Here is a 132,910-nt window from a genome sequence, read left to right as displayed (position 1 = left end):
ATTGTGTGAAAAGACAACCTTGTGTTTGAAAAGACAAACATGTGGAAACTTGAAAAGTGTGAAAAGACAAACGTGTGCAAAAAGGAAAACTTGTGGAAACTTGAATTTTAAATTTTTCTTTTTTTTTAAATTTAAAATGAGTTTCACTTTCATTTTCAATTTACTAGTTTAATTTCTCACTTAAAATTTTTGAAATATAGTAGAAAAAAATGCATTTTGTGTTGGAATATAGAAAGTATAATTTTAATTTTATCACATTTTTGAAAATTTTAAAAGTAGTTTATCTTACATTCGTGTATTATTAGTTTAATTTATTTCTTTTTAGGGAGAATTAATATATTCTTCTAGGTAAATATTATTTTTTTATTTTAAGTCTTATTTTCTTAATTTTACGTTTAAATTTTTATATTTTTCCATAAACTTCAAGTTAAATTAAATTTATTTATATTTCAAATTTTGTGATTTCAAACTAATAAGAATTTACTTTGTCAAAATTTAAACTTCTTATGATTGTGAATTTTAAATTCTTATTAGTTTTAAGTTAAATTAATTTGAATTAAAAAAGAGTTTGGGGATTTGGGTTTAAGGTTTGGGGACTGGGGGTTTAGAGTTTGGGAGTTAGGGCTTAGGGTTTGGGGTTAGGGGTTTACGGTTTAGGGTTTGGGTTTGGGGTTAGTGTTTAGGGCGTTAGTATTTGGGGTTTAGGGTTTAGGGTTTAGGGTTTAGGTTTTGGGGTTCAAGGTTTAGGGATTAGGGTTTAGGGTTTGGGGGTTAGGGTTTAAGGTTTATGGGTTAGGGTTTAGGGTTTGAGAGTTTGGGTTTAGGATTTAGGGTTTGGGGGTTTGGATTTAGGGTTTAGGATTTTTAGGTTTAGGTTTAGGATTTAGGGTTTTGAGGGGGTTTAGGGTTTAGGGTTTGGGGGTTAGGGTTTAGGGTTTACAAATTTGGGTTTAGGATTTAGGGTTTGGGGGTTTGGGTTTAGGGTTCAGGGTTTGGGAGTTTGGGTTTAGGGTTCAAGGTTTGGGGTTAGGTTTTAAGGTTTAAGGGTTTGGGTTTTACATTTGGGGTTTAGGGTTTAGGGTTTGGAGTTAATTTAAGTTTGTAGTTTTTATTATTTAAATTTAAATTTATTAAGATTTTAACTTCTTATTAATGTGAATGTTAAATTCTTATGAGTTGTAAGTAAATTAGTTTTTATAAATGAAAATTTTATCTTTTTTAAACTCGCAATCTGAGTATATCAAAAAGAACAATGGAAAATAGATTATTTCTTACTTTTAACTCGCAACCTAAGCATTTAAAAAGAACAATGGAAAATAAATTATTTCTTGCTTTTCTTCGCTTCGACGATTGATGTAGTCTAGATTAGCATAGATTAGTTTGTCCTCAGAGGAGAGAACTCCAAAAAAACCAATCAAAGCCATGCTCGAAATTTCCCGACTAGTTCCTAATCGAAGTCAGTCCATTTGTTCACATTCAATTTCACACTCACAACAACCCTCCCATTTAAGAAACGATCAAGGTTTTAAAACTTTCAAGATGATTGGAACTTGTATCAGTGGACAGGACAGATTACAATTGAATCAGTTAAATACTGGAGAGGGCAGATTATATTTGTATCAGTTGTGGGAGTTGATAGAGCATTTTGCACTTATATCTAATAGACTTCAAATTTGTATTCTATTGTACTTTATTTCATTTTACACTATCCACGAGTTCATTGTAAATCCTTATTTTTTTTCACATTTATGCATGTATCTAAGCCTTGTAAAGCCTTTTAGGCTATTCCCAAAGCATGAAATTGACACTTATATGATTGGGAAGAATGAAAACTTGATAAGTATCAATGGGACTCATTGTACTTTTGATTTATCAAAGTAATTATAGTTTGTCAAAGTACCTAAAATTTTTGTTGTGCTTTAATATAGGATGGATCTTAAGGCTATAGCATTTGTCAATGGTGACACTAAAATACAATGGAAGAATTTATGCCCCAAAGGACTTCACAAACTGGACCGTTGTTGACACAACAAAGAAAGCATGGTTCTTGGTATTGAGTAAAGGAAATCCCATTCTAGTAAGATTTTAAAAAAAATGACGTGACATGTTATTAAAACTAGAGTACATTAAAAGTATACTTGAAGTTAAGGTAATAGAAGAAGAAGTAGGGCGATCTAAAGCAGTTCACATAGAGCCCCTAAAAAATAAACCCCGACATTAAATGCAAAAGGCAAGTACTTCACGAGCTACAGTTTCAAGTCCTATAACTCGAAAAAGAGGTCGTTCATATACAAAGAAAGGGCAAAGAAGAGAAGAGGAAGAACACGAAGAGGATGCAGAGGGTCTTGAAATGGAGTCAAATTTAGAAGCAGAAATGTTATCAATGAAGAACCTAAATCTTCGCTTGAATGAGGCTGTGACAGATGAGGATCCAAGATATATGGGGCCAGAAGACTCAAGTTATACATGCTTCAACGGTGGTCAAAGCAAACGTCTTCACCAACAGCAGGACCTAAGATATTGTCTATGCTGAAAAGATTTTTCAGGCTTTGATTGATGGAAAAAACCAGTTGTTTCTAATTTGGTACTCCGTCCAAGGGCATTTTGGCTAGTCACATGAGATTCTAATCAATTTATCAATTTCTCTCAGCCTATAGATTTTGAGATGCAATTCACTAAGTTCCTCGGAAAACAAGTTCCCTCACTTCAAGAAGGACAAAGTTTTTTGGCAAGACTACACAAGCATACTTTTCCGTAGTGATGAAGTTTTTCATCAGATCAAAGACGTGTGTCTTGCATGTAAGAAGGGAGATGTCACATATGAGGCTCCATCATTGATTAAAGACAAGGCAAAGAAGATTGAGAAAAAAGAGATGATAGCTCGAATGTGGAGGCCTCTAAGAAACTTGCAAGACAAATACGCAAGTCTTGCTGCAAAGAAATTAATGTCCAAAAAATGGTTTTTTGGCAAAAAGGATAAAGATCATTGCATGGAAGATTGCATCATCCAACAGGTCAAGCGTGATGCAGTAAAGAGTGCAATTGAATATTTGCTGGCAGAAAAAAATATTCCAATTAGCCAATGTAAAATTGATCATAGCATTGTGAGGCAGATGGCATCAGCTTTACCGTCGCCTAAACAGAAGGCTTGGGTGCATAAATGGGTGAAGGTAGAAGATGATGGATCTGAAATTACTCCTTCTATGGCAAGTGACGTTCCGAAAAATGCATATGCATATGCACAAAAAGTCATCAATAAACACACTCTCAGAAAAGCAAAAACTTTGAACAAGGGCTTTTTTTTCATACATGAAATCATTTCAGAGTCTGGAAAGAGTGTTGAGTGCAAGGGAGTTTCATTGAATGATTTTTTGTCCGACGACACTGCTTGGGAGAGGCCTCAGCTTTTCTTTGTCTATGAAATATCACCGGATGACATTCGTCAACTCCTTGACAGAATATTACATACCACCATTCGTAGAGTGGGACTATGTAATATAGTCATATTTGCTGATAAAGATTACAAGGAAAAAATGTTTGCTCCCTAGAAAAATAATATGGCAATGAGCTTAAGATTTACAATGGTATATACTCAAGAAAGAGGGACAAGAGAGAATGCGGTCTCAAGATACAGAGTCTTGAAACCTTTTTCTTGTGCATGAAGAGCCCTTACAATGATCACTCCTTACAGAACAACATAAGAGGAAATACAAAGAGATTGCAACTACTACTGGAAGAGCATGAAGCTCCAAGTCCCCTCCATCGCAACGCAAATCACTATGAAAGGCTAGCAAAAAGTGTTAATCTTTTAATTAGTATGATGGAATTTTTGCTGCCATCCAGATGGGAAGTCACATTGTGTCAAATGGGACATTTGTTTGAAGCTCTTATCAGAATAGGACACCACGTAAATATTATTGAGAGCCTTGCTTGCTTGGAATACCTTGATACCGTGGCTTCTCTCACAATAAAGTATGATAAGAAAGGTCCAATCTCACATGAAGAGGATGCTGACATAGAGATGGCCATGTATGATGAGAGTAAGAAAGATGATGAAAATGTTGAAAGCTGTGGATATGATAGTGAGGACACCAACAATAGTAAGGAAGCTGAAGGAGATGGATATGACACTGACCTTGCCTCAGAAGGTTACATAAAAAGACCATGAATATATCTAGAGATATGAAAACTTATCTTTAATTTTCTTTATTCATTTAAAAGCTTTTTTAAGATTATAATTAATTTAAAATTTTGAATCTCATAATTATTTTATCCTTTTATAAGAGGAGAAAAAGGAGGAAGATGAGGAGGACATAGCTGGAGTAGAGAATATAGGAAGCTTATCTCAAGAAAGCAAAGCTACTCTGGCTATCCATCGTATGACTCTAGAAAATAATCATACCTTGCAGCAAATGGAGAAGTCATTTCAAGTTAGGTTTCAAGTTCGAGAACAATATCTTACTTTTCTATTCGATGAAGAGGACATTTCAATCCTTTTAAACTTCAAAAAAGAGGTTAATGACAAGGTCATGATAGCCATCCTCAGGTTTGACACAAACTTTTTCTTGACTTTATGCTTTTGTATTTCCATTGGATCAAATGAACTAATATTCTTTTCTTTTTATTGCAGTATGGTTTTAGAACAGCTTCCCCTATATATACAGAGATGTGGATATATGGTCGATCCTCTTGTTTCTAATGTACTTAGCAATAAGAAGAAGACCATAGATGATGTTTTTAAGTGGTTGCAACGTGTTGATTTGACTGCGGCACAAGTTATCTTTACTACATATCACGAGGAGTGATTATCAATCCCTACTTAGCTTATCTCTTACATTGTGGAGGATTATATCAAATAATAATTATTCTTAATTGATAATGCAGCTCGCATTAGAGCTTGGTGACTGTGGACATCTTAGCCAAGCAATGTTTCTTTGTCAATTCAATAGCATCTATCCATGGCAGTGTGCCAGAGTAAGTATAACCTACTTGTGTCACAATTACATCAATGAGATGCATCCTATGCAATGCACACATTCATTTATGTTATCTATTTTGATGTGTAGATCGGCTCGAAAGTTGGTAGGTGCTATAGATGCACTTATGCAAATGGAAGGTGACTTAGAAGATCAAATAGAGTATGTAACATGCCCCGCAGCAAAGTAGAATGATGACCACAGTTGTGGGTGGAGAGTCGAATATAATTGCTTTTTGCTCCTTGCTCAAAATTAATTTAAGCGGTGGTGAAACCTCATTGTCGGCATATACAGACTTGCATCTATATGCATTTATGTCATCTATCATTAAGGCATTTATTGATAACGTGGTGGAGCATCCAGAGGAAACATTGGTTGCTACGCCCATAAGTTGTCCTAATGTAACCACTGTATTGGACGAAATGGAGAGCTCTTTTGAGGTTAGGATTATCATTAGCAAGTGACCTCATGTTTTGACATTTGGTAGCGAGGAAGTTATAATCCTCTCCGACCCTTTGAAAGAGGCTAATGACAAAGTCATGATGGCCATCCTCAGGTTTCTCTTGGCTTGATACTTTAATCATTTGATTCAATCTGCTTCTAACATTTGTTTATTTATTATTGTAGTACGGTTATATCTCACTTTCCTAGATCAGTACAGAATCGCGTGTGTATGCTCGATTCTCTCCTTTTAGTTGTACTTAGTGATACCAAGAAGACGGTAGATGATGTTTGTTCAATGCTACAACCTTTAGACTTGGATGGCATACTAGTCGTCTTTATGCCATATTATGAGAAGTAAGTATTGTCTCAATCTTTCTTTTACTCTTTTATTTGTAATATTGTGTCAATTAATACTTAATATTATGATAAACCTCATCGCTCTTTATTGGTGATGTAGCTCACATTGGAGCTTGATAGTATGGGATCTTGATGACAACCATTGTTGGTTTGTCAATTCATTTATAGGCTTTCACGGGGTGTTCAAGTAAGTGTTCTTTTATCACATCATTATGAACATGCATCTTACTATTTACTACACAAATTCACATTGTCATATGTCATGATGGACAGGTCTGCAAATAAGTTAGTATCTGTGATTATGAAAATCAGGGAGCATCAAGACCAACCAAATTTCCAGACACGCCTTGCAGTGGAGCAGAAAGACAAGTTTAGTAGTGGGTGGAGAATTACCTACAACTTCATGTTGTTCCTCAATGAAATTTTTAAACATGTCTCAATAGAAGCATATACAAAGCTTGAGCTACAAGATTTTATGGCTAAGACTGTTCATTACCTAACTGCTACCATTGGGAAACAACATGATGGACTCAATGAAGAACTTGAGGGAGCCAAAGAAAAACAAGAGACAACTGCATCACAGCCTCAAGTAGAAGCATTATAGTCTCCACTTGAATTAGAGACTTAATGCATTCTTCCTACACAAGAAGTAGAGACTCAATGTGCATCTACAACATCACATCTTGGAAAGGAGGAAGAGATTGTCTATCCCGATTACACCAGAAGTAGAATCTTAATGTACACCATCCACACAAGAAGTAGAGACTCAATGTACTCTTAGAGCATCACAGCCTCAAGAGAACTCATCACACTCTATTCAGTTGTAAAGCATGTAGAAAGAAACATGAGTCCTTGAATATTTTTATCTTGTTTGTGTTGACTAATGATAGTGTTTTTTAAACTTATGTTAAATGTTACAATACATTAGGATATTTACTTATGATATTTATTCAATTTGTATTATTATTGTATTAGCAATTCTAAAAAAATAAATTGTATTAATAATTCTAATATGATCTGCTGAGCCCTACCAGACTTGTTGCAGAGAATACAAAACTATTACAAGCCATGAAAGCCAAGATCACACTAGAAGATCTCATAATTAGTATCTCTTATCTTCTCAACAATCCAATCTTCCACAGACTCCACGTCCATATCCTCAACATAATTACAATGGAGAAAGAAATTCAAGCAATCATGATGGACAGGCCACAGAGGCCGAGATCACACTAGAAGATCTCATCATTAGTATCTCTTATCTTCTCAACAATCCAATCTTCCACGGACTCCACTTCTGTATCGTCAACATAATTACAATGAAGGAAGAAATTTAAACAGTCACATATTGTTTCTTTATAATCTCTTTGGGAGGCCTTTATTATTCTTTCAGCATCCCGATCAAATCGGCCATACCGAGTGCTTCGATAATGTAGGTTGCTTAAGAAGTCCAAGAGATCTTGTCGTGCTTTTATAATACATTGTATAAGTCTCTCGCTCTCTGCTATCTTCTGAGTCTCCTCCCTCTCTGTCCGCCTCTATGCATCAAATTCCTCTCTCTCTATCCATGTCAGTGGAGAGCCTTGTCGAATTCTTGCATCTCTCCTTGCTCCTTGGTCAGCAACCCATTGTTTGAGACTATCAATTCCAGACTCCACGTCTCCGACGATGCCAAGGACATCCATGGTGGGTGGAGAGATTGCTCCTTGGTCAGCAACCCATTGTTTGAGACTATCAATTCCAGACTCCACGTCTCCGACGATGCCAAGGACATCCATGGTGGGTGGAGAGATGATAAATTAAGAGTGATAAACGAAGAATGTGCTTGTAGAAGGACTAGGATGGATGAAAGAAGGGAGTCTAATTATATTATTCTTGTCTTCAATCACTTTATTTCATAGATTTAAACCGTAACAAAATCTATCATCTCATGTGTCTCTTACTTTTTTTTTTACTTCACTCAATGGACAACTCACCTCTCTAAATTTTCTACTTTTTTTGAAGTCTAACTTATTATATACAATAAATATCTTATGATGAGAATCTAATAATTATATCATTCTTGTGTTCCCTCACTTTAATTTATAGATTTCAATGTACTCAAAATCTATCATCTCACATGTCTCGCATTACGGTCTTGCATCAACGAGTCTAATTATTATATTAAAAAAATATCTCATGATGAGATTCTAATAATTATATCATTCTTGTGTTCCATCATTTTATTTTATAGATTTCAATGTATTGATCACTGTCTTACATGTCTCGCATTACGGTCTTGCATCCCATCATTTTATTTTATAGATTTCAATGTACTCACTGTCTTACATGTCTCACATTACGGTCTTGCATCTGTTACTTCAGATAATCTAATCATCTCAGCCTCTAACAATTCTTTATTCTAAATCGTTCATCTCACATTATGAGTCTGTAATTCTATAAATCCCTTAATAGTTGTTCGTCTTCTATATCTCGCCCGTAGTAACACTTCTTCCACTTTGCTCTTCTTACCTTACTCCTCTCCTCAAGCTTACTTCTTTCATCTCACATTATGAGTCTGCACTTCTATAACCCCTTAATAGTCATTAGTCTTCTATATCTCGCCTGCAGCAAACACTTCTTCCACTTTGCTCTTCTTACCTTATTCCTCTCCTCAAGCTTACTCCTTCCATCTTGGTTGCCCGGAGCCTTACCTCCTCTCCTCAAGCATACTCCTTCCATCTTGCCTTACTTTCTCTAGTTACCTTCCTCCTCTTATTTCCATGGATCTTTTTGAAGTAATCGATTCCGTCGAGGAAGCCATTGCAGCACCAAACTATGGATTGCCGAGAACTAGGAGAGAGAGGAAATCCAGCTCTGTTAACATGGTACGAGAATGATGACTTTGCTTGTCAGGACTTAGAGAAGGACGAGAAAAGAAAAATAAGTATGACTACTAGTGAAATAGATAAATTGCAATCATATAGAAGAGAGCTGATAGACTTTCAAAGTGAGATATCTTCGCGTGTGGCTCATTATGGAAGATTTTCACCCTAGGAAGCGCAAGCCATTCGGAATAAACAAAGTGTTATGAAGGAGAGAATTCATCAATCCTTACTTCTCTTCTATAATTTTAACTACATCGATGAAGATAAGATGAGCTCAGCTCTTGAATGGGTTGAATTTAGGATAGAGAGAGAAAATAAATTTACCTTCCAGTGAGAGACTTATTGTAACTTTTGGTGTTTTTAAACACCTTTATAAAAATTATGAGAGTTTACTACTTATACTTGTAACTTTTGAAAGTGTTTATAAATATTAAGAGAGTTTACAATTGTTAAATCTTATTTTTTAATGTAACTTATGTCAGGCTTATTGTAACTTTTGATGTTTGTTAACACCTTTATAAATATGGTGAGAGTTTCCTTAATATTGTAACTTTTGAACGTGTCTATTAACACCATTAAATATTAAGAGAGTTTGTAACTTTTGGAGATGTCTATTAACACTATTAAATATTAAAAGAGTTTACAACTGCTGATATCTTTTTTTTTTTTTTAACTTATCTAAGCTGCGTTAAATTTTATAATTTGAGTTTCATCTTCTTTAAAAATACATTTAAAAATGCTTGTTTTTATGTTTATATATGTGCTTTGAAGATTGGGTTTTTCTTAAATTTTATCCGAAAACTAGTCCAAAAGTATATGTAAAAATGAATTTGTACATTGACAAGTCCAAAATTAATGAAATAAGTATTGCAAGCCAAATTAAGCAACTTCTGAATTCTAAGATTCATTCCAATGAAAGCAATGTACGCTTGAGGAGAACAGGGGAGCAGTGTTTGCTAAAAAACATACATGACAAGCATAGCTAGTGAGCAATTCCTCAAATTCTGAAATCCATTTCAATGAATATTAGGGAGGCAAAGGGAAGGGGTGATTGCTGCAAGTTAAATAATCTAAACAAACTGGCCAAAAGGCAGTCCTGTTTAACCGATTCTAGAACCATTAGCTAGATTGTAGTCCTATCATGCTTGATACTGCACGCAAAGATCGGTCATGTTCAAGATGTCTATGTAAAGTCAATAGTAGAGGTAACATTGCAAGCAACCACATAATTTCTAAGAATACATGGTAAGCAATTTCTGTAACTTCTAATGAACAAAGTCACTTGGGGAGGAAAACGGGGGTAGTAATTGCTACAAGTTGTATTCAAGGAATAGCAAATAGTACAAATTGAAAATGAACTGGCCAAGAGTAGTCTCTGATTTGCAGAATCTAAGCGGTTCTAGGAATCCGTTCAAATAAAAAGTATACTCCAAAAGCACTTGCTACAAGTTGGATATGCACAGGCTTATTGATATTCCTTGGATACGAACAGGTTCCCTTGCTACCAGTTGGATATGAACAGGTTCATTGATATTCCTTGGCAAATCTAAGCTGGGTATAGAACTAGATGCTTGATCGTTAATCCTATCATGCTCAGTATTGCAAACAAAAGTCATGTTCTCAATGTCTGCAAGACTGCCAGTGTATAAAGACTGCCACTATATAAAGAACAATAGTACTGGTCAACAGCACAAACAAAAACATACTTTCCATGCAGAGATAGTACTAGGCAGTTTCTGACATTCTAAAATCCATTTTACGGGGAAAAGCATGTGTATTCAGGGAGGGCAAACAGAAAGGTGAACGTAACTGGGTCTTTTCTTCGCTTGATCATTGCTCATATCATGCATAATATTACCAACAAAACTAATTCACATTCTCAATGTGTCTGCCTATAGAAAGAACAGTACTGGTCAACACTGCAAGCAAAAACATCTTTCCTTCGAACAAATGATAAGCAATTTCCAAGATTCTTAGATCTATTCCACAAAAAATAGTACAGGTATTCAGGAAGGAGACAGTAGTGATTGTTACAGAATTTGACTAATTCAATTGGTCGAAAGACGGCTATGTTTTCATTAAAAACACACAAAAAGACAGCTCTGTTTGGAAAGGAAATCTAAGAAGGTTGATATTGCTTAATATTGCCGACAAAAGTAATTCATGTTCTCGATGTGTCTGACTATATAAAGAACAACAGTATTGGTCAAGACTGCAAGCAAAAGCATCTTTCCTTCGCATAAATGATTAGCAATTTCCGATCAGGTATTCAGGAAGAAGAGAGTAGTGATTGTACCGAATTCAATTAGTCAAAAGACGGCTCTGTTTTCATTGAAGAAAAAATGCCATCTCTGTTTGGAAAGGAAATCTAAAAAGGTTTTACAAAATCCATATTGGAAACAAAAGTAATTCGTGTTCTCTGTGACAATTTAAAAGGAAAATGTATCAGTCAACAAAGCAATTAGAAACATGTTTTCTTAGCATACATGGTGTTAACTTCTAACTTTCTGATATGTATATATATACATATATATATGTTTAAACTCCCAAGACCTTGGAACTGACATAAAGGACCCACGTCTGATTTGATGTGCTCTGAATTCCGAGTTCATCTGTTGGCATCACCATGTCCATATGTTTTGTTTTGAGCCATAAAGAACAGCCAATGTCATATTCTCCATAATTATGTGGCAGAAAATGACTGCCGAGAGGAATTTAAACTTGCAAACACCGCTATTGTGATCATACAAGGTCCATATTTACCATTGTAATTGATGAAATTGAAATGTTATGTCCATCAACAGTTAAGCCTCGCTGGTTGAATAGAACAGGCCCTAATTCACCTTTTTGACACCAAACATCGAAATAAGTTGTTTGCCCACCAGAAAACATTTCATAATCAGATAATGATAATCCCTTCCTCGGGAAATCTAACACCCTTGCAAAAAAATACCTTTTCAGACTTTTAACACAACATTTGCTACTAATGCCTGTCCATTTACCCACCACCTCTAAAGTACAACATTGATCTACAGCCTCTGATGACTATAATGATTTAATTTTAATGCCGGTGCTCCTCACATAACTTTCAGGCAATTTCTGGAGGACCCTTGAAAAGTTTTTGACTCGATAAAAGGAATTATAATAAACCACCACTGCTGAAAGTATTTAGTGCTTTCCCAACATGGGAAAATACTTTACGTAAAATATCTCACAGCAACTGGCTGCAAGGTGCTTTTCATCCGTGATATTAATTTGAATGTTTCTTCTGCTTCCACTTGATATGAAGGGTCGCTTTTAGCCATAACTGCAACTCGGTCAGGATGAAAACGGAGAAGAGCCTTTTTGTAGGCAGCATTAACCTGCTGGACAGCACCACTTAATCAGATCATGATACTTTCCTGGTTTGAAAAACCTTCATATAGGAAAGGATTATGCACAACTTTTCAGATCTCACGGTTTGTAGCTCGCGCTTAACATTTGAGTACGAAGAAGGTATATGCATCATTTTTTGAAGGCTGTTTTCAGAGGTCTACATGAAGCATAGAAGCTTTAAACTTTCATACCAGTAACAAGAAAGAAGGGAGATAACCCGAACAAAAGAATGGAAAATGCATGAAATTGTGACAGTGCAGCAGAATCTTGAACAGCAAAAGAGAGCACACACTGCAAACTGAAATGCGAAGAGAGAAAGAGAAAACCAAGAACTCGGGAGAAAATGCCTCTACTGCTAGGGACCCAAACCTCCCTAACTGGCTGACTGGAGGGGGATGTTTGGCCAACCTAAGGTTGGCCTGTACCCAACCTGCTGGTCGGGTATCTGACCACGGTTGGGGGCCTGGTTGACCCCCAACCAGGGCACCACTGTTGGCAGCCCTGAAATGAGCCCAGGGGTGGGTGAATAAACCCTGCACCCCCCTGCACCTGTCCGCGGCTACTGTGCCTCCAAGACAGCCCTGAATCCATCCCCCTCTACCTCTCATGGGCGGGCAGACCCACAACGATGGCCCTCAATCTACCTCACATGGGCAGCTGCGTACACCCACAACAATGGTCCTCTCTCTATGATACAAGAGATGCTACCTCTAACACCCCCTCTCAGCTCCTGGAATCTCAGGGAGCTGGAATGATCTCCAAGCAGTTGTTGTGCCAAGGGCTTGGTGAAGAGGTCTGCTTTGTTGTCCTCCATCTTACAGAAGAGGAGCATGATCACATCAGCAAGCACCATCTCCAAGACATAGTGGTACGTATCTCAATATGCTTTGTCCGTGCATGGAACACTGGATTGCGAGCAAGTGCTATACAGCTTTGATTGTCACTGTGGATGACAGTCGGGGACTCCTGTGGGAACCCAATCTCCCCACGTAGCCTAGAATCCAAACTGCCTCACATGTAGCGGAACAAGTGGCCCGGCACTCAGCCTCGGTAGAAGACAAGGCTATGGTGGGTTGCCTTTTACTGCCATGTGACTGCTGCTGAGCCGAGGGGTAAGTAATAGCCTGTGGTCGAACAACAAGTGCCTGACTCTGCTCCCCAATCTGAACCACTCCAGCCTAATAGCTGGACCTGAACTGCTGCCCTGACTGATAGAACAACCCTCGAGTGCTACGTGACCTCTTGTAATGAAAAATTCATCGACATATAGGATTAAGAGGGTAGTAAGTCATCCTGTCAGAAGATGTATAGAATTGGATCTGCTCGTGACCTCTGAAAACCCTTCCATACAAAGAACCCGTCTATAATCTGGTTCCAAGTTCAGGGAGCTCGCTTTAGGCCATATAGAGCCTTCTTTGATCGGTATACCATCCCTGCTGACTTGGCAAAACCTGGAGGCTGTTCCACATCCCCTCCTTCAGATCACCATTGAGGAAGGCTGATTTGACATCCATTGGAAACGTTGGCCACTGTTGATGAGCAGCAACGACCAAGCCGTCCTGAGAGTGGCCATCCTAGCAGTGGGGGCAAAAATGTCCTCATAATCAATCCCCGATCGTTGTGAGTACCTTTTGGCCACGAGACGGGCCTTATGTTTATCCACAGTACCATCTAATGTGTACTTGGTCTCATAGACCCACTTGACACCAATTACTGAACGTCGTCGTGGTCTCCGAACCAACTGCCACTCGATGGATTCTAACTCCAGCTCCATTGCTTTCTTCCAATGCTCTGAGAAAGCGATCCTTGTACTGAAGAGGTTTCTTTTTCTTTCAGAATACGAGACATCAAAGAGCAATTTACATGTAGAGGGGTTGCCTCCAAAACCTTCTCCTTGCCACGCTGAGATCTACATGGTCCGCCCTCTTCCTTTAGCCATGAAGGGAGAATATATGTTGCTCCAGAGTCACAGAGAGTTTCAATCAGCCACCGGGGCACTCTCTAAGAACCTAACCCTGAGGAGGTGCATCATCATCCAGGTCACTGTCCAGATCACTCTCTGGTAGATTATCTGGAACAACTGGCTGGTCCTGTGGGGGCTTGGGCCCAGGAACGATATCACTGTCATCACCATCGACTGGCTCTCCAAGGACGGGCGGCTCCTTAATTGCACCGGACGAAATCTGTTCGTCAAAAGCAACACCTATCTGAGGACAATCTCTCGCCTCGAGGGTTCATACAACCTATAAAACATGTCAACTGCGAGTTGTAACCCACAAAAACCATTTGGGTGGATTTGCTTCCATCTTCCCCCTTTGTTTCCTAAGAACGTGAACAAAGACATCACATCAAAATACATGAAATTGAGTCACATCATACGCCTCAAAGGGAGTCACCTTCAGAACAAAAGTTTTCAGAGAAGGGTTGAGGATTTAGACAACTGTAACGGTAAGCCTCTACCCAGAGGCAAACCAGACTCATTCTCCACAAGAACACACCATTCCTCGAACCGAAAATAGGCCAAGGCCTTTTGAGCCAAGAAATAAATCCGCATAAACCGGCTGAAATCAACCAGCAGGATGAAGTACAGCGCACCTCCAAGACTAGGAGCTATCATAGGTCCACAAAGATCCACCTCAACCATCTCTAGAGGTGTTGAAGCCACCATGAGGCATGCTTTGGAAAAGCCTCTTTGTATTGCTTCCCTCGTATATAAGAACGGCACTGACCACGATTGCTGCCCACATTAGGTGAACCAAGAACCATCTGTCGGCCAGCACTGCATAGTGCTTCGACATTCAGGGTGACCAAATCGAAAATGCCACAAATCACCTCAAGGGGTTGAAGTGATAGAAGAGAGCCGACAAAGTATAAATACGGTGATCCACCGTACCAATGTGAACTACATGGCCAGTTGCTTTATCCCTAACCTCCACAAAGTTTACATCGAACAGAATAGTTGTGCCAAGCCCGCAGGTCTCATATACTGACAACAAATTGACAGAAAGGGAAGGAACAAACAGTACCTTCGAAGAGTGCATCCCCCCTCTGCCACTGGGAATGATGTCGAGGCTGCCTTCACCACGAACTTTGATGGTAGAACTGTCGCCGATGCAAATGTCACCACCTGAAACCACAAAATTCTTGAGTCCACTTGGGGATGGGCTCATATTGTGAGATGTGACACTACCGCAATCCAAGTCCTAGAGTCTTTTGCCTGAAGGGCGACAACGGGAGATGCCACAGAATCGAGAATCTCAATATGGACAAAGGCCGAAGTAATGGCTGCGGAAGAACATGTACCATTACTGGCTATCCGTGGAGGGCAATTCCTCCAATAGAGACCTTTCTAGCCACAATGATTGCATGAACGCTCTGCCTTTCATGCTTCTTTCCCCGCATCTGTCTTCTTGACAAAGAAGGAACTTCTTCCTTGGTTTCTTCCTTTCTGTGGAGCAGTCAAGGCTTCCCTAGGAAGGACTCGGAAATCTCTCCTCTTGATCGAGCACCATCGGGATTCGGGACCAGCTCCTCCCAAGTCAACGTACTTATCCTTCCACTGCTGATCCACAACGAATAAAATGCAAAAGATTGGGAAGACAAGTGGAACAGCAATGTTATGGCCATGTCCTAAGATGTTCTCTGTGTTAGAAATACCCAACAAAGGGTACACGCAGCGGAAGACTTATAGTAATGCCCAGGAGCTCACACAGTGTGCGTGTGGGGTGTGGAATCACAAACTTCTTTACTTAATGCGCGTCACATAGATGTGCAGACTCATCAATAGACAATGAACCAGCCAGATAGAGAAACCACCAAAATATATATTTCCGTCCAAAACTATGGACACAATACAAAATAGATAGATCCAAAGTCCCACCAATGGTGTGGTCCTCTGATCTAACCACAAGGTCCTTCTCCAATCTGCTGGCTATCTCTAGACTCGAGCCCACGTGCTCCACCTCGAGCGTCAGTAGACTTTCCGTCCAATGTGTTCTTCTTCACCTTACTGCCTGTGAATCAGCCTAGGTGGGCAGCCCCTGCCAAGCTTTGTCTGCAGCACACAGGTCCCTGTTCCACTGCTCCAACCTGCTTGTGAATGACTGCTCCAGAAGATGATGATCTCAGCACTTTGCTGCCCTAAAAGACAGCCAAGGTCCAGCCCTTCCTAGCTAAGTCTGCAGCCCTTCAAGCACCCTCTCACCTCCTGGATATAGGTCCAGAGGGTGGCTTCCTGCTGCTCCTTTCTGCCTCCTGGAACTGCTGGTTGCTGGATATGAAATGAGGCCACAAGCCTCTCCTTTTATAGGCCCTAAGGCCTGGCAAAAATACCGACCAGTCTGCCCTGACTGGGCCGACTGGACAGACCAGGTTGGCTGGCCCAACCGACCTGGTTGGCTCAGCCCAACCAGCCCTATATAAGGGCCCTTTGCTGGCCCTTTGTTCCATGCAGGGTCCAGCTCCTTTGCTGCTGTCCTGCCACCTGCCAGCCCTGCTTGCAAGCCATAGACCTGCCCATAGACCCCCACTATACTGCGCCTTGCTGCAGCCCTTTGCTGGCGCCTTGTCCTGGCCGTACCTCTTCCGTACACTGCCCTGCAGCAGCCCGTACAGATCCGTACAGCTTTGTACCCTGCTCCGTACACATGCTGATGTCAGCGCGCCTTTCATAGGGTCCTGCTGCAGTCCACTGAGTGCCTCATGCCAGGCCTGATCCAAGACACTGTGTCCCCGCCATCTTCCTGCACATGAGCTGCTCCTGATGCAGCCTTTCATCCTTGGGATACCCCACCAACCATGAATGCTCCAGATCCATCCCAGATCCACACATCCAGGTAATCTCTCTTTGGGCCCATCCTGCCCTAGGTCTCCCTCCCCCACGCTCTCCTCATTTGGGGGCTTACAGATGGGGAGGTGACCTTTCCAACACTCTGCTTCCACCAGCCTGGAGAATCTCTTGCTGAAGCTCCCGTAACTTATTGATGTGCTCCCGCATCGATGAAGACTTCATTGGATCCAACCACCTCATCTGAGCTTCCAAAGAGACCCTCTTCATGGGAGAGATTCTATTGTATAAGGACGCCAAATGTTCCCAGATACTTTTGGCCACCATCATGTTCTTTGTATGATTAATCATTGGAGGAGTACAATTTATAAAAATAAAAGACCTTACCCGCACATTGACTCGGCCCCATAGCTGAGACACCCCACCAATACGACGTCTGCTAGATCATATGACTGCAAGACGGACTCATCATAACATGCCAAACACTGTAATTGCTTCCATCCAATTGACGGTGACCGGTCTATTGGGAAGGTGGGTAATACAAAAATCTTCACTTTATTCTTAACCATCTCTGACAGGGTAGCCATGCCGGAAGGAGGAAGAATAGAAAGGAAAGAGCAGGTTGGGTGGGAGGATAAGAGAAAGGGAAATGAAGGAAGATGAGAGGAAATAGCTGGCAAAGGACAAGGCAGAAGCTTGCACCCAAAGAGAACCTCCAAATCCTTGCAGTCCAGCCCTGGAAAACACCATCTCTCAGATCTGAAAACACCCTTCAAGGGAAGAGCCCTATATATAGGGCCCCCACACCTGCCTAACTGGCCGACTGGAGGGGGCGGTTTGGCCGACAAGAGGTTGGGCTGTATCTGACCTGCTGGTCGGGTTTCTGACCACGGTTGGGGACCTCGTTGACCCCCCAACCAGGGCATCACCTAGGCACCAGCATGGTGGCCTGTTGGCAGCCCCGAAATGAGCTGGGGGTGGGTGAATACAACCCCGCAGCCCCTGCACCTGTCCGTGGCTACTGCGCCTCCAAGGCAGCCCTGAACCCATCCCCCTCTACCTCTAATGGGCGGGCATACCCACACGATGGCCCTCGCTCTACCTCACATGAGCAGGCACACCCACGACAATGACCCTCTCTATGATGAAGGAGATGCTCCCTCTAACAGAAATGACTCAATGATGTTAGGTGCTGGACACCAAAAAGGAAGAAAGCTGAATGTGATACTAGTTCCAATGCTAGAGCTCATGTCCTTCTTATGTCCCACTGCCACATATCAGGGCCCAATTTAAAGTTGTATAAGCATTATTTCTGCCACCTTTACCACAGTTCTGGTAGAGGTTGCCTTCTCAACTGGCATACTTGGATTTATAAGGGCCCCCTCCAAACCTTACAACTTCCAAGGGTGTAGATAATGAACGTTCACCTGTAACTATGGTTACTGATAAGAATGAGCATAACTCTAAGCGTTGAAGAGTTGCAAGCAAGAATACAAGGCATGATAATGTGGAGTGGTGACGGTAGTTGAAATGCCTATACCATGTAAACTGCCTTTCCAACAGCAGTTTTGTGTTCATTGGACACTATGTCCATAATTTACTATATCCTAGAGTTTTCTGCTTTTAGCTTTCTCCTAGTGTAGAGTTGAAGAGTTGCAAGCAAGAATACACGGCATGATAATGTGGAGTGGTGAAGGTAGTTGAAATGCCTATACCATGTAAACTGCCTTTCCAACAGCAGTTTTGTGTTCATTGGACACTATGTCCATAATTTACTATATCCTAGAGTTTTCTGCTTTAAGCTTTCTCCTAGTGTAGAGGTTTCTACTCAGTTGCAAGGTTTCTTGCTCAAATGCGATTTGGTATGTTTTGCATGCAAATTCCATCAGTCCCTATATTTTCTACACTTCTAGCCTGAGGTTCTACTTGTTGAGCTTCTTCTTCAATTGCAATTTGAGTTTGGGCTGTTCCTTACCATCATTTTTCACCTTGTGCACTCCTGACAGCAAATCGCAAAAACAAATACCTCTCTTGGCAAATTGTAATTTACTTTCTCCCTGCTGCTGCTCCAACGCTGACAATTGCAAGCTTTCCTTGCATGCAAATTCCATCGCTTCCTTCATTTTCTACTTTTCTTTCCTGATGTTCTACTTGTTGAGCTTCTTCCTCAATTGTTGGGCTATTTCTACCTGTCCTTACCATTGTTTTTCACTGTGCACTACTGAAGGTAATTCTACTCATTTCTAACCTATCCTAACTTCATTCTAATGCTTTTATCTAGTTAGTAAGTAGGTATGAAATTATTTACTTCTAGTTATTTTCTAAAGTAGAATTGCTAAGATGAACAGTTACTAATGTGGAATCTATGTGTTTCAAGCTTAAGAGGTGGGCTGGTATTAGCTCCAACAGCCTTAGACTATTTGCTGAGATTGTCTTCTATCCGGAGTTTTTGGAGCTTCTTCTCTATCTGTATACCTCTTACATATTATCAGAGGCTACTTTGTTTCGGATCTATAGACTTTGACTCCTGATCAAGGAGATTTCATTGTATTTTCATTGGATAAATATGATAGGAATTCTATGTCCACTGGTTCTGTCTGAAAACCTGGATTATTACTGTACTTGAAGCCAACCATTGTTGTAATAAAGAAATAGTACTAATAAAGAGAGAACTCCAAGGATTAGCCTTAGTAGTGGGTGTACCTCATTCACCCCCCATCCGATGCCTAAACCCTACCTCCTATGTGATTTTGAATGATATATGCATTTCATGTATAAAGGCTGTTAAATTTCTAAGTTTATTAAGTTTATCATTGGAAATTGTGCTTAGTATAACTAAAACATCTACCATCCTGTCCTAAAGTCTACAGCAAAGGTCACATGCTTTCCGAATATCTTTGGCAATCATAGTTGACCACAACATCCCAAGTATGATTCTGGTCCCTTTCAACCTTTCAATATTCCAAGTATGATTTTTGTTCCTTTCAACCTTAATAATGGTTTCCTCCCCATCTCGGTCCCCTCAGTTTCATCGAAGTCTTTGATGAAGCTTAAGGCAAAGTTTCCCAAGTTGATTGGATCTCTCTCTCTCTCTCTCTCTCTCTCTCTCTCTCTCTCTCTCTCTCATAGTTCATGTGGACAGATATCAAACAAGACAGTCGAGAATGTCTACCGATGTCAAGTTAATAAGGCAGAATGCCTACAAGAAGGTGGCTGGTTGCATCCTGTGGAAATCCTAGATAAGACGTGGGAGAGTATTTCCATGGGCCTAATTGTTGGATTACCATAGACAGCCATGGCCATTATGCCATTTGGATAGAATGACCAAGATGGTCAAATTCATTGCAACGAAGACTATAATTCTGCTCCACAACTGGCACTGTTGTTTGTGGAAAAATTATTTAGTCTATATGGGTTACCAACTGAGATTGTCAATGACTGTAATCCCAAGTTTACAAGACATTTCTAGCGTGACATATTCAAGCAATCAGACACTAAGCTGACAATTCATCGGATCACCTCAAGTCAGTTGGATAAATGAAGCAGGTATATCAGATTTTTTAGGATATGTTGAGAGCTTATGTCTTCGCAAGCAATCTCAGTGGGAAGAATATCTTCCTATGGCTGAGTTTGCACATAACAGTGCAAAGAATTCTGCCACTAAGCAGAGTCTGTTTGTGTTTTCTATGTATTTCAGCCTAAGACTATTGGTCTACAAAACATTAAGGTTCGAGCAGCTGCTGATTTCTTGCAAATGCAGCAGGCTATGTTGCAATTTGCAAAAGAAAACCTTTGCACAGCTCAAAACAGAGCTCAGTTTTGTGCAAATCAGAAGCGCTGGCCAGTTTGTTTACCTCCTAGCTGAGCTTGAACTATTTCGGAATTTAACAAAATGACCACTAATTGGTCTTGCTACTCGACTCCCTTTTCCAATAAGCACTAGTCTGCTTTATATTTTCACCTTGCAAAAGATAGCAAACCAGCTATGCATTTGAAAGAAAACGAGCATTTATGTCATGTCACAAGAGGCTCTATCCCCGCTAGTCCATTCCAGCATTTGAAACCATAGAGAGAAAAGATAGTCATCAAACATTCTTATTCTTCACCACAAAGCTTGCATGTTTTCTTCTACAGCTTCCAAACTATAATTATTGTTCACAGTAACTGCAACAAGAAGCATTCAATTTCACATTTGAGATGATATAACAAATGCAAATGTGCACTGAATGCAACTAAAGCTAACTACAATCCACCGATTCAATGTAAGAAAACTTGTAATAGAACAAAATGAGAATTAATAAGAGCTAGCGATTGTGTAGAACAGCTATGGTACTAGAGAAACTTTGAGCTGAAATTGTGTTCTGTATAGAAATTTGCATGGACTCTGAGATACAAACAGAAAAACCACCCCAAAATAACCCCAATCCAAATAAACACAAGGACGAAAATGTAAGTATGAAACAGTTGATTACTGTATTGTTAGAAAAACTCCGGCAAGGCAAAATATGACATTAATTAAAGATAAAAACTAAATCAAACCAAAACATGATGTAATTCAGCAGCTAAGGCCAACTACAATCCATTGATTCACTAAAACAAAATGAGAATTGATAAGAGCTAATGATTGTGCATCTATGGTGTTAGAGAAACTTTGGTTACTTGAAATTTGTGTTCAGTACAAAAATTGCATGGACTTTGAGATACAAATAAAACAATAACCACAGTCCACATAAGGACAAGGACGAAAAATAAAGTATGAAAGAGTTGCCTGCTGGATTGTTGGAAACGATCCCCCATCTACTTGGATACCCAATCGACGAAGCAGAGTAGCCATATCAATGCAAGTAGCAGCCACACGTTCAAGCTCAGACCGTATTTGACCACGCACTTGTTCTTTATAGTCTAAGTTTTGCTCCTCCTGAAAGACAAATCAAACATTATTATCAAGCATAATTGAAGCATGGCCTCTCCAAGTATCACACACAAAGAATCAATTTCACAGCACTCTTCAACAAGACCAAATAAATGCTTCAGCAAAAATGCATGTATGAGCCAAAAATACAGTAGCATAGAGGGCCCATCAACTCTTTCAAGTTAGCACAAGCAAGATTCTCTAGACCCAGTACATGATGGGAGAAAGCCCTATGTATGTAGTTTTTCTGCTTGGTCAAATGATTCCTAACACTAATAAGACATATACAACACTATAAAAGCCAAGGAATGCAAGGTATAGAATGCACGTCCTGAAGTATGAGGATCAAGCTCAGCATCTATGAAAGCCCATCATAGTCGAGTTTTGATACAAGGCCAAAATGTTCAAAAATTTGTACCAAGGATAAAGGAGCCTTAAATCCTAGTCCTAAACTAGTTCAGCTGCCAATATAGAGGGCCAATTGACTTTCACCTTTCCAAATGCCATAGAGTGCATCATTGCGTGGAAGCACAGCAAGATTGCAGCCATACCTTCATAAACTTCTTGATGCAAGAACACAATTAGGAGATGTGTGTCCAAGAGAGTGCACTACGGCTCCTTTGAGGTAATACAACAATATAGCACTACACTGCACATGAACACACCATTGAGCCATGTTGCCATAGAGTGATACTCAAAGGCTGCCTCTTAACAATCGCCCCTAGACCAAAAATACAATCCAGACGAATGAACAACTCTAGACAATAGCTACAAGCTCCATAGCAAGGTGTAGCTTCACACAAGCAAGAAACACAAACGTAGGCCAGCTTCAGCCTTGAGTCCCTATTTTTGCCCCCTGGCCTAAGATATGGTTAATCTCACTCAAAGACCTCTATTGTTTGTTACCAAGGGTACTCCCAGCCTTAATACAGCAACCCACACATCAATGATGTTACCAAATCATTCTAAACAACCCAACCCATCATTGTACCATCCCCTCAAAATTCCACCTCCCCATGTCCAAGATGCATTACTAAAAGACTAGGAGTTCTCTAGTTAGCATCACAAATACAATAATTACAACTATGATACTGCTCTTTATAGGTGCTCTAATCACCCTATTAATCTGTCATTACAACTAACCTTAAGAGGGATCAATTACTCAATGACAATCTTTGTGAAAAATCTTTAATATTTTGTTAACTCTCATCGCTATTCGCTAGATTCTTTCACTTGATCAAGTTTCAAGGATCACAATTCTTTAAGCAATGCTCACATAAGTCATACAATTGCCTCTGGCATGCAATAGCGTTAAGAATCATACAATCCAGTACATGTGTGCATACATAAGTATGTAGATATGTATGTATCTATGTGTTTAATTATTCTTAATATGTGTATATGCCTATCTCCTATGCCTACCCTAGTGCCAATGCCGGTGGGCATGTGCAAGTGTCCAAGTGTCTGAGCATGTGCATGTGCGTGCACATTGGACATGCTCATCCCACAATGCACAAACTCTTCTTCCTTTAAAGCTAAGTACCTCTATTCTCATCATCATGCTTCTTTTCCTTGGCAGGCGTATCTTGCATACTCTTTTTGGGCAACTTGCAAAAGAGCTTCCTCCTACAGCTCATCCCAAGCATTTTGGTGGGCTCATCCCAAAAGTCGAGTGTTTAAACCATCTATCCAAGGTCATCCTCCAGCCATCTATTCATTGCCCTGCTTAATCACAGCATCAATGACGTGCCAAGTGATGCACGATGTTGAATACCATGCCTTGGAGCGAAATAAGATGATTGCTTATCAACTTCGGTATCCCACCCTTTTAGAAGGCAGCCTGGTTATGAAAGCCAACCATGGCCATGTATGTATATTTTCCCTCATGAATGCAACCTGGCTGTAACAGAACCATTGGGAGCTTGCTATCCATTTTTATGTGGACATCTTAACAAGTTGCATTAATGCATTTCTTGCAGCAGCAGCAAAATAAGGTGGCAAACCACTATAGACCTTGCTAGGATAATGATGCAACCCCGTTATGAAGGTTAAAAAACTATAAGAGAATAAGCCATCTATAAAAGAGCCCAAACAAGGTAGCACATTGCTCAGAACTAATCTCTTGACTTTCAAGGAATAGAAAAATGCAATGAACACCATCATAATCTCACACAAATATTTAAGCATTGTTAGACGATGATCTTGCTCCTCATGAAACCATTAAGGCAACAGAGAATAACACAACAGTAGAAGCAAGTAGCATGCCATTCAAGAGACTTAAGGACAAGAACAATCAAGAGGTGCCACGTGTCCACTTAATGTCTTCCAGCTTGAACAATCGCGAGTCAAAAGGCATTATCCTCTCAGTCAAATTGTTCACATTACCAACCTGCCTTGTTAGGTTAAAGTCAACCCATGTTACTTGAAATCCATGCTAAAACGCACTTGGAAAAGGATTGTGTGGAAATGCATCTCCACGCACTTTGTTTTCCTCCCCACCCCCAAAAAAAAAACAAAACTAGGCTTCATAAAAGCACAAAATATATATGTGCCTGGCTCTCTACTGCATAAGGTCATGTCCATGTGCACCTAAGGACATTTATGAAACTTACGGTTGCCTTTCAAGTTTCCACCAAATTCCACAAATCCTATTTCACTCAAGAAAGCAGTATTATATCCTTGAAAGCAACATTTATATGCTAGAAATGACTCCTGGCTACAGCTTGTAAAACACATCACATTTATTAGATAGATAAAAAATCAACATCTAGACTCTAGGCATAGAGTTTTACAATTTAGCCTTCGCCATGTCATCATCGAACATGATACAACCGCATGGCAATGTCCATAGTCCCATAAAGGGTGTCTCACCTTTTAAGAGTGACAAGTCGATGGTCAACTCTGATCATCACACATATAGTAAAAGAACAAAATAATTGCATACTACTAACTAGGTCCTAGGCTACACTAGAAGTTGAGACTGTAAAAAACATTTATACTAGAGTTGTTAGCAATATTATATCCTAGAAGAAAACATTTATATGCTAAAAATGACTCATGGTCCAACTTGCAAAAACACATCATAAAAAATATTAGATAAAATAGAAAATCAACGCAGATAGAGTTTACTATCTAGACTTTCACCATGTCATCATTAATATATGATACAAGCGCATGGCAAGGTTCATAATCCACCATATAGAATGTCTCTTTCAAAAGTGACAAAATAATGGTCTACCTCTCATCATCACACATATACCAAGATAAGGACGCAATTGCAAAGGTTTGATGCTTATAAAGTTATGTTGGGCAACTCGGGACATTCACCGGTAATTAATGGGGACCTTTTCAAACAGGGTGAGCTAACCAGGAAATTACCTTCTGCTGACTCTGTCTGATTTCCTCGAGTCTCTGTCTCTGCCTGTTTTCCATCTCCATCCTCCGTGAAGCTTCAACCTTCCTCCTTTTCCGTTCCCGTTGAGCTTCCAATGCCTGTCACAATCGCACGAAGACAAAGATGATAATGGCATTGTGTTCAAGCGCAAAAGCAAACAAAACAAGTCCAAGTCTTCAGGGGAATCCAGGAAAACAGACGTAAATGCGACCGAGATAAAATCCAAGCAAAAGAAATGGGAAAGACAGTCTGAGACCCGCTCAACAAATTTCAGCTTCTTTCATAAAAGATGTGCATCCTACACACATCTTTAACATGAAAGAGGCCATTCCACAAACATCATCAATAATACCATATGTGAGAACTGCACTTCTAACACATAGAAGATGTAGAAGCCTTTACTTCACACCATGCATGACAGCTTTGGTAGATTATTACAGTGGAGAGCACAAAAATTCAAAAACCCAATTATTGAATATCACTAACCTGTCTTTGCAGCTCCAGCTGCCGCCTTGCCCATTCATCCTCATCTGCAAGGCGGAACTCTTCTGTTTCTTTCAGTATTTCTTTGTCAACAGGTAAACCTTCATGAATCATGTTTTCAACTGCTTCGGCCGCATTTCTTTGCAGCGCAAGATCATCACCCACCCTTTCAGATGCTTCCGGCCCATCACACCCCTCCAAGTCTGGTGACATTCCACTCAAAAGTTCACCTATACTTCCTACTATGGCAGTATCTGAATGATAATCACTTGATCTCTCATCAAAAGGCTCAACTTCATTGCCTGAACTACTAGAATTGTTTTGTGCTAAGGAAATCTCCTCCCCAGGTGAGGTTGTTGCATCTTCCTGTCTGGCATTAGGAAAGTCAGAATGTGCTGTATCATTGCCTGAACTACTAGATGTATTTTGTGCTAGAGAAGTCTCCTCCGCAACTGAGGTTGTTGCATCTTCCAGTCTTGCATCAAGACAGTCAGAATTTGAATCTTGCTGGTCAAGAGCAACAGGTATTGTATCCCTCTCCTTTGAATGCTTTGGAATTGAAGGACTAGACAAAAATGTCTTTGACTGCTCTTGATCTTGCACACCTTTTTGTTTTCCATTTGTGCTATGCTTTGCAGCACTATTGGCAGGATTTGAGGCGCTTGTGCTTCCTTCGCTTTCTGCTCTGTATCTGCTTGAACTTAATGTGTTTCCCAACCGCTTTCGAAGTGCAGCTTCCTCCCAGTCTTGTCGGACCGTCCCATCTGGATCCTCAATTATTTCACAATCTGAAGAGTTGCTTGAAACACTTTTCATCTTACTTGATTTGAACACCTTATGAGGCCTCTTCTCAGCTGTATACATCCTTTTGTGCACACGCCAAGGTGCCCTGCTTGGACCAGGCTCCATGACAATGCAATCCTCTTCGTCAGAACTATCTGAAAGCTTTGAATCAGCAGCACTGGAGTCATCAGCGCTTTGGCACCCACTTGACTTGTAAAAGCAACTAGGGAATTGCTTTGAGCCAGCATCACTGTCAAAATCCTCACCACAACATTGGACCTCCTCAACATCATAATGATTCTCAACCTCGCCATCTTCATCATCGTCCTCAATAACAATTACCTCTGGTACTTTTCGCTTTGTGAGACTTCCTTGTCTTATCCCAGGACCTGATTTATCATTCCTTGCACATTTTGATTCCTTGTGACTGAAGTCAATCTCCTCTACGCCAACCTCACTTCTTATTCCTTGAGGTATTGCCACGTTTCCATCTATTTCTCCTTGTAAGCAGCCAATTTGCTCTTTGTTTGAAATCCCATCCAGAGTTGCGGGTACATGTTGCCTGCTTAACACCACTGAATCCATTTGCAACACTGCTCTTGCTTCTTCTGGCCTCTTATCAGCTGACGATGTGCATATACTTCCTGTACCCTTCCTTAAAACTTAACTGCCCTGCTTCTGCTTTAGTTGCAACTGAGGATATACTGTTTGACTCCCCACCAGAGAATAATATTCCACTCTTGTCACAGTTTGCCAACTCTTCAGCTTGGAAAGAGCCCAATTTAGAGCCTAAAACATCGACAGTATGCCAAATCACAATTGGTTGCAACTTCTCTGAATTCCATCTTGGCTTTTGTTAAGCCTGCAATAGATTGCCTTGCAGAAGGCATCGGTACATAACTTCAAACCGTTGCAGCTTCTCTCAAGTACACCCTGCAGTTTGCAAAAAGTTCAATCTTAATAAATAGCACACAGCAATAACTGCCCACTAACTGACCTTCAATTCGACGTGTTCCACCATATAAGTATTTGCAACAGATATAACCACATGGACTACGCTCACATAGCCTACTAAAATCGTGAAACAGCTAAACCGTTTTGACGCACTATCATGACCACAATCAAATGCCATAGTAAGGCCATCTCAGAGGATATTTCAATGTGCAATCAGATTACCATATAAAATTAGAAATCAATATTTTTCTGGCCCAACTGCAAAGCAAGTAGATGCAATCAGACTATGAAGTACACCACGTGCACTTAAGAGGTAACGATATCCCTTTCTTAACAACTCACGTGGCTTGTTTTGCATTTGTAACAGAACAAACGTCCGTATTAAAGTTCACAGGGCAGCCAACACAGATACTCTAAGGCGGTACATGGTGTAATTTATAAAGAGCAAGAGTCTGCTGTTCTAGCAGTAAAGCGGGGCACTGACAGTTGCAGTTCGGGAGCAGATAGGCTTAATACACAAGCACTTTAGCCATCGCAAAAGATATCGAAAATAAGAAAAAAAAAAGTCCGGAGAGTTGGGTAGAAGCAACAAGACATTGCATCTGAGTCTTACCGAGAAAGCATCCAAATTTCATAACTGGACTGGATATAAGGCAAAATAAGTGAATTAACCGCAAAAATAATTCGCAAACGGAAAGTCGCACCTGAAAATTCGACATCAAAGCAAATTGCGAAACGAGAGGAAGGGGAGGCAGATCTTAAAAGAGACCAAAAAGGGGAAGCAGAAAGTAAGGGATGGGGGGAGAAAAGGGGGTAAGAATGGGGGGGGACTTACGGCATTTTGAAGGAGAGATGGTACCGGAGGGATTTGAGCAGCTCTGCGAGTGATGAAAACACCAAAATGGAGCGGGGGATAAGGGGAACAGCGACGTCGAACAAGATTGACGGAAAAATTTGCACGGGATGCAAGAAATGGCAAACCGATGCGAAGTCCAACCATCAGGAAGACGATGCTCTTCAACAGAGTGAATGCCAAAACATTGAAAGAAAAGACAGCTGTTTTTGATTTCCACTAAATCTCCTAATCCCCTCCATTTGCACTAATTAGCCTCTAATTAATTTGATCCTTGTCCTTTATGTGGAACGTTTCTCCGTTGGAATGGTCACCCCAAGACGCTCTTCCACAAAAGCTTCCCCGGGGACCCTTGGGACATTCCTCCTCACAACCATTCACACTGCAACCATTTCTTTGCATGGACCCCCTCATTAGGAAGACTCTCGAGGTCTCCCGTATCCTCCATCGAAAAGAAAACAATGCTCGCTTATCACCCTTTGTGATTTTGCTAGATTCCGCACTCATTCCCAAGGACCTGTTAGTCTTCACGATCTCATTTGGTCTCCTATCAATGTTAATAGCTCTTCGTTTCCATGTAAAAGAGGCATCCTCTCTCTCTCTCTCTCTCTCTCTCTCTCTCTCTCCTAACCACTCCGTTGCTTCTCCCTCCCTATGGCTCCCACTCTCCATTCTCCCATCTGTGCCTTCATCTCCTAACCGCCTTGTTGCTTCGCCTTCATCTCCCTCCCTATGGCTCCCACTCTCCACTCTCCCTCCCTACGGCTCCCTCCTCCACACTCTCCCTCTCCTGCTTCTCGCAACACTTGTATAAGTCATTTTGCCATTGCACCTTCAAACTAATTAATTATTTCTTTCTAACTTAGGTTAATTAAGCATGAAAACAATTAATTAGTTGACCCTCTCTCGCCTTCCTTTCAGGCAATGTCTCACACGAATTTTATTCCAAAAGTTAGCTATTGTTTGCAATTGATTTGGGTTTGATTGCATGTGTCTTTGAGCATATGCGAATTAATGAAAGCAATTAGGTGGTTAATGTTTTCCCTTAAGTTTCCATAGTTACAACTAATATAGCGAGGAGCCTAGTGCATGGCTCAAAGCTACCTACGATATTGTTCATATGGAAATTATTGAACATTTTGGACTTAGTTTTATGCATGAATACATAGAAGATAATGTGTTGGTTAAGCATGCCCTATGGAGCTATGCCCTTTGATATAGTACCCTTTTAGAACCATAGCCCATCACTAGGTTCACAACTGTGAACCTAGTCTTTATTATTTGCATTGTATAAAGGAACACCCCTCTCTTCTTTCAAGTCTTCTACCCTTCTTCTCTCTCAAGAAAGAGGTGCCAATGTGGTGCCCCCCTCTTCTTTCAAACTTTTCTAATCAAGTGTGTCATAGAGTTTGCCACTCTCATTAGACTTTTGGCCCCATATGTGTCTAGTTTTATGCTCAACAGTATTAGATGTTGATTCTCTTATTGCATTCCCACATTCCCACCACCAATAATGCCATTCATGTTCTTAACTTTCTTGATCTTGGCACCAATTGCAATATCTTTCATTTTCTACAATTTGCTTTTGTTCACCCATGCAAAACATGTACTTTTGCAAGTGGACAAATTTTTGTTCTTTTTTAGTGCCCTCTTATATTCCATAGAATCCTTCTTATCGGATCATAACATTGTCATGCCACTTGTGCATGAAGCTCTATATTCCCTTTTAATCAACCATGATATGTCTCAAAAATACATCATGTCCTTAACATGCGCCTTTTAGCCCTATGCCAAAATATGGATCTTATGATGAAGAAAACCACTTTTCCACGAACATTGTACTCTTAGAAAGGTGGTGTACACATACACCTTCTTGGTGTAAAAATACACCTTCTTAGTGTAAAAATACACCCTTAAGTATAAAATGAAACTCATAAACAACCTTTATACACATTAATGAGAGTAAAGACATCAAACAATGTGCTTGGTATACGTATTAATGAGAGCTAAAAGCAATTTGCTTTAATCAAAGTTCAAAGCCTATGATTACAATGCTCTTAGCTTTCATGTTCCTGAGTACCAAGCTCTTCAATATTAGCCCTTGACTACTAGGGCCTTGGCTCATAGGCTACTCTCTACGAGGTTACAGGCATAGACTCATCAGTGCCTCTTGGTAACTCTTTCTTACCAGGTTCTGGTTTAGCATCACTTTCTATAGGTAAGGAAGCCTTGCTTGTTCTACTTTCCTATCCTTCAACTAAGACCTTGAGTGGCTTACTGCATTTTAATTTCTAACCACCTATTTCCACTTCTATAGCCTTACATTTTCTTGTGACGTGGTGGACTACTTCTTGCCTCTGGCCTTCCCATATGACAAGTGGAAACTCCTTGACTCTTTGGGATATTGGATCCCCCCACATCTTTGTGCACATTTCTTTTCATTTTGCCTCATCAGATGTAGAGCTATGATCCTCCTCATCACTTGAGCTAGATTCATCACTGTCTGAATGACTATCTTCATTTTCCTCATTCTCTTCTTCAATATTTTATTCTTCAAAGAAGGTAGTGCAGCTATAATATGTGTCAAAATTTTGGATTTAATGGGGGGTATCAATGACATTTGCATTTATACCCTGGCGTAGCAACTTTTTTGCAGTGAAACCCTTTCGATACAGTGCTACCACTCATCCATAATTCAATAAGTTTCCTACCATCTCTTCTATGAGGTCAGGATCCAACGGCTTTCTGTAATCCACCATTGCTACATCGAGTTTAGCCTTTTTATCCTCAAACTAATGAAGCTTGAGAACTCTTGATGGAATTTCAATTAGATTATGACCATCCCTTGATAAGAAACACATCAAGAAAGGATGTAAGAGGTGAATGGCAGTTCTTTCTAGGATGCTCACACAATGGCAGTGCCACGACTAAGTATACCATGGTATACATTTGAAACTAAATACCAAATCCTAATGTTAAATTGGCATACAGGGAATCCCTTTATGCTTCGATCATGAACAAGACCAATGTTGATCTTTTCTTGTCTAGCAAAGGACCATTTTTGTGATAAACTGTACAAGATTGACTATCCTTGACACTCTAAGGTCCTGCAACTCAGCTATGAAAAATACACATGGCTTCTCCCAAGAACTCATTCCCATGAAACGCTCTATATTAATGCCATTGATGGATGAAGTTTTTGTATCATCCTCTAATAGCAAGATATCATAGTTTTTGTATCATGCTCTGATAAGCAAGATATCAGAGGAGAAGTTGAAAGCAGAACCAACAATTGTCGTACCTTGCACGATGCGCTCCAAGGTCTTCTTCTTGATCTCTATATATTTTGTCTCTATAACCTTTGGCATTTTAGCTCTTAAATCCTTTGTTGGTGTAGCATTCGCATCCATTGAACTCAACCGCTTTATAGCCCATGTCTTGTGAATCAGTTGACTAAGGCCAAGTGCTTTCTTCTTATCCACATCAACTGCTTTATCGGCTAACTCCTCATCTAAACTCAATAAAAACAATAATGCCAAGAGAGCGGCTTCACTTTGAACCATTCGGGTGACCACTTCATCCAAGTGGCTATGCTTGCTCTTTTTTCTAAAGAAGCACTCACCTCTAAGGAGCAACTGGATATGTCTTTTGTTATTGCATCTGGAATGAACCTAAATGGTCTCCACCAAACAATAGAGATTGGTTTTATTATTGCTTTCTTTTGGCTTGCAATATGCTCCAGTGCCTTGTAGGATATCTTCCGTGCTTCAAATACTTGGCAAACATTCATGATGTTCTAAAACATTGACTCCTCACAAAACAATGCAAGTATGATCCCTATATCTTGCAATAGGCACTTGGTTGCGTATCACTCACTATGCCTTTCATGCATCTATAGAAGCCAGGTCCTCTTTGCCATGTACCCAGCTCTAGGTCTCTTGCCCTCTAGTGTTTGTGTTTATTAGGATCATAGAAAGTATTGAAGTTTTTATTATCATAAACATGAATCCTTTCTGATTCTAGAATGTACTTTGAGTCATCATTAAATATGCATATATAACAAATGTCTCGTTGAAACTTTTCCATCCATTCAACCTGTGGCAAGCTTCCTTTTGTCCCTCATCAAGTTTGACCCTGCAAGTTTCATAAAAGTATTGACCATTAATGGGCTCAAACCTCCATCTATCCAAGAACTTGTTCTTTGCTAGCATATATCTCTTCTTGATGTCACTTCCATATCTACTGTGGTACAAACCCTGTGCACAAACAAAGTCACTCTGATTGAAGTTTTCAAATGCTTGGAGAAAATATCCCTGCTTTTGAAATATAGGATCATCTTTAGGAAGTCTATTGAACATCATAGGATGGAGAGTGATACTGGTTGTAGTTCGCATTTTAGCTTTTTTCGTATCTTCATACACGAAAATGCTTATTTAGCTATTGTTGATTTGTGAACAAGGTTGTTAGATCAATAAGTATTGTAGCCATGCTAAATTGCAAAAACCCCAAATGTATCCCTCGTCTTCAGGAGGATGTAAGTTGGCCACGCTTACAAAAAAATCTGTAAGTACATCTTTTTCATGTGAATCCTCTTCATCACTATCCAACTTCTCGCTTGCTTGTAAATAAGCTGCAATCGAATAGTTTGCACATGGAGCTCGAGTTCTTTTGGCTATCTTTCTCGGAATAGCTGTGGAAGTCAAACTTGTCCTAGGATGACGCCTTTGTGTTCCTATACTTACAACCGTAGATGGTGTAGCTATAGTCATAAATAGTGTAGTTACAACCTCCAAGCGACATGCAACACTTAACAATGCATCCCATACTTTGTTCAGTGATTCCAAGGCAGTAAGTACTTTTGGAGATCCTTGCGCTAAATTTGGTATAGCCTTTAAAAAGTACTTATTGTCACTAGCCCGTAACTTATATACCAGATCTTCATCCTTTCTATTTCTTCACCCAACTTCCATCAAACATTGTCTTCCATGTTTATCATGAGACTAGGCCATCATTTCGTACTTTCTACGCACTATATGTGGGCTTTGAATTTTGCACTAAACAACACCAACCATGATCGATGTATTTCTCAATGACATGGACCTTTAGAGCCTTAAACTTTGCCCTGATTTTTTGGAAAATATAAAATAAATTTAAAAGAAATTTCAAACCTTAAAACTAATTACATGGAGTTTAACTTTTATCCAATTTTTTTTTAATAACTATTAAATTCAAATTGAAATTTAATTATAAAATTAATTTTAAATTCCATACTAAAAGTCAAAATTTTAAATTTAAATTTAAATTTCAAACTTTGAATATCATGGAATTTAAACTAAGTTTATTTAAGACAATTTCTTATAAATCTTTTAAATAAAAATAAAATTATATTATATCATGTTAAAACATAAACTTAATTTAAACAATTTTATGTTTAAAAATGAATAAAATAAAATTTTTAAATATATATTTAATTTGATCCATTTTGAAAGTAAGTTTTTACATTTATTACTTTAATTTATATTAATTTTTATATTTTTTAAATACATATTAAATTTAATATCTTTTAAAGTATATATATATTAAAATTTAATGCTAAATTGTTTTAAAATACAATTAAATTATTTTCTTAAAGTAAAGTATGTCTTTAAATATTATTTAAATCAAATTTATATTCAAAAATATTTTAAAAATAAAATAAGTTGTTTTTTGAAATATAATTAAAAAGGTTTTGAATTTAATTTGAAACTTTTAAAGGAGGGGGAGCAGAGGGGGGGCATGGAGGAAGGGGGAGGGGGACGTGTAGGGATGCAGAGGAGGGAGCGTAGGGCGGAGGAGGGAGGGGCGAAGGGGTGCAGAGGAGGGAGGGACGTGGAGGGAGGGGGAATAGGGAGGCCGACGAAGGGGTGCAGAGGAGGGACGGGCAGAGGGAGGGTCGACGAGGAGCAGGCGGGGAGGGTCGAGGAGGGAGGTGGGGAGGGAGGGATGAGGAGGGGGTGGGGAGGGTCGAGAGGGAGGGCAGAGGCAGGGGCGAGGAGAGGGCATAGAGGGGGCACCAGGGGGCTAGGTCCCCCACCCCAACTTGTTGCATGCTCAACAGGTGGGGGGGCTGGCCTTCCCTCCCCTCCCTCCCCACATGCCCCCTTTTGGTCCCCCTCCCCCCCCTTATTTTTAGTCGGCTACCCCCCCTTTATAGCCTTCGACAAGACCCCCCTAGCAATTTCGATGAGTGTGCATGAGAGAGAGAGAGAGAGAGAGAGAGAGAGAGAGAGAGAGAGGGGAGGAGGGAGTACTTGAGAGATGGACGGTGAAGATTTGAAAATTAGGGAAGTGAGAATTTGGAGGGAGTAGGGATTTTAAGAGAGCCGAGGATATAATTAGGTCTAGGGCAAATTTTTAGTTTAGTATAAGTACCATTACCTTCTCCCTCCTTTGTTCCACATTTGCAATAGGTGAATTGCTTTCCAACCTTTTGCATACGCAACAACTTCAAATATTTAACATGTTTTTTAAAAAACAATTTCTTCTGCCTGCATAGCCCTTTGCACGCAGCCTCCTAACCCAACCTCTCGAATTTTTTTTCAAAAAATTATGATTGTACCCCGATTGGTTCTAGATGAACATTTGCTGCAATTTGTTAGTTTTTTGTTAGAAATTAGTGAATGGATTTGTAAGCTCGGTGTTTAAACATATGCATTGGTGTGCTTTTAGCCATGTGCTTATTTTCGATGAGTGGATACTTTGCAAAAGCCTTACACTTTCTTAGTTTAAGCTTATGCAAAGTATCATATCCATCAGATATCATTTCTATAGTTTAGAATGCATATTTTCAAGTTTCTTACAATGCATCATGCATGAGTGTTGAAAAATGTGTATGATTGGTTTGCTTCTATCCTAAGTGCTTGACCCAAATGGGTATGATACTTTGTTTAGACCTTAAATTAAGTAAGTTTAAGGCCTATACAAAGTATCATACCCATTTGATATCATTTGCATGGCTTGAAATAAATATGATTGAATCCTTGTTTTAAGCTTTAAGCTCACTTTATTTAAGGACTCTGTGAAGTATCGTACCCATCAGATATAATTTGCATGGTTTGAAATGCCTATTTCCATGTTTCTTATCATGCATCATGCATGAGTATTGAAAAATGTGCATCAGTGTGCTTTTGGCCTATGTGCTTGTCTTTCATGGGTGAGATACTTTGAACAGGCCTTAAACTTACCTAGTTTAAGGCCTGTGCAAACTATGCAAAGTATCACATATCAATTGCATAGTTTGCACAGGCCTTAAACTAAGTAAGTCTAAGGCCTATGCAAAGTATCATACCCATCACATATCAATTGCATAGTTTGGAATACATTTTAACGTATTTTTTACTAAACCCTAATCCCTAAATGCTAAACCGTAAATCCTGGACCCTAGAGGACTCTTAACTCTTAACCTTATACACTAACCTATAAGCCCTAAACTCTAGACCCTAGGCCCTAAACCCTAAACCCTAAACCTTAGACCCTAAACCCTAGAACTTAGACCTTAAACCCTAGATTCTAGACCCTAAACTCTTAACCTTATACACTAACCTATAAGCCCTAAACCCTAAACCCTAAACCTTAGACCCTATACCCTAAACCCTAAACCTCAGACCCTAAACCCTAGATTCTAGACTCTAAACTCTTAACCTTGTACACTAACCTATCAGGCCCAAAACCCTATACTCTAAACCCTAGACTCTTGACCCTAGACCCTTGCCCCTACATCCTAGACCCCAAAACCTAGATCTTAGACCCTAGAACCTAGATAATAAACCTTAGAACCTAAAACCTAAACCGTAGACCATAGATCCTAAACCCTAGCTAAACCCTAAATTAGAATCAATAATTTATAAAATATATTGATTTGTGGTGGTGTGCAATGCCCACCTGCTGAATGTGCAATAGGTTGGGGTTGCGCACAACTTGTTCCACAAATCAAGAGAATTTGATGATTTGCGCAACAGGTCCTGTGCACCCCCAACCTATTGCACGTGCAATAGGCTAGGGGTGCATCCAACTTGTTGGACAAATCATCAAATTCTCTTAATTTGTGCAATAGGTTGTGTGCACCCCCAACTTGTTTTGCATATGCAATAGTTTGCACACACCCCCAACCCATTACTAGGCTGCACATGCACACACAACTCGTTGCGCAAATCAAGTAAATTTGATGATTTGTGCAATAGGTTCGCTACACCCCCAACCTGTTGCACATGCAATAGTTTGTGTATATCCCCAACCAATTGCATGTGCAACGGGTTGAGGGTGCACATAACGTGTTGCACAAATCATGAGGCCGTGTACATCCCCAACCTTTTGCACATGTAAGAGGTTGGGGATGCACCCAACTTGAACAAGTTAGAGATGCACCCAGCATGCTTCACGTGCAACAAGTTGAGGGTGCACACAACCTGTTGCACGAATCGATATATTTTATAAATTATTGATTGCAATTTAGGGTTTAGCTAGGGTTTATGATCTATGGTCTAGGGTTTAGGGTTTACTTGATTTGTGCATCCGATTGTGTGAATCCCCAAAAAAACAAGTTGGGGGTGCACACAATTTGTTGCACAAATTAAGATATTTTATAGATTATTGATTGCAATTTAGGGCTTAGCTCAGGTTTATGATCTATGGTCTAGGGTTTAGGGTTTAGGATCTAAGGTCTAAGATCTAGGTTTTAGGATCTAGGATGTAGGGGCAAGGGTTTATAGGTTATGGATAAGATTAAGAGTTTAGAGTCTAAAAGCTAGGGTCAAGGGTCTCGTTTTTAGGATTTACGGTTTAGGGTTTAGGGCTCATAGGTTACTATATAAGGCTAAGAGTTTAGAGTCTAGAATCTACGGTTTAGGGTCTAAGGTCTAGGGTTTAGGGTTTAGAGTTTAAGGTTAAGATCAGGGTTTAAGATCTAGGATGTAAAATCTTAGATTTAGGATCTACGATTTGGGGTTTACAATCTATGATTTGGATCTAGGGTTTCTACAGTTTAGGATTTAGGGTTTGGAAATGTTTCCTTTGCTCGATTCGTTATAAAAACTAAGTATTCTAATGTTAATAATTACAAGTGTGAAATTTGTTAGCACTGGCTCTCCTAGAGACAGTGCTTTAGAATTGAGTTGAGTGGGAAGTAGGGGTAGGATGAAGTGATACTTGTTAGAGATTCTCCCATATCTCTTGTGTGATAAAATCAACCAACACATTGGCCTTGTGTAGAGTTTGGCCTTAAACCTACAAAATAACCTACAACCTTGCTGGGTCAACTGTTTGATTATCCAGACTAGGTTCATCTTCCAAGAACCTAGTCTGGATAATCAAACAGTTGACCCAGCAAGGTTGTAGAATCTCATATCTCTTGTGTGATAAAATCAACCAACACATTGGCCTTGTGTAGAGTTTGGCCTTGAACCTACAAAATAACCTACAACCTTGCTAGGTCAACTGTTTGATTATCCAGACTAGGTTCATCTTCCAAGGTTGCTTTATATATCATGAGAAGTCACTTTTGCTTTAATTTGGCATGGCAGCGGGCCTTAGATTCCTCAATGGCTTGTCGTTGTATGTGCTTGACCTCTACTTTGAGATCATTCTCACTGTGAATTTCTTGGATTGTTTGAAGTGTCAAATGGTTGTAGCAACACTTTAACTTGCTACGATTGATGTAGCCATCCATTTCAACTCCATTGAGGGTGGCAATACTACTAGCCTTGGGGAGTGATCTCTACTACTTGATAGGGACCCATGCCTCTATATTTTAGTTTTCTTTTTGTTTTTCTCACACTTTATGATGGATGTTGCCACTTGGTTGCTATTGTGTTCATGCAAACTATCAATCCATGCATCGCAAAAGGGTCGGTACCCATGTACTAATACTCCACACGTGTGTTTTAGTCCACATTTGCCCTCCAATGGTAGTTGGGTATATCTATATCTTAGCAAAGTTGTTGTACTCTTATCCATGTTGTCAATGGTGATGCATATGTACTTATCTCCAAGAAGCATACAACATTCTAGCATCTTGTACATGATGTAAATGGATTGTTGCTATTTTATATATCTTCCTCGTTGATGTTGCTCACATTTACTATGTTTGATGGTTATTTTCACTTCATCACATGTCTTACATTTTGATAGGCTTTGCTTTGATGATGTCTTGACATGGAAAAATTGTCCATGCCAAATTTTATATGAGGTTGTCCTTGAAATCAAACTCTCATCTTTGTCTTGTAAAGTTTTATTAATAGTTTCTAGGACAACCTTCTTTGTCATTCCTAAAGGATGATGTTGTTGACATTCCACGCTTCCATCTTGCATTGTTTTGTGAAGATAAGGCTATGGCAATGCATGTCTTCAAGGATTTGCTTTCATTTTGTAGTTGCATTTATAGTTCTTCCATGGTGTTTAAGCTTGTAGGCATTTCCATGGATTGTATTGTCTTTCACCTCTACCTAGATGGTCCAGTATGTACCTTGTGATAGTTAACCATTGATATCCTCCATTGCAAATGGCTCTCCCATTAACCATGGGCTTTAACCTAGTTTTATAGAGACTTGACCTCAAATCATGATCACCTTGATGAAGAAAATAGGAAAACTCTTGAAGAAGATGGTTATGTCTATTAGGCCCTATCTGACTCCAAATATTGAGGTGTATGGCTGCATAATCATCTTTTGTAATTTTTCTAAGGCAAAGTTTCTTGCAACAAACTTGCATAAGAGTCCTTTCCATATTCTCCTCACATAACATTACAATGTCTCTAGGGTTTTGGAATCGATGCCATTATTCATAGCCTCTTCACACTCACATACTTTCTTTTTGTGAATAGTGTCTTGCATTTCCCAGTTGTAAATTGAATTCATTCCTCTTGAATCTTCATCTCTAAACTCAAATGCTTAGTGGTCTTTGGAATTATTTGATGCTCTATAATATCTTGGAAATGGCTATCAGGTAGACAAGTTCATTGAATTTGTCCATTTGTCATTGCCAATGCCTCTTGAATTGTGTGGTTGAACTATTTCTCCTTCACAATTAGATATTCTCCTATCTAGATGCTCCATGCTAGTAAGAACATTAGGACCAACATCACAAGTCTTAGATATTCTGCCATCACTGCCCTTCATTCTAGTGAGAACATCATGACCATTATCACTAATATTATCAATTCCTATTATTGCATCACTTACTCCATCGATCACTTCATTTATTTTTCTTTGTGACCCCATCTGATTGTTCTCAACACAAAACAAGTCTACTATACCAGCTTGCCTTAATACTTACTAAATTTGTAGCACTTGCGGATGAAGGTTCTAGGTGTTACTACTGCTCAGTTCATCTTAGAAGAATGAGATGAAGTAGACAAAGAAGAAAGAGATACGTCACCTCTAAAAAATTTCTTTGACCTTCAACGAGATGATCGCTCTATGTGGCCTCCTTCCCCTCTACATCTCTGTCAACTAGTGCATGCCTTTCTTTGACAACACCCTCTTCTTTGATGGATAGATCGACCTCTAGTTCTTGGACTTCGTGGTCTTCAACTTGAATTGCAACCTTCGGGCTTGTTGTGGATGAATCAATTCTTCTACAAGAAGAAGAACCCAGATGACTACTTTGTACATGTTCTCGCAGCTCCGCTACAAGAGGCTCATGCGAGTTGTCACATAAAAACTCGACAAGGATGACGAGGTGATTAGGCTTCATGATTTACTTCAATGGTCACAGCAATCAAGGGAGTAAAGCTACATGCTTTATGGGGTTTGAGCCACAAATGGCTCAAGATTGGCTCAAGATCGACCTCGCCACTCCAGGTTTTGAGCCTCACATTCGGGTTTTGAGCCTCAAATGGCTTAGGACTCGGATTGGTGAGGTTACCACAAGCACTATTTGGGACCCGGTTAGGAGCCCCTCCTAATGCCAGGTTTGTCCAAAGCACTCTTATATGGTGAACACTAGTGCTATTTTCGACACCTGGAGAGACGTAACAATAGAAGAGGGAGGGAAGGATAGAGAAGATGCCTTGGCACCCTATGGGCCCAAAAGCCTTGTGAATGTAAAGAAAGGGCAGCCATGGAGGGAGTACAGCTACATTCTTTATGGGGTTTGAGCCACAAATGGCTCAAGATCTCAACCTCACCACTCCAGGTTTTGAGCCTTAGATGGCTTAGTACTTGGATGGGTGAGGTTAACACAAGCACTATTTCAGACCCAGTTAGGAGCCCCTGTTAATGCCAGGTGTCCCAAGCACTCTTATATGGTTAACACAAGTGCTATTTTCAACACCCGGAGAGACGTAACAATAGAAAAGGGAAGAAAAGGATAGAGAAGATGCCTTGGCACCCTATGGGCCCAAGAGCCTTGGGAATGTAAAGAAAGGAGAGTGCAAAAGGGAAAAGGGTTGGCCCTCCCTTTAAAAGGTGACTTGTATAAAAGGCCAAATGGTTAACTTTGGTCTTCATTGTTGTATGCACAAGTTTGGAATACAAGCTCCCTCTTATCTTTCAAGAGTGTCTTTGGGTGTTCTCTTGTTTCCCTAGTAGTGCCTTTGTGTTTGCCACTCCATCCCCCTTCACTCTCCTCTTCCCTTCTCCTTCTCCCTCCCTTCTCCCTTCTCCCCCTTCCCTCTTTCTCTTGTGGAAACACATTGCAACAATCTGGGAGCCACTTGAGTGACACATGTGGATAGCTTGTGCTTTGCATTGCTCTCACAAGGAGTAGCTTGGAGTGGAGGCTCCATTAGCATTCCTTCAAGATCCCCCGACATGTGAGTAACCATTGAGACTACACATCTTTGGTGCCGCTGCTGTCGGGGAATCCAAGGTATGCTTTTGCATTGCATTTGCCTTCTCTATTCATTTACCCATTGCACATTGTTCCAAGCTTAACTTGGAGCCTTGTTAGTGGAGTTGTAGGAGAGGAAAGAGTGAAGGAGTGTATGTTTGGACGTAAAAGAGATGAAAACTGTCATTTTCTATTGGAAAGCATTTTTGAGCATGGGAAGATTGGTTTTTATGTTTGTTAGTGTTTTGAACTAATAGGAAGGTAGTTTATAAGATTGCTAAGGTGTGTATGATAGCAAATCCTAACAAAAACATGGAAAAATGGAGATGGAATCTCAATTTCGAAATGGTTCTTGAGGGTTAGCAACCCAACTTGTAGAAATCTCTCATTCATACACCCAAAGTTGATGTTTTTGGCTCTTTTTTGTTTGTATAGGTGGTTTAGGTAGTGCATAGCACCCATAAACACTTAGAGCCAGCACAAAAACTCAAAAATTGCCAAATAGAAGTCGACAAAATTTGTGTTCCTAGACATTTCCTATCCCCACGAGTCATCGCCATAGCATTAACCTGCCGGTCCATCACCATTGTGCTATCCCTAGGGTCAAATAGCCGTTGACCCATTGGCTTAGTCCTTATCCTCATGACATAACTTCTAACTACCATCTAGCCCGTCGCCTTGATTAATACGTGTCAGAATTAGTGATCTTGCTGGTCTAACAGGCGTTGACCCGTGGCCTTGAGCTTATGCCCATGATCCATTGCTTTACTGTTGTCAACCCCATGCCCATCGCTATACTCACATCCCATCGAGACAGATAACCTGTCAATCGACACCCAAGGTCTATCCCTATAATGGCTCCATAAACCCTCTGGTGTCATGCTTCAAGTGCCAGGGGCCACATTTCTTAAAGGTCTGCCCTTACAGGGGTCTTACCCTGGTGGTTCCACCAACGACAAGCCCTACACCTTTGTGTGTTGGTTGTGGAATAGAACATTTATTCAAGGATGTCCCTTGAGAAGACCAGAAACTCCAGTCACCGTGCAGTAGCCTTAACTTGCTAAGTATTGAACACGGTCAAGTAGCAGCAGTACCCTTGAAGGTCATCACAAGGATGCAGGCCAAACCCATGGTAGGGCAATGAAGAAACAAGCAAGGAAGTATAAACGCTCCTGCCACAAAATCTTGAGGTGTCTCAACAACCTCAAACCAAGTCCAAGAAGGCCATACGAGTAGGCAAAGGAGCCGACCAGGTGCTCATTCAAGATGGCTTTGATGAGGAGATAGCCACCCTCACCAGCTCCTCTGCCTCCGAAAAAACCCCCTCCCAAAGTGACCCGGCTGTACCTCCATAACCGGATGTAAACAAGCCAATATAGGCTGGAGGCCTTGCACCACCACCTCAATATAAGGGAACCTATTTGGACCCAGCCCTGGAAAAATAGTATGTAATAGAGGCTCAAGACTTGGTATAGGAATGCAAGGAAAAGTTCGAGCATAGACTCAAGGCTAGCAGAGGTTTGGATACCATCCATCCAGTTTACTTAACCACTCATAGAGGAGCAAGGGTGCTAGAAAGATTAGAAGAAGAGGAATGTTCCAGCTTCAATAAATTAGAAGCTCCAAACTTGATGCAACGGATGTCCCAAGAGGAACCAATATTGCAGAACTTACAAGAAGGAGACATTTACGGTTTTATGGATCTGCTATCAGTGGGTGGAGAGACCTCTCAGGAACCATGCAATAGCGTCGGGTTGGTTGCCTTCCTCTCTACCGATGTAAAGATGTCGATTGCCTCCTTGTTAAGAGGGAATCCTACCCTTTGGTGAGACCTATCAAACTAGATGTACGGACAATTCCTCTTATATGGTTAACACAAGTGCTATTTTCAACACTTGGAGAGATGTAACAATAGAAGAGGGAAGGAAAGGATAGAGAAGATGCCTTGGCACCCTATGAGCCCAAGAGCCTTGGGAATGTAAAGAAAGGGAGAGTGCAAAAAGGAAAAGGGTTGGCCCTCCCTTTAAAAGGTGACGTGTATAAAAGGCCAAATGGTTAACTTTGGTCTTCATTATTGTATGCACAAGTTTGGAATACAAGCTCCCTCTTATCTTTCAAGAGTGTCTTTGGGTGTTCCCTTGTTTCCCTGATAGTGCCTTTGTGTTTGCCACTCCATCCCCCTTCACTCTCCTCTTCTCTTCTCATTCTCCCTCCCTTCTCCCCTCTCTTCTCCCTTCTCCCCCTTCCCTCTTTCTCTCGTGGAAACACATTGCAACAATCTGGGAGCCGCTTGAGTGACACATGCGGATGGCTTGTGCTTTGCATTGCTCTCACAAGGAGTAGCTTGGAGGGAGGCTCTAGTATAGAGAATTTTGAAGTCCCTTGTATAATTTTAAAATAGCAATAGTCATCTTGACTTTAGACTAAGATCTAGAAATGTGCATAAGGATGTGCATATTTTAGAAAGGAATCAGCAATAGAATCCTTCTTCTATGTACCAATGGAGCATCTTCCTCTTATTCGGCATTCCTTCAAGATCCCCATGACACGTGAGTCACTATTGAGACTAGACACTAGTCTAAACCGGACTTGCTAAGATTGAGTCACTATTGAGACTAGACACCTAGTCTAAACCGGACTTGCTAAGATTGAATTTTGCTCGTTGATCATGCGCCTTCTTCAACGGTGGCTACTACTCCACACCTGTGCAACTCCTCAAGCGAGCTCATGACTGAGGCACTTTCAAGGAGGCTCTCAGACTCCACATGCCATCTCCATCAAGTTGCATGTAGCAAACTCTAGCAAACAAGCCACACGTGACCTCGACACACACAGCGACTGATAGACCGCCAATGGGCACCAACGCAATCTCTGAGCTCCTACAATCTTCTGTGGCTCCATCATCGACCTTCAAAGCCTTTCCACCCATGCGTCAACCACCATGAGCCCATGCAAGCTATCGGGCTACTCTACTTTATTGCAACAACAATAGCAAGCTCCATAGTCGACCATCCATAGCTATCAAATGCCCACAGTTGCCATAGCCTTCTCTGCATCGCTACCTCTTGTGCCCCCTACAACAAGCCCCAGCAGCCCCTACAGCGCCAACACAACCTTCATCTCCAGCAAAGGCGCTCTTGCATCTCGAGCGACTCCACTACGAAGCTCTCTCTGCTTTCTCCAAGGTCTCAGACCTTAGGAAAAGCCACATGGCAAATAGGACGAGACCATGGTTTAGTTTTGTTAACTCTAGGTTTGGTTTAGTGGTCTTTGGTCAGGTTTGCCATGTGGTAGATAAGACCTGACTCTAGTAAGGTCAAACATAGCCATGGTTAGGTTATGGGTTAGTTAAAAATGCCTACTAGGAAGATTATTGTTAGTAGAGATGTAATCTTTGCTGAACATTCGGCTTCTCCTCTTGTGGACTACAGGGCTAAGCCAGAAGTTTACATGTTTAATGCGTTTGACTCTTGGTTACTTCTGCTTCCCTCAGAGGAAGACTTTGACCAGCAACATGAGCCTCTTGTGGGCCCTCCAATAAGCAATGATCAGCTAGCACCCCATGCTGATTTGTAGGTTCCTCTTCCAGCACAGAATGATCCCACTATTCATGATGCAGTGATTGAAGAAAGAGCTGTCAATAGACAACAACGACAAGTTCCCAGATGGCTTCTTGACACATTGAGGGACATCAAACAAGATCAACCTCTTGCTGCCTGGACACGATTAGGGAATAGACATATGCATGGTCACTTTCTTGAGTTTGCACTCCTTGCTATAGCTTGCAATATGCTTTTGACAACAAAGAGTGGATGGATGCAATGAGAGCTGAGCTATAATCTATTGCCAAAAATGACACATGGGAATTAGTAGATCTACCTCCAGGCAAGCATGCCATTGGTACCCGGTGGGTCTACAAATTAAAAAGGAAATCTGATGGCAGCATAGATCAACACAAAGCGTGTCTTGTTGCAAAAGGGTATGCCCAACAACAAGGCATTGACTTTGAGGAGACCTTTGCTCCCACTTCCAGGATTACTACTATTAGATGTGTCATTGCCATTACATCCCATCACCATTGGCAAGTGCACCAGCTTGACATCAAGACTGCCTTTCTTCATGGGGATCTACAGGATGAAGTTTATGTGACACAACCTCCTGGCTTTGAGGTTGTTGCTCGGTTGTTGGCTCTGAAAATAAGGTATGCTGGCTAAGAAAAGCCCTTTATGGTTTGAAGCAGGCACCCAGGGCATAATATGCTAAAATTCATGCATACTTACTGTCCCTTGGTTTTCAGAATAGCCCTACAGAGCCCACTCTTTATGTCCGTGGGAGTGGATCTGATTTTTGTGCTGATTTTATATGTGGATGACATGCTGATCACGGGCCCTGATACTCAGCATATTGCAGCTTTCAAGGCTGATTTGCAACAAGCTTTTGAAATGTTAGACATGGGACAGCTGCACTATTATTTGGGCATTCAGTTTGCTCATGTTGAGGGGGGTATCATGATGTCACAGTCCAAGTATATTGGACAGCTCCTTGATCATTTTCAGTTTGAGGATTACAAGCCAATATCTACTCCAGTGGACCTTGGCTTCAAATTTTCAGCTCATGATGGGAGCCCACCATGTGATATCACTCTTTACCAGTAGGTTGTTGGATGTATCATTTACTTATGCCACACCAGACCTGACTTACAGTAGTATGCAGTATCCCAGCTCAGTAGGTTCATGCACATGCCCAGTTCACAGCATTGGCAGGCAGTGAAGAGAGTCTTCAGATATCTCAGAGGCACTCAGGATTTAGCCCTCTTCTATGGTGATCAGGGTTCATGTAATGCATGCTTACACGGATAGTGACTAGGCATGTTGTTCCGACACCAGAGTGTCACATATCGGCAACTATTTTTTGCTTGGTAGTGCATGTATCTCTTGGCTCATCAAGAAGCAACCCGCAGTTGCACATCTAGCTGTGAGGCTGAGTACATGACTGGCTCACCGCTATAGTAGAGTGTGTTTGGCTTTGACAGTTACTTATAGATCTTGGTATTCGCCAGACATCCTCCACTATGGTCTACACTGACAGCCAAGGTGCTTTGGCCATTGCGCGTAATCTAGTGTTTCATGCATGTACCAACAAGCACATTGAAGTTCACTATCATTATGTTCAATAGCGGTTGTCAGCAGGAGACATAGAGTTGTCCTACCTTCCCAAAGAGGACAACATAGCAGATATGTTTACAAAGGCACTTCCTCATCCCAAGTTTGAAGTCTTTCGACAGGCTTTACACTTGGTTTCCTTTGTTACATGATCTGGCATACCTTGTACATTCATAGGTGGCTACATCCTTTTGGATGAACATGTGCCACCATGACCAGAAAATACCAGGTATTTTGAGACGTTTCCAGAATACCATGGAGGGGGGTTTGTAGGCCATACCATGGAGGGGGATTTGCAGGCCATCTTCTCCCAGTTGTATTGATGCCCTCTGGGCCCTGGTATGTGCCATGTAGCTTTAGTTATTGGCACTTAGGTCACCTAGTACTTTTAGTATCTTATGACACCTAGTACTAGTGTACCACTAGGACACTAGGTCCTAGAATTCTCTTTTATAGTACTTTGTACTTTCATTTTCAACTACTAGTTGATGTGGCGGCTTCCACTTCTTGCTCCACTCTTGTGCATCCTTTTGCTTCCGTGAGCCTACACATGCCTCTAAGCTCTCCTCTACTCTCCTCCAAGCACAACTGTCCACGCCCGATAGCCACGCATTGATGGTCGTCGCCCAAGCCGTAGAGTGAGTGGAGGAGTACCGCAACAAGGCAAAGGAGCTGCAGCTCTTGGTTACCAAGCTCAAAGACAAGCTCGTTGCAATTGAATCCCTGGTCCAAATCTTCATGGACCAGGTTGACAAGGCATAATCCCGCCTCTGCACTTGCGATAAACAACTAGCACAAGCCAAGGCGCAGCAAGCAAGAATCCAAGAGGGATACAACCAACAAAACCATACCCTCTAGGATCTCTTAGCGCAAGAATGGGCACTGACCATTTCTATGCAGAAAGACAATGAGTGCCTGCATACCTCTGGCTGCCCAAAGGAATTTGCATTGGAAGACCGTGAGCAATAGGAGTTTCAAATGTACCGAGAGATCTCCGCACACTAGCCACGTATACCCTCACCCCATGCACTGTCCCCCAAACCCTCTAGATGCACTTTGACGCCCTCCAAACCATCCTCCGCCGTAATCCTGACCACTGTCGCCCCATTCTCACCATGTCCTACTTTTCTGTGCTCACCCAATTTTGCTCAACTTCCAGGTGTAGTGTCGGGTCATCATGAATTATCCTCAACTTCCAGGTGTAGTGTCGAGTCCATGAATTATCCTCAAGATGATGACATGATGCAGCTAGCCAAGCCTGATGAACTCAGCCCCTAGGTCTGTACTCTTGAAAGCCTTCAAGCCGATATCAATTGGATGTAGACCTATGGCCAAGCCTCTGTGGTTTAAATGCAAGGGCATCTCATGGCATCCCGCTCCACTGCCTACCATCCCCTTGCCATAATTATACTATACAACTGGGTGCTACAAGCTCTCTAGGACTCGCTCTAGTCCTTGGTCAGTTAACTCTTTCGCCCCACTTGCCGAGATCCCATAGCCGCCCCCGATTAACCCCGCCCAACCCACCCAACAAGCACCCCAATGCGCCCCACCCCACTTCCTCGCACAAATCTCCCCGAACACTCCTCCAATGCCTCCAACACCAGCATTACATAGCATAGGACCTCCCAATCCATTTCATCCAATGCCCCGGTCGACTTTTCGAACGAAGCCCTTAACACGCTCCTCAAGTCGGCACATTTTGTACATACGTCCGTTGACACGTCGCCCACAGGGATTGCTGAAGAGGACCCAATGCCTATGGAAGACAATGATGTTCTTCGCGATTCTAGTCGAAGACAACGAAGTCCAGAACTAGAGGTCGATCTATCCATCAAAGAAGAGGGTGATGTGCATGAGGTGAAGGGTGTTGTCAAAGAAAGGCAGGCACTAGTTGACATAGATGTAGAGGAGAAGGAGGCCACATTGTGGAGACCCGATCTACAATCCTTCCAAGAATAGTCCGACAACGCACTCATGCATCACTGGAAGAAACATCTCAAAGGCTCCCGCCTCCACCTATATGAAATCATGGAGGTCCACCCCTTTACACAGTTAATTACCCAGTCCTTCAATGACTGGTGCGGACACATCCAAAATGCACACGCGGAGGCTACCACCTCTCTCACGATGCTCCGGTCCCCCTCACCGATGCCGACACCAACCTCCAACCTCATTGGCGCATTCCTTTTTTGAAAAAGGAGTAATTTTGGCACTACTACCATAGTGCCCATGTCGATAGACGAATCCATCCCCTGTACATGCCCATGGAATGTTGCTGGACCTGAGCCTAGTTCTGCGAGCTCCAACAAAAGGACCCCAACATCTTGTACAACTTTCCGAAGTACAATTTTCCAAAGGAAATGACACAGGAAGGATTTTGCTCCACCTCCAGTCACTCAATGACACCTACAGCTCCATCCTCGATCCCATGATCATTGCAGCGGTACACTTCAACCGCCTTATTCTCTTACTCCTCCGCGATCTCCCCGTCCACAGTTAGCCGATTAACGACGACAAGCTCCACAATCTCAACAACCAGATTGTCTTCAACCTCGACATCAGCCCCACTCAGTTCTGGGACCTTTGCCTCTACCTATCTTCGAGTCCGCAATCTCCATGGCCATCACATCCGCACGGAGGACATGCATGCCACCCATTTTTGTAAGTTCTTCTCGTACCTGGCCCAGATTACTCCCCGCCAATTGGACTGCTACACAGCTCAGACGGTCCTCTCCACCTATCTCCTCCAGCACGGCTCGGCTCAGCAACAGGAAGGGGGGCATGTTAACATCCACAGAGTACAGTGGCAGAATGCATGGTAATGAGTGATTAGAGGTGATTAGGCTTCATGATTTACTTCAACGGTCACAGCCATTGAGGGAGTATAGTTACAGGCTTTATGGAGTTTGAGCCACAAATAGCTCAAGATCCGACCTCGCTATTCCAGGTTTTGAGCCTCACATCTAGGTTTTGAGCCTCAAATGGCTTAGGACTCGGATGGGCGAGGTTAACACAAGCGCTATTTGGGACCTGGTTAGGAGCCCCTCCTAATGCCAGGTTTGTCCCAAGCGCTCTTATATGGTTAACACAAGTGCTATTTTCGACACTTGGAGAGACGTAACAATAGAAGAGGGAAGGAAAGGATAGAGAAGATGCCTTGGCACCCTATGGCCCAGAGCCTTGTGAATGTAAAGAAAGGGAGAGTGAAGGGTTGGCCCTCCCTTCAAAAGGTGACTTGTATAAAAGGCCAAATGGTTGACTTTGGTCTTCATTGTTGTATTCACAAGTTTGGAATACAAGCTCCCTCTTCTCTTTCAAGAGTGTCTTTGGGTGTTCTCTTGTTTCCCTTGTAGTGCCTTTGTGTTTGCCACTCCATCCCCCTTCACTCTCATGTTCCCTTCTCATTCTCCCTCCCTTCTCCCCTCTCTTCTCCCTTCTCCCCCTTCCCTCTTTCTTTCGTGGAAACACATTGCAACAATCCGAGAGCCGCTTGAGTGACACATGCGGACAGCTTGTGCTTTGCATTGCTCTCACAAGGAGTAGCTTGGAGTGAAGGCTGCATCGGCATTCCTTCAAGATCCCGACGACACGTGAGTCACTGTTGAGACTACACACCTAGTCTAAACCAGACTTGCTAAGATTGGATTTTGCTCATTGATCATGCTAAGACACTTACCCATATTCGAGGGTAGTGCGCTCGGCATGTTGTGCCTCTGGTTCTTCAATACTGTCCACACTATCTCTTTGTTTTTTGGATTTTGATGCCTATTCTCTAAGAGCTATAACATTTGTGGCTACCTTGAGAATTGAAGTAACATGAAACCTTAACGTGAACATCACATGACAATCCTTTCACCATGCAACCCATTTATTGCTTGATCTAAGTGTAGCCCTAAGTTGGCACCTCTAGGCCTCTCCCTGGGAGTAAATAATGTTGACGTTGCTACTGAAAACACATGCTTTTGGATTAGAGTCTATTGAGTGTCCTATCATAGCCCTCTACAACTCCTGGTAAAGTATAAGTTGTTGTTGCGGCTATTGCCGCACGTGCACACATGATTGTGGAGCTCGTGCAGGCAATTTATCTGCTGCGTAGTAGAAAACTAGCGAGAGCCGTTGCCCTCGATGAAGTTGAGGGATGCCCCAAGATAGGTGGAGTTGACAAAAGTCACGGCTGTCTAGTTGGCACTGAGTTGTCGTTGGGTGTGGTGGCTCCCCATAAGAAGAATAAGAAGAAGAAGAAGAAGAAGAAGAAGAAAACCAGAATGCGTGTTGGCCTGCGTTCGAAGGTCTAGAAGAAGCGAAATTACGGTATTTTTTGGTATTTTTAAAATCATGCATGGTCGTTAGCGTGTTTATTGTTGATTGGTAGATATTTTTATCTGCGGTTTACGGTCCGTAGGTGGTGAGGTCAATGGGTGTTCTCCACTTGTTGTCGCGCCCAATGGGTTTCCTACATGTGGCGAATCGCATGGTCTCTTTGTCTTTCTGTTTTCTCCATCTGCTCCGCTTGCTTGTCGCAATACCATTACCTTCATCATGTGGGCTAAGGAATTGGGACGAATCGGTCCTCCTGTCGCCCCCTCGGCTGCATCCCAGATCTGCATTACGAACTCAAAAGTCTCTCGCCATAGTTGTCCGTCAGGTTGTCTTCGCAGCAGCTAAGCAACGGCTTGGTGCTACAACCTTCCAGTGGAGGCACCTCCAAGGAGAAGAAGGGCTGCTTGTAATCAGAGAAATCTCGCCTTCCATAATCTGGGAAAGCGTTGGAGAAGGCGATATTACTTGCTTCGTTGCATTGAAAATTCAGGCTGGGCGCTGCCGGCACGTTCGGGGACTAGTAACCGATGCAAGCATGGCCTGGCTTTCCTGTGGATGCGCTTCTTGAACACTCGGCAAACAACCCAGCCATCTTCATGTAAAATACATGCATCTATATTAGCTTTTTCTACGTCTCGGACTGGGATTTGAGGTATAGTATGCGGTGTCAATTCTCTTCAGCTGCTGTGAAGAGGATTCGTGACAAAATAATTTGCTAAGATACTCGTGTGCAGCTGTGAGGGACAACCCCGGCACATTTTACTTCGTTATCTTTGCCTTAGTCGCTGGAGTGGTGGGCATTGCGTCCAAAATAGCCGGCACGCACCATCTGTTCTCATGGCAAACGGAGGGCATAGAATGCTGCAGCCTCTATTGCATGGTTACTGACCCTTCTGGCTATGGGGTATGATAAATGCGGAAGAGAGTTCTGCAAATTGGATTTGCTTGTGAGCCACAACGACACTAGTAGTGGCACTTTCCAGAAAGGCACTTTCCAGAAAGGTTGAGCTCTTTTCTTCGTGTTTGGCAATTTCCATTCGGATTTCCAAATTTCTATCTTCCTCCTCCGTTTGAAAGCGCTCACAGTATGTTTCATTTTAGGCCTTATGAGCATGGTCGAAAACAACAGTGTCTATGGCGATGACGCCCATTCTGGTCTGTGTGACGAAGCGGAGAAACAACGTCGTCCGCGAACACAATCTGCGACAAGATGGTCTAAAAGTCGGGGATATCGAAGTGCCTATCAAAGCTGTTGCAGGTTTTGATAGATTTCTGCTCTACAAGTTTGAGTGTCTCTGCCTCTCATGCAAAGCTTTCTTAACCTTGCTGTTTAGTCTGCTAGATCTTCATGTAGAAATTAAGCGACAGAACTGGTTGACGGAATGAAATGAAGCTACGGAAATATCATGTCTGAGAGCTTCGATTTACTACTACTCCACTTTCATCTCTCCCAGGTTTTGCTCCCTCGCCTTCCTCGCCTCATTCCCTGCTTCCTCCGTCTTTCCCACCAGTGTCGATTTCAACGACACTACTGTCTTTGATACCGTCTCTACTACCGATTGCAAATACCCCGTTCCTTGCTCCCCCGCCTCCCCAGCTGCTCCTCTCGTTTCCTTTGCCTTCCTTTGTACTGCCTCCTTCGCCGATTGCGCAACCCCCCTCGCCTTCTCCTTCGCTTCCTCTGCTGTCCCCTCCGGTGCTCCCTTTGCTTGCTCGCGTCCCCTTCCACGCCCTTGCCTTCTGAGAGATTGTGTCTGTCACGGATTGCACGTAGCCTACCCCTTGGTCTTTCGTCTGCACTGCGCTATCCTTGGCTTTCTGCACTCCTTGGTCTTTCGTCTGCATTGCACTGTCGTCGCTGCCTTTCGGCACATACTCACTGGTACTATCTCGCGCCCTCTGGATGGTATCTTGCGTGGACGTTTCTTGCTGCTGCTACTGCTCCTGCTGGACTCCTGCTGGATCTTGTCTGCGTGTCCTCCTGCTACTTCACTTTGTATCTTATTTACACATTTCATGGTTCGTGCTTCGCTCTAGTGTCTAAGAAACTTTGCTAACGAAGGACTGTCATAACTTTGTTCCTGCCTTGACTCCGTAGAAAAAGAACATGGACGTGAAGAAAATGTGCAACCGAAGCGTCACAAAACGATAAGAACAAGTGCATTGAGGGTATCCGAATACTATCGCCTTGCATTGTCATAGTGTTGTGTTGCTTTATTATACAATTTGTCCCACGCTTTTCTTGTGTTTCCGCTGCGGGATTCATAAACTAGACGTATGGGTTGTTCTAGATCTGGGCCCTCCAATGACAAACGCAGTCTGAGCGCTTGCAAGGCAACGGTTCGTGTCTGCCTCTGATTAAAACACGCTTGCCAACCCTTGCGTCCCAACCAAGGAGCGCGACCAAGAGAGATGGGTGTTGCTAAAAATCCGGGCACAAACAAGCGAGTGAAGAAGACTTTAAAAACAGCTTTCCATGCTGCTGCCAAACAAGCATGCGATGAAGGTGAGGCTTTGGTTTTCGCTCTGGTGCACCTAAATTAGTAGTCTTACTTCTTTACTTAGTTCTTTTTTAATTTCCTATCCAGTGCGTAATGTGCTTCGACACAAAGAATGCAATACCTTTTTAAAGTGTAGAATAGAGATAGAAATAGCACCACCCACAACCGAGGAGGATATGAACTCAGAGACTAGCGATGATTGAATTGTTAATAACGTCTTGAAGTTTATTTCCGAAGCAAAACTTTTTCCAAACTCCTCTATGCAGTAAACATCGTTTGTAAAAAGAAACACCTATGATTGTCCTATTGGGCATTGTGTTTTTTTAAAAGCAGTTCAAGAAACCATTCTATTTAATAATGTTTGCAAGTACTTGAAGCATTGTAAAGCTCACTCTGTCCACTAGCAGCAATGGATTTTGCTTTAGTTATTGTTGCGTAGAAAAAGCGAAACATGAACAAGGCAACTAAGCCCAGAGTTGTGTCTTGCAAGAGTTGGATAGCTTTCTAAATCTTCAAGCAAAAAGTAATTAAAAAAGAACAAAACCAAGTCACTGAGCCCCTTTCTTGCCTTCAGCTACAACAACGTCAAAACCCAGCCAACAACAGCATGCTCGCAATGCCACATCAAGCGCTGCAAGGCAAATCGTAGACTCTACAACATCAGGATAGCCAGGCAATTATGGCAGCACCTGCACTTTACAACAATGCGAACAGCTTACAGATTTTGTTGATACATGCACTGTCAGAGTTCGTCCCACATCGCTTTGGTTTTGAAGGCAAAGTCCTTGCAAAGTACGAGACATTTAAAGCCAAGGATGCTACATATCCTGCCTTCATGCAAGTCGACCTAACAAACCAAGAGTGTGACCAAGCAATTACTTTGCATATTCCACATGCATTTGCACCTCAATTCCGCGATGTATTGCAAGTGGATGACTTCACCAGGGTAGAAGGCCCTTCTGTCAAAAAACGATGCTCAGGAGGAGGAGGCACTTCATCTTTCTCACTATGCCTAGATGCAACAACATTGATATTGAAAGGAGAACCAATCGACGGCAACATCTCGTTTATCCTTGACAATGTCATACGTGCTTGCATGCCCAACACAACATACCAACTAGAGACTCTTAAAGCACCTTTCACGTCAGTGATCGACACAATTGCATTTGTCATCATCAAAGTGGATTTGGATGGCCCACCGATAGACCATATTATTGTCGTAGACGGTCCTAATCTTGAGGATCGTGCAACGGTACACCCACATCGGTAAATAGTTTTGTGTTGCTAAAGTAATAAATTTCGACCTCCGAATGACTTTCGCAAACTATGTTGCCAGTTGTCATTTGTCGTAGCAGATAGAAGGCAAACACTTGCTCAGCTCATCGAGGAGTTTGTTGACGAAGGCATTGTAATGTACGTGGCCAAGAACATCTCAGACACGAGGGCCCGACATGCACTAGGAGTATTTGACTTTACCATTCTTGAGACTGCTCCACAAGGCACCTTGCACGTAACTCTAGAAAATGCGTACGCCCATCAAGTCTTGCAATTAGGATATGGAAAGAAGGCACATGATTATCCTTGCAACAATCGCACGTATCTTTCCAGCTACATCGAAATATAACATCATCGCTTTTGTTTTCCCTAGGTTGCTGGTGTACTCCATTTCGTAGGCCTGAATAATCCATTGGTGGAGTACCACTGCGACGCTTACAAAGGACCACGAGTAAGCCGAGACCTCGTCAGGTTGTACTGCCTACAGTTGCGACAGCGTGCAAATAATTTTGCAAGTACCATGTCTGAAGGGATGCGTCACATTGCGAGATGGTAATGTGGTGGCCTTGCAGCTCCGCGGCACACATGTAGATGAGGTCTTGAGTTTGCACTATCCATTTCTTGAATTTCATAAGTGAAGTGTCGTTGCAACAAGTTCAATGTTGGCAAACAAACACCTGGCGGACGAGTTCATGGTCAATAGTTTGGGCTACGTAATGGACTTTGTGAGGGCTGGTTAGTGGAGACACAGTGCGCAGTTCACATCGTTATGTACACATGCTTGCCTGTCTTGTTTTCATTTCTAGCTTACCCTAGTTTTGTCTTACTCTACTGTACATAGCCTTCTCTAGAGGCTCCATAGGCTACTCTTTGTACAAAGCTATGCATTGTGAAATTTAAAAAAAAAAAAACATGTACAGGTAACCAAAAAGTTTGTAGCTCGCATTGGTTGTTAATAGACTGTTTAGACACCAATGGATTTAAACATTGACATTGCATCTAAGAGCATTGATTTTAACCTAGACTTTCTTTCACGATGCTCGCACAACACAAATGCATTGGCCTACCTCCACAACTTCTACTCAGCTACTTAGCACACTGCAATAGCAAACATAGTGCAAGAAGCTTTCTCTGCATTATCTTTTGGACCGGACTTAGCAAGCTACAGTTCCCAACTCAGCCAAAATGCCGTCAGCACGGATTAGGCAAATGAATATGCCAGTTTTTACTCTGCATTACACACCTACCGTCTGAGGCTGTATTCCGAAACAACACACTCTCACATTCTTTATCTACAGTGACGACACCCTAACCACTTCTATGGAAGTCCAAGGGACACGAAAGAAAAGCACATGCTTGCTCCTACTGAATACAAAAACAAGACCACCTACAATTTTGCCAATGCTAAACAACAAGGAGAAGCGTACATACCAACCATGGGCCATGCACGAAGAGGCTTCTTTACTTCGCCTTATGCACGGCCAAGAGAGCTATTCTGCTAGAGAAATAGCGCAGCTCTTCCAAGCGCAACAACCTACTAGCACACGCTCAACGGCGCAAATCTGCAACAAAATATACAAGTTGCGAAACAAGGAATACTGCAAGGGCAACAAGCATGCAAGCAGAACAACCACCACATCACATATAGCACTGCCAGTTGGTATAAGCGAAACCATTGTTAACGAGGACCAGGTGACAACAACGCACAATCGGCCAGAAAAAAGAGCCATGAGTAAAGCAACCAAGGCATACCTTGCCAAAAGTGACGACACACCGAAGCATGCATGCAAATATTATGGGTGCCTCACCTTCGAAAAGAAACTAAAGCGCTTGAATATTGCCGCACAAGACTTCGCTAATGTAGAAAACATTGTGGCAACGGACGTCCTCCTGGATAGGCATTGTGTGTGCTCCTTATGTCATAAACAAATCCAAGAAAAACGAACACCTACTTTCTCAAGAAAGAATGCACAAATGTCCCTTAGAACAAAGCACATGAGTGCTCTTAACAAAGTAGAAGAGTGCCTAATTTCTATCAGGATACAGTTTGCACAAATAAGGTAACTGTCATACGAAGGGCAACTTGGTCTTTAAGGCAACGTGGTGAATGTCTTCATAGACGATAGGGCTCATCGAGTTCTTCCACGATTCTTGAGTGAGGCTGCAACAGTCGCAGTGGCAATTAAGAGTACAACCACCACAACAACACAAAGCAACTATAGATGCGCTCGATAGATGCGCAAAATAGCGGACGCGTCTATAGGCGTTGCTTAAAAAAAGAAATTACGGGTGCTTTTAAAAGCGTGTTTAATAGCGCATCTATTTACGCATGTATTATCTCGTCTACTAGCGCATCTACATTGAGAAAATACGGGCTCGTCTATCACTGCATTTACCAGTGCGTGTATTTGCACGTGTATAGACGTGTCTACATTGAGAATTAGGCACATATTTAGACGCAAAACAGAGAATACAGAAAGTGAGATTTTGGTGTACATCACTGCTTTCCAAACATTGCCCATGATTACCAAAGCACATAATTTTAACAAAAACATCAATGCTTTTTTGCACACCCACATATACAAAAATTAAGTGAGGTGAGGAGAATGAGACAATATGTAAAACAGTTTTGCCAATATCAATGATGGGCTACAGTTCAATCTCATCCTCAATGAGATCAACCTTTGCCAAACTATCTACTTCAAAATCCAAGCAAGTGTTTAAATCTACAAATACATTTAACCCACTACTACTTGTGCTACTCATGTGCTCATTGAAATCAGCATCACCAATGGTAGGCTCGTCCTCACGGGTTATGGCCTCAATATCTGTATCTCCTATCTCATGATCATCCTCCTCTCTCGTATCACGGTCATCATCACCTCCATGGCCATCATCATCCTCCATACACTTCATATTAGTAAATGTACTATACATCACTTTGGAACGTGGCATAATAGGTATGACATGCCACCATCTATTATTATCCACCATTGGTTGATAGACAACCTAATTCAAACACAAATACAATCATCTTATTTTCCTTGCATCGAAGGTATCAAATATTTAAAAGTGAGTATTTTTATATGTGTGTACAGTACCTGTTCACATTGTTGCAGTAGTACTAGTGTGTCTTTCTTACTTTGCCAAAACTTTGTGGAGTCAATAGTTACAAAGCCACTTGCATGGCATTTGATTGTTGCATTAGGGCCTCTTTCCACCACGTCCTTAAACCACTTTACATCCAAAACATACACAAAGAAGCATCAAAAGTCAAGCTTAATAATATCTTGGATTATGCCACAATAATCATCCATGGCTCCATTGGCTCCCTCAAAGCTAGCAATGACGCCGCAATCTTGTGTATTTCTCTTATCATCAATTCGTTGTGTTCGAAAATGCTTGCCCTCACACCATATAGCATTAAACATAGTGCACTACACCAAGACAAAATCAATTAAATAAGCAATCTAAATTATTGAAAGCTTCTAACTTATGCATAACATTCTATATACCGACCTTGCTCATGCATCCCCTAGCATACTCCCATTCTTCCATTGTGATTATGCATCCCCTCGTCTTTCTCTGCTTTCTCCATTTCGTCAAGTAGCCAATCCACATGAATATCCTTTGGAAGTCCTCTTAGATACTGAGGGTATGGCACACAAGATCCGTGGTGTGTACGAAAGAGGGCCCTTTCTTCTTGTCTTCTTGCCTTTGCATCCTCATATCTTGTCACCCATCTTTTCATTACATCACTATTAAGCACGCAATAGAGGTTGATATTATTAAGTAACTCCGTGTCTATTACTTTGTTGCATCCTTTCCCTTGAGGCACAATAGAGGTCATCCTTAGGTCTTCATCATCTCTCCATAGTCGTGGGAGAGAGCTATCCACATCAACAAGAAACTCAGAAATATATACAAGTGACTCTTGTACCAACCAACCCTCGGCCATGCTACCTTCGGGTCTTGCATTTTGTCTCACAAAACCCTTTAAGGTCTTCATGAAGCGCTTGAGGAAGAACAACCATCGTGCATGTATAGTACCGCATATAGCAATCTCATCCACCAAATGCACTATGAGATGTAGTTGGCTTGTGAGAATAGAATGTGGAAATGTCTCCTCCACTAAACAAACCACCTCCACTGACATAACTCGAGCATTCTCAAGCGTGGTGAGATCTATTTCGTTTGAGCTCACATGCCTAGAAATGAAAAAGTACACCATATTAGCAATATGAACACCTTGCATGGAGCATTGCATCACATTTTGTATCATGTAAAGTACCTCACAAGCTCGCCCATCTTGTAAATACAATCCTTCACATCCTTTGATGCACTACGAGAAATGCTAGTAGGTAGTATGAACTGAACACACGAGGAATGGTTGATTAGTGGTTGATTAGTTGCTTCTAATTCACTCACAAATTTGAAAGGAAAAAGATATTATGCACATAAAATACTTACTTGGAGCATCTTGTGCCAATCATCAGATTTCAAGCCATATAATTGCTGTACACCTCTTTTCTTGCTCTTTGTAAAGGCCCCCTTCAAACACCTCTTACATCCAGTGGGAGTACGAATTGTAGTGATAGCTCGCTTCACTGCCACCATCTCTAGCTTTGATAACCTCCATGGTGCACGAGGTAAAAAAACACGCCCATTTGGCCTCTCTTGTGGCCAAGCTTCATGCATCCTCCCTGTGGTACGTAGATCCTCGCTTATGCCTGCGGAATCTCATGTCCCATTCAAATGTTCCCAAATGGTAGATGCCACTTTCTTGAAGATATGCATAGGATCAAGCAGGTGATTGATCTTGAGGTGGGACGAATATGGTAAACGATAAAAGATGGAGTATCTAAACAAAAGTTGAAGTTAGCGGGCAATCTTTATTTCCAGCCAATATATAGTTACAAACCCTTACCGGCTCATGCCAAGTGGTGGAGGAGTCGTGGAACCATCCCAAATTCTCATCCAATCTCCCGCAGTGAGTGATTGTGGGAGGACTTCATTACAAGGGGCAACATATCTAGGGAGAAATCGATGGTGATTCTCATAGATAACCTTATTCAATGCGTCTGCCCGTGAGGCAACAAGCGAAGGACCACAAACAGGACATGCATGGTAACCTGATGTAGTGAGACCTGAACAATAGATGCAATTAAGAGTTGAAGGTGGGTTTAGGGTGCCACATCCTTTGCCTACTGATAATTAGAAGTGCAACGCTTACCTGAACACTCGCCATAGCCTGGGAAGTCATGCATTGTGTCCAAAGTATCTCTACCTCTCGTCAATCAAAGGCTCCAAATAAACATCAGGATTTTTGACTTTATGTTTCCCTGGAATTAGAAGGGATAACATAACATGTCCTTTCTTAATCACCATAGAGGGTGGAAGATTATAATTGACCAATATCACTGGCCATACACTGTAAGAGGTGCTTTTGAGACCAAATGGGTTCACACCGTCCATACCCAATCCAAGTCTCAAGCTCCTAGGTTCTTCCTTGAAGCTTGGCCATGTGTCTTTAATATGCTTCCACGCAGGAGTGTCTGCGGGAGTTCTCCACTTGCCATCGGTTGATCGATGGGAGGAATGCCATGACATGAGCTCTACAATGGATTTGCAATGGATTTGCACTTGAACATATGTTGGATGCAAGGGATTATGGGAAAATGTCGTAGAACCTTACGAGGCACGTCCAAAGTTTTGAGATGTGCTCTATATCTTGCCTCTACACAAGTAGGGCACTCTCGCATCCTTATGTAGTCCACGAAATAAAACGCAATCGTTGACGCATGCATGGATGCGCTTGTAATCTAATCCTTCAAGAGAGGTCACATGTTGCCTTATCATATCTCTTGAGGTCGGTAATTTATTCTCCCTTGGAAGCATTTTACACAATAGCCTGCACGTGAAGACCATAAACGAGGAAAAGCATTCGAGTAATTGACCCACTAGCATAATTCATCATGTTTGCAAAATAGACTTTAAAAGCTTACTTGAATAATGCATTCAAACTTGCATTGCTCCATCCATAGATGGTTTGCAAGTTTAGTAACTCAAGGGAGGCACGTAGAACAGAGAATGTGCGCCCCTCAAACAGTGGAGTCGATGCTACGGTAAAAAGATCGTCCAGCTCCATGCTATCATTCCTCCCTTCGGATTGATGGACATATAAATCCTACACCATATCATCAAACACCTCCTCCTCCACAGCTTCACGAGGTAATGGCGGAGGGCTACTATCACCATCACTCCATGCATCCATAACGGTCCCTTCTGAAAATCCCACCTCATATTGCCGACGCTTCGCCTCCTCACGACGAGCATAGGGCAACATATGCGGGTGTGGCACTGCATTCTGTATCAAATTAAAACGGGATCATAACTCAAACATATGAACACCCATAGGTATCTCAATCAACCTTAACTCTTTAACACTTACCATGTTTATGGTCGCATCCCATTCTCCATACTTTGAGATGTGATTGAGTGTAATCCTGCGTGCACGATACATGTTTCCTCGACATCGATCACACATACATTTGATTTTTTGCTCCAACCACATTTCATAATGGTGGATACAGAGGAATTCATCCTCACTGGAGCTACTTGTTGAAGATGAAGACATCCTATAAATAAACAACCCAAAAAATTTGCTCTTGTATCAAATATTTAATCTTAAAGCTCTGTGGCGCGTCTAATACCGCACGCGCCTTTAGACGCGGGTCTGTAGATGCACAAATAGACGTGCAAATAGATGCACCCATAAGTTTTTTTTTAGTTGAGTAAACGTGTCTGTGTGCGCGTCTGTAGGTGCTTTGTCTTGTTGTGCACAACTACATCAGTGGGTTGGTGAGGCCCACAAACTATGCATGCACTGCACTGCACGAAATGCTAGAAACACCACTGTGCAAGGAAAACAAAGTGCAAATTAACATGGCTTGGCTGTAACACATTCACGAAGTCCAAGTTGCAGAAGTAACATAGAGTTAGCAAGATTGCACGCAGAGGAAGCACATCCTGACAATGACCTAGAAACAGACACTTTGGTGCATGAAATTTACTCAAGCCAGCAAGACTATGAGGCGTCCCCAATAGTAGTTGTACCATTTGAAGGATTATCACCGTTGGGGATTTTCAAAGACCCCCACTGCGAAGAACTAGCATTTCCAACACTGTTTTACGGCCACCGTTGTGCATATAGGATTCCACCCCGAACAAGCTATCAGGACATAGTCAAGTGGGAGCTACATAATGAAGACATAAGGTTTGCAATGTCAATCTAGAATCTTTCCTTCAAGACTATGAAAATTCACATACGCCAAATACTTTCATCGTTCTAGATCCGAATGAGAAGAGGGCAATTGCAAGGACAAGAACTACAAGCAAAGATAGTTGTGCAAGAAGACAAAAACATTACGAAACTACTGCAATCAAACATTGGGTATTGGGATTTCACCTCCCTGCGAACATCAGTAGACTACAAGAAGCGTTTGAAGAGAAATGTCTTTGCAATGGTTAGGCAACTAGGTGCACCAACATTCTTCATCACACTGTCGGCCACAGAAAAACGTTGGCAACCACTTCAAGCTTGCCTGCAACAATTGCACGAGCAGGGCAAAAAGACCCAAAGAACCAAGCTAGCGGGGACGCAAATGAGCTGACCAGGTCCGGCCCAATCACCATGGCCCAATATTATGTGCACAAATTCAAAGCTCTGAAAACATTACTGCGCCAAGACAACATCATACTAGGCGAAGTGCAAGACTTCTTCTTTGTCACGGAGTTCCAAAACAGGGGAAGCCAAGACGCCCATGGACTACTGCTTTGGGTAAAGGTCGCCCTAGCCTTTGGAAGCTGCAGTGACGAGGATCTAATACACTTTGTGGACAAGTACATTTCAGCAGATAGTGCCTTACTTGACATTACGTAGAATGAACTACAAACTCATAGGCACCCAAAAACGTGCCAAATGAAAAAAACTACATGCAGGTTTAACTTCCGGAGGCCACCAATGCACAAAACAACTATACTAAATCCCTTGCAAGAGCAACACAACATTCAAATAGCACAGCAAAACTACAAGTGTATATATTTAGCATTGTAGGATGACAAGAACAAAGCCCTAGACTACGACCAGTCCCTCAAAGAAATTTCAATGTCTGAGCTCCACTGAAGCAATGCACAGCAAGATCTCGTAGCCAACCATTTTCTTGAAACGGCAACCAAAGGATGTCAATACAAACAACTTCAACCTTGCTCTTTCAAAGCTTTGGGATGCAAACACAGACGTTCAGTTTGTCTTGAATCCTCATGGAGCAGCATCGTATTGCACATCATACATTGCCAAGGTTGACAAAGAAGCAGTCAACGCATTAAAAAAAGCAATAACTGAGAGCTTTGAGCATAGTGACCCCGTGAACGAGTGCATCTAAAAAATCAAAAATGCGATATTAAACACCCAACACATCAGCGCCCAACATCCTATCTTTGCCTTTCACTACCACTCTCAACTACTATGAGAGAGTTCTTATACATTAACACTAGTAGCCCCAAACAAAGATCTATGCTACTAAAACGACGTGCACAACTTGAGCAACTGCATCCAGACAACATGTACATTTTCTTTGATGACACAATCACCAAGTACAAAAAATGGCATGAGGGACTCAACGACCTTGCATTCACAAGCCAATATACAATAACCAAAGGCATACCCATAAAAAGAAAGTATGAAAAAATAATTAGATTCAACAACTACAACATCTTGAAAGACCCAGAAAACCACTACAGGGAACAATGCTTGCTTTACCTCCCATTTGGTGCACAAGAGCCCTTGCAAACTGAGGAGTTCAAAACTTGGATGTTTACAAAGCCAACAAACACATAATCGGGAAAAACGGCAGCATGTTTCAGAAGCTTCTGCCCCAAAACAACCGCTCCAACAACAGCAACACCGCAGAGACATCTTCAACATCCATGCAAACACAGTCATTGCCTGATAAATTTGACCTCGGAAACAAACCAACGATGTCGCACGCAACCAAGCCAAGCCTGCACATACAACAACTCCAACAACAACATTTCACAAACGAAACATACTACACCATGATTAAAAAAATGAATAGCAAGCAATGGCTTATGTTGGATGACACTCTACTCAAAAAAAGGTTACAGCCACAAAAACCAATCCACCTATTCATGCCCGAAAACGCAGGTGCAGGGAAAACGTTCGCAACAATACTAATTGCAGAAGCACTCAGGCGCTTCTACTCACACAAAATCATGACAGATGTCGAGCTACTAACAACACTGCTCTACTAGCATATACTGGGAAAGCAACAAGGGCAATCAACGGCAACACGCTACACACAATGCTTCATCTGCCTTTACTCATGTCCACTTACACAAGCCTCTTTGCAGACAAGCTCCAACACCTGTCAACGCAATACAAAAACGTCGAGCTATTGCTCATCGATGAAATCTCACTCGTTGGGGTAAACACAATGCTGGCAGCGGACATGCGCATGCGTGAAATCAAACACGACCACACACAACCTTTTGGTGGGGTGGACATTTTTCTCTGCAGTGACTTGTGCCAGGCAAGCCCAGTGAAAGACTCTTGGGTTTTTGCAAACCACACAAATTCAACATCTATGCTGGGTTTGTTCTGGCAATCTTACATCCACTACTACGAACTATCACAACCCATGCGCCAACAAAACATCGGCTTCCTACAAATCCTAAATAGGATCTATACAGGCTCACAAACAGACAACAACATCCAAACACTTAACAACAATCCCTTCAAAACACCTACCAACAAAGAAACCATACCCCATTTGTTTTTCACAAACAACAAGAAAGACAACCACAACGAGTATGTTTACAACACAATCAAACAAACCCCACACATAATAAAAGCAATCGACATCAGACATAAAAACTGCAGCCAAACAATAACTATCCTGATAGACCAATGAAAAACATGTGGCCTTCACTACCAACTCCAACTCAAAGTAAGAATGATTATTGAAATCTGCTCTGGAAATATCGATATCAACGATGGCATCGTCAATGGGGCGGACGATATCTTCAAAGGTAAAAGCTTTCACAGCAAGCCTCACATTGTCTGGATACAACTCAGTGAGCCCAAAGCAGGAGAACGCACTCGCTTTGAAAACAAAAAACTATACAACAACGAGATTCCACCGTCATGGATAACATTAACACGTATCACCAAGGAATTTCAGATAGGAAACAACCAGCTCAACACAATCACTAGAAAACAGTTCCCAATACAGCCCGCAGCTACCAGAACTATCCACCGTTCCCAAGGACTAACATTAGAGACGCTAGCGTTTGACCCCGACGGAATAAGAATGCACGGCCTAGTGTACACATCATTGTGAAGAGTACACTCACCAGAGCACCTCTACTTGTTATCACCACTGCAACATAAACAAATAAAGGTGGACGCAATAGTACTGCAAGAGATTTCAAGGCTACGAACAACCCGTCCATGGACATTTGACTAAGATGATTTTGAAAACAAACAAAACAAGCAAGACACGTTACAAATCCTAAACACATGATCATTGCAAGCACACCACGATGACCTCCTACAGTCACATGGCATCTTGTTTGGTACCGTGCTTTGCCTTCAAGAAACACACACAAAAAACTTGCCAGCCTTAGGTTTGCCGCAATTCAAAAACATTGCAACAACAGAAGGCCTTGGCATCACCACATATTACAAAGCGCACCTTATATTACTACATCAAAACATAGTCGCTTAAAACAAATGTGCAAGCATACTAACAACATTTCGGACACAAAACAATCAAGAAATTAACATCATAAACATATACAAATCACCAACTACCAAAACAAATACACTAGTCCGAAACATACAAGCACAAATGGACACATTGGACGTAACAAACACCACGTACGTTGCAGGTGACTTTAACATTAACTACCACGCCAATAATGCATCAACATAAAAAATCAAACAACTCATGGCACAATACAATATGACACAACGAATAACTACACCACCAACAGTTCATGGCGGTACCATTCACCAAATATGGACAAATGACTCAAACAAAAAAACAAAAATAGGCACAAACTATGTCTACTGGTCTAATCACTCATTACTATACACTACATTACTCAACGAATAAAACCCACTGCAACTCAACTACACCAACAAACAACAAAAGGCAGGCCAATTGAAGGAAATTCACCTTGTAAGTAGCTAATAATAGGCGAGTTGATTTGACGAATAAGAACGTGCCGCATGGCATCAAAGGATGTTAGAGTTTCATAAAACACTCTAGTGCTGGCCAAGTAAAGGAGAATGTAAGCGCAGATCGGACGTGCTCCCCAAGCAGGGGGTGACGAGGCCATCAGGCAGTGTCGGATCGATCCCACGCGGCGGAGGCAGGAGGAGGTGGGGAGGGAGCGGTGGATAGATGAGATGGAGGAACAATCTCCACATTGAAATTCAATGGTGTAGTGACAATCGTTGTGCTGAAAAATGCAAGCTTTTGCTGTTTCTTCTTCTTCTTCTTCTTCTTCGCTGTGGCTTCATCGGCTATGGTGCCTCCCTCCTCCTCCCCCCCTTCCTCTCTGCTTCTCCTTCCCTCGCTCTCCTCCCCTTCTTCATCATCATCCCCTCTACAATTCCCTTGCTCTCAGACATCCATCCTTTATATCTCCATCCAATGCTTCTCCATCGGACGATTCCCACTTATCGCACACCAACCTCGCCACTCTTTCCCATCGCAAAGCCTTCGCGCGCCTTCTCCTCCTCGTGGTTCCTGCTTTGTGGGGCACTTATGGCCCCGCTATCCGTTACTTATACGAGCAGGAGATCCCCCCCGCACCCAGTGTTTTGACTCTTGCTCGTAAAGGTATGGTAGTCAAGCTCTGTCAAGGTTGGACACACTGTCCTAACTGCATTCCTCGTTGGCATGGAGCCGCTTTTAAAACATTTCGAGTGTCTTTACAAATTTGGATTCTTCTCATGGTCCATTAGATAATGGTAGAGTTGCTTCAATGTTTGAGTGTAAATTGAATGGATGTGCGGGATGATCAGGTTTTCGTTCTCTAGTTCAACTCTATGATGCATTCATAGACTTAAAGGCTATTCTTGTTATTGCTCGTCTTCCAGCTTGCTTGTCTATCATGTTGAATTAAGGTTGGCAAAATAACGAGGCTATGGTTTGTGTTTTTTCTTCCGGTTGCAGCTTTGTCGGTTTTGTTCTTTTTCTGCTTCATCCCTTTTGAGACATCAGTGACCAAACCGCCTGATCCATTGCTTCCCGTGGGTCAAGAGCTGATGGAATCCAAAAATAGAGAAAAGATGAGCTTCGTCAAGGCGGACACAGTGGCTGCTGTCAACCAGGTCTCTTTGCTTCACGAGGAAACTGATTGACTGGGAAAGCGAAATAGTAACCTCGTGAGTTTCCGTTTTGACGAACACTGGGTTTGGGAAGCTGGCTGCGTTTTTCACAGGTACAGTGGGAGTGGAATGGTCTGCGGCGATTGAATTGGGCCTGTGGACATTTCTAGCCACTGCTTGTCAGGTATACCAGGCATCAGATTGATCTCCATGAATGCAGGAAGCTTTTTGACTAGTAGGTTTGATACATTTTGCTCGCTCTTAATAAGTTGCAAATGGCACCCAAGCATAGATATAGTTGTCAGGTACTTATAGGTTTATCAAAATTGGTGCTCAAAGCAGACGGATGGTTTGGAGAACACCACTGCGACAGGATCAGGATTTTTGTTACAGACTGTTACTGTGTTAGTGCCCATGTTAAGTGCATTCTCAGGTGTCAAAGTTCGTTCAGTTACCTGGGCGGCAGCAATTCTGGCTCTTCTTGGAGCAGCATACCTGAGTATACAGTCACAAGATGGTACTTGGACAATGGTCTCTTCAACTGCAATGTGGAAGTGAGATCTCTCGCCTTTTTCCCTCATTAACAACGTTTTAATGAAGCCTACTTAGCTTTTCTATGTCTCACAGTGGTGCTCTGATTAAAAACATGCAGTCTGAGCTGTGAACGAGGACCGTCTATGATTAGCTCAATCGTATCTTTTTCTGCAGTTGAACCTCCTTTAGTGGGTATTTTGTGCGCTGTCTGTGTATTTATTCATGACTTTCTGCTGCCTCATTCCCACAATCCATGCCACGTAAAGTCTTTATATAGCTGCATGTAGCCAGCACAAAGAGTAGGACCGAATGCTTAAGTCATATTTCTACTTCTGGCGAAGGAACAATGGCATAAATTCTAGCATGAACATAAAAGCGTTGGGGACCACAGTGACCACACTGGATAAGATTGAACAAAAATGACACACCATAACCCCCTCCCTTCCCCCAGAGGATGTATGTTTGTGGCCTGCCCTCCAAGGAAGGCCTTAGTAAAGGCACCCTCTCTTGCGAAAGGGAAAATTCATTTTTCCGTAAATTTTCATTGCTTTTTTTGTGATTGGTTGGGACCATGTGATCTGCACCATTTCCTCTCTGTTTTTATCTTCTTTCTATTTCGGGCAAGCCCAGTGAATGACATTTACCAACTTTCACTTACTATTTTCCACCCTAGAAAGGAGCTGATTTTTGGTGTACTCTATGTACTGAATTTGTGCAAGAACCTTTTGCCTGTCAGTCAGATGGACAAGCACAACATGTCCATCTTATTTGACAACGGCAAAGTCTCTGTCACATCCAAGGCAAATGGAAAGGTGGTGGCTCAAGGAGTCGAGGAGCATGGGCTGTATCGGCTCAACGCTCTCTTGGTGCACGGGGACCATGGCAAATTCAAATTGTGGCATGAGCGGTTCGGTCACGTCAATTATGGCACTCTTGCCGAGATGCAAAGTTCCAAGATGGTGGATGGACTTCCACTGTTTGTAGGCAATGATGGTGTTTACAGGGCTTGCTTGGGGGGCGCGGCCCAATGTCAACAAATTCATTCGCAGGTTTGCGATATTCTCTTTTATTTGTGGATGATTTCAGTCGCATGACCTGGGTATTTTGCCTAGTCAAGAAGTCTCAGACTTATGAGAAATTCAAAGACTAGAAGGCCCAGGTAGAGGAGGAGAGCGGGGAGGTAATGAAAGCCTTCCGCACGGACAGAGGGGGGGAGTTCACTTCTACCGAGTTTAATGGATTTTGTTAGAAGCATGGGATCAAGAGACAGCTCACTACAGCTCGCACATCTCAGTAGAATGCAGTTGCTGAGAGAAAACACAGGACCGTCACAGAGACATGTTTGACCATGTTGCGAGGGAGAAATCTTTCGAAAGCTTATTAGGGTGAAGCTGTGAACACTCCCGTTAACATCCTCAACAGAACCAAGACCAAGGCTATTGATGATAAGACTCCATATGAAGCTTACGATGGTAAGAAGCCAACAATATCTCATTTACGGATTTTTGGTTCTAATGCATTTGTTCATGTGCATAAAGATGAGTGAACGAAGCTTGATTCCCATAGCCGAAGATGTATCTTTGTGGGATACAATGAAGAATCCAAGGCCTATCGTCTTTTCGATCCAGTAAAGAAGCATATCCTTATCAGCAGGGACGTGATCTTTGAGTCGTCAGAGCTCCAGCTTGCAGAGGAGGTTCAAGAACTTCCGTCATACCCCCACCCAAGGTCATCATCCAAGAGGTGGAGACGATTGAAGAACCAGAGGGGGAGGAGGAGTAGCATGATGTTCCAGAACCGGCTCCAAAGGCAACTCCAGCAAAGGCATCTTTATCTCAGAGAAGAAGCTACCTTAGTGGTAATTGAAGACTTTAGCAGACTCACGGGTCACGGACATTCCTGAGAGCAGTTCTGGAGCGCACAGGTCTCAACGCAATTTGAAGACTCCCTTCGTGAACTACGTACTATGGTGGCTCAGCTTCAGGAGCCCTGTTCCTTTGAGAAAGCGAAAAATATTCTAGAATGGCAGGAAGCCATGTAAGCAGAGATGGATGCCATTCTGAAAAATGACACTTGGGATTTGGTGGCCAAGCTGACCAAGCAGAAGGTAATTGGTACTAAATGTGTGTACATCAAGTAAGATGGGAGCTTGGACAAGTACAAAGTGAGATTGGTGGTGAAAGGCTATGCACAGTCAAAAGAACTTGACTTCGACGAGACCTTCTCCCCCACAGCTAGGATGCTGACCATTCGGACAGTCATTGCCTTGGCTGCTCGTCACAGTTGGCCCATTTTTCAGATGGACGTCAAGTTTGCATTTTTGAATGCAACCTTGGAGGAGAAGGTATATGTGGCACAGCCACCAGGATTTCAGTGTTGGAAAGGTCACATTTGTAAGCCCCCATATGAGGAGAGTATGGGGGAGGGAGACCTAGGGCAAGAGCTGCCACATGGGCAGTGGTGGAGGAGTGGATGGGCCCTTAGGGAATTGACATTTGGGTCAACTACGGTGATTTTCCTTTTTCGAGAGGTTTCTCCAATGAGAGAAGGGCATAGGTTTTGCAATGGGCGTTATTCGCTTGGGACCAGAGATTCATTACTCATAGGTTAGGCATTGGTCTCTCCAAGCCAAGTTGGGGTTCGAGGTTTCATTCATGATGCAAGGGGCCCTCAAGAGGCATGGAACCTATCATGCTGTTGGTACGGAGACACACAGATGCAAATTACTTCCATTCCAAGCCCCCCTCGAAGTCTCAAAGGTGAGATGTGGTGGTGCAGGCTCCTACTCATAAGAGAGCCTTGTTTTTTGAGGCCTCTTCTCCATGAGTTAGACTCTAGTGAGTTGGAACGTGCATGAGCTCCATGATTGTGCACGTCAGTAGTCGTAGTACCTGATACTTTGATAGGGCGTGTAGAGGGCAATGGTTGGACGTGCACTTGATTTTCTTTTGATCCAAGAGCATATGGTTTCAGCAGCAGATATTAGCTGGAGGCACCATCTCTTGCTAGGGAGAGGACCAGAGATGTGGTCTCTTGCAGTAGGTAAGAGCGGAGGGGTTTGCATCTCAGCCTTGTAGGCGGTGGCAGCAGATGTTTGTGACCATGGGGGAGTTGGATCACAGGCAGGGCAGTTTGGATGGTGATCAGCTCCGAGGACTCCAGGTTAGCATCTTGAATGTCTAAGCCTCGGTTTGTAGGCAGCGCAACGGCCCACCTTTTAGAGGCGACTGACGGAGAGTCTCCCGGATGTCAATCCTTGGATTGTTGAAGGTGATTTCAACAATGTGGAGTTCAAGGAGGATAAACGAGGCGAAGCCTCATTCTTGGAGATGCTGACGATAGAGAGGAGCACTTGGGAGCATTTTTTTTTCACGATCTACGGCATGGACCCGTGGAGGGAGGTGGAGTTTTCAAGGCTTCCAGGCAGCCTCTGTTTTTCCTTCGGTCAGCTATAGCATGAGGACTCCTAGAGAGTCTTGACAAGTTCTACGTGGGGAATTGGGGCGATGCATAGGGACGGAGCCTTTGGTATTCTGGCAGACACCTTGATGGCAGACCACTCCCCGGCTATTTTGCAGCTAGAGCAACCCCGGCGTGGGCTTCTCCAGAAGAGGATCTACATTCTTGATTCTTTGTTACAAGAGTAAGAAGTGTAGGAGGTGGTGGCAGAGATTTGGAGATGGCCTAGATGGAGGATGGCCCACATGGGCAGCAGAGGCGATCTAGAGGAGCATCGTGGAGTTGTCCTAGACTTTGCACTACCACTGTCTCCTCCAGGCACACCAGCGAGCATTGAGATAGGACTTGGTCTCCATCGAGTGTCTCAAAGAGCAGGACCCTGGGTCGTAGTGGCTAGCAGATAGGTATGAGTGCGTGGGACGTCTTAGGATATGGAGACATGTAGAATTCTCCTACCACACCTGTAGATTTGATAGGATGACCAAACAATTCTTCTAGAGCATAGGAAGGTCAGTGGGGATGTAGCGGCAGAGACTGAGACACACAAACGATCACATGCATTCAGTCCCCCAGGAGATTCTCAAGCTGGCCACATAGTTTTATAGAGTTTATTCTAGGTAGAGGAGGAGTTCCCCTTGGTGATCATAGCTAGGGAGATTGTCATCCTGCTTGCTTGGTACTATTTCTTTTTGTTTTTCAATAGTATGCTTATTAAGAAATGAAATGTTTTCCTTCTGTTCAGTTACGGACAATGGGGACTAGGTCTAGCATTTGAGGGTGGACCCCCTTGCTTGGGGTTATGGGCATTAGTGACCCACAAGAGTGATGGCCTCTCTTTGAGAGGGACATCTAGAAACCACACCCCACCTGAGTACCCAAACATGGGACCAATCAAATGCACAGATTGCATACCGACCTAGGAACCATTCAAGAGAATGTTCCCTGAGCTTTGGGTGTAGGCCTGGCAGCATGCCAAGAGTAATGGAGATACAAGATAAGACGACAAACAAATGAGCTCAGTATGGCTCAATTATGACCTTAGAGTACGTCAATAGATAGTCTAAGCTGTTAGGAACCCGTGTGTGCGATCAGAATTAAATTCTGACAACTTTGAAATTTTAGGGTTTTTGGGAGTGACGTGGCAGCTGACACGTGGCAGACTGCCACATGGAATCTGAGCTGGCAGGTCAGTCCACCTGTCCCACACATGTGGCAGCATGCATGGCAAGTGGCAGGGCATGTAGGCCAAGTGTTTGGCCCCAAATCTGGTAGATTTGGGGCAGGTTGTGGGCTGTCCTCTTTGGGACTGCAGCCCACCAAAAATCTGGGACAAGTGTCCACCTTCCACTCTAGGCCTAGGGGGGGGGCTGAGCCTATAAAAGAAGGCCTCTCCCCTTCATTCCACACATGAAAATTTCGTCACTTTTCTTCTCCCTCCTTTTGGATGATGCAGCAGAACCTCTCCAGCTCTTTGGGTGCAGCCAGCTTCTCCCCAGGCCATTCTCTCACCTCAGCAGCACTTTCTGTCTCTACAACAGCACATTCTCTCTCTACAGTTCCAGCCCCTCCTCTCCAGAAATCTGCCCCCTCTCAGCTTTTCTGGAACAGCAGCAGCATCCTCTCTCCTTCACCTAGCCTGGAGCAGCCACAGCCCCTTTCTCTGTCCTGCTGCAGTCTTTCTCTCTCTACTGCAGAATTTCTCTCTCTACTGTTCCAGCCCATTTCCCTTGTAGAAATCTGCCTTTCTGTGCACCTCTGGAACAGCAGCAGCTCCTCTCTTACATCTCCTCCCTTGGGATCAGCATTGGCACTCTCTCTCTACAGCTATCACTCCATAAAAGCTTTCTCTCTCTAGCCTACAGGCTGTTTTTTCTAAGCTGTTCTCATTCCAGCCCCATTTCCACACTCTCCTCACCCAAGGTAGCTTCAGAGGCATCAAGGACTTCATCTATAAAAGGGCCAAGTCACGAAGGGAGCCTGTATTGTCAAGTTTATCTCATTTACAGCACTATTTCATGTTGTTTCTACTATCTTTCTAGAAACTAGTGTTTGTCTCTAATGTTGGATGTAAGTGGTGATTGTTGCAGGCTTCTTCCTTGTGGATTGGGCAAGCCAGGAGTTGAAACCTGAGCTTGGAGTCCTCCTTTTTGTTGTCTACCTTGTACATATGCTCTTGAGTCTTGTATCTAGGTCCTAGGTTTTCACTGAGTTCATCAGTTTGGAAGGTGCATTGCACCTTGGTCTTGTATCTCCATTTTCAAGAATAAAGTGAGCCTGGATAAGGGGGGGGGGGCGTCTTGGCCCCTCAATCATATTGCATTCTCCAATGATGTCACTTTGTGTTTAAGCTGTATAAGTCTTAATTCCAGCTTAATTGCAAACTCTTAAGTTCAAGTATATGTGTTTGGCAACTCGCAATCATCTCATTCAAATGCCTCTGCAAAATCCGTTGTTTGAATTGATAGAAAGCACCGAGTAGTTTACATTGGTATCAGAGTTTACATTGGTATCAGAGCTTAGGCAGTGGTCCTGTACTCTGTGCTTTCTCTTGTTGAGTCTCTCCTTCATTGAGTTATCTTGTCATCATGGCAGCCAATGGACCTGACCCTCCTCCTAACCTGCATGAGTTGAGTGCTCTCTTGGCAAACATTGCTCAACAGGTTCAAGTGCTGGAAAGCAGCCAAGCAGGAACTCATGACATAGGGCCCCAATCCCAAGGAAGAGGCCGTGCGGACAACACCAACTCCAACAAGGAGGGAAGATCATCCTCTTCTTCCCCTCCTCGAGGTAGACGGCGTCATCGGAGTCCATCTCCTTCGAGACGTCCACGGAGACGAAGGTATGCAAAGCATAAGGTACCTCTTGGAGATAAGCTCTTCAAGTTTACCAAGTACAAGGGAGAGGACAAGCCCGAGGTCTTGCTGGCCTGGATCCGAGACCTCGAGTATTTCTTTGAGGGGGACGAGTACGAAGACAAGGCGAAGATCCGGTTTGCCGTCCTGCACATGCAAGACCGTGCTTCACTCTGGTGGGCAGCTATGGTCAACACTGGAAAAGCTCCTTTCGAAATTGTATATGGTAGATCTTTACCAACTCCACTCATGCAAACAAAAGAGAAAATCTTTGCCGCTGATCAATTCGTGGAGGATTATGACTCTGCTTATGCCACAGTTCGAGCAGCCATTCAAAAGGCACAGGAGAAACAAAGAGCAGCTGCAAATAAAAGACGGAGGGCGTTTGCAGTGAAAGAAGGCCAATGGGTCTTATTGAAATTTGAGAAAGCCCGGTTAAAAACCAAAGTGGGCAAAAAGCGCATCTACTTCAAGCTATCCTTTCGATATTATGGTCCTTTTCAGGTGTTGCAGGTAATAAATGATGTCTCGGTCCGATTGAGACTTCCAGAGCATTGGAAGATCCACAATGTCTTCCACGTAAGCTTGGTGAAACCCTTCATTGGGGAACCACCTCAAGAGCCCACACTGGACGATGCACCTGAAGTAGAGGACACTGAGATCTTGTTGATCCCAGAGCAAATTATTTTGCATAACTTCACTACGGGACATCGCGGCACGACTCGCAAAATGTACCTTTTGAAGTTCAGAGGGCTCCCATCCACCGATGCCCAATGGGTGGACAGAGCTACATTTCAGGAGTGTCCTGAAATCCTGGATGCTTATGAGGAAGCATTTCAGTTGCGGACAACCGAATGAAAGACGGAGGGAATGTCATCGTGCTTGCTTGGTACTATTTGTTTTTGTTTTGCAATAGTATGCTTATTAAGAAATGAAATGTTTTCCTTCTGTTCAGTTACGGACAATGGGGACTAGGTCTAGCATTTGAGGGTGGACCCCCTTGCTTGGGGTTATGGGCATTAGTGACCCACAAGAGTGATGGTCTCTCTTTGAGAGGGACATCTAGAAACCACACCCCACCTGAGTACCCAAACATGGGACCAATCAAATGCACAGATTGCATACCGACCTAGGAACCATTCAAGAGAATGTTCCCTGAGCTTTGGGTGTGGGCCTGGCAACATGCCAAGAGTAATGGAGATACAAGATAAGACGACAAACAAATGAGCTCAGTATGGCTCAATTATGACCTTAGAGTACGTCAATAGATAGTCTAAGCTGTTAGGAACCCGTGTGTGCGATCAGAATTAAATTCTGACAACTTTGAAATTTTAGGGTTTTTGGGAGTGACGTGGCAGCTGACACGTGGCAGACTGCCACATGGAATCTGAGCTGGCAGGTCAGTCCACTTGTCCCACACATGTGGCAGCATGCATGGCAAGTGGCAGGGCATGTAGGCCAAGTGTTTGGCCCCAAATCTGGTAGATTTGGGGCAGGTTGTGGGCTGTCCTCTTTGGGACTGCAGCCCACCAAAAATCTAGGACAAGTGTCCACCTTCCACTCTAGGCCTAGGGGGGGGGGCTGAGCCTATAAAAGAAGGCCTCTCCCCTTCATTCCACACATGAAAATTTCGTCACTTTTCTTCTCCCTCCTTTTGGATGATGCAGCAGAACCTCTCCAGCTCCTTGGGTGCAGCCAGCTTCTCCCCAGGCCATTCTCTCACCTCAGCAGCACTTTCTGTCTCTACAACAGCACATTCTCTCTCTACAGTTCCAGCCCCTCCTCTCCAGAAATCTGCCCCCTCTCAGCTCTTCTGGAACAGCAGCAGCATCCTCTCTCCTTCACCTAGCCTCCTGGAGCAGCCACAGCCCCTTTCTCTGTCCTGCTGCAGTCTTTCTCTCTCTACTGCAGAATTTCTCTCTCTACTGTTCCAGCCCATTTCCCTTGTAGAAATCTGCCTTTCTGTGCACCTCTGGAACAGCAGCAGCTCCTCTCTTACATCTCCTCCCTTGGGATCAGCATTGGCACTCTCTCTCTACAGCTATCACTCCATAAAAGCTTTCTCTCTCTAGCCTACAGGCTGTTTTTTCTAAGCTGTTCTCATTCCAGCCCCATTTCCACACTCTCCTCACCCAAGGTAGCTTCAGAGGCATCAAGGACTTCATCTATAAAAGGGCCAAGTCACGAAGGGAGCCTGTATTGTCAAGTTTATCTCATTTACAGCACTATTTCATGTTGTTTCTACTATCTTTCTAGAAACTAGTGTTTGTCTCTAATGTTGGATGTAAGTGGTGATTGTTGCAGGCTTCTTCCTTGTGGATTGGGCAAGCCAGGAGTTGAAACCTGAGCTTGGAGTCCTCCTTTTTGTTGTCTACCTTGTACATATGCTCTTGAGTCTTGTATCTAGGTCCTAGGTTTTCACTGAGTTCATCAGTTTGGAAGGTGCATTGCACCTTGGTCTTGTATCTCCATTTTCAAGAATAAAGTGAGCCTGGATAAGGGGGGGGGGCCGTCTTGGCCCCTCAATCATATTGCATTCTCCAATGATGTCACTTTGTGTTTAAGCTGTATAAGTCTTAATTCCAGCTTAATTGCAAACTCTTAAGTTCAAGTATATGTGTTTGGCAACTCGCAATCATCTCATTCAAATGCCTCTGCAAAATCCGTTGTTTGAATTGATAGAAAGCACCGAGTAGTTTACAGAGATTGTCTGGGATCAAGTTATGACAGTGGTGTCACATAGCATAAGTAGACAGCTTGAGATGCCTTTCATAGATTAGGAGCTCTTAGAGGCTCTTAAGGCCCTTCCCATATAGAAGTGCCCTGGAGAGGATGTTTGACACTAGCCTTCTTCAGGTTTTTTTGGGAGCACATAAGCACTCCTCTTCGTCTAGCTTTTTAGGGGATCTTTGATTTAGGCTCGCCGCCCGAGTCTTTGAGCCTAGGGTGGATTTGTTTGATCCCAGAAGGGGGAGACAGAGCTGACTTACGATAGTGGAGACCAAGAACCCTAATGCACCCAGCTTATACAATCTTGGCCAAGGTCTTGAGCTTGCAACTGCGGCCTCATCTTGTAGACATCATCCATGACACACAGACGGGGTTTGTCTAGGAACACAGTATCTTGGACAACATCTTCACCTTTTGGGAGGGGCCCGGGAGGAGTTGCAACCTCTCGCTATCCTTCTCTTGGATTTTGAGAAGGCATGTGACAGGGTGAAGTGGCCTTTCTAGGAGGGCACTATGCAACAGTTAGGCTTCTCAGACAAGTGGATCAGAGGGGTCTCGGCCTTATATGCAGGTAGCTCCAACTAGAAGCTTATTGGTGGCCATATAGGTGAGGCTTTCTCTCTTTCCCGCTGAGTTCATCAAGGCTGCCCCCTTGCCCCCTTTCTCTTTCTCTTCGTCCCGGAAGCTTTAGGCTACTACTTTTGCTCGCGGGTCGGGAGTCTTACAGGGATGAGGCTCCCAATTTGAAAGGAGTTGCTGGATTCAGAGTTTGCAAACGACACATCACTTTATGTGCAGGGTTTTGCAACAAGCCTTGAGGCGTTCGTGGAGGCTTTAGCCACCTATTGCATGACATATGGAGCGAGGATCAACTGGGCCAAGGTAGGTGGCTTCCTTACTGCAACTGAGGAGGTCCAGAAGGTTTGAGGTTGGGGGTGGCTCTGAGCTTCAGATGTATACCCCGGGGCAAACAGTGAGATATGTTGGATGCCAGTTGGTCATAGACGTTACAGTAGAGCAGCAGATTGCCCCATTCTTAGAGATTGTGCGACGCAAGCATCTATATTGGAGCTTTGCCAAACATCACTAGCAGGTAGGACCTTGATGGCGTAGTAGGTACTCCTTGCCATTGCCTGGTACATAGCCTCTTGTTTATGCTTTCACAAGGGTTGTATGGGGCAGCTCAGGCTGCTCGGTGCGCAACTTCCTTTGGGCACTCAGAACACTTGAGCCAGGGTGGCATGGCAAACATTGATCTTGCCACAAGCCCAAGGGGGCATTGGCATCATTGATCCAGAGACGCAGAGTAGCGCAGACGGGTTCTCACTACAGGCTTTGACTCCTGGAAGCTCTTGATGTAGCGAGAACACTCCCTGCACAAGTGGTCAGTGGCAACTGTCCTACAAATAGATTTTCTTAGCGGCTCCTGTAATGGGAGATAGACTATTCTCACTCTCTCTCCTGCTCAATACCAACTGCAACTGCAAGATGATGCACTCAATACAGAGTGATGCTGTGAAGAGGAATGTATAACTGAAATGTGTGAATGCCCAAAGGGCTGAATACAACTGCAAAACTGGAAAGAAATTAGACTACCTAGAGGAGGTGAATTTTCACTAGATCCCTGTAGAGGCTGAGGCACCCTATTGGTCTGCTGCATGGAAGCCTGTCTACTGCTGCAGTGAAGGCTTGGAAGGCTTGAGGTGGGGATGAAGAATGAGGGCCAAGGCGGCTGCTTTTATAGGCCCCCCTTGGGCCCTAAAATATCGACCAGGTTGCTAGATGCTGACCGACCAGCCTCATCCTGTCCCAACTTGCTGTGCTCTTGTTGAAACACTTGCTGACGTGGCAGCCGATTGGCCACGTGGTAGGTGTTGACGTCAGCGTTGCCACATGGCAACTCCTGTGCTGCCTGCGTGTATGCACCTGTTGGCTGACTGCGTGGCAGTCTAGCATGGCCACGGGCTGTGGATGCTCGTGACAGCTCCTCTCACGGGAAAGGGCTCTCTCTTGATGAGAAGCCTTTTCTGAGTGTGGGAGTGACTGAGATGGACCAACCCCACCTGCCGTGAGGAGTTCGTTAGGCAATCGCTTATGTGGCATCCAGAGGTATGAGATTCGGAGGGACGCATGCTTCGTCAGCGGATACACATTGGCTGGGCACAATGGGATTGCGACCCTGCAAGGTCTTTTGGGACTTGGAGACAGCTCCCTCTGGAAGAGAAAGATAGGGAGCATGCACTCTCTCACATGAGAGGAGCAGGCGCTAGGGCAGCAGAGATAGATGCAACGATACCGGACTCGTGGTGGGAGGGCTTGAGCACTACTTGGACTTCACAATTTTGGTTTGGGCAGTTCTCTAGGATTGGAGTGCCTCATAGGATACAATTTATTAAGTAGACAATGGGCTCCTACCAGCGTAGGTACTACAGGGTAGGTGAGGGAGGCCTTTTCACAGAAGAGCTTGAGAGAGACCGATGGGATGAGGAGGTTTTGGATGGGCTTGCTTGGCAGTGGATTAGGATTGTTGCCCGCTTGGGCAAGTCCTAGGGAGCACGTTGGAGACTCTGGTCGTGGGAGGGTCGCCCTCTTAGGGATATTCAGTGGGATCCAGGGGAGTGGTTCTGGCCTGCTTGAGTAGGGCACTCAGACAGAGTGGAGAAGGTGCCCTTTTTCTCTTATACGACACGTATTGGCCGACATCTACAGTTGGAGGCATCCACACGGTCCCCCTCGAGAGAGGGGCATTGAGTAGAGTAGAGTACTTCTTAAAACACATATCTTTGCAAGCAGTACATTCGCATTTCAGCATTGGGTCCCTAAATCAAACTCTAGGTCCATTTACTGAGGACCAAGTCGTATGCTTTTGAGTTCATTCTTGATTAAATATCATGGTTATGCTTTTTTAAAGCAATTGTTAAAGATCAAACTGTCCGTATATTCGATTGTCTATTCATGCTTTATGAGAAACTAGTCTAATCCAGTTGATTTGTTTCTCTGCTTTGTAGTTGTTTGGCACCTTGGTTGCAACCTCAAGGTCTAAGTCTTTGGTTCTTATAATGACTGACACCAATGGTGGTATTGTTGGTATTTTTTTCAGAAATTTGAATGTGTCCAAGGGAGACCTGGAGATCCTTCTGGCAGCTTTTTTCTATGCACTGTATACAGTAAGATTGAGTGCCTATGCTGTCGGAGCTCAAGCTGTTCGGTTGAACACAAAGATTATGGTCGTGTCCACAATTCTGGCTGGTTCATGGGTATTGTGTGACCATGCCAAAAGTTCTTTACAAGGTCAACATCGTGCCTTTTTACTTTTGCATAGAAATGTCATGTTTATAACCTGGAATAGTTATTTAATCTCAAATTTATGCTTTGCATCAGAGGGAGTATTCCTCCAACCACTGCAAAGTCCTACTGTGGTATTGGCGATCATCTTTTCAGCTTTTGTACCTGGGACCCTGGCTTCTATTGCACAGACTATAGGGCAAAAAAGTGTTCCTCCTTCTGAGGCACAGGTGGGTACACAAAATACCATTTATTTCTGATGTGATCATTTTCCTCTTCTGGATTTACTTTTCTATGTTTGGAAAACTTTAGCCTATCACATGCTTTAGGCCCTAAGGCAATAATGATTTAGTGTGCAGCTAGTCTAGGAGTCTCTCATGTTTTTGATTCCTAATTAATGCAGAAGGCAAGCACTTTAATTTTTCACTTGAAAATATAGTATAGAGACCAGAAGTTGGTTTATATCAAAGAGTTAATAAAGACACTTGAAGATATCATATAGACAGCAGCAGCTGCTTTCTACTGAATAGTTAGTAAGATGGTTTCCAGCATTTGAAAAATTCTCTGGTTTATTCAGCTTCCAACTATAGTTGCAAACAAACGCTTTTGCATGCTTTAGTAAACATTTGCAAATATTTGCTAAAAACAGGTTTGCAAACTTGTTATTTTTTTGGGCATGCTTCACCTGCAAACAATGGAGGGGATGAGGATGATGAAGGCCATGAGGCAGTGACACTTTGAGCATGACTGATGACCTGAAACCTGCAGGCTTCAGCCCTCACGTGCAGTTTGTAGTAGTAATGGTTTTTTATGCGGATGTTTGAATTTTAGTACCGGAGTTGAAAAACTAAATGCATCTATAAAAAATTGTAGGTCTGTAAAGTGCCCCCGTTTGTTCCAAGCAGGAGCAGCAAGCAAACGTTTGCTTGCAACTATGCTTCAAGTATGTGTGTGTGTGTGGATTTGTATGTGTGAGAGCATATTTTTATACTATGGTCTACACCCACTATTGGGTGCTAATGACGTCTTCCTTTTGCTTTTCATAAAAGTTTTTGTTTACCTCTTTTTTCTTCTCTTTCATTTTCTCTTTTTTCTCTTTTATTTTCTTTGTAGATTTTTGATCTTTAGAACAACAAAATTTCTAAATTTGTATGATTGGACTTATTCTAGTCTTACAAAGGTATATGCTAATGACGTTAGTGGGGATGTCATAATAGCTAGTCCCTGTTGTGCGTGATGGAGTTTATGGTTTTCAATCTTATGAGTGACTATCGTGAGATTGAAATTGCACTATGTTATGTTTTTAGAGGAAGAGTTTGGGAATGTTCCTTGATTCATCTAGGTATATGCTTGTGCCGTATGAGCGGACATGCAAATTTCACTTTGTGAAGTTTTCGTCTAAGTTGCGGCCTGCTGGTATTGTGATAATTCTATCTTAAATGATGCGTTGCCCTATCAGCTAGATTTAGATGCTCGTTCGGGAGAGACTAAAATGAAATCGTTTAGACTTCACAAGCAGTTGTAGCTTGAATGAAGAGGTTTTGGACTACTTTTTGATTAGCCTTCTCCTTTAGTGCTAGCCTTCGTCATGGCTGAGTTTGCCCTTCACCTCCAGAGTGCTGACAAAAACTCAGTATGAAGACTTTGTATAAAAGGATGCTCAATTATGTGTGGGTGTGTGGATTTGTATGTGTGAGAGCATATTTTTATACTATGGTCTACACCCATTGTGGGGCGCTGATGACGTCAGTGGGGATGTCATAGTAGCTAGTCCTTGCTAAGCGTGATGGAGTTTATGCTCATAGATTGAAACTGCACTATGTTGTGTTTTTAGAGGATGAGTTTGGGAATGTTCCTGGATTCATCTAGGTATATGCAACTATGCTTTCGGGCAGATCGATGTCTAGATAGAATTATTGTTGATCTCAATCATGAAGGCTCTATATTAATATTTATTTGGTACCCTTTTGTACTAAGTGAGTCTTGCGATCTCGGGGGGGGGGGGGGTGTCTGTAAAACTTTTGACAAGAGTATAACAGCCTTCATAGCTTCAAAGCTAAAGATGTTTCACATTTTTTGTTGATTTCACTTGTTCTTTTTAATTAATTTTGTAGTGTGTGCTTGCTTGATGCCAATCGTGATATAAGATATTTTCTTGCAATGTTTGATAGGTATACGAATGGGCTGGCCCGAATGAGTCCCCTAGACAAATGCTGCCATCTCAATCATGAAGGCTCTATATCAATATTTATTTGGTACCCTTTTGTACTAAGTGAATCTTGCGATCTTGGGGGGGGGGGGGGGGTCTGTAAAACTTTTGACAAGAGTATAACAGCCATCATAGCTTCAAAGCTAAAGATGTTTCACATTTTTTGTTGATTTCACTTGTTCTTCTTAATTAATTTTGTAGTGTGTGCTTGCTTGATGCCAATCGTGATATAAGATATTTTCTTGCAATGTTTGATAGGTACACGAACGGGCTGGCCCGAATGAGTCCCCTAGACAAATGCTGCCAAACCCTATGCATCAATGTCAAGCCCTTCTTTGTGAGGAAGGCCTCAGAGAAGATCTTCTAGTGTGACTGTTGCCACTGGCCTTCTGTTGGGGGGTGTTTTTGAGAATCCTCCTCTTTGAAGCAAGAGCTTCTAGGCCTCTGAACCGAGTGTGAGACCATGCACTACTAGCTTGCCCAACAAGGTTTACTTTTGCATCTCTAGATCAATGATGCCAAGTTCTCGCTTTGCCTGGGGTAGAATCACCATTTGCCAAGCAACCTTGGCTCTAGTGTTTAGTGTACCATGTGATCTTGCCTACAAGAAGTTGCACACTACATGCCTGAGGTGCCCCATGCACCCCCTATGAAAGCACCATCATGAGTCTATATACAGTGTTGTGGCTAAGAGGACCTGATTGGCCATGAGGGCCCACCTTGCTAAAGAGAGTTTGGCCAAGCTCCAATATAGGAGCTTGCACTGCACACTTTCTAGTACTGGCGCTATGTGCTGCTCCGCTGAAATAGCAATGTCCACAAGTTTGTGGTGTCTCGTAGTCTAGCCATGTGGGATCCATCAAAAACCCGAGCTGCCTTCCAATCTAAGACCGCCTTGGAAGTCGATTGATTTGGTCCAGTTGATTCTAGCCTCGGATGCTATATAGTACAACTCAAGGGATCCTTAGACTTCCTCTAGACTACTGCTGTGCCCTCTATCGTGTCATCTGCAAACTTTGTCTTCTCGGCGGATTGTGAGGGCGGCCTGTTGCCTAGAGTATAGCCCAGAGCCTCTGCCACAAAAAGAACAAGAAATGGAGTGAGAGGGTAGCCCTAGAGTACGGAGTGCGAAAGGAAGAAGGCCTCTCGTGTGTGACCCCCAATAAGCATTTGGTTGGTGTTCTCCGTGTACAAGGCAAAAACCTCGTGTATCCATCCGTCTAAGAAGCCATCCTCTGTATGGTGCCCTCCGGGAAAAGCCACCCCACCCTACTGTAAGCCTTCTCGAAATCCAAGCGAAGGAATGTAGTAGGCTGAGATTGTTCTTGGGTCCAATCCATTGTCTCTCAAAAGGTGAAGAAGTTTTCTAGAATTTTGCATTTTTGAACAAAACCTGTTTGAGTGTCATGAATGATGCCAACAAGTAGGGTTGCAGCTGTAGACTCGAGATCTTAGCTAAGATCTTGTAAGCGGTACCCAAGAGGGTGATTGGGCGCTAGTGCCAATGTTTGATCAATCTCCCCCTTTCGGGATATAACAAATCCACTCCCAACTTGATGACTGTGGGAGCGAGATGGAGTCCAAGATCTCCAAACGCAAGGGTGTATGTATGAACTCTCTAGAAGCACCTAAAGAAAGATGGTATCAATCCGTTCTCGCCAAGGCACTTCTGCAGTGGGAGGCCTTGAGGGCCTCCAAGAGCTCCTCATTAGTGAAGGGGACATAAGCTTGCATACTCATGCTCGGAGAGACCACGGGCGGTGTGTGGTCTAGATTGACTCCCAGGCTACAGGAACCTAGTAGGACTACCTAGAAACAACGGTCAATAGAAGGTTTTGGTTATCTCTCGGATCTCCTCAAGTTTGAGTGCATCTAGCTGTTGTAACTATGTCCCTTGAGTGATAGGCCTGTGGTTTGGAAGAATTGTTTAGTCATCCTATCCACCTATTGGACCCAACATGGCATGACAAGAGAAATGATTATTTTGTTAATTAATACTCAGTAGAACATTATTACATTGGGCGTCGATTTGATGGGCGGCATATAATTGTATTTATCATCCATCAAGCGGTGCAGATGGTATTGCCGAAATTATGTAACATGGGCCAATGATTATTAATAAAGACCTACAAGGGAAGTGTGCATTAGAGTGCCTAAAATGATAGGTGCATGAGTCATAGGCTAAGGGTACGTTTAAATGGGAAGATGAATCTTGAGTGATCGCAAGGGACATTGATGAAGGGGTATCCTCCTTCATTGTGATTACACGTATCATTCTCTCTACCACCTTGCATGCATGTGTAATTTCTCTCTCTCACCTTGCATATACATCAAACTTCAAGTACTCTCACGAGGGCACTCTTCCCCCATTGGAGGGCCCAATCAGTGTCGATTTTTTTAAGTTTTGTTGGTTTATTACATTTGGTATTAGAGCGGTAGTGATCCACTCAAGGGATGGAAAGAGAAGAATCTTTTCGTGTCTCGTGCAAGAGGCAAAGGAAAGAAGAGCGTGCGGTGCGAGATGGAGAGGGTGGGTGCGACAGATGGGCTATATGGGCAGAGAATAGCGCTTGTGTAGGCAAGGCATGGATAGTCCGGTAGAGAACGAAGGCTAGCAAACACAGGCCTTGTTAGAACAAAGCCCGGCAAGCAATGCCGCGAGACGAGAAGAGACCGATGGGCGGGATATGATGTAGTAGGGGAGGTTGAAAGCTTGTCTTGATAGGGAAGGTGAAAATTTGAGTTTGGTAGGGTAGGCCTCTTCTTTGAAATTTTTGTCTTTCTTTTTGACAATGAATGGGCATCCTGACAAGGTAACTTTCCCTTTGTGTGAATGTGCCCTTAAGTTGTCACATTTGTGGAAGAAAAGGGAACCCCCCGCCCCCTCCCCAAACTCTAAAAAACCCCACCCCCCGCCACGCCCTAAATAAAAAAAAGAAAAGAAAAGAATAGACTTTTAAGGGGGTGATCTATCCATCAAGTATCTCCTATAACAGTATTGAGGCCTCCGATTCACTCAAAAGAAGCAGTCTAAAGTCATTGCACCAATTTACAGCCAAAGACAAGGAGAATGGGCTTATTCTAGCTTGTTCTCTGACATATCAAGTAGGAGACAAATAAGTACCACTAGCTCTACAACATTTGACTTTTGCTGTAAAATAAACCTTTGTTTTGAAATTACAGTAAGTCAATTTCCTCTCCTTTATTAGTAAAAAGAAAGAAATGGAAGGGGAAGGGACGCATAACATTGAACTTGTCTCATTTCCTTCATTGCCTCAAGGAGAGAGGGAAAGAAAACCCTCACCTCCGCTTGAACATGATCCATTAGGCGAGACTTATACACATCTTGATTATGATAACCCAGAAATAGAATTGCCTTAGTCTTTCCTACAAGAACCTCTTAATAGTGAGTTCTCCCTTGGAAATGAGAAGAGAAATGAGTCCACCCAAGAGTAAGGTAATGAGTTTACACGTTTAGCCCAAATTCCTATGCACATGGATTATGCAAGAAGAGAGGAAGAGTCTCCCGTTGATAAGGTGGTTTCTCATCTTAGTAATATGATTGAGCAGTTCATATGACAAAGCTAGGAACGAAGAGGGTTCTCAATTTTCGGGACTTGGGAGGAAGATCAGAGTACTCCTCTAAGTAGTCCATAATGACAAAAGAGGGTTCTCAATTTTGGGGAGGAAGATCAGAGTACTCCTATGAAAAGAGTCAAAGTTCCAACTGTTAGAGAAAATAGAATTCCGTAAGTATGATGGAGCAAGGGAGGCTGATAAAATCCGTAATTGGATTTGCCATTTTGAGCCGTACTTTACCCATTAAGACAAGACTGCTTGAGAGAAGCTTGCCCTTGCTACAGTCCATCTACAAAGGGATGCTTTACTGTGGTGATCATTGTTAAAAACGGGAAAAGAGCCCATCCTTGAATGGGTTAAGTTTGTGGAACAGCTGCAGGAAGAGAACTTGACCTCCCATTGGGAAAGGTTCAGGGAATTTGACAATGAGAGTAATGCTGAATTTACAGCCAGGTTTTGGAGACACTCTTTAGAGTTACCCGAAAAGAATGAGGAAGATTGAAGAAAGAAACATTTAGCAGCCCTAAGTGCAAAAGAGAGGTATAGACTAGCTGAAATAACTGAATTGAATCCTTGTAAACTTTTCAGTAAGGATGGTGGGTCAACATCAAAGACAACGATGTACCAGCCTCTAGGACACCAAACAATTCAAGAACAATAAGGGAAAGGGAAAGGCTCTTGTAAGGAAGTAAATAGTCAATCTCGTCTCGGATCGGTGCCATTTTCTTCCACGATTGATGAAGAAAAGAAGAGGTGATTAAGGAAGGCAAATGTTTTGCATGTAAGAAACATAGGCCAGTGCATGTATGGCATAAATTTCCTATTCTCTTGGCTAAAACTGTCAATACAAATTTGGCCAAAGGGAAAGCTAAGGCATCCAAGTAGGAGGGAGAGGATTCTAGGTCCTTATCCCAGAAAATCTATTGTGACAATTGAACCAATAGTGAATGCTGTCCACTCAACCAATACCTTTGGACCTCATGACATTTTAAGATGTATGGGTTTGTGAATGGATAGAGAATAGTGGTACTTCTAGATGATGGATGCAATTATGACTTAGTGAGTGATAGGTTGTGAAACTACTCCATTTCAAACCAGAACCTATAAAAAGACGTCATGGTAGGCTGCTATGAAAGCAGAGAATTACACTTGGAACTTGGTTGAGAGACCTCGGAAGAGGAAGCTCATCGGAACCACGTGGGTGATAAGTACAAGTCCGATGTCAATGTGGGCAAATGCAATTCATGATTAGTGGTCAAAGGCTACACACAGGCGAAAGATTGGACTATGGAGAGGCATTTGCTCCTACGGCCAGGATGACTTCTAGTGGCACGGTGATAGCTTTGGCAGCCCACCATCAAACACCCAGTTTTCAGTTAGACGTGAAGTCAGCGTTCTTAAAATGGAGAACTTCAAGAAGTATATGTTGAGCAACTGGAAGGGTTTTGACATCCAAGAGATGGCAAGAAGTGTGCAGACTTTGCAGGCCTTTGTATGAGCTGAAACAAGCTCCGAGGGCATGGTACCATAGGATTGATGACTACTTCTATGAGATTGGTTTGTCTCATATTCCATCAGATCCTAAGCTCTATCTTTCCAGCGAAGGAGGTAAAACCATGATTATAATTGTGTATGTGGATGATTTAATCATCGTAGGTGATCATAGGAGTAAGATCCAGGAGGTCAAGGGACTTTTGATAAAAGAGTCTGAAATGACAGATTTTGGACTGCTCCATTATTTCCTTGGGATTGAAATATGACGGAAAAAGGATACTATATTTATTTGTCAAGAAAGGTATTGCAGGGAGGTGTTGTCACATGCAGGATTGCAAGGTGGCACCAACCTCAACGGAGGTTGGACTGAAGCTGAGCAATGAGAAAACGTCTTAGCTTGTTGATGTAGCAATCTACCAGAGAATGGTTGGTAGTTGGTTGTACTTAACTAACACCAGACTTGACATAGCTTTTGGAGTTGGAGTTCTCTATCAGTTCTCATCCAAACCGAGGCAGGATGACATGAAAGCAGGTTTTAGGGTTTTAAGGTATCTTACGGGAATATCCAGCTATGAGATCACTTATCGCTCCGATGTTGAGCTCGGAGGATTTTGCGATCGGATTGGGCTGGAGATGGGGACACACGATGTTCCACTACAGTTTACTGCTTCATGTTAGCAGGTGGGGCCATATCATGGCTAAGTAAGAAGCAACCGACTATTGCATTGTCTTCTACAGAGTTAGAAGCATCATGCGTGTCTCTTTGGCTGAGATGGATACTGGAGGACATCGGAGTTCTTCAGGAGGAGGTAACTCTGGGCGACAACATGAGTTGCATTGTGATTGTGAAGAACCATGTTGTCCATGCTCGTACAAACCACATTGGGGTCCAATATCACTTCATTCCAGAGCTAATCAAGGATGAGATTGTGGAGCTGTAGTACTGCCCAACAGAGGAGGATCTCTCTGGTATTTTTGCCAAGGCTCTCCCTCCCTAGATCAGTTGGAGCATCTCATCAGAGGAATGGTATTGGCACATAGTTGTGTCATTAAGATGGAGCGTTGGATTGTCATTGACCCACTTGTGAGCCTCACATGAGGTAAACAATGGGTCACGGCATTGTAGAAGATATGAGTACCTGGATAGGACAGACTGGCATTATATGAAGCAGATTCGGATGGCTGGCAGCACCTTGAACAGCTGTGATGACATGTGGCAATTTCTTGATGGATGAAAGCATCAGTACACAGGCGGAGCAGCAGGTCCAACTGTGTGGCTGTCTGCATGGCAAGTAGCAAGAGAAAACACCAGCAAAATAGTGCAGGAGAGTGCTCTGCCTGCTGCAACTAGTTCCAGCTAGATCAATCTGATTTCGGAGCAGATCTTGTCGGGTCAGATCTGCTGATCTGGTTGGCTATTTCTACAGACCCAGTCGGTTGACTGGGGTCCTCTCTCAGCCTATAAATAGCCAGGCATTTTGGGCACTTATGCAAACTGAAGCCTCTGAAGGGCCCATCATCAGCATACAGTGTGGCAGTTATCTCTTGCTATAGATCTCAGTCTGAGCAGTGTCCTTGATTGCAATTTGTGCCCATCATCTTGGCTCGTTGTCTTTCCTCTTCCTGAGGGATTTTTCACATGGTTGGTGGATGAATAAACTAAGTTCTATCTCTTCTCTATTTGCTGTATTCTCTGAGTGCTTGCTGTTGTTCACGAGGGAGATTCTTTTGTGAAGTGCGAGTTTATTCCACACTGCTGGGTTGCTGTCCAAACAGTCCCCTAATTCTAACACCAAGGCAGCCAACAAAAAGAGGAAATAAATTTATTGTGACAAGGATGAGTAGGTCTTATTGAAGATTGATAAAAGAAGGATCCAATCAGTGAAGGGAAGTATGGCACATGTCAAGCTTGTACTGAAATTTTATGGTACATTTCAGATTTCAGCAGCTTTGTATTCAGAAGGATGATCCCCAGCTTATGAGTTGAGCTTACCAGGCCTTTGGTACATCAAGAATGTTTTTCATGCGAGCAATTTGAAGAGAGACTGCGGAGATACTTTTATATTTTTGGACATTCACCATCAAGAAGAACCGGAACTTGAAGATGAGATTAAAATTCTTTCTTCTGAGCAGATTGAGTACCATCAAGAGAAGAGTACCCGTTGGAAGGAAGAGATATATGATATGAATTTGCTGAAGTTTAGAAACCAGCTGCCAGTGATGCACAGTGGAGGGAGGTAGAGTTCTTTAGAGGGTTTCCACAGACACTTGCAGATTACAAAGAGGCGATGCAAATGCAGAAGTAAAAGAGAAACCGAATGCAAGCGAAAGAGGCGAGAGATAATTCAGAAGAGGACTTCTGCTCATCCAAGCAAGAGGGAGTGTCATGGCAAGAGAAATGATTATTTTGTCAATTAATAGTCATTAGAACATAACTACATTAGGTGCCAATTTGATGGTGCGGCATATGTTTGCATTTGTGGTGGAGATGGTACCGTCAACTTTGTAATCTTGGCCAATGATTATTAATAAAGATGTGCACCCACGTGTCTATCCAAGGGAAACAGGAAAGCAAAGGACACATTAGTAGTGCATGAGTCATAGGCTAATATGATAGGTCTAAATGGGAAGATGTGGACCTTGAGTGATCTCAAGGGGCATAATGAAGGGGTATCTTCCTTCATTGTGATCACACTTATCATTCTATCTACAACCTTGCATGCATGCGTCTCTGTGTCTGTCTGTCTGTCTATCTGTCTGTCTCTCTCTCTCACCTTGCATATTCGTCAAATAGGAAATGAGTACTCTCACGAGGGTGCTCTTCCCCCATTGGAGGGCCCAATCAACATCGAATTTCTGCATGGGCTGTACACATTTGCATTCTTGAAATTCTGGTTTGTTACATAGGCCGCCCTGGAGGAGTGATTGTAGAATTCGCCTCTACATATTTTAATGGCCTAGAGGTCAATCCATACCTGTTTGCGAGCCGCTAAGAGTGTGAAGAACCAGTCTTCTCAAGAATGCAGATGTGTGCAATGCATGCAGAATTTGAATGCCAATTGGCCCTCCAATGGGGAAGAGCGCCCTTGTGAGAGTACTTGTTTCTTCTATTTCGACCTACATGCAAAGTGTGTGTGAGAGATGGCGGATGAATGCAATGTGGTAGAGAGAATGCTACGTGAAATTCACAATGAAAGGGTGATACCCTTTCATTAATGTCTCTTGAGATCACTCAAGTTCCATCTTCCCATTTACACCTACCCTTAGCCTATGACCCATGCATTTACCATTCAATGCACCTTAATGCACCCTTCCCTTCCTATTGCCCCTAGGACTTAGACACGTGTGTGCACATTTTTATTAATAGAATAAGTATCACATGTCCAAATTCGATGCCGTCTGAAGCAGTGGCTCTAGCTCGACTAGTCCTATCTACTGAGATGACTCACCGCCATAACAAATTGGGCGGTGTCCATCATAAATGCATATACATGTTACGCCATTGGTGTATAATATATAATAATGTTTTAAGGTCTACTAATCATGGATTAGTGATTTCTCTTGTCATGACACTCCCTCCTGCTTGAATAGGCAGAAGTCCTCTTCTGGATCCTCTCTTGTCTCTTTCTCTTGCGTATGCTTTTCCCTTTTACTTCTGTATTTGCATCTCCTCTTCATAATGTGCAAATAGTCTTCTCGTGGTAGTATACGATCGATCACTTCCGAATCAGAACTTAAATCCCATCTTCAAGTTCTGGTTTCTCTGGATGCTGAATATTCAACATGCAGAAGTACCACTGCAGTGCCTCTTCAATACCTCTTCATGCTCAGAATCCTCTTCTGAATACGAAGCTGCTGAAATCTCTTTATAGTAACCTGCTCAATAAGATGAAACATATTCTCAACAAGCTGGTTAGTATTCAAAAGATGTTCTCTCACCCAAATGTGTTATTGAACTCGGTAGACCTTGGCCATAGTTGATTTTGCGATGGAGAACTACTTAGTCAATAGAAACTACAGACCTTCAATCTCTTTTTCCAACTCTTCCATTTCAGCCCTATTCATCCTATCAGACGCTCTCCACGGAGGAGAGAAATATTTATTCTCTGTCCATACTCTACAATGAATATGCCTACTCTCTATTCAGTTCACACATCCATACACCAATGTTGGCTGAATGGATAGCATTTACTCTTGGTTCTATGTTCATCGTAGAGTCTTGGAATGAGGAGGTAGAAGCCTCACCCTCCTGCTTGCATGCTTTGCCTTTCCCTTTTATAGAATTTGTTTTAGCAATTTTGGCTAATAGAGTAGGATATTTATGACATGGATGCCTTGGCTTATGTTTCTTACATCCGAAACATTTACCCTCCTTGCTTAGCTTTTTCTTCTCATCGTTAGTCATGGAAGGAAATGGTATCCATCCAGGATGTGATTGGCTGTTAACATTTTGTACAATAGCTTTCTCCTTTCCTTTGTTGAAGGGTTTACGAGGATTCAATTTCCTCTCAGCAATCTCATCCAATTTAGTGAGGTCTTTCAAGGTGGTTGGGTTGAAGATTTCAACCTCATACCTCACTTTCCTCCTATCTACTGAGATGACCCACCGACATAACAAATCGGTCGGTGTCAATCACAAATACATATACATGTTACACCATTGGCATATAATATATAATAATGTTTTAAAGTCTACTAATTATGGATTAGTGATTTCTCTTGTCATGACAAAGAGACCGGGTCCTGCTCCTTGAGATGCTCTAAGGAAGCTAAATCCCATCTCAATGCTCTCTTGTGTTCCCAAAGAGTGTCATCACTGAAGTACCATGACTGAAGCACCTCACTGCTCTACATTGCATCTGCTAACTTATTGGCCTCTTGGGGGGGGGGGCTATCTGGCTGCTGCCAAATCTCTGCTACGCTTGCTGCACGACCACCTACTATAACAAAGCATCGGGAACGTGGACTCCCTTCTGCAAGAATCCACAACAGGGCTGCTCTAATTCGGTCATGATTGGGGATGATCTGACATCATCGTCCTTACCAAAATACCCATGGCTCCCCCTTATACATCGCCCAATCTCCTATAGAATCTATCAAGGCACTCAAGCAATACATTGTGCTGCCATTGTTTGAAGAGTAGCAAAGACTACTCGTGAGTCTGGGGAACTTTGCCTCCCCTCCGGGGGTCATGGCCACGGAGTGTGCTTGAGAATGTGAGCACCCCTAATAAGTACAATTGCTTGTCTTTGATCTCATTATACACTATGCATTAATAGACGCAACAACGAACTTGATCTTATTTAGAGATATGGCATATAAATTGGGCTTTCTCGCTGGGCTTGTATATATACTTATATGAGACGAGATTGTGAGCAGCTTTATCACTTAATTTGAAAGATGAGTACTTATTATCATGGGTGCCAGTGAGACCATCTGGAGTTGGTCAAAGGAAGTGCTCCTGATTGAGTTGTTTTTCCCTCAGATGAGCTGTAAGGACATGACAATACGGTGGTCCTTAACATGATAAGTCGACATCAATACATCTGGGAGCCCATAACATCCTTGTGTACATGGCTGATGGCTTGATGAGGGTATTCATATGTTTCCCCCAGCATGGTGTGCTCCAACACACTGTCATTCCAGCATGATAGGATGCTTATCCCTCTGCCTCTGGCAGGCCCAGTCATGTATAATCCACACCTAGTGTATCAGTCCCCTCGTCTGTATTTTGGTATGTGGACTTCTACGTGTATCCATGTTCTATGGGTAGCATCACATAATATCAGTAAAGTGTCCAAATGTGCATACAAACGTTTGGGAATGAGGGATCAAGGCCAAACGGTCAACACATTATATGTGAGCCATTGAAAACTTTTCTATTCTGCAGCCTTGATCTAGCCAAATTATATCAGAGAAGTCTGGAAGAGGGTGCACAATTCTGTTTCACTTCAATGTTATTGATACTATGCTGCTGGAGCGTGCACCTTGCTCTCCATATTTTTGCAGAGAGAGAGAGAGAGAGAGAGAGAGAGGTTGGGAAACAAAGGTGTATCTTAACATTTTTAAAGCTTTCTTTTAAAAAATGCTTTAGGCTTCTTTCCCCCAAATATTTAAGAGATGTAGAAAGTTCCTAATAAGCTTGTTTTTGTTTATATGTGTGTAGGTGTACTTTTCTCTGCAACCATTTTGGTCAGCAGCGTTTGCAGCACTCTTATTGAAAGAGGATATAGATTCTTCAAGCTGGGTAGCTGGAGTGTTGGTGGCAACAGCTGCTTTCATGGCTAGCTGGGATACCCTTTCTTCTGAGAAAAAATGACCTTATGTGGAGTGTAAGTGTTTTACGACTCAAATGTGTATTGCTATGGTTCAAGTCAGTTTTAGAGCCATGATGGCGAAAAACATGCATAAAATCACGTGTATGATACACAGACGCATGTGCACACGTGCGCACACACACATTTGTATATATACATATATACGTACATAAATGTAAAGGCGGTTGTTCGTGTTTACTCTGAAGGTCAGGGCTTGGCATATGTCGATCTGCAACGACACCTAAAGTCAAGATCTTTAAGCAGAAATAGAATAGTACATCTTGGGTATCAATACATTTTGTAGGTTCCAGTTTGCTTTTAAAATTTTTTTTGTTGAGGGTCAGTGCTAGCGATTTATTTCGTTGTAGCATCAGCACGGCATCTTTAGCATGCATATGTCAACTACTGTTAGGGGTAGACGAACAGAAAATTTTCAAACTTGGAGGCACATGAACTATGCAGGTAGCAGTACAGTGCAGACACATGCAAGTCATATCTAAATTAATTACAGACAATATCAAATTAAAAATTTTCAAGGGATGGTATTTGTTCTTGTCATTATAACACAACAAACCATCCCGTTGCAATTAGCTGTCTCCAAAAATTGTATGGCACTTAAACAATACCATAGAGAGTATTAACTGATCTTAAGCATTGACAGTAGCCTGCTGGGGTTGAATCTATACAAAATGGTGTTTACCACATATACTAGGTATATTTCAATTGAGAGGTAGACAATATGAATGCATATCAAGCAATTGGAGTTCAATTGCTATAGCTATGTGAAAAATTAATGCATATATATATATATATATATATATATATATATAGATAGAGAGAGAGAGAGAGAGAGAGTGCCCATTCTAGTCAAAACTTTTCTCAGAGACTTTTGAGTCAGCAAGTCAGTACATAGGCCCTACAGAAGGTGAGAATTGTGGCTGATTGCTTATTGTTGTGGTATCCAAACTTAATGTGTAAGGTGTACACATGTTGGATAGGTGATTGACGCGTATCGATCCATCTAAATATATGTTCAGGGGCAGCTTTCATCTCAACAAATGGTTTATGAGCGTCTTTCTGGTCATTTTAGCTTCTACCCAAATAACCTTTCTTTTGTTAGACTTATTCTTTGCAATGATTCCACTTGCAAGGTCACCTCTTCGAATCCATGTTGCAGGCCCAGTAACACGTAGCTCGACGTTGTTTTACTTCTCGCCAGTCCATCCTATAGTAGTTGCAAGTTTGTTTGTGACAATCCAGCCCACTCGCCACGTGTGTTGCAAGCCTCTGTGACTTGTCCCGTTGCTAGTGAAGTCGCTTGCTCAATTCTCTTCCAAAAATGATTAGATTTTCTTAGCTGCAAAAGTCTCCTTGGCCATCGAGATAGGTTTCCTTGATTTCATTTGTTGCATAGATGGTTCTTTTAAGAGTCCAATCATCAGATTCTTGCTATAGATAGTTCCCTTCAATGTACAAGCATTTGAGGACATCTCATGAAACTTGAAATGATGTGTTTCGACACAAGAGCATTCATTTCAAGAGGCACATGTTGCTTGATGTTGGCAAAAATAGGAGCCTATTGACCTAACCTCATATAGTTTTGCTTCAAAAAATAACATCATCTATGCAAGGGAGCAAATTGGAATCAAAGCTAGTCGAAGAAACTTATCTCTTTTGATATTCTACAGGAACACAATTGGATCGTTCTCCTATTGATTATGGGCTTCATGACAAACTCTTTGGGATTCTTAATGCTTTGGGCACCATTGTAGTGTCTTTGTGTGCTATCATCAGAGAGCCCACTTCACAGGTCCCATCTAGTTATCAAAGTGGGTGAGCTTCACAATGTTTTTGTACTTGGTGAGTCAATTGTGATAATACCACATCCTACAAATGGCAAACAAGAGCCTCCTCTTGAGCCCACTACTTATGCAGTCCAACCTCGGAGCTGGCCGTCAAGTGTACCAAGAGGCATTGGCCCTCCAAGGCCCTCAGTCTTCTCTGGAAGATGGTTTGGAATTTGGAACACAGGTGAGGATCTTTAACTATAATTTAAGTCTGTCTTAACTCTCAAGAATTATTTATTCAAACTTACAACTATGGCTAAATGGAAAGTTGCTAGCAAGAGTGATTGCAATAGATTACCCACGATTGGCTCTAATACCTTGTTAAAGTTATCAAGAGAGAGAGAGACATCAACAGGACACAATGATACTATAGTGCAATATACTAGCCACCATAGGCTTTGATAGCTTGTTAAAGTTATTAAGAGACATGAGTAGGACATAAGGATACTACACGAGAGTATATAGTATGCTCCACTAAATTAGAATGAGCCAACAAAGGGGTTTTTATATGAGGGAGTAGAGGGCAAGTGGGTGGTGAGGCAAGTGGACTTTTGTAGTGGGAAGGCTTGGGAGAGGGGTGGAAAGAGAGCAATGGGTATGGTATGATGAACCTTATACCACATGACTTTGAAGGGTCTTTGGAAGGGGAGTAGTCTATGTGTGTGCGGTGGTGCACCAAAGGCATGATAGGCTCGATGCCTACCTTACCCACTGTAGCATAAAGGACCACATAAAGGACCTCTACACCAAGCCGGCTATAGCCGTGCACTAATATAACACCCAGTGTATAACTTGCTTTAGTTGAACCTCTGGCCCCAAATGGAGCACCACTATTGCTATGCCTAGTCCTCATTTATTTAGCAAGAGATCCAACTAGATCCACGACTCCCTCCCCTAGGGTCCTAGCCACTTCTTCATCATGTGAAATGTCTTGTCCCTCATCATGAGATAAAAAAGCACAAGGTCCACCTCTCTTATGGAGGCAAAGATGAAACCCCAAAAAGGATGTGTAGAAGAATGAACTGTTGCAATGGGCCCACCCTAGCTTAGCTACTACTGCTGTTGCAGGATCCCGGCCGTCACCTCCAAGGCATGATGGTAGCCATCTAGGATATTGAGAAGTTCCAAGGTTCAAGATTCCAAAACTTGCATAAAAGGGGCTGTCCTAGACGAGGCTTGGGCCTGCTAGAAGCCAAGAACAGGGCCATTCGCCTCAGACTACACTGTAGGAGCTATGTCCTATACTAGGAGAGGTATGGTTGGGACTGAGAGGAAGAAGCCTGTGGCTCTAAGGAAGAAGACTCAGCCTTGATTTTTCTTGAAGGCTTGGGCAGTGGAGGCGGCTTGGACTTTTGGGGGGGAGGGTGGAAGGAGAAAATGGAAGGGACCACTGTAGTGGGGGGAGGGAGGGGGGGAAGTGTAGAAGAGGGGAATAGAGGGCAGGTGGTGAGGGTGATTGCAATTGGAGGAGCAAGAGGAGGCAAGGGTGCGGAGAAAGATAGACATGGAGGGGAGGTAGAGGGAGATACAAGGGGGCTCGAGGGGAGGGGGATGGGCATGGGGGTCAGAGTGATGAGCTCTCTAGAGGCTTGTCATTGTGCAAAAGCCTAAGAACTCTTGCCCACTGCCTCTGGCAGGTCTGTTGGGAGATGAAAAAAGACCACCCAAGGGGCATCCACCTATTTGCTCCCCTGAGATGAGAAAGTTGTTGCCCAATTTGCGATCGCTCTTTGCCTAAGTGTAGCTCACCACCTGTGGTTCTTCGTAGCCCTTCTTTCTCTCCATTCTAGTTTGAGCCCCCTCAGAAGGCTCCGCCAAGGGGTCTCAAACTCTTGTTGCTACTTGGATGAATGCTGGGTTCTATCTGCACCAAACTCCTTATGCTTCCCTTGACAAGCCTGTGAAGGAGGGGGAGCCTGGCCCTACGGCCCCTTGGGACAAGCTTGTGCCAAGTGACTCATCTATTTACAATAAAGGCACTGACCCTAGTAGAGCTAAAGCCTCAATCCTCTATATCAAAACTCTCCCCTATTAATAGTTTGGAGGAGGATCTCCTTAAGAAGTCTTAGAACACTCTACGATCACCTTGAGTCAAATCTACCATGACTGAGGTTGCTGAAATCGGTGGGGCTCTAACATTGTGCAAATAGCAATAGAGGGGAGGATGGGATATTACTCTCTCAAAAGCCCTAAGACCTGTAGTAGTGCCAAGAAGTAAGACTCATTGTGCATCAAGTGGCTCTAACATTGTGCAAATAGCATCCCCAATAGAGGGGAGGATCGGATATTACGCCCTTAAAAGCCCTAAGAAGTGCTAGGTGTGTTATCCGATAAAGTGCTTATGCGATGGGAATGCCACTTTGCATGTAATTCAATTCCACCTAGTTGAAGATGTGTGCAAAGTATTGTGCCCATCGGATATGCTTTGCATTGTGGATCAAGCATAAAACACCGCTTGGGTCACATCATGGCCACCTAAGCAACATGCCAAGGTTGTTAGACCTTGGTCACACCTAGCGCTGTATCCCTTTGGGTAGGGGGATAGGCAATTGTAAACAGTCGAGGGGATAGCAAGGTATCCCTCTAGGTAGGCAAGTTAGTGGATGGATGTGTGTCTGCGGGGATGACACTTTATCCTTCCGATCAGCGGGATGGCTAACCTAAGCTGGGGCCAGAGGGGTGTCTATGTAACCCTTTGGGTCATCAAGATACCAAATGTGGGGAGGATAGTGACCTCAGTGGGATAGCACAGATTTAGCCAGTTGGGGGTATAATTCTCCAAGCCACTGGGTCAACGAGATAACTGATTCGGGGGGATAGCTATTAACCCATGAGGAAAGCACTCTAACAAATAATAATTAGGATGGGTGGGTTAGGTGTTTGGCAAATGTTAGTCTTGGGGGATAGGAGTCTATCCCTCCGGGCCATGGAATAGCAAGCTATCCCTCCAGGCCGGTGGGGTAGGAAGCAATCTGGGACACCTAGGTTTGTCGACCTCCTTTTAAAGATTTCTGCTAGATTTCTATTTTTTCTTTAAGTTTTGAGTGTTTGGGGGTGTTATTTACAACCTAAACTACCACTGCAATGCAAAAAACAACTTTTGAAGGGAAAATGAGGGATTTCTAGAAAGGTGACTGTTCATGCTCAAGAACCAATTCAAAATTCAGCCTCAATCTTCATTTTTTGTTGTTTTCCTTGAGATTTGAGGGCACATATCCTTTAGCAATCACTAATCTATGGACGAAAATAGATAGAAATTTACAATTTTGAGTTTTCTACTCTAAACTCGCTCCTTTTCTCTTGAAATCCCTTCTGAGCTCCCCTCACAACACCACTAGATAAGCTAGAAATCATTGAATAATGAGTGGTTGACAGGAGGAAGCAAACAATACGTAAGAGCATACCTATAACTCCCTGACAGTAGTGCCATAAATGTGTTGTTTGTTGGTGACTCCATGTGTCATGGGGGGGAAGGGAGAGGGCAAGAGAAGGGAGGAGAGGAAGGGGGTGGGGGAGAAGGGGGAAGGTGGAAGGTGGAAGGGGGTGAGTGGAAATCACAAGACAACATGAAGAGGAAGACAAGAAACCATGCTCAACACAGAAGAGTGGAGAGAGAAGGAAAGCTTGTATTCTAAAAGGTTGCATAACACAATGAAGACCAAAGTCAAACTTTTGGCCTTTTATACAGTTCCACCTTTTGAGATGGAGGGGCTAACCCTTTCACTTGAACCTCTCCCTCTCTCTCTTTTACAAGGAACTTGGCCCCATATGCTCCAAGGTGTATACTGCCTATCTTTCACCACTCCCTTCTAATTACATCTCGGCATTGAGACAAGATGCCCATGGGGTTAACAGGATGAGTTGCTAAAGCAAGCGAATGGTAGAGATCTCAGGATCTTTGTGGTCATAAAAAGACAAAAATTATGAACATGAACTAAAAACATGTCATCAAATGCATGCATGAAAAAGCTTGCAATTAAATGAGCTATACGTTTACATATTTACTTTCCATATGATAGCTAGTTAGTTCACATTACATAAAATATCTAGTTATATATGTCCTATGATAACAACCTATACTATATGTTTGCATTACACATGATGGCGAGTTACATATGTTACAAAACTAGCTATAATATATGTTAGAATGACTAGATGTATAGCTACTTATGTATAATAACTATTTATATATGCTATATACAATATAGCTAGTTATATATGATAACTAGTTATATATGTTACAGTATATATGCGAGGATGCGAGCCAATTATAAATTATATATGTGTGAAGTGAGCTAGTAATATACATTGCAATTTATATGCAATGATGCAAGGTATTTATGTATGACACATATGCAATGATGCAAGCAAGATAGATATGATATGGATATAAATAATAATATTGTAATATAGATGCCATATTTATATGATATGGAAGCATATATAGATACTACTTCTATATTTACTTGATGCAAACGTGTCATAACAAGATGATGTGCAATAGTGAGTGGTTAGTTGCCTATCTCATGAAAGCCTAGTTTCTATTTGTAGATACTATGAAGGAGGTCCTCTTTAGCCTTTGTCCTCCTTTTTTGTCCCCCCCTTCTTTCTAGTAGTGCAATGGTTTTTGTTTGATTCCTTTGAAGAAAGAATCTTGGTGGTGACCCTTAGTCTGACCAGAGGGGCTCTCATAGTATCTCCATAGACTCCCCTAGCCATTAAGATTCTACTTTCTCTCGAGGACAAGCAATAAGTGAATAATGTAATACACTCCCTTTAGGATAGAGCTTTGGTAGGCAGCATAGTTGGACTCACTCCCACAAGGAGCTAGGTGTGGGATTGGATTCATGTGAATTTAGAGCTAGAGGGTGACCATCCAAAATATCAATGTATAGGAGAGGAGTCTTTCTTCTCCAGTTGAACTCCCCCAACACCACCCTAGTATTGGTGGAGCAGAGTCCCATTTCCCTAGGCCCACACCTTGTTTACTTCATCCTTGGTATGATGGTTTCACAATTGATGACATGGACTTGGTGCACCGTGTGTCTTGCTTCTTGGCACGATAGCTCTATGAACCTATTTTCTAGGCATGAAATTATAGAACCTAAATTTTAGCCAGGGTTTCCTTCACTCAGGACTTGACACATGCACTTGAGGTCTGGAAGGACTTTGCCCAAAGAACCAGAGGCAGAAGATATAATTTCCAATCATAATTTGTCCTTGCCCTAGCCCAGTTACGAATTTGCTAGGATTGGGAACTCGAGATGGAATTCTTACTCAGTGGTAGGGCCCCAACAAAATGTCACTTCTAGCTCAGATAAGTCCCTTACCTTGGATGAAGTAATGGTAGAACAACCGGGCCTAAGAGCTTCAAAAGCTCCCCAAACTAGCTCTGCCCCAGTCCACTCCCCTGCACCCTCTACGGCCTCTCGATTAAGAAGTAACTTGTCCAATATGTTCGGATAGTTGGTACACATGGGGTCATCTGATATGGAGTACCCTTTTGCAAACCAGGCAAGAGATAGGGAGGAACAACAACAACCAGATGGTTCCACACTAGGAGTGGACTTTCATGCCATTTTTGTGGACTCGAGACCCCCAATATCCACTAGAATCCCAAATCTATATCTAGTCAATGATGACAACCAGTGCTTAGAGACCAGTATGGCTCATTAGCCCCTTAAATTCCACAAAACCTAGGATTTGGAAATACGCAAACTTTCCAAGAGGGACCCCTTGCAGGTCCTTGACCTTCCAAATACCCACAACCTTTGCAGCGTGGCCAGAAACATAGGCCATGGGTGGTGGCACTTTCCAAGCCCCCCCTATAAGTCTATGCAAGATGTTGCCATGCAAATGCCAATCGGGTCACCTCCTTAAAGATTTAGACCGCCCCGCTCATTAGCCCCTTGAATTCCACAAAACCTAGGATTTGGAAATATGCAAACTTTCTAAGAGGGACCCCTTGCAGGTCCCTGACCTTCCACCACAACCTTTGCAGCATGGCCAGAAACATAGGCCATGGGTAGTGGGACTTTCCAAGCCCCCCCTATAAGTCTATGCAAGAGGTTGCCATGCAAATGCCAATAGGGTCACCTCCTTAAAGATTTAGACCGCCCCGCTCCCTAGCATCAAATCCTATATTCAGTGGAGCATGATTTTCAATCCAAGAATTTGTGCCTCTAAATCAGTGGGCTGCAGCCCCAAGACCAAACCAATGGGGCACGAGGTTGCCCATGTATCCTATTAGTCCCACAACACTGCAACCTCCACCCGCAACCCAAACGGTGTTGTTCAATGAGGCTATGTGCATCCTAGTAGAAGCACTAGGAAGGGGGATGGCTCCACCCCCAGCATTTCCAGCAAGGGATTTAAATCCCTCCAAGAGTATACCTATTCCAATATCAAAAAATTCTTAGGAGAGGGAGATCCAGTCTCCCATGTGGAGTGGTTTGAGTAAATATGCAAATGCTTTGGTGCTCCCATAGACCTTTGGTGTGAGCTTGGATGGCAAGGTAGGGCAATGGTACATGGCTCTGAATCCAGAAGAGAAAATTAACTGGAAGACACTGTGTTAAGCCTTCATAGTGGGATTTGCGCCTAGTGGCCCCAAGTGGAGCCCAATCAACTAGCTCTATGAGTGAAACAAAAGGAGAACGAGTCTCTTTGAGACTACATAGCCAAGATTAAACACCTCAACTCCCATTGCAAGCCTCTATGTGGATGAGAGATTTCCTCATAGGGTCGGCAGACCCAAAGTTGCATGATCATTTGTTTACCATGAACCCTACCTCTTTTGAACTTTGCAGCAAGGTGGCCATCTGCATTAGTGACAGAAAGATAAATCCGTGAGTCCATTTGAAATGTTGCATATGGCAAGGTCTTCTATAGTGGAAACTGCTAAGGGAGAGGACTTGGGCTTAAACATGGGAGATCTAGCCTCTAACTTACTTAGCCAATTGGGCCAATAGTGAAAGGCCGGGGCATCTAGGGAACCCCCACCTGTTCCCTAGAAGAGATAATGTCTAGTGTGGGGTGTGCAATGGTAGCCATCCCTCTAATGAGTGTCCATGCCTAAGGGCAAGGCGGCCTTTACTCTACTGCATGTGCCAGATGGGGCAACCATGACACCTTGTAGTGCAGATATCCTCATATGGTGCCCCAGGGGATGTATTATCCCCGCCCACAACTCGCTTTGATTGTGCCTCGAAAGCCTTCCAACCAGGCACAGTTGGGGGTACAAGGTGCTGTGTAGACCAACACAAGCTAGTATAGGGCAAAAAATGTTCCATTATTGCCACCCATCCTAGGGAAACCACCCGCACCATGTATAACTCCAGTAAATCAAGTGTTGGTGGAGGAGTTGCCCTGTGACTTAGAGGAGCTAGAGTAGGACCACTACCTCCTAGATACCCTTCTTACGAGGAAGGGAGTGGCCAACCTAGTATTATAAGCCATTATATCTTGTAGGACGATCAGCATGTCCTAGCGTACCAAATGGCCTTGGTTGCTCAAAGGGCTAGGAATATGAACACCATGGCAAGAAGGCCCCCAATCTAGTGTTACACCTATCAAGGCCAACATAGGGCAAGTGAGTGTCCCTATAAGGGAGCAACAAATCCTCTCATGTCATGCTTTGAATGCTAAGGACCTCACTTTTTAAAGGATTGCCCATACATGGATCTCACCCCAGCAGTGCCATCCTCCAATGCCCCACCCCCCTTGTGTGTTGGATGTGGAGTAGAGAACTTGTTTAAAGATTTCCCACTTAGGAGGCTAGCAATGACGGCCACCTTGGCCAAGAGCACTGGCCTTCACTTGTTGAGCATTGAAGAGGGACAAGTGGCTCCAATACCCTTAAAGGGCATAATGAGAATGCAAGGTAAGGCCCTAGGTAAGGAATTAAAGAAATAGGCAAGGAAAGATAAGACATCCACATCTCAGCCCCGTGAGACATTACAACCTATGTGCACAATGGCTAAAAAGGCCATCGAGATAGGTGAAGGGATAGATCAAGTACTTATCCAGGATGGGTCGGATGATTGGCTACCTCGTTCCTTCAGGAGAGTCTCCCCCCTTGGTGCCCCAAAGCACCCCCTCCTTACCTAGTGGTAAATAGGCTGATGAAGGCTCAAGGTCTTGCATCCCCAATCGCTTGAAAAGGAGCATATCTAGAACCCCTCATAGAAAAACAACGTCTACAAGAGGCGCAAAACCTAGTATGTGAGTGCCTGGAGAAAGTTAAGCAAAGGATCAAGTCCAACTGAGGGGTAGATACCCTCCACTCTGGCCACTTGAACCGCCCCAAGGGTTCTAAGGCAATTCAAGTGCTTGAGAGGGTTGAAGAGGAAGAACCAGCAAGTCTTGCCACCACAAGGGGACCACATCTTTTACAGTGAATGTTGATGAAGATATAGCCCTACAACATCTAAGGGAGGATGACAACGTAACCTTCTATGGCCTTGAGGAGCCATTGTCAAGTGGTTGTGAACCTTCAAATGCACCTCATGACATTGTAGGGTTAGTAGCATTCCTTTCGACTGAGGTCAATATGCCCATAGCATCTTTACTACGACGAGGGAATCCCACCATCTAGAGAGACCTCTCTGACTGGATGAATGGGAAAATCTAGTCTCAAGAGCCTACTAGCCCAGAGGAAGGTCTCCCACCCTTTGAAGAGGGCCAAAACCCCAAAGGTTCCTATTAATAAACTCTACCAATATTATGAGGGCAATGATATAAACATGGTGATCCCCAAATCCTTCCAGAATAGAAAATTTGAAGCCATCATGGATGGGGCAGTTGATGTGAGGGTTTGTACTAAGGAGTGTTGGGAGAAATGGGAAATTCCTCCCCTATTACTTTCCAACTTAGTAGTGAAGCTTGCCGACGGCAGAATGTCGAACCCTTTGGTGTTCTCAAGGGGATAGACATTAAAGTTTTTGGATTCAATTAACCAATTAAATTCATGGTAATGGACCTCACTCAGCAAGCAGCCAAGATACAAAGCAATCCTTGGTAGGCCTTTCGTGCGTATGCTAGTAGGATTGGTGTACGACTAGCAATCAAACCATATTTATTTATGCTAAGATGAGCAAGTCATGTGGGTAGACCTTCAAAATTATAAGGCCCACCCTTTATCTAGATACCTTTTGTTTACCTCTTTTTTCTTCTCTTTTATTTTCTTTGTAGATTTTTGATCTTTAGAACAACAAAATTTCTAAATTTGTATGATTGGACTTATTCTAGTCTTACAAAGGTATATATACCTTTTGTTGCTAAATCTGACACAATAGATAGAATGGCATCTGTGAAAATAGTCCATGCGTGTGAAGTGGAAGGTGATGGTGGCAAGGGGGAAGATGAGCAACATTGGTATGCCCCTCTCCTTGAGCTAGAGTTTTCCCATAACTAGATGCACATTTTGGCGACCATCGATGTCCTAGATAGAGTATGATTTCAACTGACAACCCCCCAACTCAAAGAACAAAAGGTAGTAGTACCACTCCGCATGTTCAAAATGTTGAAACCCCATGAGTCAGTAAGGGGGAAGCCAAGTTATGTCAAATCTTCATTGGCCGACTTACGTTGGAGCCACGACCACTCACCATGAGTTCTCCTCTAACTGAGGATCTTGTTTCAGTAATGTTATAGCTCCCATGGGCTCTGTTATTGCAATGAGGGAGCTACCTTCAAGTCCAAAACTCCCTAGGTCCAAGAGCCCCACAATTCCGAACAAGGGCAAGCAAAAGCTTGTGCCAGTAATAGAAAAAGAGGAGGAAAATGACAAGGATACTGAAGATCTAAGACAAGTCCGTCCTCACTACAGATCGTATATGATAGAGGACCACAAGATCCTCTACCAACAAGCCAAGAGAATGAAGGAAGACGGTGGCTTCCAGAGCTACGATGGCCTTACAAAAGTTAAAAAAGTAAACTTGGCGCCAGAGGGCCGAGCCACAACAATGTATATTGTTAACTCCCAAGAGAATACAAAGACTGCTTTGCCTAGAAGTACATAGACATGAAGGATGTGCCCGCAGAAGTTGTGCAACACACCATACCCATGCTAGATGATGCTAGGCCAATGAGGCAATGCCCTTACCACATGTCTTCCAAATATGCATTGATAGTAAGGGAGGAGATTCAAAAACTCATAAATGTGGGATTCATCTATGAGGTTGAGCATACTGACTGGGTATCATCGATTGTGATAGTCCTAAAGAAAAATGGTAGGATCGGAGTATGCATGGACCTCAATAAGATCAATGCCACTACAAGGCATGATCACTAATCCTAAATGTTATAGAGAGTGTAGTGGGGAAGGAGGCCTATAGCTTCCTAAATGGGTTCTCGAGATACAACCAAGTATTTATTGCCCCATAGGATCAACATCACATTGCCTTTGCCACGAAATGGGGAGTGTTTGACTCAAAGGTGATGATCTTAGGACTCACCAATGCCCCACCTACATTCTTGCGGGGATGATGATCATCAGATTTAAGGATTATCTTAGGGACTTTATTGAAGTCTTTTTGTACGACTTGTGTGTAAGCTCAAAGTGGGATGATCATTTGAAGTATCTAAGACTAGTCTTCAAGAGGTGAAAACTTTATCGAAAGACTAGTCTTCAACAGGTGAAAATTTATCAGATATAATTAAATCTCCTCAAATGTTAGTTTTGGGTCAAGCACAGAGTGATTCTTGGGCACATAGTGTCCAAGAATGGGAGCTCCAAGGACTATAATAAAATCAAGCTCATTATGGAGCTACCCCCACCCACCAACCTGAAAGGCGTATAATGGTTTATGGGCCATATTGGCTACTATCAGAGGTTTACCATCTTATATGAGAATATAGCCAGACCACTTTATAAATTCTTGGTGGTACTTAAATGGACCAAGGAGTGTCAAAAGGCCTACAACACCCTCAGGCTAGCCTTAGCCATTGCACCTTTGTTCAGGGCACCGGCGGCAAACTGTGGGACCTACTATTCCATGTCCACATTGATGCATCCAATTATGCCACTGGCACAACTAGGGGAACACAACTTAGACTACCTTGTATCATTCGCTAGCTGCAATTGAATTATGCCAAATTAACTACACAACATGGTGTTGGAGGGCCTTGCCATGGTATTGCCATGGTATATGTAGTCAAGAAGTTTAGGCTTTACTTGTTAGCCAACAAGTTTGTCTTCTTTGTAGATCACCAAGCATTGCTTTATCTGGTCAACAAGGCTTTTATGAATGGGCGTATCACGAGGTGGATGTTAATACTCCTAGAGTTTGAATTTATAGTTACAGTACGCAAAGGGAAGACCCACATCTTTGCCGGCCATTTATCTCAGGTATCTAATGGAGAACCCCCAACTAGCATGGAGGACAACCTCCCAAATGCCCCCTTATTCCTCATAGATATAAGTCTAGAATAGGCAGCAAAAATAGGCCAATTCTTGATCAATGGGTTCACCATTGATAAGCCCCTCAACAAGGATAGGGCTTGTGAACTCATCAAGGATGTGGGATCATATCAATTGAATATTGTTGTAGGCCATATTTAGCACATGGGGAAGGATGGAATTATGCACAAGTGCAACTGAGAAGATGAGTACGTAGATGTGCTCAAAGAGGCACACTTAGGTATAGTAGGCAATCATTTTTCCATAGACCTAACTAGACGCAAGGTGCTCCAAGTGGGTCTCTGGTGGCCTACTCTCTTAGGAGATGCATACAAATTTGTAAAATGATGTGATCCATGCCAGAGAGTTAAGATCTCACATAAGGCAAACATGATGCCCCTCATCGGTGTCCTAAGACCAGCCATTTGAGAAGTGGGGCATCAACTTCATTGGACCTATAAGCCCAGTGGCTAAAGGAGTGGGAGCCAAGTACATCATCTTGGCTACCAATTATTTCACCAGGTGGGTTGAGGGCAGGGCCACCAAGAAGGTTGATGCAAGATCAACCACAAAATTTCTATACAATCAAGTGATAACACAATTTGGATGCCCCTTAGAGCTTGTTAGTGATGACCAAGGAACTCATTTCATCAATGACACTATCGCAATCCTGACAAGCAAGTTCATGATAATCCACCATAAGTCCACACCTTATTACCCATAAGGAAATGGGTTATCTGAAAGCTCAAACAAGACTTATTGTAATAACACAATTTAGATGCCCCTTAGAGCTTGTTAGTGATGACCGAGAAACTCACTTCCTCAATGACACTGTGACGATCCTGACAAGCAAGTACATGATAATCCACCGTAAGTCCACACCTTATTACCCATAAGGAAATGGGTTATTTGAAAGCTCAAATAAGACTTGTTGTATCATTATCACTAGTTGTATAAAATAGGAGCATAAGCTCATTGTAGCAATCTAGGCATATCACACATCTTACAAGGTGGAAACCAATTGCACCCCCTTCAGTTTATCCTTTGGGGTAGGAGCAGTTATGCCAATGGAATTCATGGTACCCAGTTTACATGTTGCTATTAGAGAGAGGCTCACCAAAAACACATTAGTTGAGTTCCTAATTGAGCTTGAAAAGCTTGATGAAATGAGGTTATGAGCCACATACTGCCTTAAGGCCAAAAAGGCTAGACACAAAAGGTGGTTTGAACCTCAAGGACAAGGACCTAAATGAAAAAGACCTAACACTCCTATATAGTGTCTAAAACAATAAGCAAAAACTCAAATAGAAGGGCATGGGGTCCCTATTATGTATTGGAGATCACTCCACAAGGCACTTGTAGAATAGTTACCCTTGATGGAGTCGAGATGGAAGGCTACCTAAATGGTAGCAAATTGAAATGATACTTTGATCCTCTCAATCTTCAAATGCTTCAGACCATCCACAGGGAAAGAGAACTCAAGGCCAAAGGGGTGAGAATGGAATGCCAGGCCATCAAAGAGGCCAAGGTTCGTAACACTAATTGAGGCAAAGAAGACAATTGTCCATCTACAAGGCCACCCTAGAGACGGTAGTCTAGATAGGGTGCCTTTGAAGTTCCAGAAGGAGAACGGGATGGTTCAGGCATGTGATGCACTCACCGGACCTAGGCGTGAAGCCATAACTTCATCTCACAAGAGGTGTGGGAGCAACTTCCACAGGCATCTCTCATCTCTAATCCTGAAGATGTATGCATTATGAATGATAAATATTTGTGCACCCTCAGGTATATAACAATCAATGCCTCGGGTATGTAACAATCAATGCCTCAGGTAAATATTTGCGCACCCTTGGGTATATAACAATCAATGTCTGTATTAATAACCATGTGGTGTGAGTGCGCTTTTATGTTTTGTCCACATGTTCCATTGAAGGATGGGTAATACTAGGGCGAGGATGGTGCTTGCAAACAGATTGCCAAATCGACTAGTGATAGTGCACGACCTTCCTCACCCATGGCGGGCACACCTCCATAGTGGTTCTATGTGAAGATGCCAAAAAGAAGAGGATCATAGAACCAATGGTGAAATTACCCCCCAAGGTGATGGCCCCTATAGCTTTGCGGGTTCCCAAGGTTCTGCTCCCACAATCGGCCTAGGATCTTAAGGAACCAGGTCCCACAAGCCAGGCAACCCCACAAGGAAGAAGACCAAGAGTGGCCACACACCCCCCATGAAAAACAAGCTCATCTGGGCTCCTAAGGATAGGCCTCGATGACCTGCACCACCTCCTCCACCACCTCCACTAGAGCCCCTCGCTTTGCCTAAGCCTTGGCAAAGAAGCCCAACTCACTGATGCAAACAAAAGACCCACTTACAATGGGTGTCTAAAGGGCTTCTGAAGGCCTAAGGTTACTACCAGGGTCAACAAAAAATTTGGGTCCCTAAAACCCTAAGGCATTAGGTCCCCTAGCTATTGATCTATCTCCAAGCAAAGACAAGGAATTGATGACAAACAGCAGTCCCAAGGTAGCAACACAAGTGATTTGCAAAGGGAGTAGTACCATAAAAACCCGCCAGGGATCCCACTTCAACAAAGAACTCCTAGAGCCCCAAAACTACAATGATGCCATGTATGTTGCAACTCCAAGAGAAGTGCAAGCAAGCCGAGGGAAGACAAACACAAGAACCTGGCCCTCAAAGAAGGGAAGTCCCACAAGGACCTCTCCCAAAGCCAGCCTTTCAAGAATCACAAGTTACTACATTCAAAGTGATGCCAACGCTATCTACTTTCCCTAGTTTCACAGGGATAGGATGAAGGCCATAGAGCTACATGTGCAAAGGGAGGAGCCCTACAAGGACCTGCATGCCTCATCTTGTGCAAAGACCAATAAGAGGAGTTTGTGAGCACTCCAAGTCCCTCATCAAGTAGTAGCCCCCCTACCACAGCTGACGTCTCGAGTGGTAAGCAATCTCAATGCATGCTCCACCTAGTTGTCCACAAAGTATGTGGCTGCTCAACATCAATCTCTCCCACAATCCACCTAAAGGGGAATGCGTAGGGTGCACAAGCATTCGAGTCCAAGTCTAGGTGAATCTGTAGGGTAGGCATGTCACTCATGTTTGTCATCAACTCACCTGTTTCCTAGAATCATTAGGCACCCACGTAAACTGGGGTTAGCACCAAGTGAATAGGGCTTGAACAATCTACATTAAATCACACTAACCGCACAAATGCCCATTTTGATGAGTCTTGTCAAATGGACGCCCTGCTACAAGGTGTTCAATGCCCAAGCATGGCTCAAGAATAGGTGCAGGAATTTCAAGAAGGCCAAGGGAGTCCAAAAAAAAAGCCCAAAATAGGCCCCAACAGATAGTACGAGGGGATAGCTTGCTACCCCCTTGACCTGGTGGCATAGTTACCCAAACCCCCTAACCCGATTGCTTAGGTCCCCAACCCCTTGACTTGTCAGCTTGGCTCCCCAACTTGGCAGCTTGACTCTCCATCTAACCTAATGAAAGGGATACCCAGCTATCCCTCTTACCCAGAGACATCTTGAGCTATCCCTCCACCTAATACCTTAATCAACTATCCCATCATCCCTGTGGACTCCATCTACTATCCCCCCCAACTCAAAGGGATAGAGGCATATCCCTTTGACCCGGCTATCCCGCCGGTCGGAGGGATAGAAATTCTATATAAGCAGCCCTACCCCTCGGCTGGTGCCATAATAAAATTGTTGAAACTCTACCAAAATTCACCTTGCCTACACACAGCTTCCAAATTGCTATCATCCTTCAACCACACTCTCCAGTGACCTTGTATGTCTTCTAGATCATCCTCCTCGACCGATTCACTGATCATGAAGCTACCCTCCCCCTTTCAGATAAACCAAGAAGCAATTGCCGAGCTCGTTGATTGACTTAGTATCAATTTTAGCTCAATCGCCAACGATAGGTTAGTTTTTCACGATGAATCACCCAACACAACCTGCTTTAAATTCTTGACTGCAGTCTCCAACCCAAATTGCAAATAACAGTCTGTAATACTTGCACAATTTCCAATAGCTCTTCATGTCTCTCTATTTCCCACAATGTCTTCCATGAATATATGGCTTCTTACATTAATCATGAGTAATCCACAACATTTCCCATCTTATCACATTTGTTCCAATAGAACAAAGAAGAAGGAGGACAAGATGGAGTCAGTATTTTTTTGTAGGTAGTGATGTCCCCCTCCATAGTCCGGTCGGCTTCCTGGAAAATGGATTTGAGGGATGAACATTATTGTATACCAATGTTTAAGGAGGGTATGTGTCTTTCTTTTTCTGTCATTGTGAAGATCCTAGAAACAGAAGGCATGAAATGGGAAGATTTGTGATGGTTGCTACTCGTTTAATTGCTTGATTTAAAAAAAAAAAGAACAAAAAATTTTGCCTCCTTATAATGGACCCTTGCAACTATCCTTGATCTAATGGTTTAGAATGTTCCACATGGCTTCATAGGATTTGAGAATTTTATAAAACACTCTAGTGTTGGCCAAGTAAACAACCGTATCCTCATGACATCCAACTCTGCCTTATGACTAAAGACCACCCTATTTCTCATAGTCCAAATATTAGCATCCATACTTAATGGTAATGCCCTCACAATAGATTAACTTACATGGAGGATAAACTAAGTGAAACTCATAACTATAGTGGACTAACAATGGGCCATCGCACAATGACAATATCGATGTTGATTGTGATGCCTTTGTTCTTTAGCTATATGGATGGTTTGCCAAACTGTGTGCTTAACATGATCCTAGCTACCTTGACGGAAGAATGATATGATTGTAAGTATTAAATGATAGACTATATTACTGGTTGTCCTATTGTAGGATCAAAGCTATGCAACATGGATGATTGATGACAAATAAGAAAAGTTGTGGGTGATTGATTGACATGACTAACGATGGTTGTCTGAAGAAGCTATCAATGGTGGTTTAATGAAAATTATGTGTTGCTTTTGATGCTCCTAGGGCTCCAAGCCTCCACTTGATTAGACAGATACTTGCATATCCTCCTCCAATGCTATAAAATTTACAAAGATCCAAGAACATTGATGCTTTTAAATTGGGCATACCAAACAAAAACTCAGATATTCTATCCATTGAATTAGATATTTCATCCGTCTTCTAGGATTCTCCATTGAATCGACTTAGCATGTGCCTTTTCCACAACCTCTTGCATGACAAATCCCCAACTATTGATTCCATTGCCTGGGATTAAGTAGCCATCGTGATGGAGGGTTGTGATGATTTCTTGGTTCAAGGTAGATGGAGTGATTTATTGGTATAAGGGGATGCCGCTATGGCAAAAGCAAAATAGAGCACCAAAAAGAAAAGTAGATGCATATTATAATCTTTTAGTTTTGAAAATCAATCCAACCTTGATGTGGGCTGGCCCGCTTTTTGTTTTAATTTGTACTTTTCCCTACACCCAATGTAGAGATGCTTCTAGTATCAGGGGGAGATCAAAGGGGTAGGCAGCCTAAGACCTAAGCCTAAGACTTATGCCTCTTTTTTAAACAGCATCAAAGAAGTGACCTTTTCTTGAATGGACGTGGGCACACAAAGGTAGGCAACCAGACCCATGCTTAACTTCAAAGCAACATATGGGAGCTATCTTCAACTTGAATGAGGTCTCAATTGGCGCATAAGAAAGTGGCGTCTCAATTTAGAATAGCATATGTGAATCCCTCATGGCCTCCATAGGACACATAAAACATGTTCAATCTGTTTTACCTTTAATGAGGCATCATGTTGAATTTCATGAAACCCAGATAGTAGCCATTGCTTGGAGGCTACTGACCCAATGCGATGGGATTCTTCTCTAGCTACATTAAACTTGGACATCTTCTTACCAGGGTGCTATCCCTTATTTGATGGTCCTTTCTACTTACATTGGACCCTGTCCATCTTCTCACCAGGAGCCTATCTCCATAAATGAGCGATGGTTTACAAATTTTAGATGTTGTAATATTTTAACCTTTTATTGGTGTATAATTTATTAATGGGCTTGATTTCCTTTTTAGATATTAACATTCAATCATCTTATAAATTTACAAGTAATATCAATCCAATATCAAATGTGGATGAGTTCATTGGTGCCAATAAAGCAAAAGGTTTCATAAGTGATGTCTCATTTGGAGTGGATGAATTCATACACATTGTCAAGGAGTGCAAAGAGTTCGAAAGTGTTGGCTTATCAAACATGGACGAGATGGATATTGACTCAAATGGAGATTACTTTAAGGGCAAGAATGAAATCAACAAAGGACTATTCTGTATTTGACTTTGACAGTGATAAGATAAACAATGCAACATCCCATGAAAACACGGTGACAAATAAATTCAACGGGGAGAAGTGTAGAATTTCCAAAAACTTGGATGTATAGAAGAAACCAACAAAATACTATTCGGTATTTGACTTTGATGGAGGCAAGCCCAACATCTTTTCACAATTTGTATACTCTTTGGAAGAAGAGCTTTGTACATGTTAAAATCCCAAAAAGGCAAAAACTGTCAAAGTGCAGTGATTGTGATGATTTAAAGCGAGCACTTGAGAGTGCAACGTCTCCAGAACAAAGAGAATCATACAAAAGAAACGAGAATTCATCATGGGCTGGTTTGAAATTCTAGACTAAAATATGCATTTTGGAAGGAGCAAGCTATTTCTCATCCAAATGAGTACATGTGCGTTATTGTAGATGGTATGGATCTGAACACAACAACATTACCTTGATTCATAAATACTCCACCTAAGCTACAAGGAAAATACTTTTTGAAGACACATCTATGTGGAGTGTTTGTGCATGGATTTAAGTTTTGCAGACATATGGATTGATTCCTTGCATCTACATGATAGCAATCACGTTGTAACATTAGTTAGGAAGGCAATTCACAGTGTACATAAAGGTCACCTACCAGCAAATTTGAGAATACAACCATACAATTGCGGACGAGAGAATAAGAATGTACTCTATTTTGCATTTTGCTCAATGCTAGTCGCTCATCGAATCTTCAATGAGATTGAAGTTGGGTTTTTGTTGGTTGGACACACACATGAGGATATCGATTAGGTTTTTAGCACAGTCTCAAGAGAGCTAAAACACAAGGACATGGAGATGATGGATGACTTAATAAGAAAATGTGGGAGGCAAGTTGGTGGCCGCAAGGAAGGTACAGTATACTCCATGGTTGAAAGGATGTATGATTGGAAGAGCTTTATTCTACGTTTCATACAAAAAGGTGGTGATGCCCTGATTGGTCATAGCACTCCACACTACTTTTGCTTTTTCTTAAAGGATGAAAAACCAGTGATGCAGTGGCAACACTATTCTCATGATACAATATGGGAACCCAAAGAACCTTACTGTCTCTTAACTTCAATCTCGAGCAAAGAAATGCATCCAATATGGGCTCCTATAAAAGAATTCACTACGAAATCTAAACGTGAAATAGAAGGCTTAAAATCTTTTATTGCATACAGAGAGTAGCGTAGATTTCTTGATTGGAGGCCCTCTTGGAAGGAACACACTACTGTTGTAACTAAGAAGACCTATCAATTAATAAAGGACCTTGAGAAAATGTGAGTAGTGCTTCTAAGGCAAAACGGCCTTTATTTTGGCCAAATGTTGGTAACGACTTGCGCCCAACATTTGACGTCTTTGAGGAAGATTTTGATTCGCTACTCCCACTTCCATACTGTGGTCCAAGAAAGAGACAGTTTATGCTAGAAGTTGACATAGACATCCCCTGTTTTGTTGCGGTTCAACCATCGGACAATGAGCTTGAGAATGTTAAGTTATGGGTTGCAAAAGTGGTGGACGTGAGCATGGATGACAAGGGAAAAGTTGCAACATTTACAGCACTATGGTATGAGCCAAGGGGTAGGAAGGAGAACCACGATAACAATACACTGTATGTTGGCTGTTTGAAGAAGGAATGGGTTCCAAACCATGAAGCAGTTTCAGAGCTTTCCACAGAGACAGTCATAGTATCTTGGAAATCAAGGACAAAGAAAACAAGGAAGCACATGGGATATGATGTAGAAGAAAAAATAAGAATACCTCTACCCATTATTTCGCACATTACAGAGTTTTTGAAGATGCTTGCTAAGGAGGAAGTAGAGGGAGATAGCGCAAATGAAGAATGGCCATGACAATACCATTCAAGCATCCAAGCAACAAGTGACGCGATGAATCAGACATTCAAACAAACTAGTTACCTATTTGTACTTAACACATTTGTAAAGGTAGAATTGAGTTATTAAAAAGGCTGTGTGTCAGACTCCTTTGTACAAAGGCTCATGGTGAGCAATATTGCTTATAAACATATGACATTGTAAAATTGCAAGCATAGCTATTACTATTTTGGAGCACATTTAAAGAGTCTTCTATGCCTCTTGTCTATTTTAACCTTTAAATTTTTTGGGACTTCAAGAGTGTTATAGTTTTCTACATCAAATTTTAAGTGCATTCTTTTGGATTAAATTATATTAATAAGTCTTTATTTTGAAAGTGATTTTTCATGGATTTAAATTAATAACTCATGATTTTTTAAAAACGTGAATAGGATTGTTAAAAAGAAGAAGTACAAAAGTGGGATTTAATCGAAGTTTTTGCATTAGTAGTGCACCATTATAGAGACAGATTGCGAACTGTATTATGTGGAAATGATAGTGCCAAAAAAGTGAACTTTTGATTCTTGAATGATATTTTCATAAAGTAAACTTTTCAATTGGGAAGGATATTTGGGATTATCCAAGAGTAGACATATGAGTCCAAAATTAATGAAATAAGTGTTAAAGTCTAATATATCACCTATCCATCCACTTGAACTTGCCACATTGTCACATACAGTCTCATACTTTCATAGATTAGAATTCTCTCTAAGATCTTGTCCATGGTAGCCCAACATAAGAGCCATGCAATCATTTGGATCGAGCATACATTCTCACATGCTATATATGCATTCATAGCATCCTTTATAGTTGCATTGTCATCACTTGACCTTGTTCTCTACACACGATGTAGAAGAGAAATCAAGATACAAATTGGAAGGTTCAAATATTATGCTCATTTTTTTGCACACTTGAGAGGCATACAACCTTTCAGCAGTAGGGAAAATGGTGTCAAGGTATTTTTTACTTTCAAAATATTCATTTAAGTCCATCAGTTTTTAATTCCATTTTTGTTTTATTGAAGATTAGCTTGTTTATATCCTTCCAACTTGAAAATTCTCTACTACTTTAAAGTTGTGTTGGTGTGCTTTGCAAGCTTCTATGTTGGACTTGTAGCAGGGGTTAGAATGCCATTTGATATCTATAGCATGTTGTTAGTGTAAGGTTGTAGTAACAAAGCTAAAGTGAACATTTTTTGGGATACGATGAATAGTGTGTTACAAGTGCTAGGCAAAGTCATGTCACTAGAAAGATAGAAAGAGGTACAACGTTACCAAAATAGAGGTCCAAAACCATATCGGGAGAAGATGAATGCCGGTGACTAGAATAATGATTTGATGAGACGACCGTGTTGCTTGCTGAAGGTTGGAGCAATTGGACTCCAGAGAAACTTTTCTTTCAAGTTTAGACCAATGCTCAAGCAACTTTGCATTGAAGTTTGGAATTCATGCCCACGATGGTCCCACTCAAGAATCATTAGGTTCAACACTTTCTACCAATCACTCCATCATGGGCATGAATGTGCAGGCTCTAAACTTCAATGCAAAGTTTCTTGAGAACTTGTCTAAACTTGAAAGAAAAGTTGCTATCATGTAGTCCAGCTGGCCCAACCTTCAATAGACAGTGCGATCATCTCATCAAATTACTATTTGAATCACCAACGTTCATCTTCTCTTAATATGGTTTTGGACTTTTGTTTCTGTAGTGCTATATCTCTTTCTATCTTTATAGTGACATGGATTTGCCTATGAAATGTAACACACTATTCATCGTATCCCAAGAAATGTCCACTTTAGCTTTGTTATGACCTTACACTACCGTGACAAGGCTACCACCAAATCTGTATCAAACTTCCCACCTTTCAAACCAAGCTTCTGATGCTCATCAGGCAAGTGATGAATAGCAGTCACTCTCTTCTTTATGTAATGACATTGAATAGGATCTTTTTCAACTGCAATTACATTCCAACCCTTTTTTAAGGCACATGTTATGACTGTGCATGAACCAACAAATAGATCGAGTATCCACTCATGCTCATTTGAAAATAGATCTATGTGGCGTTGATTAATTAGGAGTTGTGGTTTTTGATAAGGATTGACTATCTCCCCATTCTTATCCATGGTCACATGTTTGGGCTTCTTCGTCACAACTGGAATAATGAAATGATCAAGAGTAAATGGAGCAGATGAGGGAAAATTGATGTGACCAATACTTTTTTTTCCATTGATAGACCAATACCCAACTGAAATGTTTGCTGTAGCAGATGTGAATCGACATCCTTTCATTTGTCTCACATTGGGTTTCATCCTATGACATGCAATGAAAATAAGTTTGAAATTTATCAAAAGAAAACACAATTATAACAATAATAATTGACCCAAAAAAGTCTTTGCATTTCATTGCTGCACTCACCAATAAATGTAGTCACGCCCAGTACATTTATCATTGATGACACTTATCACTACCCCAGACTGCAAGTTTGAATGAAAAATAACGACATGCCAAAGAGTTGCCATCGTAATTGACATGAATTGGTCAAGAAGACTCATTAGTTCTTTTTCTTTGTAAGGGACCTCATCAAAGGTGGTGGATCTGAGAACATTAAATCCGTATGGTGTGTCTGCAATGACCAATGTTTACTCATTCTTTGGAACTATCTTTGACAATTCATTGCAATCTCCTGAGCACACGATAAAAGTTTGGTGGATGGTTTCCCCCCTATCAAACTCTAACATGTCATCACTAAGAGTGATAGATTGTTGTCAAGTTCAACGCTCGTTTTCTTTTGCAGCTCGATCAATTAATTGCTTAAAGCTTGTAGGCATCATACTACTCTCAGATCCCTTCTTGCCTCTTTTCTGAAGGTTGTTGTCAAAATAATAGTTCAATATTTTAAACATTCAAATCTATAATTCGAAAGAAAATTTCCATTAGCATATGTATACTAAATTTGACATACCATTCTTTTGAATATATTGAAATAAGCCAAGCTCTTCATCTTGCTGCTCTCTGAATACCTCCTGAACAACATCCCAATCTAGCATGTTCAATTGCTAGATCATTGCTTCCTTCATTCTCATGTAAATTTTATGCTTGCATTGAAAACACATGTAAAATTCATCTCACTTTTACAGTTGAAACAAAGTCTATTGAAACATTATTTGTAGAGAGATTAATGTAAAATCAAGGAGAGACATGATGCAAAGGAGAGAACTTTACTTACTCATCAAATTCATTGCCCATTTCATCCAAAGAAAGATCCCCAGACACCACTCTGCCAAGCACAAATGCAAAACTGGCTCTTGTGCTGGTGTTCCTGAGCGATCCCCTCAAATCTCTTACTCCTCTCAATTTATTAATCCTCCCAAGATTTCCCCATAAACCCCTTGCTCTTCTCAAGCTACTCCCACAAACTTTTTCCTCCTCTCAAGCTATCACCCCACGAACCTCTTCCTCCTCTCAACCTCTTATTCTTCTTTGCTTGCTCACCATCTCCCTCCGCCTCTCTCCTCGCCACATGGACACCACAAAAGAGAAATGTTTGAGGCACTATTCTTGTAGTATGGCTAGATCTTAAATAGCAAGGTGGATTAGGCATTCCTATCAGGAGCACACCTTGTTCCAACCTTGCATGGTGTGGACATGGATCCTTACTACCAGGGAATGACCAACGAAGAGGTTCTAATGGAGGCAATTAAAGATGTGGAGGAAATTATTAAAGAGAAAGGACACATACTATTCCTAGACCCCCAGACTTGATTTTGCCCTGGCTCTTGTAGACCACGCTCCACCCCTACTCCCACAACCCCCGTCCAGGAGTAGCTACATCCCTTGTCTTGCTAGCCTCTCTGCTCTTATATGAAATACAAAAACTTTTTTTCCATGTTCAAAGTTTGTTTGCTTTCTTTGCTCAACCCCCTCTTAGGAGTAGCTACCCTTGTCTTGCTAGCCTCCATGTTCTCATGTAACCTTCTCTCCCTATTATGAAATACCAAAACTTCTTTTGAAAAATTCTCCACGTTAAGATTTTTTTTCGCCTTCTTTGCAGAGGTGAAAATTATTTATTCTATCAAAGTCATGGCAAAGCACGTATCTCATTAGTATCTATGTTGACATAGACCAAAGTTGGGGTTTTCTTACTATTATAAGTATTAGGCATTGATATTTTTAAACATCGGGCTACAAGGCCACACACACACACACATACACACACAGAGATGTGAGATAAAGAGAGTATAGGTGGTGTGAGGGAGAGAGCATAGAGAGAGAGAGAGAGAGAGGGAGGGGGGATGTAAGGAAGAAAATAGGGGTGACATGTGTGTGTGTTCCTTAATTGACGATTTTTAGTAAATACTAATGATTTTCTTGATGCATTGACATTGATCATTTTGGGGTACTATTATTCATAAGGAACCATGTATATTAGCTATGCATGCTTTGAAAACATACATACATATATAGATACATACATATATATATCTAAATTATCATTTTTAAAACAATGGATATATGTTCTTTGTCAATATGGTATTGGTGTTTTTGAAAATGTTATTTTCAAGGATATTACCAAGATTCAATAAGCTATGTTGAGTCTTTATTTGTCTTTAGAAAAATCCCATGGTGCCAATTGTCCATGAATGTACCAATTAATGCATGGGTGAGACAACTTGTTAGGTATTAGGTTGTGTATGGGGCTTTTGTGGATCAAATATTATAGATGAAATATGTATGTATGTAGATCAAATCTTTGGATGTAATAAACATAATGAATCACTGTATAAATTTAAAGTATGTGGAAATCAAGCATGCAAAGCTTAGTAAGAAGACAGGAAAATGGTGTAAAAACAACTGAATGTCTTTATTAAATGAAGTGGAAAGTACGGTCTACAAGATTGGAATGTAAGATTTTTACGGCTTAAATCCAACATATCCATCAAGGCTTGATCAATGATATCCATGTCATATTGTAATGATTAGCATCCAAAATCCATTGTATGCATCATAAGTATATAACAAGAAAAGGGATGCACATGGGATATACATAAACTATTAATTGAGAACTATGAATTTGTATGCCAAGTGCATGTCATAACCAACCATTCAATTTATTTTTTTTAAAGGGCTCCAATAGCCCATGCTTGATCCGGTGTGCCACGAGTGCATGCCATAACAAACCATTAAAAAAAAAGAGAAGCTCCAAGAGCGCTTTTTAGTTTTTATCTTTGCATGCAGAGTGCATGCTAACTGCATGCCATAACCAACCATTTAAAAAAGTTTTAAAGAAATGACCTCCTTAAAAAAAAGGGGCTCCCTATGACTTCTAGGATCTATCATATAAGTATATATATAAGTATATAACAAGAAATTTAGGGATGGACATGGGATATACATAAATTATGAATTGAGAGATATGAATTTGTATGCCAAGTGCATGCCATATCCAACCGTTCAAAAAATAATAATAATAAGGGCTCCAAGAGCCCATGCTTGATCCGATGTGCCAGGCCTCCTAGCACGCCGAATCAAGCATGGGCTCTTAGAACCCTTTTTTAATTTAAAAAATTTACTTATTTGCATGCCAAGTGCATGCCATAACCAACCTTTTTTTTTTTGAAAGGGCTCTAAGAGCCCTTGCTCAAGTCAGCATGCCAAGAGCTAAGACAGCATCATGCTTTGGCAGGGCTTTGGCTCAAGCAAGGGCTCTTGAAGCCCTTTTATACTATTATTTTTAAATGTTTGCATGCCGAGTGCATGTTAACTGCATTCCATAAACAAGTATTTTTAAAAGATAAAAAAATGGCCTCCGTTAAAAAAAAGGGCTCTCTATGACATTTAGGGAGCTCACATCTAATCAATGATATTTAATAATGGCATTTAGGAGTTGACATCTAAGGCAATGATCTCTCATTTGTGGGCTCACATCTAAGGTTGTGCTCTCTCATTTGTGGGCTCACATATAAAGCATAATTCTAATTGTGATAATGCATCTACAATTTTATATTCATTCCCTCTCTTTGATATTGAATTTCCTTTGAAATTCTTGCATGAGTTCTATCTATCTAGCTCAGAGTTAGTCATGTTATAGCATTAGTTGGCAACTTTCTGCCTCATCTTCATTGACTTAATATCAATTGAAATTAGATACCCTATTATTTTAAGCTAAGAGAGGATTTTATTAGATACCTCATCTTTATTTACTTGATATCAAAACAAATTAGATACCCTATTGTCACAAGTTTAGAGAGCATAATATTAGGAATATCTTGCACATTCTTCATACAAAAGCACACACTAAGATAAAATCAAAGTTTTATGCTAGCTAAGTCTATATTTTGTCAACCTCAAAAGTCCATCAATGTGATTAGAAACATCTAAAACACAAAACTTGATTCTATTCCATCTTCTTTTGTTTAAGGGATAAGGAAGATCTTGCCCGTGCTTTTAAGCTGCCATAAGTGAAACTTTTCTTTCACGCCAATGGCTTTAATAGTTATGGTCTGCCTGATGAGATCTCAGGGGGGTGTCACTTAATAGTATATGTGACTATCACATGAGTTCAATAGATGGGCATATTTAATTTCATTTGTTCTCACATTTTCACATATATAGAAGGGTGTTATAAAAAAGACTTTGGGAACTTTTTTACAAATTGAATAGGAAAAGGGTGTGTTTTATTAATGAAAATTTCACAAACATTGGGTTTTGCAGATAGGCCTTGAAGGCATGAGATATATAGGGTTTATACATAGTAACCCCCCAAGACGATGATGATATGGAGCAAGTAGAGGAGAAAGTGGCTTTTGATGTGGCATCTACCAATCGTCATGCTTTTGGGAATTGAGAGTGTTTTTCAAGAAGGCTTGTAAGGTGTTTATTAATACCATTATTCAGTCTTGAGATTTTAAAGACTGTCATGTTAAATTAATCTCATGTAATGTCATCAACTTCTTTTATAGTTTTACTTGTATTCACTTTAAAAAGCTGTCAAAATTAGCTGAAATTTCAAGAGCTTTTTTGTTATAATTTGTTATTTATAGGGTTCTATTTTTGTTTAATTCTTATTCCAAAGTAGATTTGAAAACTTTTTGGAGATCATAACATTCTGAAATTAATGAAATGGGTGTTCTACATATGTTCTTTTGGATATACTAAATGTCAAAAGGGTGTCAAAATGATTCTTTATAGTAGTGCTTGCATATTATATAGAGTATGTAAATATACCACATTAATAAAAATGGGGCATTGCCCCAATTAGACCTTAAAATGGGAAAAAAATTTGTCATTATAAGCATCGATATGCTTTCTACAACAAATGCTAATATCAATGTTGATATGGATGCTTTATTTGATTTTATAATTTTATTCTAATATAGACAATAATATCCTTGAAAATGCCTACTTTAATCTCTGTCCCTCTATCTATCTATCTACCTATCTATATCTATCTATCTATCTATCTATCTATCTATCTATATATGTGTTTGTGTGTGTGTGTGTGTGTGTGTGTGTGTGTCTGTGTGTATCTACACACATATATATATATATATACACACATACACACACACATATGTATGCATATATGTATATGTATGTATATACATCTCTCCTCCTTCATGGCTCGTTGCACCTCCCTCACTGATTTGTAAAGGTTGTAAGGGTGCCACATACAACTCACGCTCTGGAACACAATTCAAGAACTTTAATCGTTTGACTGGAACCCAAGTCGATGATAGAACTTCCCCCACAACAACACCGTGCCTTCTTGATCTTTCTTCATTCGAAATCGGTCTTGAAATCTTAACTCATTGAGGTTCTCAATACATCGATCAATTCGCTCGTTGTCACCAAACACAAAGCGTCTAAAATCTATTGTTTTTTCCATGCTATCGGTTTTGGCACATATGCATCCTGTAAAATGTGGATCATTGCATCGCTTCTTTCCTTCTCATCAGCTATACTGAGAACCAACTAAACATCTGATCATTATGGTCGTGTGTGTGACCCACCATAAGAAATCCTAATTTCACTTTCAGAAATATGCCTTTCTCCACAATGATGATGTTTATTTGTAGTCGACCACTAGCATGACTATGTTGTACTTAGTACTATCATTTTGCATTTTTGCATTCTGCGCATATGTTATGTTATTCTATGCTATGCACTTATGCTATGCTATATGCTTATCTATGGTCCCATGTATTGGAGATCAGCAGCTAGAAGCGACAAAATCATCCACTACTACACACGAGCCTTATTTTGATGGTTAAGCACCGACGTTGAGCATGCACGGGGTGCTAATCGTCGGTATGCAAAGCGGGCTTAAAAAGTGTCGCTATATAGCGACACTTTTATAAATGTCGCTATAGAAGAATTTGAGGAGCTTGAAACCAAATTGGGTCTCTAGAACACCACCCAGTTAGGATCCCAAGAGACTCCTTCTATGTCTATCAAGATGCTAGACCAAAATTTGGATGAAGACAAAGCTACCACCACCCCTCGTGAAGTAGAAGTCACTACCACTCTCACCTCTCGGTCAACCCACAAAAGGACCATCATACTAACACAAGAGAGTACAGGGTGGTACAACTCTTAGCACACTCACCGCTAGGTAAAGAATCGCTATAGGAAATCAGAGGGTGCGCCATTTATTCCAAGTTTATCCCACGAGGGCCAGCACTACACCTTGTACTACCATAATGTAATGGCCTATATGGCCCTCTACCATGTAGATGTACAGCCCCAGGTCCTCTCCATTGATCTCAGGCTTGTGGCTGACCCGAATGCCCTGCCTTTTAAACATGACATTGATGGGAGAATTCCTTGCCACATAAAATGCGATCACCCAAGTTTGTGTGTTGCATGATGAAGTAGGAATTCCGCATAGGCACCATTTCAAAGTGGATGTAGTCTATGCAACATCTTAGCTTCTAGTGGGTCAGTGAGAAACATATTCACAAAAAGAAGCTGGATGAGGTCCTGAACAAAATATGCAAGTATGACTGCAAAAGGAACAAAGTATGCATCGGCTTCAATGAGTTGTTAGACCATGCACTCAAAAAGCCAGCTCACAGGGTGTAGCTCTTGACCCAACTCAAGTAGAATGACCACCACCAAAATATTATGCCCAATATGCTCGTTCGACTGGCTCAGATGCAATTGACAAACTAGGCTGACTACTTCTACACCCAGATGAAGAAGGACCTAACCACTCACAACAATAGACTTGGTAAGCGGTGATATATATTCTAGTGCTCTATTACATGTCTCAACAGTAGCCATCCCAAGGGTATGGCATGGCAGACAAAAGTGCCACAATAGATGCTACAGTACTTGACGAGACCACCTCTCACCCCATTCCGATGAAAGAAAAGCTCAACCAAGGGGAGTCTTTAGCTTCACAGGAGAACACGTTTAGACTACAAGAATAGGCTCAAAAACAGATGGAGGAATAGAGGCTCTTGGTCTTCATAGAAAGTCAATGGCAGATGGAAGCCCGAGCACACACAGAAAAAGACAAAGGGCCAATAACAAGAGCCATCAATGTTGACACCGAGGAGGACAATAATGCAACTGTGGATATTGGCCTCCACCCGAAAACATTACAAACATGGACTTCCATGGCCATCCCCATGACTTTGGCCCCACAACCAACACCTCCTCATCCTTAGCCTTAACTATAGCCAATGGACCAACCCTCCTGCCTCACTGGATCCTCATCTTCTCCATGGGAATGTCTCACTGAATCCCTACAAATTTGTTCAACTACATCAGCTTACTCTCGACAGGAGGTGGCTATGGCCAGATGACATAAGAACAAGCAGCCCAGGCAAAAGCCATGGAGGAACAACTACACAAATCACCACTCTTGCATTGATAACTGACCACTCTATCTCTACCAATCCTTGCTTAATTCATCATGCTATCTATTTTGCCACTCCACAGAGAGAGAGAGAGAGAGAGAGAGAGAGAGAGAGAGAGAGAGAATCAAAAGTTTTTTCATGAAAACCTCTAAGAGTGAAACTATTCCTACCAAATGTGGCAAAAACTTTTGGCCATGTGGTCAAAATTTTATGCTAAAACTATAAAGATAGCTAAGAGTAAAAGAGAACAATATAAAGATTTCAAGATTTCTAATACATCATTTGTTGTATAGAAAGTACAGATCTTCCATTTTTCTATTCTCAATTCTTCATTTTTTCTCACTTTGAGCATCTCATTGTTTATGCTATACTACCTTTGTCTACTTTGTTGCTTCCTCCACTCATAGCCGTGTCATTGATAGTGAGCTCTCATAATGAAGCGGGAAAGGTACTCTCCCTCTTCCTCCTCTCACATAGCCCTAACATTGATATAGAGAATGCTTGTTTGGAAGTAAAGAAGCTACTAAAAATTGGAGAAAAAGAGAAGGTAGTCATGGGGGCATTTGAGACACAAGTCGATTGAAACACACTCAATCATGAGGATTCAAATCTTCCTCAACTCCATATCATTCTCCCCAAGTTAGGACTCAACTAGAAGAGGATCCAGGCACATCATGTTGTGATTTTTTTGATGATGTTTGTTCTTTCTCATCATATTCTATTTTTGTTGCAAATTCCATGCTTATATATCATGGATAGAATCTTGAAAGTACAACAAGGTTAGTGACTACTGAAGAGGCAATATATTTTGAGGACCTCTTGAAAAATAACCCAGTATGCATGCTAACAATGAGGTAGGTTTTCATGCTAAAGAAGAGGAGAAGGAGATAATTTATATTTCCAACTAGAAGAAGGTTTTTTGTATGTGACAGATGCTTAGCATGATGGAGAGGTAGATGCTTGGGACAGCTAGTACATGAGGCAAAGACATTGATGGCCAATTTACAACAAGAAGTTCCCACAGAAAATGAACTCTTGGGGGATGGTCATAAGCCATATCAACCCCATATTGATGAAGAGGTAGTGCCATTGCAAATAAGGTGTGAGGACAATGAGGATGATAATGAAGATCAAGGGGTACTGTGGTCTTCTTACTCTATGATGTTGATGTGTTTGATAGAGAGCTTGTTGTAGCAACTCCAATGCAGGAGCTAAGGGTTGTAGTTTCTCATTGGATGTACTGCAAGTGCAAGCCTATGAGTTGGATGATTTTGATAGGGATATATCTTTCCAAATCAAGTGCAATGAAAGAAGCTTGGATGACGAGGTAAAGGTAGCATGTGATGCTTTGTCACTTGACTCAATCCATGAAGCATCTCATGAAGAGTTCTCAAATAGAGACCTGTATGCACATACCATTCATAGTCAAGAGGTTCTTGATTGGTACTTTGAGGAATCTATTGAAGAATTGAATTTGAAGATGGCATGCATATGGAGAGATTAAAACATGGGCTATAGAATTTGAAGACACAGAGACAAGATACTCAGATATGCTTGGACATACGTGGCTAGAGGCAATGTGACCAGTATGAAAGGAAGGGTTTATTTATTTATTATCCAAGAGGATAGCATAGCAAAGCACAAGGATGTTGTTGGGCATGAATGTCTATAGTTGAGGGGTGGACAAGAATGATAGGAAAATTTTTAGAACCCCAATTTTGAATTGCTTGTGGTAGGAACTAGGTGGAATTGATATTATTGTACATCTTAGGTCAAGTTTTGCATGCTAGGATTGAATGTTTATTTTCAAGAATGTAGAAAGTAATTATTTATAGTGGAACTAGTAGTAGACAGTCCATTGGAGGTGTGGGTTAAGAGCATGTAGATTAAAAAAGCAGTCGCACCTCCCCAAAATCATCTGTAGGTGTAGACTGTTGAGCTCCGATGAGTGGTCCTCATATTTCTCTATGTAGGTTAATTGCCTATGCATGGGTTAGAGGGTTGAGAATTGATGTCACTTCATTTAAAGTTCTTTTCAGTACAAGTTCTATCTACAAGATCTAGGAGCTTTTATTGTTTCCTTGTGCAAGTGTGATGGAGAGGAAATTGTTGTTGTTAGTTGATGATGACTAGTTAGAGATTCATAGTCTCCTTTGTGGAACGAGGTGGGTGCTAAGCTTGAGAAACAAGCATTAATAAAGAGGGATTTAAAATTAACTTCAAAGAATATGTTCTATATGTGGGAGGGAAATCATTGAAAAATGGCATGGATGCCACTAATTGATGAGGCATATAAGGAGACAAAATTAAGGCACATACAAGTCACGTGAATCTTGATTGATCCAAGGAAGCTGAATGATATTGAACTCATATCATGCAATATCAATACTTGTTTACAAATACCTTCATTGCTATTGATCTCCCTGAACTACTTGCTTAACTTTATTGTATTGTTGTACTAATTATCTTGCAGACTTAATGGACATGTTGTCATCACTCAATTGGACACTCTTATTAATGCAAATAAAATATGTGCATGTGACCCTGTTTTTTTGAGATCCTTGAGTTGTGAGGAGTCAAGTAAAGAAGTACAGAGTGAAAGAAGAGAAGAGAAAAAACCCATGGTATCCCTTGTCTTGGAGCTATTTATTCCATCTTATCTTCCAAGTGAAACATTACTTCCTTTATTAATTTATTACATATAATTCAATAAGCCTTGAGGCTTGCATATTAACCCCCTTGTCCATTGTGGTCTTTAAAGGCTCATTTAAAGGCTCAATAGAAATCATATTTAAAGAAAGAAAGGGAGGACATGGCAAGTAAGATGCCTATAAGACTAATGGAAGAAGCAAAAAGGAAGAAGCAAAAGTGGTTGATCCTTAAATGGATTTTAGATAGGATGTATAAGGTAGATTGCCTACACTATGTAGAGGTTTCATTTTTATACCTTTACTTGTGCCTTTTAGCATGAATATTTTGAATTGTATTGATCCTAGACTTGATGGTGTGTGGAAGTCTAGATTGTTTGCCCTTGTGAGGGTCTAGATACAACTGTATATCCAGATACAAATGTCACTCTAGATACAATTGTGACTCTAGAAAAACTTATGCTCACAGCCTAGGTAGAATTGAGGATGGAGAAGAAATCAATGTTGTTATTAGTGGAGGTAGATAGAGTCACGAAGGGAAAGTATTATATGCCTAATGGAGACTCAAAAAATAGAGGTTAGTCAGTTTTACTAGATCTCGATTATGAATTCATTTGTTAAAACCTTTTTCTCAAAGTTAAAAATAATTATTTGCTAACATACAAGCCATCTTTGTGCTTGCAAGAGAGGTCTTTCTTTAAAGGTTGAGACATAATCAGTGTAGGTTTTAGAGGAATTAAAATGTTATTATTTACATGGAATGGAAGGTCTTTGCCTCACATGTATGGTGCACGATGTTTGCTTCCAAGAGTTGGAGATAGTCAAGCCTGTAGTCATGGAGCACTGTGTTTTCTTCCAAGGCTTTGAGATAGTCAGGCATGTAGTTGTGCATGGTAAGTTACCTTATGAAATTTTCAATGATAATGGGGAGAAATTTCCTATAAGTGTATTTTCACTTCTACAAGTACCCTTACAAATGTGGCATGCTGATCTGCATGGTTGTTATGCAAACTATTCAAATGTGTTTCAAGTACAATCCTCCATGTTGACGTTTGCGCAATGATGGGGCATGAATCTAGCCCTCTACTTTGCAAAGACAATTGCCTAATCTTAGTCCTTTTGTGGTTTGTCCGTATATATATTGGAATCGCCCTTAGAGAAAGGGCAAGGTGGCAAAAGAACCTCCTCTCCCCCTCGATTCCCCACAAACAAACAAAGATAAATGGATAGTTAAGGGCAATAAAGGGTAGGGGGGACTAGTATAGATCCACTTAGAGAAGAAGAAAGAAAAGCAGGTGTAATAGGAAAACTCACAAGAAACGAAAATTATGCTCTCTGTATCATATAAAAAAATGCTTTTGAGACTCTAGGAATACTCTCTTAGAAATCTCTCTCATGAATCCTACATGCGATTCCTACATATGAAGAGAGAAAGTCATGCAAATCCTATATGCTATTCCTATACACGCAGAGAGAAAGTCAAAGTCCTACATGAGATTCCTACATGCACATCCTACACAAAAATTCTATATGCATATCCTACATGTGAATCCTACATGTGCATCCTACATGCATTTCCTACACGTAGAGAGAGAAAGTCCTACAAAGAAGATCTCTACAGCTATATAAATATCTCATAATGGAATGAAGCCCACATTATTTGGGGGAATTTCGTTCCACTCAACTTTGGTGTTCATGTGCAATTGTGTCCACGCTTCCATGCTCCCTTGCACTATGAACATTCAAAAGTATAACCTACTCTTGTCTCCCACTCCCCCCTTCTCCAACCTTGCCAATTGTCATCTCCCCTCTCCTCCTTCCTCCTTCCTCCTTCTTTCTCCTCTCCCTAAACCCCTTTGCTCTTGCATATTCCTTCTCTCCTACTCCTACTCTTCCAATTAACCCATACGCTCTTAGATTAGTTTCTTAACCATTATCCTCCAACATCTATGAATGAGATGAGCTCTCCACCATGTACCTTATTTTAAACCTTGAAACCTCCTTTTGAACCTTGAAATCTACTTTTGAACCTTAAACTTCCAAAGGAGGTCAAAGCCTTCATTACATCAACCATGTTGATGAATGAATCCTTCATACATGTGTGCACAAGCTCTACTTTTCGTACTTGAGCCTACGTTTCTTAGCAAACCATGACCCGTGGTCCTAAGCTACTAATATACTACAACGATAGATCATTATAATTGTAGGTGACAAAAAGCTTCAGTACCTTTCAAATGTTTAGAGAAGTAGCAACATTTTGGTGCCATTGCTAGGAAGAATAGAATTAGATTCTTAAGTAAAAGTAGACAGATGCAAGCATGTATGAAAAACAAACCACCATAAACTATTACTATCACACCACTAAATAACTAAAATATTCCCAACTATAGCCAAAAGTAATAATCCCTAGCTAAAACCTTTAGTTATTGGCTTATGATATTACGTTTTTTGATGAAAAATCCAATTAAAATAAGAATTTAGGCCAATAATATGTGTATCAATTTGTAGAGCTTCAAATTTTGAATATTTTTCTTTTTTATCAAAAAGTGCTCCGACATACCCATGAAAAGTTATGGGCAAAGGAAGGTTAGTGGTTATGAAAGCACTCACCCCATCCACAAAAGGAGGTTGAATTATCCTACCTATCCAAACGTGGACAAATTGTAAGGTGCACAAGTGTTGACTAAATCCACACCTCCCACCTCCTTCCTCATAAAAATGCCCCCAACCCCCTCATTCTCCTTCTTCCACATCTAGCCTCCCTCCTCTTCCAAATTCTCTAGCCCCACTCAAGTCACTCCTCCCTTGACATGAAACACAAGCTCACTCCTATCCTAATCAATCTGACTCTACATCAAGCCCTTCTTGCTGCAATGACTCAGCACCCACTATCGAGTGTCTTCCCCAACCATCTTGGAACATTGATGAAGTTTTTTTTTGAAAAATAGTCTGAAGATGAACATCTCCCCTTCCCCTTTATTTCCATCAAGTTTTTCATTTCATCTTTATTTCCATTAAGTTTTCTTATTTTTCGTCGAGTTTTTTGGTTTTTATCCATTTCTCTGTCATTTCTGCCATCTTCCCCATGCATTTTCCTCATCTTCTTTTCCCTCTCCCCCATTGTCCCACTTTTCCTTTCCTTCTTTCCCTTACCCACTCCCATTCTCCCAATTTCTATCCATTATATCTCCCCCTTTTTGTCCATCCCATATCTCACCACCCCTTCCATTCTTTCTCTCTTTGATCTTTCATTCTCCCCCCCCTTCTCTCTCTCTCTATGTGTGTGTGTGTGTCTCTCTGTCTCTCTGTCTCTCTCTGTCTTTGTCTTTATCTCTGTCTCTGTCTCTATCTCTCTCGCTTTTCCTGTGAACTATTGCCCCCAACCAGGTGCTATACATAGCCTAGTTGTGCGACATCACCTCGTTTTACATGCCCATTGCCTCAAGATCTGTCATGCACCCCCCTTGAAAACACCCCTGTGCCTTGGGTCTCATGCTGCATGCACGTCAATGTCATCTTGGACACCTTAATGTTTCACGCCCCAACTGTCTAGTGCCACCTATGCCCTCATCTTCCCCTCCTTTTCCCACAGCCCTCCACCTTGGTGCCCATTCCATCGGCACAATGCCCCACACACACCCTCTCCATTGCGATCATCTTGCCCCAAAAACCTTGCCGCTTGGGGACCGTGCACCATCTTCTTGCCTCGAGGGTCGATCCTCGTGCATCATCACATCTACCACAACCTTTGCCTGTAGCCATGCCGCTGCATTTAGGACCACCTTTGCCAGCCATTGCCATGCCTCCGTCGGCTGCCTAGGGTGCCATGCACCATCCACTCCTATCCGTTTGTGGTAGAGTTGATGTTGCCACCTTGATTTTTGCTTTGCCCTCTGGCTTAGTGGCCATGGCAAAAACCTCTGTCATACTCCACCTTTGGCCTTGGGCACTGCCTCCACTACACCTCCCTCCTCCCTTGAGTCATCTCCCATCGAAATATCCTCCATTAATCACCCTCCCCCAAATAGGGGACAACCATTTTCTTCCGAGCATCTGAGCGAAGAAAAAAGAAAGCTTCCAACTATGTACAATATACCAAAAATGGATCGAAAGAAAACATAGTTTCCCATAGAAATATGTAAAGTATTACAAGAATGCCTAATTCTTACACAAATATTCACATAAATCCATAGGGATGGTTAATAACACAATGGGATGGATTTTGATTAAACCCACATGTAGAGTAGATTTCTTTATGAAAAGTCCCTTATGATCCTTCTTACAACTTTTACTTTATAGGGGGTAATATTGAAGACCCCCTCTCAACTTATCTTCACAAAAGGGTTTCTCCAAAGAAACCTCATTGAAGCAAGCCATCCAAGGTAGTTTCGCTAGCGAAACCCCTTTGAAGTAGGTCTTCCAATGTAGTTTCAAAACTACCTTGGACAATACTTTTAAAAGTAACATAACTTTCACGTCCAATGTACAAATGTAGTCATTCAACCACTCAAATTGAGGATAGGGTTATATTTTACAAAATCTTACATATATAGTCTTAAATCATACATGTATTTTATGAGAATAAATATATAAGCCCATGTTAATATTTATTTATAGTAATTTTAACTTCTTTAGAAGCACATCCATAAATATGTTGCTATTTATGCTATCAATACACTAAAATTCTCTTGTCACATTGATATACATGTGTTTAATAAGTAGTTGTAATCGATGTTTCTTAAAGTAACTCTTTTTCAACACAGTTCTTGTTAGGTAATTATAGGGGTACAAAATGATGTCTCTAAATAATAAAATTTACTTTATGTAAAAGTGAATGAGTGACCATTTTGTATATTTTTATGATAAAGGGATCTCGTTCTAGTGAAAATAAAATGGTTCCTAAAGAAATACTGCTTTTTAAGATGTCTTAAAAAACACTTGGATAAATCTGGTTGTAGGTTTTTGCTCATACAAATGAAGTAGTGCCCCAAAGTGTAGGGCTGAGAAGCATTTTGTCACAACATGTAAATGTCATTACACCACAATAGAAAGAGGTGGACAAGCATCATTCTATTCCTATTCAACCAAGAAGGCATCTATAGAATCAAATAGGTTGATAATGCTCAATTAGAAGGCCAAATCTTTGGTAATGGTTTAGCTATTCTCCATGCTCTAATGTCCATCGAGCTTTCCAAAGTCAAACCTCCAAGGCTAAACAACAACAAAAGATTTCAAAAGAAGACTAAAAGTGGATACCATTGTGAAGCCAAGATTGAACGCTTCAATGAATTTGAATGAGTGCAGAATAGGATTGTGGAGTTTTAACTCACCGAGCTAGTCCAACCAAGCGAGTGATCTCCTCTTGAATAATGCCCAGAAGGTCTCAAAAGAGTATGCACAATAGATGAACCATTACATGGGAATACTTTACAAGTGGACCACAATTCTAAGCTTAAAAGGTTTTGGAAATTCAGGCCACATGTGAAGATGGAGATTGATCTTGATGCTCATGGTATATTATCCTGTGCGCAAGAAGGGGCTAGTTGAAATTTTTTCGGCCAAGTGGATTGGACCTGGGTTGCATGACCTATGCTTTGGAAAGCTGCAATCCTAATCATTGTAAAACTAAGACAACTGCACACATTGCTAGAATCAAACGTTATCATGTATGACCTGTGCTTTTTCAGATGTGACACCTGGTCGGCACGTCGGATCACCAGGCTAATTTGGCTTCTGTTTTAGAACTATCATCGACATAGGCACAAGAATGATGGAATGAGTTGCCAATTTTCTTGGCATGAT

At 42.0% G+C, this 132,910-nt stretch overlaps 3 protein-coding genes across 5 annotated transcripts; 1 reads left to right on the top strand and 2 right to left on the bottom strand.

Annotated features, from left to right (window-relative positions):
* Positions 1–11,297: 11,297 nt before the first annotated feature.
* LOC147879689 (uncharacterized) lies at positions 11,298–28,350 on the bottom strand. Of its 2 annotated transcripts, XM_087371879.1 has the most exons (6): positions 28,164–28,350; positions 27,942–28,032; positions 25,595–27,307; positions 25,093–25,206; positions 21,571–21,720; positions 11,298–12,003 (listed from the first exon to the last, which is right to left on the bottom strand). In XM_087371879.1, the coding sequence occupies exons 3-6, from the start codon at positions 26,957–26,959 to the stop codon at positions 11,839–11,841; spliced, it is 1,794 nt and encodes a 597-aa protein (XP_087228005.1). In that variant the 5' UTR covers positions 26,960–27,307; positions 27,942–28,032; positions 28,164–28,350; the 3' UTR covers positions 11,298–11,838. The 2 variants fall into 2 exon arrangements, with proteins under 2 accessions (XP_087228005.1, XP_087228004.1); XM_087371878.1 differs by lacking the exon at positions 27,942–28,032.
* A 23,550-nt stretch (positions 28,351–51,900) lies between these two features.
* On the bottom strand, positions 51,901–53,424 carry LOC147879688 (uncharacterized). The gene is made up of 4 exons (XM_087371434.1): positions 53,343–53,424; positions 53,093–53,229; positions 52,208–52,405; positions 51,901–52,104 (listed from the first exon to the last, which is right to left on the bottom strand). The coding sequence occupies exons 1-4, from the start codon at positions 53,422–53,424 to the stop codon at positions 51,901–51,903; spliced, it is 621 nt and encodes a 206-aa protein (XP_087227560.1).
* A 12,336-nt stretch (positions 53,425–65,760) lies between these two features.
* On the top strand, positions 65,761–93,459 carry LOC147879687 (uncharacterized). Of its 2 annotated transcripts, XM_087371932.1 has the most exons (7): positions 65,762–66,176; positions 66,513–66,670; positions 66,762–66,851; positions 67,010–67,221; positions 79,343–79,533; positions 79,624–79,757; positions 92,976–93,459. In XM_087371932.1, exons 1-7 carry the CDS (start codon positions 65,801–65,803, stop codon positions 93,126–93,128), a joined length of 1,314 nt encoding a protein of 437 aa, XP_087228058.1. In that variant the 5' UTR covers positions 65,762–65,800; the 3' UTR covers positions 93,129–93,459. The 2 variants fall into 2 exon arrangements, with proteins under 2 accessions (XP_087228057.1, XP_087228058.1); XM_087371931.1 differs by having other exon boundaries at positions 65,761–66,176; positions 79,343–79,757.
* Positions 93,460–132,910: the final 39,451 nt, after the last annotated feature.

This window comes from Dipteris shenzhenensis, chromosome 33, assembly GCF_047967505.1.
Source record: "Dipteris shenzhenensis isolate YYH24624 ecotype China chromosome 33, Dip_SZ_1.0, whole genome shotgun sequence".
In the NCBI taxonomy this organism is placed as follows: Eukaryota; Viridiplantae; Streptophyta; class Polypodiopsida; order Gleicheniales; family Dipteridaceae; genus Dipteris; species Dipteris shenzhenensis.
The sequence above is the reverse complement of the archived record's forward strand: the minus strand, read 5'-3'. Positions and strand labels throughout refer to the sequence as shown.

Coding starts and splice junctions, on each gene's coding strand:
- LOC147879689 (XM_087371879.1), bottom strand. CDS start 26,959: ATGGATTCAGTGGTGTTAAGCAGGCAACATGTACCCGCAACTCTGGAT. Junction 25,207..25,594: donor AGCTGGAGCTGCAAAGACAG/GTTAGTGATATT, acceptor CGATTGTGACAG/GCATTGGAAGCTCAACGGGA. Junction 12,004..21,570: donor CGTTTCCAACAATCCAGCAG/GCAACTCTTTCA, acceptor GCTGTCCAGCAG/GTTAATGCTGCCTACAAAAA.
- LOC147879688 (XM_087371434.1), bottom strand. CDS start 53,424: ATGTTTCGCTTTTTCTACGCAACAATAACTAAAGCAAAATCCATTGCT. Junction 53,230..53,342: donor TGAGCTTTACAATGCTTCAA/GTACTTGCAAAC, acceptor TTTACTGCATAG/AGGAGTTTGGAAAAAGTTTT. Junction 52,105..52,207: donor CAGACACAATCTCTCAGAAG/GCAAGGGCGTGG, acceptor TCGGCGAAGGAG/GCAGTACAAAGGAAGGCAAA.
- LOC147879687 (XM_087371931.1), top strand. CDS start 65,801: ATGCAAGCTTTTGCTGTTTCTTCTTCTTCTTCTTCTTCTTCGCTGTGG. Junction 67,222..79,342: donor TCTTCAACTGCAATGTGGAA/GTGAGATCTCTC, acceptor TATTTTTTTCAG/AAATTTGAATGTGTCCAAGG. Junction 79,758..92,975: donor TTCCTCCTTCTGAGGCACAG/GTGGGTACACAA, acceptor ATATGTGTGTAG/GTGTACTTTTCTCTGCAACC.